Source organism: Pleurodeles waltl, chromosome 3_1 (assembly GCF_031143425.1).
Source record: "Pleurodeles waltl isolate 20211129_DDA chromosome 3_1, aPleWal1.hap1.20221129, whole genome shotgun sequence".
In the NCBI taxonomy this organism is placed as follows: domain Eukaryota; kingdom Metazoa; phylum Chordata; class Amphibia; order Caudata; family Salamandridae; genus Pleurodeles; species Pleurodeles waltl.
Genome location: NC_090440.1, coordinates 448,782,918 through 448,927,096, shown reverse-complemented (window position 1 = coordinate 448,927,096; position 144,179 = coordinate 448,782,918).

Genomic DNA, 144,179 nt, shown 5'->3' with positions numbered 1-144,179 from the left:
GGAATAGCTTTTACAGATTCGTAACGCATGTACCCAATATGTTAACCTCATGATCGACACATAAGGGAAATCCAATGAGATTTTGATTTGGTGAAGGCTGGGCAGATGAACAATAGGTGTACATTGGGCACATTTTGGAGATGATCGAAGATGTTGGCCAAGAAGGGGTAAAGGCCGCCATGGGCAAAAAAAAAAAAAACACACACACACACACACACACTTGCAAGCGTTGGTTTGATTTTATAAACAAATTCTGCCGTGAAAACATTTTTGTGGAGGAGGAAGGAATTCAACCGACTGCTGCAAGGTCTGATGTCTCACTTTGCTCAATATACTTAGCCCAAAATCTATTCTTTGCAACAACGATCTCGAAGAGGGATCGTGGCAAAACTCACTCAGTGCTAGATCAATCAGGGTTTGTTTAACATAAGCCAATAAGGGAATCCTGAGGCTATTTAAGCGGCTAATAATATCAATAAGTGCATCTCTATAAGGTGTCAGCTCTACGGTGCTCCGTACTGTAGCCAAAAAAGGATACATCAAAGTTTGGGCTGGTCCAATATTGTTCTGAGAGCGAGTTCTAATCTCAGGGGTAGAAAAGGAGTGTCATGACCGAGGTTTGAAGGATATCTAATGAAGTTGTATTCACATAATCCGTAGCAGATGTGTTACCACAACTCTGCACCAAAAAACGCTGTGAGATTATTTTTCCTCTAGGTAGACAGATTTTTTAACCCTCATCCCAAAAATTGCTTCCCAAGCGCATGGTCCCATTAAAATTTGTACATTTACTGTGAGCCATAAATTCGTTTTCAGCACATTATTTTCGAACCCAGTCGACTTGCAGAACTGCAAGAAACTACTAATGAGGGTTTGTAGATCCACTGAAGTTTTACACATTAAGAGTATCATTAGCAAGTAATAATGCAGGCATCTTTTGGCCTGCTAAAACCAGAGAATAATTAGTGCAATCTGAATGGGCACCTATACAGCTGGTAAGCTGGTAATAAACAACAAAAAAAGGTTTGAAGCCAGGACATAACCCTGCCATCCTCCTTTATTGATACTAACTTCCTCAGTAATGGTGTTATGTCAGCAATACTGTACAATAAACTGGATGGAACTGACTGTCTTCTGCCAGGTATTCTCCCAGACTTTTGTCTTCACGCTCCTTTTTTTGCTGAACCCATTTTTGGTGACATTAGGTCAGTGCTTAATTTGTAAAGACCTCTCCTCTTAAACTTGCGGCTGCTGCATTTAAATATGTGAGCACAGAATACTGAGGCAGAGTAATCCTGACTCCATCTTTGGCCCCTTTAATTCATTTAAAGCCACCTCCTGCCCACTTCAGCTTACTCTTGCAGCTTTCTGCTTTCTCCCATTGTGACGCTTTTTTATTTTTGTCTTCCCCCGTCTTTCCCATATGTGTCTTTTGCTCTCGGTAATTCTTGAGGCAGAGGAATAAGCAACGGCCCTGAAAAATAAGTGCTGGTGCTCAGCACCGGAAACAACAAGCACAAAGTAAGCACTGCATTAGGTCTCTGCACACTTTACTACTGCTAACAAGTGGTAAAGTGATTGTGATCTCTCTTCCAAACTACTTGTACCCAGGGTCTCTAGATGGCATGCCACTTGAAGGATGCAGATTTCGCAGGCCAGCCACTGCATCTTCTAGAGCAGTTTCTAAAACTGGCATTCCAAAATGCTAATTAGGCCTTTTGGCAGGCCTAAATCTTTCTTTTTACCACTTATGAGTCACTGCTAATCTAAGTCCTTAGGGTCATAGAGAAGTGTAAATGGTGTTTACAAAGTAGGGCATCTCTTCATAAGTTGAACAAGTGCTGGCACTGAAATCCCTCCAAAGTCGTTCTGCAATACAGCATGTCCAGCTCTTCCATAGGCTAACACTCAATTACCTTCTACAGTACAGTTTGGAAGTATATTTCCACTCATTTGACTAGTAATATAAATCATCTGACAATGCCACTTTTAGAAGGTTAGCATTTGTCTGTCTAAATCAAATGTGCCTTTCTGTCAGAGTCCATAGTCATATGACTATTAATGGCTTTCTTGTGTTGTGATGTGTATTCCTTCCAAACGGGGGCAAAATGCCTTGGGTGTGTGAAAGAGTGTTCCTCTCTTGAGCAGGATGGCTTTGGGGTTGTACTCATGCCATCTTGAGCTTCAAAGGGTAGCCTGAGAGCTGTATCCAGCCCCTTCATGACTTCTAAAGATGCCTGTCCTGTCACTGCCAAAAACAGATTGGAGCCAAACCCAAGGAAAGGGAATGAACTGACCAAAACTAGTTTGGGGTTAGACTAAAAGTGTGCCAAATGCACAGGCTATAACTGGGTATAAAAGTGCCATCCTCAAAAACTCTCATCAGAAGATTCCTAAGACTTTGGAGACTTAGAAGAAGGAGAAGAAGGACTGACGCCTGAAGGAAGACTGGACTTGTTTGCATTGAGCCCAGTACCATAGAATTCACTAAACGGATCAGCTTGCAGACCTTGCGTTTAAGCTACAGGAACACAATAAGGTTCCGAAGGCCTTCTCTGCTTCCTAGTATTGCACGGCTATTTTTGCCATGTTTTAGACACGTTGTTTTAGCAAACTAGGCCTGCCGTTGTGCACTCTAGCCCAGTTACATTGTATTCAATATTGCTTTATTTTTCTAGCATTAACCACATTTGTGGTGGTGTTTTATTTTCTCAATCTGTTTGTTCCTTCGCCTAGGAAAGCATCACGTTCTTAGCATTGCATTAATTCCACTTAAAAAAAAAAATACTTCTCAGTCCCATACATGTTAGAGGGAGATTCCAAACAGATGACCATGACTGCATGCTGATTATTGAACGTCTTTGTACAGCTGCTTTTTTAGACTACTGAATCCCTGGCCTATATGGGGACAGTGTCTTTCTAGACAACAGGCTTCCTTGCACAGTTATGGGGGATGATGTCTTCCCAGGGGAGAAACCTAAAGGGGTATTAGGGCTTATCACGCTGTGCTCTAACATAGTTTAGGTAGGAAATATATATAATTCCTAGTGATAGGATGGTAGGACTGTTTTTGTGTTTAACTCTCCTTGTCACAATTTTGCTTCTAGTGTGTTTTATCATCCTAGTTATTGCAATTCATGCCATTTTATCTAAGATGCAGTTACCTTAATAAACCTTATTGAACTATACTCAGCTTCCATTTGTTTTTTCCTGTGTGAGATTAATGTAAATGAGGGAAAGGGATGAGATCTGATCGAGCACGATTCCCCTGAGGAGTCCTCTTTGTCATGCACCCGGTTGCTCCAATCATCCCCGCTCTCGAGATGAGGCACTGCTAGTTGACAAAAAAAACAGATTAGGCTGACAGGCGTCACATGGTGTGGGATTGTACCCAGTACCCCACATTCAGGTGATCCTGCCACCCAAATCCAGTAGTCTCATTTGGATAATGAGAACCTTGGTGACATGGCACCACCAATGTTTGGTCAGGACCTAATTTTCAGATCCTCCTAAGTATATCTGTCTCACTATGTGCCAAAGGCACCTCAATACTATATATGGAGATGTCTGTGGTATTGAGGATATTCTCCTCAGGCAAATAGGTAGTTCCTAAGTAATGCTATAAGTTGTTCAATCTTGAACCTTAAAAGGATTCATCCTCTTATGGTGTCCTTATCTCTGAACATATACCTTTACCATTACCATGGCGAAGCCGCAACAGGTAGTAATTGCATTAAAAATGTGACCATTCCTATACTGCACATTTATTGACAAATGGCCTAAAAGGTCAGGGGGATCAAGTTACATTTGTTGTTGAGACTCTTCCAGACAACAGAACAGGAACATGTTATTCTTAGGTCACTTTTCCAGCAGTTGATAGGAACACAAATACATTTCATCACTACACACCTGCTAACATACCTGCACAATACAAAGCTTATGCACATTTAGAGATAGCTCTATCTTATCATGACAATAATATTTGGCTTGATGGTGCCCTACCACATATAATATTACACATTATGTTAGGTCCTCTGAGCAATGATAGCCTGGCCTGGCCTTTATTGGCCACATATACACCGCGTCCTTAATCAGCATCTTGGCAGTAGCTGAGGTTTGCCGCTTATATTTAGAGCTCAAGGCAATATTCAGACTATTGGTACAGTTTGTAATGCAAACATTAAATACTAATCCAGCATGTGCTGCCCTAGTGCTACCACATGCAGCTACGCCAGACATTAATCCTGCAACTGTACATTCAATCATGGGTAAAGTACTCGCCAAGCGGGAGAAGGTTCCGTTTTGGTTAGCTCAAACAATTAATGCGCTGGAAGCAGCTTTTCCTGATATGGGTCCTCAAGATGAACATAGAATACTCACTACATGCTTGCCATTTGGGATGGTTCCCACAGTAGATAGCTGAAATACTTGGGGCATGGTATTTGCCACACTCTATACTACTACACATGGTACACCAACACTTGCCAATCTTCCAGAGGTGTTAAAACAAATTTAAGATGAATACAGGGCTGCCCGGTCCTTGATTTGGGGTTGCAATTTACTGGCAATTTTCCCACAGTGTCCACAATAATATTGAGTAACTTAAAAGGGAAGGCAATTGCACTAGCAGTGCATATGCGGCTCTGGGAAGTTACTGCAGAAGATCAAGAATGTGAGCTGTCTGGGGGCAGACCCATTAAACCACAATTACTAATTATATCTAATAATGATTCTACCAAGCAAGCACCTGAAGGGTCTATAAAATGCTGGATAAAAATCAACACACACCTAAAAAAGAAAGGGGAGAATTTCTGCAATCGGAGACCCCTTAAAACAGCTATCATATTAGTAATAGAGATATTATAAAAACACCTGACAGATATCAATATACTGATACATGTCAATCTCGCTCCTTCCAGTACTCACAGGAAAAAAGCAGTGAGAGAGGTTGGGTGGTCAGAGCAGCGAACAGAGTATGTGAAACCAAGAAAGGACTCACAATGATCTTCTGAAGTTTCTGTTAAGAAAGAAGAGAAACTTCCCGAACAAAAACCCCAATTCAAACAGGAAAAAAAGTAGCAGCAGGTGCAATGTGACAGGCCACTCAGGAAGAGGGCTTTACTGAAGAACAGGAAGTGGGCACTAGCACTGCTAGAGAGTGCAGCAGAGGTCACAATAGTTCACCAGGATCTTCAAGAGCATCTGTAGGCGAAAGCAACTGATGACTTCTTACAAGTTGAGACTACGGAGATGCATGTCTCCACGCCGAACTGGATGTATAAAGTAGCTATGCAATTAGAAGAAGATATTGAACGCACAAATGATGCCATCTTTTGGGATCATCATTAACAGTTATGATATTTTGCTGGCCGAGAAGGATTGGTCACCAGAATGTGTCCTTAATCCCCCTTGTGGGGAAGAAATAATTGAATTTTTTTTATTACCCCTTGTTCGCCGAATGCTTGAATAAATTCACGCCATTGATTTGGAAATGGTGCAAACACCCTCATTATATTGCAACCACATAGGGTGGAATAAAAATTCCCTCTGTCATGTAATACCCATTAATTCCCAACCTCAACCTGAACGGCTGATGTTGATTGTCTGTGATTCGTACTATTGTGCCCAGTCCTTTAATGAATATCTGTATTACTGGCACCAGAATGGGTTCAGTGATTCAAAAGGAAACACCATTAAACACAGACGTTTGTTGGGGAAAGTAGCAGTTCTGAAAGGAACGTTGTAGGAGGCTGGCCTGGCTTATAGTGGGTACCTTGTGGTACTTACACCTTGTGCCAGGTCCAGTTATCCCTTATTAGTAGATTAGTAGTGTTCTAGCAGCTTAGGCTGATAGAGGTAGCTATAGCAGAGCAGCTTGGGCTGAACTAGGAGACATGCACAGCTCCTACCATACCACTTACATCACTTAGCACTATATCATAAGAAACACAATACTCAGAGTTACTAAAAATAAAGGTACTTTATTTTTGTGACAATATGCCAAAAGTATCTCAGAGGATATACTCCCTTAGGAGGTAAGTAAAATACACAAAATATACACACAAACCAAAATCAGGTAAGCAAACATTTAGAAAAGTAGTGCAAACACTGTAGAACACAATGGAATGCAATAGGAGACAATAGGCCTAGGGGCAACACAAACCATATACTCCAAAAGTGGAATGCAAACCATGAATGAACCCCAGGCCTAGTGTAGTGTGTAGAGGGTCACTGGGAGTGTAAGACAACTCTAAGGGTGTCCAAGATACCCCAACCCAAGACCCTGAAAAGTAGGCGAAAAGTTACCCTACTACCCCAGAAAGACAGTAAAGACGAGATAGGGGATTCTGCAAAGACAACAACTGACTGCAAAGCACTGAAGTCCTGAGGACCTGCAAAGGAAGGGGACCAAGTCCAAGAGTCACACAAGTGTCCGGGGGGTGGCAGGAGCCCACTAAACCCCGGATGAAGGTGCAAAAGGGCTGCTTCTGGGTGGAAGAAGCCAAAGATTCTGCAACAACAGAAGATGCCAGGAACTTCTCCTTTGGTCAGAAGATGTCCCACGGTGTGCTGGAAGATGCAGAGTTGTTTTCACGCAGAAAGACTGCAAACTAGCCTTGCTAGCTGCAAGAGTCGCAATTGAGGATTTTGGGTGCTGCTAGGGTCCAGGAAGGACCACGAGGTCGCCCCTTTGAGGAGGAGACAGAGGGGACACTCAGCAACAGAGAGAGCCCATGCAAAAGCAGGCAGCACCTGCAGAAGCACCTGAACAGGCATTCAGAAGATCTGAGCACGGCGGTCATCTCAGCGCAACAAAAGAGGGTCCCAAGAAGTAGGAGTCCAACTCAGCGAGTTGGGCAATGCAGGACAGAGTGCTGGGGACCTGGGCTATGCTGTGCACAAAGGAAGTCTTGCAAAAGTGCACTGAAGCCCTAGCAGCTGCAGTTCACGCAGTACACAGGATTACTGTCTGGCGTGGGGAGGCAAGGACTTACCTCCACCAAATTTGGACAGAAGGGCCACTGGACTGTCGGGGAGACTTGGATCCAGCGCCTGTGTTCCAGGGACCACGCTCATCAAGATGAGAGGGGACCCAGATGACCGGTGATGCAGAAGTTTGGTGAAGATTCCGCCGACCCACTGGAGATTTCTTCTTGGCTTCAGTGCAGGGTGAAGGCAGACAGCCCTCAGAGCATGCACCACCAGGAAACAGTTGAGAAAGCCGTCAGGATGAGGCACTACAATGTTGCTGGTACTCTTCTTGCTACTTTGTTGCAGTTTTGCAAGCGTCCTGGAGCAGTCAGAGGTCGATCCTTGTCAGAAGTAAAAGAGAGAAGTGCAGAGGAACTCTGGTGAGCTCTTGTATTCGTTATCTGATGAGAACCCCACAGGAGAGACCCTAAATAGCCCTCAGAGGAGGATTGGCTACAGAGAGAAGTAAGCACCTATCAGGAGGGGTCTCTGACGTCACCTGCTGGCCATGGCCACTCAGAGGTCTCCATTGTGCCTTCACACCTCTGCATTCAAGATGGCAGAGGTCTGGGACACACTGGGGGAGCTCTGGGCTCCTCCCCTGGGGAGGTGCTGGTCAGGGGAGTGGTCACTCCCCTTTCCTTTATCCAGATTCACACCAGAGCAGGGCTGGGGGATCCCTGAACCGGTGTAGAAAGGCTTTTACAAGGAGGGCACCATCTGTGACCTTCAAAACATTTCCAGAGGCCAGGAGAGGCTACTTCTCTCAGGCCCTTAACACCTATTTCCAAAGGGAGAGGGTGTAACACCTTCTTTCAGAGGAAATCCTTTGTTCTGCCTTCCTGGGACTGGGCTGCCCAGGCCCCAGGGGGGCAGAAACCTTTCTGAGTGTTGGCAGCAGCGGTAGCTGCAGAGAAAACCACAGAGAGTTAGTTTGGCAGTACCCGGGCTCTGTGCTGGAGCCCCGGGGATGCATGGAATTGTCCCCCCAATACCATAATGGTATTGGGGTGACAATTCCACAATCCTAGACATGTTACATGGCCATGTTCAAAGTTACCATTGTGACACTAAATATAGGAATTGACCTATATGTAGTTCACGCATGTAATGGTGTCCTCGCACTCACAAAGTCCAGGGAAATTGCCCTGAACAATGTGGGGGCACCTTGGCTAGTGCCAGGGTGTCCTCACAGTAAGTAACTTTGCACCTAACCTTGACTAAGTGAGGGCTAAACATATAGGTGTCTTATAAGTTACTTAAGTGCAGTGTAAAATGGCTGTGAAATAACGTGGACGTTATATCACTCAGGCTGAAGTGGCAGTCCTGTGTAAGAATTGTCTGAGCTCCTTATGGGTGGCAAAAGAAATGCTGCAGCCCATAGGGATCTCCTGGAACCCCAGTACCCTGGGTTCCTAGGTACCATATACTAGGGAAATATAAGGGTGTTCCAGTGTGCCAATCAGAATTAGTAAAATTAGTCACTAGCCTGTAGTGACAATTTTAAAAGCAGAGAGAGCATAAACACTGAGGTCCTGGTTAGCAGAGCCTCAGTGATACAGTTAAGCACACACAGGGAACACATACAGGGCACACTTTATGAGCACTGGGGTCCGGGCTAGCAGGATCCCAGTGACACAGACAAAACAAACATACATATAAGTAAGAAATGGGGGTAACATGCCAGGCAAGATGGTACTTTCCTACAAATGTTACCTAATGTCCATGTTGTACATATACTGTTTCACCAGTGTGTTGGAATGCACGTTGCTGGCAATAACTTGGCTGATGAAGCAGTCAAATCAGCAGTAGCTATTGCTTTTGTTGCTGCAGTAACTCATTCTAGAACAAAATTGGATGAGTAAACACTGGCTGCTGTGAAAGCTTCGGCTGACAGCACGCCCTTGCGAAAGGCATCTCCTGCCAAATATTCCTACTGCTAGTCATGCCTCAATACAGCCCTAGTAGTAATACCAGGGGTGGGTAATTGTGTGATTCCAAACAAAGATGAAAGACCAGAATAGATCAAAGAAGCACATGAGGGAGTTGCTTCTGCCCATGCTGGTGTGGCGGCAACAATATCATTGTTACAAGCACATTACTGGTGGTCTGGTATCTACAAACAGACCAAGCAGTATGTCCTTTGTTGTGACATCTGACAACAAATAAAAGGGTCCTCCATCAAATGCTTGCTGTAGACACCCCTCTTAATTTCTAACAAACCATTACAACATGTGTATCTGGACTATTGTGGTCCCCTGACCCCCTGACAGTGCATACAAATACATTTTAGTCGCTGTTGACTTATGCTCTAGATTTCTATGGGTTTGGCAACAATGCTCGGCTGATGCTCGAACTGTTACTGAAGATTTGCAAGTCTTTATCAGCACATATGCTGCTGCAGTTTTCTAATCGGACCAGGACCCTGCTTTCACCTCAAAGTCTGCTGCCATGGCTTTGTTAGGGGTGCAACTGCATTATTTGTCTCCACTCATCCTGAGGGAAATAGTGTCATGTAACGAAGATTAAAGCAATCCTTAACAGCCAGAGTATTAAGCATGGGTTGTAGTTGGCTTACTCACCCGTATGGAGTTCAGAGAGCACTTAATATTCTGTCCAGAAGGTCCCTTGGGGGGCGTACCTCATATGAATGCCTGTTCAGAGCACAAACGTATGTTCCAGACCTTGATGGTCCTGGCGCAGAGACGGCAGATACACCTTTTGACATAAATGTTACTCTCTTGCAGAACTTACAATAGTTTTGCGATGGCATCTGCCAGTGCCACATCCTTGGGAACAAGGGATGTAGCAATAACATCTACCCTCACAAAAGTTGGGGATCTAGTGCATGAAAAGATTGCTGTGAAAAAAGGAGTTATTTTCTACTCCTGGAAATACACAGAAACAGAACTGTCTTTCTACCACAGCTGCCTGGTTCTAAAGAAAATAATTTTTTTCTCCATGTCAAGCTACACCATATGACCGATCATGCACAGCAGACCTAGACGACTCCTGGGTAGTACCCAAATCCCTCTCACTACAGACCAGGATATTCCTCTACAGGTTTTAAATAGCAACGCTGACACCTCTCTGAGCTTGGGGAAGCCTTCTGCTAGCTCTCCTTCTCCAACACAGTTCCAGTTTTTGCATGAACTGCTTCTGGATATTTTGCTGGCATCAATGACACTTTCACCGACTCATCTGCCTCTACTGCAACAGAACTGTCAGTAGCACATAAGCTGACAAATTGGTTCAAATTTAAATATTTTATCTTTCTGTGGCTCTGTAATTGCCTTGCCTCTTTGGATTGGGTTTGCCATTGTTTTATTTTTGCTGATTATACCTCCCTTACACTCTACAGTTGAACAGTTGGATGAAGTTGTAAAACAACATCTTTCCTCTCACAAAGTTCACATAGAGTTATCCCTAGTGAACATTTCCGCTGTACCAATTACTGATGGGATTGTTTGGGATAAAGTATTATTTGATATATATGGCCCGACGGAGGTCATTCAAATTCCTTATGTATTCAAACTTTCCATGAACGATGTTATAACACCCGAAGTAGTTTCTGATGAATGGGATGTGAAAACAGTTCATTCTATGATGCCTGATTTGCATTAGTTCACTGTATTTGAAAGTGAGGATGTTTATAAATCAAAAGAAAATTATGGAGATCTGTTCTGTTATAATTATTATGGGCATCATTTTGTTCACAGAGCAAGTACCCCAAGGTCTATTTTTAATTTTATGTAGTGGGAACACTGTCTGACTCCGCCAGTGGGGAGTTCCAAAACCCATACTGAAAAGTGTGCATGTTTCTCTGGGCACAATGTTAAAAATGCTGAGTCATATTATTTTAAATTGCCAGTGATGGAAAGATGTTTTATTGACTGATACAAAATTGATTTATTCTGATTCCTTTGTTTCCTGGTTAGCTATAGAAAGCTATGAATAGTGGGTGAAGTTGGTAGACATAAAATGTGTGTGGGGAAAGACCTTTGTCCCGATTTTCTTATTTCTTATTTCCCTTTCTTATCTCTTATCTCTCTTCTCTCTCTCAGTCTTGTTCATTTGCTTCTTCCCCACACACTTACCCCTCTTTCCTCCCTCTCCTTCTCTTCCACTTACCTACCCCTACCTTACCCTTTTCCCACCCTCGCTTCTCGTCTTTAGAGTTTGCTTCAAGCCCCTATTTCCCCCACTCCCTTTTGCTCCTTATTCCCCCTTCCCTTTTTTTTGTCCTTTCCCAGGTACCCCCACACCTAGGTAGGTGTCCATAAGGCGCAGGGATGTCTAACCCGAACTCAGCACCAACAGTGCCTCTACGGATCATATCATGAAATGTATATGGCCTTACCCACTTCATAAAGCGAAAAAAAATCCTATCCTATCTCAACTCTAAACGCGCTGATATTGCCCTATTGCAAGAGACGCACTTAGATAAACCAGAATCCGACAAATTACGTCGAGATTGGGTGGGCACAGCCCTGTTTAGCTGTAACCCAACATTACCCAATACGGAAAAGACCCCAAGGAAATGCGGGGTAGCGCTACTGCTTCGAAAAACCCTGCCCCACACAGTTATTAAATCATGGACAGACCCTGAGGGTCGCTACGTATTTGCTAAATTAAAGATAGGCGGCGCCTCACTGTGTGTGGGCTCTGTCTATGCACCAACTGGCCCAAAACGCCTCTTTTTCCTACAACTCAACCGGCTCCTGACTGAGATAGGGACATCTCACTATGTAATGGGGGGTTGACTGGAACCTAGTCAGAGATGCAGTACTGGACAGAACGGGACCCTTGGACGGAAGCAATAATGCAGACAGAGCCTTACAAACCAATATACTATCGGACAACGGCGTAGTGGACCACTGGAGGCTCCTACACCCAGCAGGCAGGGAATTTACATTTCTCTCACGGCACACGGCACCCAATCCCGCCTCGACTATTTTCTCTTATCTCATAACCTGGTGACTCACACTCAGGACGTTTGTATACTAGAAGGTGGCCTCTTGGACCACTCCCCAATCAGCATAGACATTCGATTGGGTCTCGCATCCCCAGGCCGTAAACCATGGAGAGTTGCAGTCTATCGCTATTGTTCTCCCCAGGGAAAGTTACAGCTACAGGACCACTAAGCCACTTACGCCCAAGACAACCTAGGCACTGTTGACTCTAGTCATGTGGGCCGCAGCCAAGGCAGCGATACGGGGACAGTTAATGAAAGACGCAGCGCTGGCAAACAAGGACAGAAAGGAACAACAAGTGACACTAGAACTTGACATTCATCGTCTTACTGGACAATACAATGCGCACCCCTCTTTTTCAGGATGCCGCAACCTAGAGCGTGCCCAAATGGCACTCAATGAGCTATACACTTCCCAGGCTGAGTATGCCCTACAGAGGCTACAAGGCAGACATTACGAACAGGGCGAGAAGGAAGGACGCCTGCTGGCAGCCCAGCTTTGTCAGAGGACAGCCGCTCTAGCTATCCCGGCCATCCGTGCCTCCTCTGGAGAAATACTAACGCACCCGCAAGCAATCGCAAATGAATTCGCATCCTTCTATAGGCACCTGTATACTCCAGAGACAACATCCAGTTCTGCCCAGATCACAGCCTTCCTGGAGGGCCTTGACCTACCCTCCTTGTCAGAAGAGGGACGCGGCCTTCTAGAAGGGGAAATAAGCAGTCGGGAAATAGAAATGGTTATCTCAGACCTTCCATACCACAACTCACCCGGGGAGGACGGATTTCCGGCGGAATTTTAAAAATGGGTAGGGAAAGAGGCGACTGACATCCTACATGCAGCCTTGAATGAAGCCTGTTTGGTGCAGGCCCTGGGGGCCATCTCCAACAATGCCACGATAGCCCTTATACCTAAACCCGGGTGGGACCCCCTGCTGTGTGGCAGTTACAGACCTATATCTCTCCTAAACGGTGATATCAAATACTAGCAAGCATCCTAGCAAATAGACTATGCAAAGTTATATCGTCCCTGATCCATCACACGCAAGTGGGGTTCGTACCAGGCCGCACCTCTAGGAACCACTTGCGCACCCTATGCCATACCCTATGGACCTCGAGGGACCTACCGGAGGCAGCGCTGGCTCTGTCCCTGGATGCCGAAAAGGCGTTCGATCGCATAGAGTGGCCCTATTTGTTTGAGATACTGGAGAGATTTGGTCTGGGAAACAGATTCATCTCAATGGTGCGGCAGGAGTTAACTGTGGAGGCTTCCTCTCAGACCCTTTCCCTATCTGTAGAGGCACACAACAGGGTTGCCCCCTCTTGCCCCTCTTGTTCCTGCTAGCAATGGAGCCCCTTGCTGCAGCTATCCGATCTTCCCCTTCCATAATAGGCCTTACACTGCCAGAAGGCATTCCTAAAATCTATTTATATACCGATGACATCCTACTAACTCTCACGGATCTAGATCGATCCATTCCGGCGTTGCTGGAGGTCATAGATGGGTTTGCAACGCTCTCCGGCTATCACATCAACTGGTATTAGAGTGAGGCGCCCCCCCTCTCGCGGATGACTACGAGAGTGGCCCTCCTAGGCTACCCATTCTGCTGGACAACATTGATCCTCTCATCGCACGAACAAAACTTGACTTCGCAAAATGGAGCCAACTGGGCCTCTCTATGTGGGGCCGAGTACAGGCGGTCAGGATGGTTACGATTCCCTGCTTCACTTATATTCTGGGTCTCCTCCCCCTACAGGTGCCCCTTCATACGCTACGAAATATAGATGCACTCATCAGAGCATTTGTATGGGGCTCAATGCGACCGCGCTTATCGCCTGCCAAACTCATAGCCCGTCGCTCCCACGGGGGTATGGGGCTCCCGTCGGTGGAGCATTATTCACTAGCACTACACCTGTCCCAGTTGTCCTATGTCCTGTCCAAAGTGCCGGATCTGCCTCAGTGGGTTGCTGTGGAAAGGTTGTTGCTAACCGTGAATGAGGGACTCGGAGGGCCCTACTGTGACGACCTACCATCCGCCAACCCGGTGAATCCTATTTTGAAGGCATCCCGGGCAGCCTGGCGAAGGGCTCATCGCCTGCTTGGGGTTCATCCTCTCCTCCACGCTCAAGCACTCTTGTAGCACAACAGTGGACTCCGGATAGGCAACGAAGTGCTCAATTGGCCACAGTGGAAGAGGGCTGGCATTTACACCCTCTCCCAGATCCTGGAAAATGATACACTCAAATCTTTTCTTAGACTACGGGAAGAATTTGAACTCCAGCCGAGCCAAGAGTGGAGATACTTGCAACTCAAACACTGCATTAGCCAGGGGACTGACGTTGCCCGACGGGGGTCCCAGTCTTCACCCGTGGTGGCCTACCTTCAACAATGGGGACAACACAGGGAGTTATGGCGGGTCTCCATGACCTACTCACCCGAAAACTCTACTCCCAACCTCTCCTAGACAAGCTACGCTTACAATGGCAAACCCGACTACAACAGACATTAGACCCAGACTGGGAGGACATTTTAGAGGCCCTGGACAGAGGTACCCGGGAGGCGCGTTTAAAGTTTTGCCTCTTTAAGATCCTGCACGATTGATATTGGTCCCCAGCGAAACTGCATAGGACAGGACTGCTTCCACATGCGAAATGCTGGCGATGCCCAGAGATATGCTGTGACCTAAAATGTATCTTAATTGACTGACCAACAATCTGACCAATTTGGGACGCGGTGGGCTCCACTCTAGCCGACTCCATGCTACTTCCGTCACCACTCCCTCCCTCTCTCATACTTTTACAAGACACGACTTCCCTCCCGGATCTCTCTAGACCACGCAAAATGTTGCTACACACAGCAATAGCCACCACAAAAATCTGCATCTTCCGCCACTGGCGGTCGATGACCTCCCCAACCCCGGAAGAATGGATTATAGCCATGACCCGTATTGCCATGCATGAAAGAATCATCTATAACCCTCTAAGACCAAGCCCAAATATTCAACCAAGTGTGGGCTCCCTTCCTCACTGTGGGAAGACCGTAGCCTGTAGGATACCATCTGCCACCCCTCCCCCTTCCTTCCCCTGCTTCCCCTTTCATCCACTTTCTTTTTCTTTTTCCCCTCCCCCTTCCCCCTCTTCTTCCCCTCCCCCTTCCCCCTCTACCTCCCCTCCCCTTCCCCCTCCCCCCCCCTTCCCCAACCTCTCCCCTCCTCCTTCTTTCTTTATTTACTAGTCTCTTCTTTTTTTTTTCCTCCTTTCCTATTTCTCTCCTGTCTACCTTATCAGGGCCCTGGCTCCGGTTTCTCCTACTCCTTCTAGCATATTCCTCCTCATAGAACCATCTCTTTGAGACATGGAAAGGACACTGAGTACTAAACATGACCTATGCCGAGCAAAGACAGAAGACCCAGGCCCAAATGTCCCGATAGATCTGCTACTCCGCTAATATATTATCCTGGGATATCTCACCTCCTGTTGTTCTGACCTCCAAATTAATCACACCCGGTCTAAAATTAACATTCTCCTGTGTATACGCCCCACGGCCTGCTCCCAACCCGGACCCTGACACAGCGAGGAGCGAACTTCTTATCCTCACTTACATCTTCTTCTTTTTCTTTCTTTCGGCCGACGGGACAGGTTCTTCAAAATATGATTGGCAACATCTCAAGGCTTTTTGTGTTCTTCCTATTCTTTGACTCATTATGTATTACTGTTTGCAAATGTGGGGCCCCCGGTACCTTTTTGGTCTATGTATCATTTTGCAGTGTTTACAATAAAAATCTTTAAAATATATATATATATACATATTGTGTGTGGGGAACTAAAAATTTGCAAATAAGGGGAAGGAAGCTATATTTAGAGCGTGCCTGATACCTGTTCAAATTATATTTTTTAATGAAACTGTACAACGTTGTTTAGGCAAGGCGAAAATTAAGGATTTGAACGTGCCTAGTATTCCTGCCCCTGCATTTTACAAATGGCAAAAATACAGTAATACAACTGAAGACCAGCTCGATGTTTAGCACAACATAAGTCACATTTAACACATCACTTTCACGTCCTGGTGGGTGATTATTGTGGCCAGTAGGCACAGCACAAGGGACATATTTTCAACATTTAATTTTACATGACAAGAACAAATAATGGCTAAAAGGAAGCGACTTATATCACGCTAAACATTGAGAAATTATAAAAGTTTCCTCTTACTGTGGCTGAAAAAACATCTGCTGAATGATTAATACACAGGGCTATTATTCTGCCTGTTTCAGCACTTCAAGTCACATCCTGCTTGAAACACATTCCAGTAGGCAGATATGAAAGGCTGGGAGATAGTTATAATCGAGGTGTGGGAGCTTCCCTTTTCATACAAATGTTACAGTGGCATGAAAGAGGCCTTTCTTAGCAGCTGTGAGCCATTCAATGGTTTGTAAGCATCTGTCCTTGCACGGGGCATGTAATGCCTCAGCAGCAAACTTGGCTTGCTATCTGAGGAGAGTTCTAGTTCCCTTGATTAAATCTGCATTCCAGGTGCTTTCAAAAGAAGGCAGCAAACTTTGCTTACCATCTGAAGGGAGTTCCCGTTTACTTGATTAGACCTGCATTTCAGGTGCTCTCAAATGGAGGCTATGTGCTCCTTAACAGTGAGAGTTGTTGTGGAGGGTGAGATGGAATAGCTTATGTTGTTTTCAGTCTCCCAAATTGTCACCAGCAGAGATTTTGACCTATTGCTACTTCTGATGTGAATTTTGACAAGTCGAGCAGACTCAAGGCTTTATTATTTCTAAAACATGTGGTGCTTACATCTGCAAGAGAGACCTATGCGCTTCAAGTTGCGGTCACCTGCAGAGATTCAGTCCCTTTTAAGTACAAACTTTCCGAGTGTTAGACTTGGCATCCTTGGCGTGGTCTCCCCTAACTTTTTGCCTCTGATTCCCAGGTTGTTGATGTATGCTGTACACTGTTCTTGCTGTTTTTATTACTCTGGGCACTTTACCACTGCTAACCCGTGCTAAAGTGCAAGTGCTCCTACACAAAATGTGCATGTAATTGGTTCATCCATGATTGGCATCTTTCATATACTGGTAAGTCCGTAGAAAAGTGCACTAGAGGTGCCCATGGCCTATAAATCAAATGCTACTAGTGGGTCTGCAGCACTGGTTGTGCCACCCACATAAGTAGCTCTGTAAACATGGCTCAGATCTGCCACTGCAGTGTCTGTGTGTGCAGTTTTAAACTGCCAATTGGACATGGCAAGTGTACCCACTTGCCAGGCCTAAACCTTCCCTTTTCTTAGATGTAAGACACCCCTAAGGTAGGCCCTGGGTACCCCCATGGGCAGGGTGCAGTGTATGTCTAAGGTAGGACATATTCTAATGTGTTTTATATGTCCAAACAGTGAAATACTGCTAAATTCGGTGTTCACTGTTGCAAGGCCTATCCTCTCATAAGTTAACATGAGGGCTGCTTTAATATGATTGAAGTGTAGATTCCCTTTGGGAGCGGATAGACATGCGGAGTTTGGGGTCTCTGAGCTCACAATTTAAAAATACATCTTTTAGTAAAGTTGATTTTAAGATTGAGTGTTTGAAAATGCCACTTTTAGAAAGTGTCAACACCAGGACAGTGCGCGCTCTACGGGCATCTAGAATGCAAAAACCCAACACTTGCAAGATAAAGTAATTTATGCATAGTGATGATATGTTATTGTTTAACCTTTTGCATTGCAGAATTCCATCCAAAAGATTCATTTTTAAGGTGCTTATAAATACTGTACATATACAATGTATTGCTGCAGACATTCAGAGTGTGTTAGGGTGTGGTCCCTTTACAGGGACTTCTGGAGACTTTCCCTGCAACATGCCTAGGCGTGGTTCTAGGCTGGGCCAAGACTCTATAAAAGAGAGTCAGCCCAACTTCCAGTGCTCACTATTCAGAGGTCCCGGTGCAGAGCAGCAGCTTCTTCCTGAGCTCCTGTCCCGGCTGCCTATTTGGATTTTCCAGTCTTCTGCACTCATCTCTCATTGGTGATCACTGTTTCCAGGCGGTAAGCCGGTGTTTGGACATTTCCCAACACCGTAATTGAGAATCTTCATATTCTTGCTTTTAATTCTTAAATGAATAACAGATTACTTGTGCGCTGCCATTTTTTGACATTTGTATAGTGGTTTGCAAATAGGGAGGACGCGCAATTTATATCCATAAAGATTTGACTTTGTTATTACATTATTGTTCATTGCGCGCTGATATTTCTTGACATTTACATGATGTTTTACGAGTTGGCAAGACGTGCAACTCATTTCATGAGCATTTAACTTTGTTGTTCATTGCGTGTTACCTTTTCTTGACATTTACATGGTGGCATTCGAATCGGCGAAACGCACAATTCACTTCTCGTGTGTAATTCATGCTGTTCATTGTGCGCTACCATTTCTTGGCATTTGTATGGTGGCATTTGAATCGACAAGACGCGCGATTCTTTCCCTGAGTGCTTTTCATGTTGTTCATTGTGTGCTACTATTTCTTGGCATTTGTATGGTGGCATTTGAATCGGCAAGACGCGCAATTCTTTCCTCGTGTATAAATAATGTAAGATACTGTGCGCTACCATTCTAAGACATTTTCTTGGTAGCATTTCAAGTTGACACGTCGCGTGATTTATTCCTTGAATCTACGTTGTGTGATTTCATGGTGCACAAACCTTTATGGTGTTTAATACTCATATACAAATCTGCAATGTGCGCAATTTACTTCCAAATGTTTTTTCTGAGATGAACACAACAATACCAGAGTTCTAGATGTAATGCTGTGTGTTCCTGATATGTATTCATAAAAGGAGATTCATATGGTTGTTTAGAAATTACTCAGAGTGTTTCCTGATTCTCATGCTAAAGAAAGTACTTGAATCTGAAAGTCCTATTTAACTTTTCCTGTTTCCTCCTCAGGTCATCTAAAGCCTAGTCAGTTTTAGGATTATTCCAGGGTTGTTCATGTTTTTCGGAAAAGACCAAGCTTAGAGTTGTAGCATGGTACTGATTTCATGAGATGTAATTTTGATGTTGTGTTTTAACCTTTTACTTCCTACAGGTCTCCTTCCCAGCTGTTCCCGTCCGAATCCCCTTTTCCCCACTTGGACTCTCTTAGACTCTGTGATAAACCTAATCAGAGTATTGGAGCTGTCTTGTGGTGGAAGTGTTGGGAACGTGCACGGACCCCAAGGATCTGTTGACTCTGACAGAAAGTGATCATGTTCTTGCTTAAACCATTCTGTGACACTGCATTGCTTGTGGATTCCCTGTCTGGGTCAGTTTGACAGTTGGGCTGTTTGCATCTCTCTCTAGACAGTGACACAGAAGGAGCTGGGGTGTAGCCTGCATATCCTGATGAGACATCTCTGCTAGGAGTGAGGGGAGGAGTGTTCACTCACACTTGAAAGGGCTGTGCCTGCCCTCACACAATGCAGTCTCCAACGCCCTGGTGTGTGTCTGGGGCCTGGCCCGGGCAAGGCAGGATTTCACAAACAAGAAAGACTTTTCTTTGAAGTAAGCCCACTTCAAAGAGCAAAATGGGTATTAGAAGGGCACCCAAAACCACAGACTTTAGATCACTTCTGGAAATCAAGAGGAACTTCTGCCTGGAGAAGAGCTGAAGAGCTGAGGAAGAAGAGCTGCCCTGCCTGTGACTGGGTTTGGTGGAGCTATCCTGCTGTTGCTGCTTCTGCCTGTGCTAGAGGACAAAGACTGGACTTTGTGTGCTTTCCATCTTGTGAAGAATCTCCAAGGGCTTGAAACTGAGTTTGCCTCCTGTTGTTGAAGTCTTTTGACCATCAAAGACTTCTCCTGACAGCACCTGGACTCTCCGCTGAGACTCCTGCCCTGCCAAGTGGTGCCCTGTGAAGTTCCCGGGGCCTTGGAAGGTGAAGCTGGCAGACCTAGACTGAAAATATCGACGCACCTTCCGAGACGTGGCTGAAAACGACGCGCCCCACCAGCTTCGAGGCATCACGGCTGGAAGATCGATGCATGCAGCTGGAGAAACGAAGAATAACACCCACGAAGGTTGATAATGTCGCGACCCACATAGCACGGTTTCGCTGATACCCTGGGGCTGGATTTTCGATGCAAACATTGCTGGGTGCAGAAAAATGACGCAAAGCCTGCCCGGACCCGAGTGCTTGTCCGGATTAACGCATCGCTCTCCTGTGGAGAGGAAAAATGACGCACGCTGACCCAACAGGAGGAGGAGAATGACACATGGTCTCGCTTGTGGGTGAGAAATTGACTCATCGCTAGCCTTTTCCGATGCACAGTCACCCGTGCGTGTTATTTTGAAACTACCCAGGTACTTTTCAATGCTAACAGTGGTTTTACTGTTTTCTTAAGGATTTAAGACTCTTTCTTGCTTTTTAATTCATAACTTGACTTGTCTATGGTGGATGTTTGTCATTTTGGTCTTGTTTTGTTTAGATAAATATTACCTGTTTTTCTAAACCTGTGTTGTGTTCTTTTTTAGTTTTCATTGAGTTACTGTGTGTGTTGGTAGAAATACTTTACACCTAGACTCTGAAGTGAAGCCTGCCTGCTTGTGCCAAGCTACCAAAGGGTGAGCGAGGGTTAACTGAGGGTGATTCTCCTTTACCCTGACTAGAGTGAGGGTCCTGGCTTGGACAGGGGGTAACCTGACTGCCAACCAAAGACCCCATTTCTAACACCCAGACACTTTAGTGAACTTGTGGGATGAATATTTAACACGTCCAGTACTCCTGGAATGACGCATTTCCTTAGGGCTGTTGGTTCTGGTTTCGTTCACACCTTTCCCTCCATATTTGGCTTAATACCATCTGCCATACTCTCAATATTTTCGAGTATTTTCAGGGGATTTTTTATTCCTCTGGGTAGAATAAGTGGCAATCTGCTGTTGCTATTTTATTTTTGCAATGACTGTCCCTTCACAACAAGGAGGACTGAAAGCGCTTCCACCTGCCCAACTGTGTCATCAGCGCATTATGCAGTATTTCAGAGCACCACTCCTGGAACAACTGGAGTGTGACTGGTCTCTGACATTTAGACCGGTTTTATATTGTGTGCAGCCCATGATTCAATGCCTTTTGGTACCATTTCGAATGTGCACTGAAAGATTGTCTTTCTTAGCAGCCCTTCCTTTCATTGGATGCTGAAATGTTGATATTCTCGCTGAGGGCTCATTACCAGACATGCGCGTTGACGGTGCCTTTGCTACGGGAGGTTGCCTATGAGTTGCCCTTGGTAGATAATGCAGCTCTTAACTCAGCATTGGGCATAACACAGAATGCTGCTGTATCAGTTGTAGCTCAGGCTTTGGAACATTAGTGCTCTCTGGTTATCCTTGGAAACAATTTGGATATTTTTCCACCTGCCAAAGTGGAGCATTTCCTTTCTTCAATTGTCCCGGATGTAATTGATGATTTTCAAAATGACATTGACTTTTGAATTCAGTTTTATTGGCGCCACTGCTGAGGTTTTCAATTGTCCCTTTTTACCCCATACTCAAGTGTCTTTTAACTTGTCATTATTGACATTCATGTTTACATTCATCTCTAAATAGATCTTAGTAGTTTTTATTCATTTTAGGCTTTCAATCAACTTTGAACCGGCAAGGAGAGGGTGATGTGAAGCTATTTTAGCCATGTTTTAGACAAAGTAAGCCTGCCGTTGTGCACTCTTTCCAAGTTACAATTTATTCAACATTGCTTTATTGTTCTATCATTAGCCACATTTGTGGTATTGTTTTATCTTCTTATCTGTTAGTTCCTTCGCCTAGGAAAGCATCACATTCTTACACTGCATTCATTTCACTTTTTGCTTTTTTCAAGGCTGCAATCAGATAGGGTTGCCGGCAAAAGTGGTACGCTGTGTCTCCAACATTCACAGAAACATATCTGTTCTTACGTGGGGACTCTTTCATAGAACATTAGTTGTTTTATTATACCACACTTTCCTGTCCCATACAAGCTAGAGGGAGATTCCAGCCACATGACCAAGACTGTATGCTAATTGCTGAATGTCTTTGTCACAGCTGCTTGTTTAGACTGCTGAATCCCTGTCCTATATAGGGACTGCGTCTTTCCAGACAACAGGCTTCCTTGCTCAGGTATAGGGCATGATGTCTTTCCAGGGGGGAAACCTGAAGGATGAATTAGGGTTTATCACGCTGTGCTCTAACATAGCTTAGGTAGGAAATATATATAATTCCTAGTTACAGTATGGTGGGACTGTTTTGTGTTTCATTCTCCTCATCAAAATGTTGCTTCTAGTGTGTTTTATCATACTAGTTATTGCAATACATACCATTTCATCTAAGATGCAGTTACTTCAATAAACATTATTGAACTATACTCTGCCTTTGTCTTTGCCTGTGTGACACTAATGTAACTGAGATAAAGGGATGAGATCTGATTGACCCCAATTCCCCTGAGGAGTCCCCCTTGTCATGCACCCAGTTGTCCCAATCAGCCCCGCTCTTGGGTGGAGATGAGGCACTGATAGTTGGCTGGAAAAAAACTGTCACATGGTATGGGATTGTACCCAGTACCTGACAATTCAGGTGATTCTGATGCCCAAATTCAGTAGTCTCATTAGGATAATGAGAACCTACATGACACTAGCTGACAAGGCCCTAGAGGACCTGACCTGGTCCCCTCTCCTGGCCCCTGCGGGAGTTTATCCTGACCCTTCAAGTGCTGTCTTCATCATCCTAGACCCTTAGATAGATTCAGAGTGTACTTCTTCCTGCAAGTGAGGGCTTCACTGGATCCTATGAATTACTATGCAAATGATGCCAGGCCCGGGCATTAAAGCGCCTTGCACTTCCTGATTGGCAGCTTTACCCAACCCGACACACATTGGTGCAGGATGACACTAGGGCCTTGCTTCGCATCGTCTCACAGCTCTTCATTGGTGGCTTCACTGGATCATTGTAGAGTGATGCAGAGCCTTGCATCACAGCACCTTGCAGCACCTGATTGGTGGCCCAGCAGACCAAACACAGTGTGACACAGAGCCTGACATCACAGTGCATCCCGAGCTCCAAGAAAAAGAAAGTACCACTCCCAGTGGCTCACGCCTGCTCCTGTACCTGCCCTGCACCCAATTGGGGTCATCCTAAACTTGTGACTTTCTCCCTGTATGGTGTGAACAGACACCCACAGTTGGCTGTTTATGCTTTTTGGCATTATTTTTAACTTACATTAAAAAAAAATCATAAATCTGATTATACTGATTAGGTTTCTGCTGTATAAATATTTTATTCCTTGCCTCTAAGCTAGGCCTGACTGCTTTTACGCCAAGGTGTGTTAAGCACAGGTTTATTTAATACATTTGGTGGTTTGTGGGCTCTCATCCCTCTCGGCTAATAACCGAACTTCACACAAAGTTTCATGCACAATTACTGAAACAATGAGAATTATTCTGCCATAATTTAAATTTTGCACTGGGCTAGTCATAAATATTGTTTAAGTAGCCAGGTTATAAAGGGTACAATCTAGACTTGGTAGCTCTATAACTTACATAAACTTGCAGGGACCATGTCTTAATCTATGTTCTAAAAATGCAGTTGATGCCGGACAAATCAAACTAATTTTCATGCAGCAAGCTATTCTCACTATGAGTAAATGATTTCAAATTTATCAGTTGTACACATATCTATCCTGTAATGCCATTGAATGTGCAGGATTTTGTAAAATGTAAGTTTAGAACAATCTGGATCATCTTTACCGAAATGTAAGTCTAGAGATACGGCCAGATGAATCTCCATTTCTATTTGCGAGTCTCTAATTGTGACTTTTTGCGAGTCGCAATTAGAGATTTTCAAATAGAAATGTACAAATGAGTCTCAGACACATGTAGCGATTCCCAATAGGGTCGTAAATGACCCACCTCATTAATATTTATTAGGTAGGTCACAATTTGCGAACTCAATGGGAATGGCAACAATCACAGGAATGGAGGCCTGCTGGGGGCAGCAGACCACCATGCCTGTGATTGCTTTTAAATAAAGCAGTCTTTTGTTTTTTTAAATGCAGCTTGTTTTTCTTAAAGGAGGTTTTCTTTTTGTTTTTTAAGAGTAGGCAGTGGTCATTAGAACAACTGCTTGCTCTTAAACAACGTTTTTGTTACCTTTCTCAAATGGGAAGGGGTCCCGTGGGACCCCTTCCCATTTGCAAATGGGTCACCACCAACTTGAAGATGGTAACTGAGAATGTTTTGCGACCACATTCATGGTCGCAAAACATTCATACATGGCCCTGGGATTCGCTTTTAGGAAGGGACGCCCTTGGTGCTCCCATTCCTAACAGTAACTCACAATCTGTATTTTGAGAGTCGGTAACAAGTTACTGACTCGCAAAATAGGGATGGTACATGGCCAGAAGCCTTTTACCAGTCCGTTTGCGACCGGCAAAACTGCATCATAAATTTGGTCCTAAATTTTAGACTTGTACCCTCAAAAGAGGCTACCAGCCTTATACCAAAAAAACACCACCTCATAATTAGTTCTAACAACTTGATCAATTTAGAAGAAACAGGAAACTCTACCTGACACCAATTAAGCATCGCTTATGTAACTTTTATAGAATAGGTTTTTAGCTATGGTGTGTATAACCATATTTAGAGATGAATAGCAAAATCTTTTGACAGCACTTTCATAACCCATTTTTTATTCGTGAAATGAAGAGAAGGCACTTATAGTTATTTACAATGATCAAAGATAATTCATATTGATTAATTGGTCAAATTCCCTCAAACGTTGACGTGTCAAAAACTTCTTCCCATTTTCCAGGTGTGTCATATTTTCATATTATTTACTTATTAATAGCAGTTTTATAATGCATGGACAATTCTAAATGTGTAGCACCTTGATGTTTTACACAAGAACAGTTATGCACAAACTGACTTATTTCAAATATAATAGCAAAACATATACTACAGTATAATACATTAGATATAACCTTACTAAAATAGCTGCATATATAAATAGAATTTGCTGGATCAACAGCATCCAGTAGTGTCAAAACATTGTTAAATAAAATGAAAATCAGAGCAAAGCGATTAAAGCATTTTCAAGTTAAGACTGGGGTGAAATTTGAGAGATTTTAGCTGTTTTTTCAAGAGTCAGAGGATGATGGGTCCCAAAGTCTGGTAAGAAGGATGCCAAACCCGAAATGTACTTCTTGAGAAGTACTGATTTTGAGTTTGAGGCTTAGAAATCCTGTTGCTTAAAGATAAAAGTTTTTCCCTGCTTTGAAGGCGGTATTGTCCACCAGAGAGTGTTAGTTTCTAGGCCGGGGAATTAGAGGTGCACACAAATATGGTTTCATTCTTGATGAAAACTAGTTTGAACATGCTCTTGATTCTCTGGGTAGCTAGTTCAGAGAGACCAGAAAAAGAAAGATATGATCAAACTTTTGTATGCCTGGGGGAGAGGGACTGCTTTGAAACAATCTATGGGCAGTTTGGTAAATCCTAACTTACAGAGTCTAATCACAAAGCACAAAGAAGTGGATTACCATCTTAAAAAAGAGATCAGGAAGTAAATGTTTGGCTCTGTGAAGGAAGGTAACTTCAATTTATGTCCCCTTTACCATTATGTTGTGGTGGAAGGTAAGGATTTTTCTCAAGAAGGCTATAAGACATTTAGGGCCTCATTTACGAGGCCATAGTGGTAGACTGCACCACGGAGCTTCATTTGTTTCATGCTCTGTTAGTGCAGTGTGCCAGCCCACATTTACAAGGCCAGGCAAAGCCATCTTTCATGGCTTTTCATGGTATTATAAATATGGACCCCTGACGTGCATAACATTGCGTGAAAGCGGTATTCCATGCAACACACATGGAACCGACAGGAATCTGACGCATTTCCGGATTTACAAGTCTGGGAATGCATCAGATTCCTACGCCACCTCAGGGGTGCAGAAGAGGGATGCAACTTGGAGAAATATCTTTATTTCTCCCAGTCTTTCCTCTTTCACACATAGAAAGAGAAAACACTTCTTTTGATTGTATTTGTGCAGGAAGGTGTCCCTTCCTGCACAAACACGATCATCCTCATGATGCAGGCTCTCTTGCACCATAGTTTAAGGGTGCCTGGATTGCTGCTAGGCAGCAATTTGTGCACCAGCACAGGGAGAAAGGACTGAAATGTGCCATATCTTGTTTCAATAAATTCACTCTCAAACCGGGTTATCTTTTAACATGACCTGTTTTAGAGAAGGGATTTAGAATGACAGCCCAAAAATCTGCTATGTGACTCTTAGTTCTCCTGTTCCCCAATAAACATCTTCTGAAGTCTCTGTACACAGAATGTGTCTCCACATAGGCAGTGTTTCACCAAAGGCACAAATTGTCCTGTGAATAGATAATAGAATGTTGGCCACCCTTCTTAGCTCCTGCAGCGATGGCTGGGGATCATGGATGTGAGGCCCATGGTAGGGGACTCTCCTTTCCTGGGTCTTGCAGCACCAGACCGTGGATGTGAAGACCAGGATAGTAGGGCCACATCCATATTTCAAGGTCTACATCATAGCTGTGAGGCCAGGGGATGGGACAACACTCTCAAGTGCCTTACAGCTGTGGATCATGGTGGGGTGGTCCATGGGAGGGGTCACATTTCCCCTAGACCTGCAGTGCTACACCATTGCTGTGAGGCCAATTGTAGAGGCCTCTCCTATCTTGAGTCCCTTCTTTTGGGCCTCACAGCATTAGACCATGGTTGAGAGGCAGAGGTGAGTGCAGACCCCTTTCCTATACCTCAAAGCATGGTGTACGATTGCTAGGCCATGGGGAAGCCCTCACTCCCATATGCCGTGAAGCCATATTTATGTGTAGCAAGAGCCATGAGTTAGTCAGCTTTCTTCCCCAAACCTCTCAGTTGTACACCATGTCTGAGACACCCAGGGTGGGGGTGTGGCACCACATGTGGGCCCCTCCTCTGGGTTCCATTGAAACTGTCTTACTACTCTTGCACATGGCTCTGTGCACGGATCAGTGTCAAGGTCCATGTCCTGTGATGTAATTTCCTGTGATTTCATGTTGTATGCAAAATAGAGGGGGCTAGCACACTTCCTTCCTACCCTGGCATAGCCATAGATCAGGGTATAGTCATCAGTAGTACAGCAAATGCAGTGGCAGTGGGCCAAGGTGTATTACATGCTCAATGTTCCCCAATTATGGATTTATTTTACTGTGAAGCCACTGGGAAAGAGTGAGGGGATGCGTTTTCTTTGCACCAGCACACATAACACCCTTGTTGTAATACCTGTATCTCTTCTATGGGTATTGCAGTCATGTTCAAGAGCTGTGAGACCTTGGATAGGCCCTCCCTCCCTTAGGGGAAGAGGTGCCAATACATGGCCATAGCAGTGCAGAAGCATGGCTGTAAGTCTCAATAAGGGCCTCTCTCAGGGGTGTAGCTAACAGTAGTGCTGCAGGTGCAGTGGTACAAGGGCTCATGGATGTTCTGCTCCCTGTTTACCCAGATTATGGATGTGTTTTACTGTCTGGCATAATTCTTTTTACAACATGGCCCATGGCTATGTTGCAATGCCAGTCATCTATTCTCTCATGCATGCCCAGCCATGATCCAGGACTGTGAACATAAGCAAATATCCATTTTCCCCTAGGCCTATCTATCATGGTCCAGTGCTGAGAGGCCCTAGGGAAGAAGTCTGATGTTCTGGGCCTTACAGCACTGGTCCATGGATGCAAGACACAGGGAAAGAAGCTCCTCTGAAGAGCCAATCTAGCAAACGTGCAGCTAGTGCACTGGAGCAGTGGCCTCATGGGGCTATGCACCGAAATTGTGGCTGCAATTTACTGTCCACAAAAAAAGTATACAAAAAGTAATGAATGGAATGCTTGAATTAATCTTAGCAACTGGTAATTAATTAGACTGCATCCCACTCCATTGTTATTTTGCACACCCTGTCACCTGAGTTTGGACCCTGCGATGTGCAGATCAGTTTTGACCCTGCTCAAAAGGAAACAGTTCAGACTGAACTGCCAGACCAGGTCCTCCCCAAACCAGAACAGGAGCAACCCACTACAGGGGTCACCCTAGTTAGGGATCATCAACCAGGTGTAGCTTGGTGCCAGTGATGCAGTGTGCACAGGACTCTTGTCTGGGTACACCCATTCCACTTAGGGCGACTAACTAAAATATACAAAAAAGAAAGGTTGTAATGTTTAAATTAATCTCAGCCACTGCTGAGGCTGATGCCCCCCTATGATTAACTGAGGTTCACCAGGGAAGCCTCACCCCAAATCACAGGGCTCTGCTTACACCATTTGTCTTTACCAAATAAGAAGAGATGTATCTCAGATCTGTTTAATGAATCTGCATCATGCTAATTTTCAGAATGACATGCACTCTGAAACCATGTAATTGTATACTAATTATTAGGTACATACAAACATGAAAGGTTTGGAGGACATTGATAGGGGTGTGGTACCCATGGCTCATAGCACATGACATTAAGGGGCATATTTATACTCTGTTTGCGCCGAATTTGCGTCATTTTTTTCGACGCAAATTTGACGCAAAACTAACTCCATATTTATACTTTGGCGTTAGACGCGTCTAGCGCCAAAGTTCATGGAGTTAGCGTCATTTTTTGGCGTGAACACCTTCCTTGCGTTAATGATATACAAGGGAGGCGTTCCCGTCTTAAAAAATGACTCCGAGGCATGTGCGTGGTATTTATACTCCCGGGCAAAAATGATGCCCGGGAGTGGGCGGGGCAAAAAAACCCGCATTTGCGCCTCTTTTTAACGCCTGGGTCAGCGCAGGCGTTAAGGGACCTGTGGGCTCAGAATGAGCCCGGAGGTGCCCTCCCCTGCCCCCAGGGACACCCCCTGCCACCCTTGCCCACCCCAGGAGGACACCCAAGGATGGAGGGACAGGTAAGTTGGGGTAAGTATTTTTTTTAATTTTCTCTTTTGGCATAGGGTGGCCTGATTTGTGCCCCCCTACATGCCACTATGCCCAATGACCATGCCCAGGGGACATAAGTCCCCTGGGCATGGCCATTGGGCAAGGGGGCATGACTCCTGTCTTTGCTAAGACAGGAGTCATGTTGATGGGGGATGGGCATCGGAAAAAAATGGCGCAAATCGGGTTAAGACAATTTTTTTGCCTCGACCTGACTTGCCCCATTTTTTAGACGCCCATACGCCATTTTCCCCTACGCCGGCGCTGCCTGGTGTACGTGGTTTTTTTTCACGCACACCAGGCAGCGCCGGTCGGCTAACGCCGGCTAACGCCATTCTATAAATACGGCGCCTGCATGGCGCTTCAGAATGGCGTTAGCCGGCGCTAATTTTTTTGACGCTAAACTGCGTTAGCGCAGATTAGCGTCAAAAAGTATAAATACGGGCCTAAACCCTTTTAGCCTACATACAATTGTATTCTGGTAGTTTCTGGTGTTTTTCAATGACAAGGGTGATGTCTTTAGTAGAAATCGTGCTATTTTCAATTGTTTTCTTTGCTTTCATATCTTTTTTGTACATACCCTATTTTGTACTGGGTATCTGGGAAACGATCTTGAAATTGTAATCCACACTGACCCCATTAAGGGAATTCTACATGCTGTAGCACACCTGTGCACAGCACAGATGTGCTAAAAAGAGATAAAACAAGAAAAAGGCATTTCCCAGCTACGCACCAAGGATATACAATGTTATTTCCATCTGGACAGCCGGAACCCAGCTACATTTTACATAATAGCGAATACTTAACTTAAAAAAAAAAAACTAAATCATGATGCAGTCACGATCTACAAAACATCTACTCTTCCTATCATGCGTTGACTGTGTGTTTGACTCTGTAGAGTGCTTTGCAGCCATTCGGATAGGGTTGCACTATATAAATACCTCATACACAGACACATATACGTATCTAATGCTCTAATCTGGAAACAAATTGTTACTGTTTGATTGAATGTATAAGTTTTGGAGAGACTGAGGCCAAACCTTTCTATCCAGTGTGACTACTGTAAGGTAAACGAGATTGAAATATATGTGCTTATTTTATGTGTTAATATTTATCTTTTTGTTTTATTGATATCCCACCAAGAAAGTTGTTTCTTGCAAAGTCACTCAACAATTGATGGCACTTCCTATGATAATTTTCTGTGATTTCATGTTCCCTTTCAGTCTGGGTCCCCAAAAAGTCGTAGGAACGGCCTTGGGGCTCATGTACATACACTGGGTCAATAGTGAGGTATAACTTACAGTTATAAATTTCGGAAGATTGTCATCACCTCTTTGAATAACCATCAGGTGTTGAGACAAACGTCCCTCTTTTAGATGATGAAAGTTATCTGAGGCTGACTTCAAGAAAAGGCTGAGGGGCATATTTATACTCTGTTTGCGCCGGAATTGCGTAGTTTTTTTTGACGCAATTCCGACACAAAACTAACTCCATATTTATACTTTGGCGTTAGACGCGTCTAGCGCCAAAGTCCATGGAGTTTGCGTCATTTTTTAGCATGGACACCTACTTTGCGTTAATGAGATGCAAGGTAGGTGTTCCCGTCTAAAAAATTTACTCCGAGGCATGTGCGCCGTATTTACACTCCCGGGCAAAATTCACGCCCGGGAGTGGGCGGGTCAAAAAAAATGACGTACGGCCGCTTTTGCGCCGTTTTTTAGCGCCTGGAAAAGGCAGGCGTTAAGGGACCTGTGGGCTCGGAAGGAGCCCAGAGGTGCCCTCCCATGCCCCCAGGGACACCCCCTGTCACCCTTGCCCACCCCAGGAGGACACCCAAGGATGGAGGGACCCATCCCTGGAAACTTAAGGTAAGTTCAGGTAGGTCTTTTTTTAAAAAAATTTGGGTGGCATAGGGGGTCCTGATTTGTGCCCCCCTACATGCCACTATGCCCAATGACCATGCCCAGGGGACATAAGTCCCCTGGGCATGGCCATTGGGCAAGGGGGCATGACTCCTGTCTTTGCTAAGACAGGAGTCATTTCAATGGGGGTTGGGAGTGAAAAAAAAATGACGCAATTCGGGTTGAGGCGAAAAATTTGACCATTTTTTGGCGCCCAAGCTCCATATCCCCCTAAGCCGGCGCTGCCTGGTGTACGTCGTTTTTTTCCACACACACCAGGCAGCGCCGGCGGCTAACGCTCGCTAACGTCATTGATTAAATACGGCGCCCCCATGGTGCTTCAGAATGGCGTTAGCCGGCGCTAATTTTTTTGACGCAAAACTGCGTTAGTGCAGTTTTGCATCAAAAAGTATAAATATGGTCCTAAATCTGTTCTCACTTTTTCATTGATAGATTGCGACATTCAGATGAAATCTGCCAATCTGTATGGGTAAAGTCACTAGTAAAAGAGAGAAAAGAGAGAAAACATGCAGCATGTGGTGTACTAAATACCAATTTGACATATTTTCCTAACTTCCACATTCAAAACTCCTAATAGAAGATATTTACTACACCTAGTAAATACCTCACCCCAGGGTTACTGTATTTACTTGGAGTGGTAAATAGCTTTCCTGGTTCAACACAGGGATATATAAAAAAATTGGGACAGAAATTGGTATATTTTCGCCTTTGGTGACACTGAAACTGGAATATGCCATCCTACTTCAGTGAAAGAATTGCACTTACCTGTTATCTAATTATGAGGTACATTAGCACTAAAATGCCAGTCTAATAACTTAGGCTTCCTGAATTTTTCAGGATATAATTATGCATCCTAAGTACCTCAGCTGTACATTTACTGTGCAGAGAGGGTACAAAATAGCTATTTAACTGATGACAGATGAGCGAAATATCACAGCTAAGAAAAGTATTGAACTCGGGTTCAATTTCATCAGTTGTTTGCTTACAGCCACTAATGTTAATCTAATCCACCACTACCACTAGCAGTTGGACTAAATGAAATGTTTTATAACTCAAACGTGCGATACCGTAAACTAATCAGGTGAACAAAAAATCTAACATTTTCAAACAGTTTTTAATATCAACTACGTCCCGAGACCGTCCCAGTAACTTATCTTTTCAATTGAATCACTTCTGTCTCGAGGTGTACAGTATAGATGCTACGGTCTGCAACTACGGATTTTATCCCATTGACTTTGTACTGTCCGTTTATGCTCCAGTCTCCTGGGTCCATCATATGTATCCACAATTCAACAAAAAAAACGGACACCACTCAAACGAAAATGTTGATATCAAATGGGAACAATTCCTCATCTTATGCCAGTATATACTCGTGTCCATCGAACTAAATACATGCTTTTTGAACCATTACGATGTTCATTATTCCTTAGTCTGCAACTCATTACACGTAATTACAAATGTGAACTTGCTTAGAAATTAAATATGAATTTGATGGCATCTAAAAATAAATTGCTATAGATAGCTATTGCGAAGTCTGAGTACGCTTTCGATGAACAAACCATTCCATTTCAATGCAATGCAAATACCATGGGATCTATTATTCTTGAGACTTTGTGAATATCAACAATAATTAATGTCCTTTAATATGGCTTGATACATAAAGTAGCCCATTAGCCTATTCCCTTCTTAAATATTTCCAATTAGGTTGCAGGAATACAAGACACAGATTCATATGTGGGACCTAGCGTATGAAGAAGTTAGGATTTTGGTACAGGGTCCCATCTTACCTGTGGAGAGGGATAGAGGAGCATGTGAATTTACTCCCTGTTGCTCTATGCTGCCATATTTTAAAAGGGTGGCAAATTATATATAGGATGAATCTAATTATCATTGTGGTTCTCTCTCCACACCTCTGGGTCATTAGTATGTCCATAACCTTGCATGAATATAACTGGGTCCAAACTGAGGTGGCAGGATGTGCAAAATAATGATGGATTGGAATGCAGCGCCTTGTAATTAACAATGGCGGAGATTAATTCAAACATACAATCCATCACTTTTTGTATACTTTTAGATAGTTGGGAATTTTGCTGTCCCAGCTCTTTGGTTCCTACTGCCTGAATCCTTGGTCACATGACTAAGTGTAGCTGGCAGGCTGTTCTTTGTGTATTGCTCCAAGACACTGAGACAAAGGAAGAATACGTATTATCACAATGGACCATCTCTGAGGAGAAGGAACTGTCACCTACTACACTTTCCCATCACAAAACCTCTGCCAGAACACACGCACAATAGGACTTGACACTATTTGTTTTTGTCCTTAGACACACTATAGCCAGGCTAGGGAGGCAGGATTTTCAGACGCCTCTGACGGTGGAAACCTCTGGAACCTTCTCCTACTTCAAAGTTGGCAACAAGTATAAACATTTTGGCCTCTTAGACTCAACTCTTGAGTGCCCTTCTAGAAGACTCTACAAGAAGGACTGATACTCTGTTTCCCCTCTGCCCTGCTCCCTGAGTGAAGGACTGGACCTTCACTTTGAACCCAGGACCACAAGAGTGACTGCAAGGGCTAGTTGGCTGGCCTTCTGATCAGAACCTTAGGGACAAATAGGGCTCCCTTCATCTTGAACCCGGCACCTGGAATATGTCTGCAGTAAGTCCTACCCCATAGTTGGTGCCACCCCAGTCCTGGACCCATGCAAGTGGGCCTGAACATGCTCCACCAGTCCAGCTGTGGTCTTGTAAGGAGAACCACTGCAGTGCAATACATCTCCTCGCAGCCGTTTCAGAATAGCTGCAGCACGACACATTCCTGACAACTGACAGCTCATCACAGCCTGCAGTCTCCACAGTCACTGTGTGATGCATCCTTGACAAAGGCCTTCTCATTGCAAGCCATTCGTCAATGGCATCCTCAATGATGCAGGACTCTGTCTCACAGCCCCGTAGCTTCCTCGGAACCTTGTTAAACAACACATCTGTGACTCAGGAATTCACATTTCAAGCCCCTCATCAATGGCATCCTCTGATATGATAGTCCTCTGCATTTCAGCTCCACAAGTTCTTTGGGGCTGCCTCTGCCTAATGCATCCCCAACAGGGCTAACCAGATAACCACAGTTGGTGCTTTGTGCTTCTATGGTTCTTTTTGTACTTTTTAAAAAAAAATTGCATCTCAAATCATTTATTTAAATTTACTCAATTTTTCTAAATTGATGTGACATTTTCTTGTGTTGTGTTTTCGAATTATTACTGCATAAATCCTTTACACATAGCCTCTAAGTAAAGCCTGACAGCTTTGTACCATGCTTCAAGAGGGTTAAGCACAGGTCATTTCAGGGTTTGTATGTATTTAACCCTGACAGAGATTGTGGTTGGTGTTTGACCAGGGTTCTTCTCCCCTAGATCAGTAGCTCAATTTCCAACATGTATATCAGTTCAGTTCAGTTAATCTTGCATTGTTATTGAAAACCATTATAATAACAGAACATAACATTTATGAACACAATGAAAAACGCCTATTGGCTAGGACTTAAATATTTAAAAACATACCATGCCCCATTTGGCCAGAAAATGAAAAATTTTCTCTATCTATTCAGCGTTTCCTAGAGCACAATGCAACATTTGAATACCTGTTCTAAACAGGATGGCGGTCCTTACTAAGCCTACTTAGGATCAAAATTGCCTAGAAATAACACATTGAGGGTGCTTGTATACATGCTGCCTAGTTCTGGCTCATTTTACCAAAGTGTACAGCCCATGTAGGTTCCTGTTTGCCAAAGTAAGACATTTTACCAGCTGACAATTTAGCTGTGGGTCATTGGAGGCAAAACAGGTCTCCTTGTGCATACTCTCCTTTCATTAAGTACGTTTTTCAGAAGGGATTTTCTTTCCACTGAAAACGTTTCGCAGGTGCACACCAGATGGAATCTGTCTTCAGCCCCAGTGCCACACTGGTGACAGACTGTGTTTGTTGGGTCTATCAGCCAGGGAGGTAAGTTTAAGGCAGAAGTTAAAAGACCCAGGTGATAACACAAAAAAACTGGTCTTTACTGTGTCTTTAGAAACCGAAGCCAAGGTATGTCTCAGGCACCAAAGCAGTATAAGAATTTAATAACATCCAGGAATGGGCCCTCCCTGAAAAGGACACCTTATCTTCTATCAAAGACTGACTATTAATTGATTTCAGGACCATTTTTTTCAAGAGAAGGTGGCCAATGGAAGTCTCCCATAGTTGGATCATCCCTTTAACAGCCAGCAACTCGTTGAGATATACTCTTGCCGGGCAGAGGGCCTCCTGCTGGAACTCCTGCCATAAATAATAATTAAGGGTATTAGGGGCTGCTGTCTGATTTTACTCTGGAAGTTGATGTAGGGGATTCTTCAAGCCAGGGATTGTTTAAGCAGGCCAAACTCCAGTCTGACTTGGGCTGGAGAAGTGTGTGCTGGCAGACTGAAAAGTAATCCTGCATGCTTTTACTACAATATTGTCTAAGGCTGGCCAATTCCTTCCCCTTAAGATTTAACTGTTATACGTTATTGTGGGTAGGAGTTTAACATGTATTATCTGTAGTAGTAGAGTAACTGTTGGGTTTTCAGCCTTTTAATGGCTACTGCTATGGCCAGGCCTTTCGCTAATACTGAGCTCCTTTGTTGCACTAAATTGCATGATTTATCATCAGTCATGCCAAGATATTTATATTCGGTAATTTGCTGAAGTCGTGTCTCACCCCAGTCCAAACCCAGAGGACTCTCCCTTCTGTTACTGATCGTCATTGTACGGGTTTTGTCAAAATTGATACTCAGAATGTTTTCATTCCAGCATTCCTGTATAACAATAATAAGTCACTGGAGGCCTACCTTGGTGTAACTGATTAGTAATAGGTTGTCTGAGTACATGAGGATTGACAGTGACTGGCCCCCAATTCTTAGGGCATGTGGATTGCAGTTGTCAAGGGCCACCTCTAAATCAGCTAGGTACACACTAAACAAATTGAGAACCAGGACACACCCCTGCTTTAGCCCTTTACTGGTTAGTATCCTCATAGACGGGTGTGTTAACTTTGAAAAAATGGGTAAAGCAGTTAGAAGTACCGAAACAGTTAAAGAGTCAAATAAACAACACAATTAAAATCCACTCAACTTAATTAGCAAACTGACACATTACAAATAAATTAATGGGAACCAGAGTCGCAATTTTTTTGAAGTACGTGTGAAAAGCATCAAAAGGGGCAAAATGTCAATGGTAGTTAATGGTTGTGGTAGACCCTGCGATGATTAATCTGGACATAGGGTTGTAACGTCGACAGAATACATAACTGTGGACTGGCTTTCAAATTGATGATATGCGGAGGTGGATATCTAAAGAACAGAATATCCCAGGACAACATTATTATTATTTTTTCCAGTCACACATATACAGTATGTGTATATAACACCAGTGCACCTTTTCACTGTGTCACTTTGCACTTCGCCATCACCTTATTTTTCTATTATTATTTTTACATCATTCTGAGTTTTTTGATACTGAATATAATTTTATATTTCCCTTTCTTTCTTTCAACACACTATGGTGGTCATTACAACTTCAGCGGTCCTTTTCCAAGATCACTGAAGCCGCTGCCGCCAACAGACAGCCAATGCTGACAGTCCGAAGACCACCATTTATACACTATTAAATTCATTCAAACATGCTTTCAGAGACACGTGCACGCACTCACACAACCACTCAGACACCCATGCACCCATTCAAACCCACTCATAGACTCCCACAACCATTTTCAGACCCACTCAGACACTCATGCACCCACTCACAAAGCCATTGAGACCAGCATGCACCCACTCTCAGACCCACTCAGACACTGGGGCACTCACTCACATACCCACTCAGGCACTGAGGCACCTACTTTCATAACCACTCAGACCCTTACACACCCCTCACTAACACACTCAGACCCTTATGTACCCAATGACAGACCCACTCAAACACTGATGCACCCACTCACAGACCCTCACGCACCCACTCACGGACCCATCCAGACACTTATGCACACAGTCACAGACCCAGTCAGACAATCAGGCACCCATTCACAGACCCACTTAGACTGTTGTGCACCCACTCAGACACTGACACCCCCATTCACAGACCCACTCAGACTCTCAATCTCCCACTCACAGACCCTCACGCACCCACTCAGAACCTTTTGCACCCACTCACAGACCCACTCAGACACTGATGTACCCACTCACAACCCACTCAGACCTGGCACACCTATTCACAGACCTACTCAGACCCTCATGCACCCACTCACAGAACCACTCAGGTCCTCATACATCCACTTTCACACCAGACAGGCACTCTCACACTCAGAGATACTCTCTCACACCTATTCTCACACAAAGGGAGACAGACTGTTCGGCTGTGCATGGTGCAGGGTTGGGTGGTTATGGGGGTTGGTTGCAGGAACTGGCCACAGGCCAGGCCCGGCAGCTAACCTCCACCTCACAAGGCCTTTCAACATGCATGGCAGAGGTTTGGGTGGTTATCAGGGCTTAACAAAAGGCCAGGCCCCGTGTCCACCCCGCACGTGGTTGGGTGGTTATCGGTGCTGGTCTGCTCTTGCCTGGCCACAGGCCATGTCCTATGACCAACTCCTGTTGCACATGGCCAAAGACCATGTGTAATGTGGAGTTGGGTTGTTATAGGAGTTGGCCACAGGGTCTGACAACAAGGCAGGCCCTGTGGCCAATCACTGCTGCGCACAGGCAAAGGCCATGTGAGGCGGTGGTTGGATTAATGTATAGTAACAAAAAAGTATTTACATAAAAAAAATCAGGAATTCAATAGAAAAAAACAAAAGTTACAAGGGACATTATAGTTAGGCTCATAATTAAAATGTACAAAACCATGAAAATTCACCTCTTATAGTTAGTTATCTCAAGTAACTATAACTTCTGCCCTATGGTAACTATAACTCACTCCCTCACCATGCACAACTAATTACCCCACAAATTTTGGCAATCATGACTTATTTGATAACATCATTGATAATATCAATGTAGCAGTAAAATATTTGACAAAAAAACTGCGCAAGGCGGGGCACAAGTTATAGTTACCTTAGGGCATGAGCGTATGATTTGCAACTGTATTTTTGTCGCAAAACATTCTTGCATACCGCTGCAATTCGGTATTAGGAAGGGCACCACTGAACACGCCTCTTCCTAATACCGAATTGGTATGTATTTGGAATTCCAAATTGTGATTCGGTAACAAATACCAAAATGCATTTTACCAGTTGCAGAGGGTCTGATTCTGCGAACCTGGTTGTTTGAGACCAATAAAATGCCTTTGCACATGTGGCCCTTTGTTTCCATCGAAAAAAGTATTTATTGACATGGCTAGGTCTTTGGCATTGTTTGAAGAAGCTTAATGAAATTTTCCAAAAGAAGTGGACTCTATGGTGTTGTTGAGCATGGAAAGTTTCGGGGTGATCAGTCTAGCGAGATCTGAGAAAAAAGGGGAGTAAAACAAAGTGTGTTTCCCATGTTAATTCCCTTAAATACTTTAGACACGTCTGCAGCCCGAACTGCTTGACATTCTTACACCAAATTTGGTAGAAAGGTATCTTTAGGGCCTTAGATCACAATTTCTGTTATTTGGTGTAAATCCATTGAGTAGTTTAAAGGAAATTCAAATTTAAATATCTAAAAGCTTGAATGCTTCTCAAATAGTCCCTCGTGCTGAGATTTGACTGGCTGTCAACTCTTCACCCTGGAAGTGTTGGCAACCATTCTGTGACTTGACTTCAGCCGAGTCCCAAAAAAATGCAGTAAAAAAAGAAAAGGGGGCAGGGTACGGTTACCCTAACTCCCTAGCCTTTGGTCCAGAAGTCTCCCTAGGAACCTGACGGCGCCAAAAAGTATTTTCTTTAAATTCATAGCAAATTTTCAGAATATTTGTTAATTTTGCCATGAATTAAGTGTGGTCTCCTATGCTTGCCTTAAATTTGTGGCTGCACAACTGACACTGCAAGATTTTCAAAAAGCATCATGAGTGAAGATGCCAATTGGAATGAGGAATTAATGCTGTCCTGATAAATTCTCTCAGGCATTATTAAGTTATAGAAACAACTTGGAGAATCAGTGTCCCCATTCAATCCTGGACTACGTTTTCAAGCAGAGACTGTGTCAAACTGATTTCAGATTGAACTGAGGAGGCGTTCTGTATGTGTTGCAGTTTTTTCTGGAGCTTGGCAGTGGTTCCGTAGGCCAGTCTGCTTCTTATGAGGGCTTCGGTGACCATCCTTCTGGTTCCGGTAGGGATCCATTTGTAGATCTTCCGAAGCCTGCGGAGGGTGTTGAAGCAGGAGGAAGAGACGGCGTTGACTTGCTGGATCATTGATAGTGATGAGTCCAGGATGAACCCCAGGTTGCGTGCATGGTCGGTGGATGTCAGTGCAGTTCCCAGTGTGGCAGACCACCAGGAGTCATCCCAGGCAGAGGGGATGAAGCCAAGGACGAGGACCTCAGTCTTGTCAGACTTCAGGTTCAGGCAGCTGTTCTTCATCTGTTCGGCGATGGCCTTCTTTCCTTCGTGGAGGTTGGTTTTGGTGGTGGCAGGGTCTTTGGTGAGGGAAAGGATCATCTGGGTGTCATCGGCATATGAGACAATGTTGAGGTCGTGTGATCGGACGATGTTTGCGAGCAGAGCTATGTAAACATTAAAGAGAGTCCGGCTGAGGGACAGCCCCTGGGGTATGCCGCAGATGATCTTGGTGGCTTCAGAGCAGAATGGAGGGAGGCAGGCTTTCTGGGTTCTGCCAGTGAGGAAGGAGGTGATCCAGTCCATGGTTCTGTCGCGGATCCCTGCGTCATTGAGGCATGTGCATAGGGTGTGGTGGCAGACAGCGTTGAAGGAGGCCAAGAGGTCCAGGAGGATGAGGACCACAATTTTGCCATTGTCAAGTAGGGTCCTGTTGTCGGTGGCTGCGATGAGGGCAGTTTTGGTGCTGTGGTTGCTGCGACATCCAGATTGGGACAAGTCCAGAGTCTTGTTCTCCTCGAGGAAGCGGGTTAGTTGTTTGTTGACAATCTTCTCGATGACTTGTACCGGAAAGGGGAGCAGGGAAATGGGTGCGCTCTGGGTTTCTTGAGGAGGGCGTTGATCACAGCGTGTTTCCAGCTCTCTGGGAAGGTGGCGATCTCGAAGGAGCTGTTGATGATCTTCCGGAGTTGGGGTGCGATGATGGAGCTTGCTCTGTTGAAGATATGGTGAGGGCAGGGATCGGATGGTGAGCCAGAGTGGATGGTGTTCAAGATTTTGATGTGGTCATGGTCGTTGACCTGGGTCCAGGAGAGCAGGAGGATGGTGTGGCTGGGGGACGATGAGTCTGTAGTGTCGGTGGTTGACGGGGGTCTGGATATTGAAGCTGTCATGGTTGTCTGTAATCTTGCGGTAAAAGTAGGTGGCCAGGGAGTCGCAGAGGTCTTGCAATGGCAGGATGTCGTTGACGTTGGAACCTAGGTTGGAGAGTTCATTCACGATGTTGAACAGCTTCTTATGGCTGTGTGCGATGTTATTGATACGTTCTTTGAAGGAGGTTCTTTTGCTGGTTCGGATGAGTTGGTGGTGTCTGCTGATGGCATTCTCGAAAGCTGTGCTGTTGTCCAGTGTATGCTTTTGGCGCCACTTCTTCTCGAGTCTTTGGCATGTTTGCCTGGATTCTTGGAGGTCGGGGTGAACCAGAAAGTATTTCTGTTGGTGCGTCTGTTTGAAAGTTTCATGATTGGGACAAGAGTGTAGGCACAGTTGCCGATCCATTGCCTGAGGTTGCAGGCTGCTGTGTTGGTGTCAGTGGTGTCAATTGGTGGGTTCCGGGAGAGGGTGGTGATCAGCTGGTCTTAGTGACTTTGTTCCAGCTGCGGTGGGGAATCTGCTGCAGGTGGTGGAGTGTTGTGGGTTTCTCGAAGGTGATGTAGATGCAGCGGTCGTCAGTTCAGTGGAGTTCGTTGGTGTGGCTGAAGGAGACTTGTTTGCTGGCAGGAATATGGGGTTGAGTGTGTGTCCTGTGGAGTGGGTGGGTGTCGTGATGAGCTGCTTGAGTTCGAGATTGGTGAGGTTTTCGAGCAGGGTGGTGGAGTTATTGTCGTTGGTGTTCTCGAGGTGAAAGTTCAGGTCCCCAAGAAGTATGTAGTCTGTGGCTGTGAGACCTGCATGCTGACGACCTCGGTGATGGAGTCGCTGAACTGCTGTCAGGGCCTGGGGGGTCTGTAGACGAGGGTCCCTCTGAGGGTGGTGTTTGGATTGGTGTGGATCTGGAAGTGCAGGTGTTTAGCAGCACTGAGGGTGTCTTCGGTGATGGTCGTGATTCTGAGGGTATTCCTGTGGACAATAGCTACGCTGCCTCCTGGTCTGTTGGTGCGTCCCTACGGGTGATCTTGTAGCCATCCGGGATGGCTGTGGCAATGTCGGTGCTGAGGAGGGGTTTATCCAGGTTTCAGTCTGGAAGGCGACGTCTGGGAAGGCTGAGTCGAGTAGGTTCCAGAGTTCAATGGCGTGTTTGTGGACGGAGCTGATGTTAAGTAGAATGCATCTGAGGTGGTTGCGTCCTGCCATGGTGGACAGGTTGCTGGCAGGTGGATGAGCCGCCAGCATTGAGCACATGGAGGGTGATGGCATTGTAGCAGCATCATGCGTTGCAGCGGTGAGGGGAGCGAGAACCAGGGGTTCCGGCTCTGGGCGCTGCCAGGTGCACAAAGTTGATGCAAAAGAAATCCTTTGAGAAGACAGAACTCTGAACAGTGCTGAAAATGATGGCCTAAATGCAGTAGACAGATGTTTTAAGGCTTGAATGTCAGAACTGAATGTAACAAATCAAAGGCAGTACAAGCAATGGCAATTTTTTAGAAATCTAAATTGGGTTGAAATAATCCTATATGATTAAAACGACGGGAGCTGTTGAACGCTTGCGATCTGACTCAGCTTCCTGATTATTTATGATGGAAGTAAGCTGAAATTCTATTCCATGGAGGGGACAAAAAATCACTTGGAAACTGTGCATTTGTAATGTCACCCATTGACCACTGACTATTCTCTTTGAGTTTGCCCAACACAGTTACTAAATTCCTCTTTGTGAATCTGTCACCACCTCTTTCGAGAGTTTACAACAATTGTGGTCACAGCCCATTGATAATTTCTATTTCAGATTGGAATAGGTGAGAGAGACTTTTCAACCCATTTGGTAATTGGTATTTGATATAACTCGAGGACTCATTTTGCTAAATGATACGTTACCTAGCAAAAAGACATTTTGGTGTGGAAATCTCTGAGATTCACAATATCATAAGATTTCCACATCAAAATGGGTTAGTACATCTAGCCCTAAATTTATAGCAATATTATTCCCAAAGAATGTGTTGCTGTTTGATAACATTGCTTGTTTTCTGTTCTTCATTTTTAAATGTATGTGTGGAAGATCCTAGTTTGTGGAAACATACTCTTTTTATAGGGTACAGGTCTGACCGGTTAGTACTTTTCTCTGATTATCCACTAATATGACATCATCCATGCAGGCCTACTCAAACCTACTTTAATGTTTTTAAAGATATGTACTGAGGTATAACTACCCATGACCTGTGGGATAATGCCTCTTCTCTTCTTTGACCAACAGCATAGTTCATGGTTGCTACAGTAGAAACAATTAATCACAGGTAGATCACGGGTATTACACCACTAGCAATACTTTATCATACTTAGGAGCACCATGGAGGAGAAGTATTTTTGGTTAATTAAGATTGAAGGTGTTACATCTTTTCTGTGTTGTGTCTGATATCAGTGGGCACATTAAAATGGTCTAAGTCCTGATAGAAAGAGTGTTTAATAGTCATGCTGAAACAGAATGATGGGTATTAAATTGAAGATGAAGTTTCTACCAACATATTACAATTTGATAGCTGTGTATTAGTATCTTTTAATGGTTCTTCATGGCAAATTACATTTAGATGGCATCACTGAAACTGTATTGTTTCATCTGTGTATATTAAAGATCGGATGATTGTTAAGCTTGGCCATTTTTTCAGAACACTTTTTTTGTTGGCATTAGGACTGGAGTTAGGAGTGCTTGTGCTCTTTCCCTAAAACATTGTACAATTGGCTTACATTTTATTGGTATATTTAATTTACTTGCAAGTCCCTAGTAAATTTTACCACATATTCCCAAAGCTTGTAAGTCATATGTTACTAGTGAGCCTTCAGTACTCATTGTGCCATCGACTAATGAGCCTTTTAAAATATGCTGCAAGCCTGCCACTGCAACCTACAGTGCAGTTTTAAACTGCCATTTCTACCTAGCAAAGTAACCCTTTTCCCAGGCCTAAACCTTCCTATTTAATACTTGAAAGTCATCCCTAAGGTTGGCCCTAAATGGTCATAGGGTAGTATGCATTGTACTTAAAAGTAAGGATATGTATACTTAAGTGTTACATGTGCTGGCAGTGAACAAATCCTAAAGTCATTTTTTCAGTGCTTTAAGGCCCCCTTCTACCTTTGAAAAAACTGGGTTACCTTATTCAATTTAGAAAGTGCTAACTTTGGATTGGGAGCAGACAGAAATAAGTTGTTTATAGTCAAATGAATTGTAATTTATAATTATCTCTAGTAGAAAAGTCACATTTTAAGTCACAATCTGAAAAGGTATTTTCTTGTCCTAACCATTTGTATCTTCTGCCAGTGTCCGGGGCCACATGACAGTAAATGGCTCTGCTTCTGGGATTTATTTGTTGCTTCCAGACAGCAACCCAATGGGAGAGTAGGTGTGGACAAGATAGGCCATCCTCGCAAGATGACCGGGAAGGGCTATTTCATTTTTTATTTATAAAATGTACACTCATTATTTAGAACAAGTAAGGGTAGCTTTTTTAAGGAAATATAACAGCTACTTTTATACCCTTATAGGCTTCCTACATAGTTCAGAAAAGAATGGCTATGTACAGACAGTATAATGGATATCTATGAATGTTACTCCCAACTGCATGACTACAGGGAAGTGTCAATCCTCTCTGAGCTGACAGGGCTTGCTGAAGAACCTTACTTAGGTAAGGTAGAGCAAAACCAATGCACATTCAAAACCATATAACGTAGGCCTATGGGTGGTCCCAATTTGGCTGTGGATATATATGAGTGAGGAGTGGGCACTTTGGAATGATATATTCTGTTAGACTGGAGTGCGGCCTCACTTACGTCCGCACATGAGTATGCATGTTTTTTATAGAAGCACGAGTCACTGTGATGTTTCCACCAGAGCTGACTTTTCATGTTAATTGACATCTATTAATGAATATTTTGTTTCTGGCGTCATACAGGTCTATGAATATGTACCAGTAGGAGAGCCTTATGCCACTTCACATTCACTGCTCCTTATCATTAATTCAGGGTACGTGGGGTGTCCCATGTGCCTTGAAGAAAGCTAAGTGACCTTTCAGACATATGTAAGTTGGCTTAAACATACTGCCATATTAGGGATGTTGGAACAATTGGATGCTTGATAGGCATCAGTATCTTGGTGTTTAATCATGGTATGGGTTTCCACTAAATAAAGTTATTTTGGTAAATCTGTAACCATTTTTATCTTGACTAGACCTCCAGAAATGTCCAAAACAAAATGAATATCTAGAAGCTCCCGAAAGCAGTTGGACCCACCAAGTTTGAGGAAAAACACCAATGATGAAGCATGCCACTATTTGGTGGGTGAGATGTTTTTTTCTTAATATTTTTTATTTTCCTGTAGAATATGGCACTGAGCATAGTCAGGAACAAATCCTCAGGTTTTCACATTTTTGTGGTGTGATTAGTTGCGAAAAGGGTATTACTCCTCATACTCCCTTGTTTGTGTTTAAGGAGGGGCTATAACCAGCCCCACAAAACAATTCAAAGGGCCTTCCCTTCTGCACACATAAAGTTACTTGACTCAAGATCTACTGTGCCTTTTGTTGCCCCACAGACAATTTGGAGCCGTTGACAGGGGAAAGAAACATTATTTTCAGGACCAGATGTGAGGGTAGGACAGGGAGTCCCCACATACAAAGGCTGGCAGTAGGTAATAATGTTTGACCTCCAGAGGCACTCTTCAGCACACCCCTGAACATGTGGAAGTTATAGAAAACGAACTGACCTGCTGCTAAAAGACTGCCCTACCGTTTGAAGGACTGCCTTGTTCGCTGACAAGGAAGATTGGACATCCAGGGTGATCAGAGTGAATCCAAGGCTCAATTGGCTGACCTCCTGTGTGAGCTACATAGACTCAACAATCTTCAGAAGCTTTCCTGCAACTGCCCAGCTGACCTGCTGCAAGTAGACCTGGCTAGAGCTGCAACTGGATCTGCCTAAACCATGCTGGCCTCTGCTAGAGTGATTCGTGATCCCCAAAACCCTGCCAACTGCGATGATCGCCAATGTGAATCTCCAGTGAGATCAGCTCTTTCTCAACAGCCACCTCCAGGGACAATAGGTAATGCACAACCTCCACTTTGCTCTACAGCAATGACAGCCTGTGAGGACCACCAAAGCGAAGCTCTAGCAACCATCGTCTGAAGGCCAGCTTTTTGCACTACAGCGATGACGTCCAAACACCCGGCCTGCTCTTCATGCTACACTGGCAACAGTCTGTAATGCTAAGCCTCCTCCTCGCGGCCTCCCCCAACGTGACTGGAATCCTTCATGCAAGACATTGTTGGTAACTTTTCAGTATGACTAAACTTGTCCTGCTATCTAACCCGCACTCCATTGAAGTTGGAGTGAAGTCTTGCACAACCAGATTACTGTGAGTGGCACTTTGTACTTTTAGGTGCTTTCTTCACTAAAACGTCTAAGTTGCATATTTCCAGCTGTACAGATTGAAGTGGATTGTTGCCATTCTGATATTATATTATTTATTAAAGGGTACTCTATTTTTCTGAAACAGCTTGGACTTTTATTGTGTTGTGTTTTCACTTTGTTACTGTTTGTGTGCTGCATGAATACTTTATAGTTTCCCTCTAAGTTAGGCCTGATTGATTTGTGCCAGGCTGCAAGGGTGCTAAGCACCTGTTAATTAAGTAACTTTTGTGATTCACTTTAGCAAGGATTGTGGTAGTAGCATGAGTGGGACTTTCACCCCCATCAATCACTAACCCAATTTCTTACATTGGTATTCAGTGATGAGATTTAGTTCATTTGAGCAGTGAAACCAGGTGATTTGTGCAAAACTAATATCCCATAGAAATAATCTGACATATTGAACCTCTTTTTAAATTCTCCTTGATTGGCCCATTTTATAAATTTGGACTTGAAGATGCATAGTCTAACCATAATGATGGCATACTGTAGGCATATTATAAGCAGAAGGGTTCACATACCCAATGACCTGGTGCCTAATGTTGTAGTAGGAGATGAGGTATACAGGTTGGTGAGGCATATGAGATAGCTCTAGTGATGCATAGTGTTCCTGAGGAGGATCATGGAGTCAGCCACTGGAGGCATATACTGACTGAGGAGAGTGATTTACTTCCATAGGGAAGAGTGGCAGAATGAAGTACCCACTCATGGAAGGAACCCTTGTCAGGAAGTATGATCTCACCCCCTGAGAAGCATAGGTTAAAGTTCAGGACTAGTCATGGGTGGATTGTATGGATAACTTTTTTAAAGCACTGAATAGTTGATTGAAGGGCAGTAATCAGAGTAATTACAATGAGTTATACAATCTGAAAGCAAGAGAGCATATGTTCAGTAGCTGTGTTCCATAGCTACACTAACACCTGATAGATAGGAAGTGCACTGCCCCAGGGAATTTGTCAAGAAAGCAGAGCTCTCAATCAGCACTAAAATCCACAATAATGTACCCTCTAAGATGGTGCTTTAAGTTCCCCTCAGTAAAAAGGGGAGGAGGTCTAACGTGACTGAGAGAGGTCCCAAAATAGTGTGGGGGAAGGGTTCTCATGTTCCTTCCAAGAATGAAGGAAGGGGGTTCTGGTGGGTGGCTGCCCATAGCACCCTATTTCCCACCTCAATGATTTGATTGCTCACAGTTGGGACACAAGCAGAGGAACTCTGTACCAAGTGTGTGAGTCATCATTTCCATCAGGTCACAGGTAATGGGATACCTGTTTCTCCCCTAAGGGATACCTGTGCTAGTCAGACCATGGTGGTGGGAAACTGGTTTCCCCAGATTAGTATATCAGACAGTTGTGTAGGGTGGTTCAAATCATGTGTAGGAGTTCTTCCACCATATGGCTCTGATGTCCCTGGATTGAGGTAGAGAAACAACTCAGTGGAAGGCCATAGTTAGTCCTCAGATGACTCAGATGCCCATTGACTCCATTCTTGGGAATGAGTTACCACCAGTGCTAGAAGAGCTGGGAGAGATGGCCAACCATGGCATTCTTAAAGCTAGGGTTTCTGGGGGCAATCCTACCAACAGGAGATTAAGGAGGCCAAGATGGAAGGGCAGGTGGTGGAGACAGTCCACAGTGGGAGAATCAGTGGTCAGGGATTGCCAGATTCGACAGAAGAGCACCCCAAGAGACACCCTGGTGAACTCACTTCTGACCTGGGGTGCTGAATGCAGCATCACTGAGACAGAGGACATGAGACTTGTCAGAGGCATATGCCTGAGTGATACAGACAAGTTGTGTCACTCTTGAGGGGAGGTGGACCAACCTGCTCTCTACATCTGACTGCCGCTCCATCAACGTTTACCTGAACTTGTGTCTTTCCCATGGTCTAGCACAACCAGAAGACCAAAAGTGGAGATTTGTGCTTTTGGGCACTAAAATTTGCAAATTGCATTTCTCAGTACTACTGATTACATTTTTACTGTTCTGGTATCATTTTACTTGTTGAAATTTAATCTATTGTTGTAACAGTTTGGGTTTTTTCCTGTGTTAAGTTTTCAAGTTATTACTGTTTTTGTGTTGCATGACTACATTGCCTCTATTAGTACAGTGTTAGCAGGAAGGGATGACCTTAGGAAGTCATTACTTTAGCTGACTCACTATTCTTGTTTGACACGATTGCCACATGCATATATTATGCAGCCTTGACTTCCCCGCATATCATCCACTCTACTGAAGTTGCGAAGTTGCACCTCAGAGGCAAGGAACATACAGTTAGCAAGTCCAATTCTGAAATGTCCAGTAGTTGGTAGTGAAGTTAGAATGTGGTGGGGGTTGGAATTGCATGGGGAGCACAACCTGAGGGGGCACAGCATGGTGGACTTGGGGTAGATTACCCTGTGCAAGTGTTTTAAATAATGGGGTAAAATTAAACATTTTCCACCAATAGTTTTCTTAGGATTTTGTACACGAACTCTCAAAATATTTGGAAGAATTCCTCGTCCTCTGGGATGTGTGCCGCAGGCAAGACGGTTTGGGTTTACTATGTCTGTCACAAAAGGTTAGCAAAATTATTATGTGAATACATGTTAGGCTGCGATATTGAGGATAATGAGGCCAATGCTAATCACAGTGTTAATGATGTTGCATAGCTAAGTTAGTGCTTCCTATTGAACCAGTTCATGGGAGGGATAAAATGTCTTTTAGCTTGGCCCAACAGAGTCAAGGCAAAGCTGTTTGCCTGAAAATACACAGGTTAGTTTTCAGATATCAAGACTCACATTCACACACACACACACAGAGCCAAATTGCATCCAATATAAAACATAGAGAAAGATTTAGAGATTAAATATATTCAAGAGGCACTCAAAGTTTGTTCATATTTGGAGTGCATGTTGGCTTCTTTTCTGTGCCATCTGGCAAAAGCTGTGTATGCACCTCACTGAAGAAATCTTCATAATATGTAATTCGCTACAAATAGAAGAAATATCCATGAAAATATTTCATTTTATGGAAAGTCAACCCTGTTTTGAGCACGTTTACTGTTCAGAAACCAAAAATAATTTAGAAATCTTTAAAAATATATACTTAAATCTAAATCAGACTATTCCTCCAGATGAAAAAATGCTTTCCAAATGCATTTTGCTTGAAATGGCCCTTTCTGCAGGGTCATCCCCAGACTTTTCCTACTGCCCCGCACTCTGAGAAATTTCAGATGTCAGTGAGCCCTGCATGGCCTGAGGCTTGGCTTTTGACAATTACATCTGTCAGTTGCCCCAGGGGGTTGCTGTCCTTGGCCATCGTGTCACTGTCTGCCTAAGAATCATCTGTGGGCAATGTTAGGTGCTGCACAGATGGGGTCTGTCAGCGAGGGGAAGTGTCCCCGTGGGTCAGTTCTGTGGTCCTAGGGAATGTAGACAGAGGGATCCAACTTTTATCAGGGAGTTTTAGAACTGCAAGTGCCTCTAGAGTAGTGGACCATTGTCCATGTTCTATCTCCCAAAGCAGGGAAGTCCATGTAGGAGTTGACTAGTCTACCCTGGCTTAGGCTGGTGGGGTTTCTGTTAGAAATGACCTTTTCTGCAGGGATATTCTGAGACGTTTTGTCTTCCTCCTCCTCTTTTTCTGGATTTAGGACTACATGCACTTTACCGCTGCTGACAGCACTAAAGTGACTGTGCTCTCTCCTTAAAACATGGCCATATTGGCTCATATCCAATTGGCATATTTAATTTATGAGTCCCTATTAAAGTGCACTACATGTGCCCAGAGCCTGTGTATTAAATGCTACTAGTGGGCCTGCCTGCAGCTCTGCCTGTGCCACCCACATAAGAAGCCCCTTAACCATGTCTCAAACCTGCCATTGTAATGCCTTTGTGTGCAGTTTCACTGCCAGTTTGACTTGGCATTTAAAAATACTTATCAAGCCTAAAACTCCATTTTTATTTCATATAAGTCATACCGAAGGTAGCCCCTATGTGACCTATAGAACAGGATGCTGTATACCTAAAAGGCAAGACAAGTACTTATAAGTTTTACATGTCATGGTAGTGAAAAAATCCTAAAGTTGTTTTTCAATATTGTGAAACCTGCTCCTCTCATAGGCCAGCATTGGGAATGTCCTTATATACTGCTAAGTGATAACACTGATCTGAAAGAAGTAGCATTGCCATGTTTGGTATATGTGGAATGGTAGTGAGAAGTCCTGCTTACTGCTACAGTTTGACTTAACAATACCATTTTAGAAATGCCACTTTTAGAAAGTAGGCATTTCTCTGCTCTTAATTCTCTCTGTGCCTTACAGCATGTCTCTAATCCACATCTGGTCTGTGTTGGATGACAGCTCCCGTTGTGCATTCCATTCAGACAGCCATAAATACAGGACACTGAGCTGCATCAGCATTCATCTGCATACTGATGTGTCTTCTTGGGCAGGAAGGGTAGAGGGGCTCTCATTTACACTTTAAAGGATAGTGGTCTGACCCCACACAAAAGGACTGCAAACTTCCACCAGATCTCCTGGCATGCAGGAAATGGGATCACTCTTTAAAAGACACATTTGGATATAAGTACTGGGGCTTTGATTCCCTCAAATTAGACACTACTGGACCTACAACTGGACTTTGTCAGATGGACTACTGGGCTGCTCAAAGGACTCAGCTGGACTGCTTTTCTGGAAGGACTGCTGTTCTGCTTGTTGCCCTGAAGCCTGGTGCTCTCTGACTTTGCTGGAATGACTCTGCTTTCCCACAACAAGTGATCTCCAAGGGTTTGTTAGCTTTCTTCCTGTTGCCAAGCCTCAGGGACATAAAAGACTTGAATCATCAGCATCTGGACTCTACAAGGTGTGACTCTGCCCTGCCTTGCAAGTAGGCATAAGGTGCTCTGCCTTTTGTGGTGTTCATCGGAATTGCTGTGAAGTAACTTGAAGATTCGCAAAGCCTTGCTGCAAAGGTGCCAGCCTCATCAGATTCAACACCATGTGCTACAAAGCCCCATAAAGCCTCTCCGTGCAGCTGCCATCCTATATGAAACGTCGCACAGCAACACCAAGCCTTCAAATGCCTTGCTGCACAGCTCCCCAGGATAGATGGAAAACATGCCAAGCCCCACAAACCATTGCCACACAGCTCCCCAGGATCGATGCAAAGTGACACCAAGCCCCGCAAAGCCTTGAAAACAGCTTCTCAGAACAGACACCTGACGTGGCGAAGGCTCGCAAAGCAACGCTGCACAGACCCCACACCAGGATTTAAGGTACTATGTTCAGTGTGCCCATGTGGGTCCCTGTAGTCGTCCCTCAGTTCATCATGGTCATCCTGAACTTGTGCCTTTGGCCCTTTCCAGACTGACCAGATAACTCGACTTGGCACTTTGCACTGCTATGCTCTATTTTCACCTAAATCTTTAAAGTTACTTATCTCCGGATCTTTGTTATGGATTGATGACTTTTTGACTTGACTTACCTTGGTTGTGGAGGTCTTCCGGCAGGAAATGGGAAGGGGTGCTGCTACCGCCAGCAGTGCCACGCAAGTAGATCGCCGCCAGCCGTATTATGATAAGTAATACGGCCTGGCCGTGATCTGCTGGCGGGGCACTGCTGGCGGTTGAAGCGCCCCTTCCCGTTTCCTGCTGGAAGATCTCCCCAACCAAGGTGTGTAGGGCTTCCGACAGGGGATGGGGGGTGTTGTGTGTGTGTGTCTGAGTGTGTGCATGAATGTGTGAGTTAGTGGGTGTTGTGATGTATGCATGTGAGTGAATGTGTGTAAGAATGGTGAAGTGAGTTCATGTCTGCATGTCAGTGTGATTCTGTGTAAGAATGTGTGCAAGCATGTCTGTAAGTATGCGTTTACGAATGCATGTATGGGGGTGCAGGGTGAGGGGTGAGTGAGAGGATAGGAGGGGGTGGGGGTGACTATGAGGATCAGACGGGGTGTGGGGGTGTTTGGATTAGGGTGGGGGTATATTTGAATGTCGGGTGGGTGTTAGTGAGTGTATGGGGGTGGGCGGGGCTTTGGATGAGGGGGGTACCTGGTGTGTGCTGGGGGTGGGGGAGTCACTTACCGGTGACAGTGAAAGAATTCCATGTCACTGGTAGGGCTTTATTGTCATGGTTTTCTTGGCATTGCTAACGCCACGAAAACCATGGTGCTAGGCAGGCACATAATGCTGCTGGTGGTACTGTGCTGGCCGCCAGGCTGGAGATTGATACAGCCGTGGTGGTATGAGTGGAAAAGTGCTGCAGCCAACCCGCCATTCTCATAATGTGGCGGTATGTACTGCCAGCCTGTTGGCGGTACTACTGCCACATTAACACTCACCGCCGGGGTCATAATGACCCTGTTAATCTCCCTCTGCATAGAATTCAGTGACTTGTGAACCCTCATGGGTCATTTGATGTTTTTTACAAATCCTGGATTTATTCATGATTTACATACTAAGGTCCTCATTGTGACATTGGTGGTAAATTCCACTTATTGCCACAGTGACGGCCACCAACATGCAACTGTGGTGGCGAATATCCGTTCGCCATATTATGACACACACACCAAGCAGACAGAATACTGCCACATACACGATTCCCCCAGCCCGCGGTTAGTGTTAAAGTGTTGGTACCAACACCCATACTGTTATGCCAACAAAACAAAGAACACTACATCATGACCAACCATTCACCATGGCATACATTCAATGGTGGTAAACCATTGGCGGTAAAAACAGGCGCACTCAGAATGGACACCCAAATACTAAACTGCACAACCTTGGCCAATAACAAAATCACACACCTGATTCTCATACACACACCACACCCACCCACCCACAGCACTGTAAAACACACACCCACATCATCCATAATCCTTTACAAATACAAATTATTGCCACCAGACTGACACAAAGACCACATCAACAACTAGATACACACACCACATACACCCATACATCCCTCACGCACCCCACTATGCACACCCAGCCACAGTACCCAACAACCACACACTTACACACACCACACAACACCCATGTCCCCACAACGGCAACCCCGTTTCACAGATGAGGAGTTGCAGGTCATGGTGGAGGAAAGCTGTTTGGAGCTCAGGTACAGCAAATATGCATTACCAGGAAGATGGAGCTATGGCAGAGAATCATAGACACAGTGAACACCATTGGACAGCATCCAAGAACAAGGGACAACATCAGGAACAGGTGGAATGACCTACAAGGGACCAGCTCACCATACAGAATACTGGCAGTGGACCCCCACCTCTTCCCCCACAGCTCACCGCATGGGAGGAGCTAGTCTTGGGAATCCTGCATCCTCAGGGACCCCCTGGAGTTGCTGGGGAACTTGATACTAGTGAGTCAATATTTATTACTTATTAACCCCCATACCTGCATGCCATCTAACACTCCCCTCCCTCCCATCATTTCAATCCATCCCACACACTGCACCTACCCATATGATTAACCCCAATGTCCAGCCCTGCATACAATACCAATGCATGGACAGCCCTACCAGCCCTGCATGGACACCCATCACTAAAGCATGTACAGCATAGAGGAACTAACAATCCCACAATACATCAACATACACAAACCAAGGTGGCAGGGCAACAGCAACAATAGAGTGGAAGCTAGGGATGTACAATATTGCACAGGCATGAAACATAATATGTCACTTACATCCCTGCAAGTGCCCCAGCCAATTTCAGCGAAGAGGAGGTGCCACAACAAACCAGTCCCCCAACAGGAGATGCCCTCAGTGATGACAGTATCTCTGGACTTCAGGATCTGGATAAACAACCTGGCCCATCAGGGACCACTGGACAGTCTGTCACTTCAACCCACTCACAGTCCACCACAGAGCCTCCCACATCAGTATCCAATACCACAGCACCCACCCAGCGTCCCCACACCTCTGTCCCCAGGACACATCAATCAGCAGTACAGGGATTCCAGTCAGTGGTCAGTGGCAGTAGGCACACCATTCAGGGGACAGAGGCACAGGGGAACAGGGACACTGGCAGAAACGCTGTGTGCCAGGGGGTGGACAGGCCCAGGGAACCAACTCTCCAGGAGGCACTCACCAAGATCCGGGCTGCCTATCAACAATCCCAGGACATGATTGGTCATATCCTTGACAACAAGCAGAAGAACAAGCAGCTGCAGGACGAACGCCATCAGGCGTTCAGGGAGTACTTGCAGGTCCTCAACACCACCATGATCTCCAGAGCATGGGTGCTGGCAGACACAGCCAACATCATGAGGGAATGGACAGCACACCAGTGTGCCCCTACCACTAGCCAGTCTATTGACCAGCCCACCACTTCCGCTGCAGCTAGTGGGCAGGAGGCCCCGCCACAGGACCCACAGTCCACCAGCACCCCTCCCCCTGCAGAAGGTGAACCACCCCCCAAACGTTCCCTGTGACCCAGACAGAAGCCAGAGACACTTGCCAAGACCAAAACCACCGTCAGGAAATTATACTCTCCTGATTGTCCCCCTTGTGTCCCACCCTGTCACCTTGTCCACTTGGAACTGTCTTTGCTCCCCTTCATATGGCCCCTTGAACACTGAACCTGTGCTACAAACAGACTGGAACAATACTCTGCAATTTCCTCTACCATCACCACATTCCATTGCATTTTACCCTAATTTTATAGCACTACAATAAACATCCTTGAACAGAACTTGACTAATAGTATTTTATGTGTTGAGAATTTGCATTCAGGGGAACAGTCACATTTGGTGCAAGTTATATGAACACTATGATAGCATACAATTATTGACCTGCAACTGTCTCAAGTAATCACATAAAGACACTGTTGTCATATCACCAACATCTGTGAAATGATAAGCCATAGGTGACAGTAAGTTGAGATGCAAAGGAAGCGAATGTCATCATTCTACAGTCACACAGATGAAATCAATAGTCAGAGCAATGATCAATTCCACTGTCTCACCTGTGTCATTGGAAGTATTAACGTATAACTGATGTCCTGTTGTCAACATCTTCATCCTCTGCCTTCTCATCTTCACTGTCCTCAGAGTCCACTGCTGCCACAGGGGCATCTACAGTCTCCTCCTCCTGCAGAAAAGGCACATGTCGTCTGAGGACCCGGTTGTGCAACATGCAGCATGTCACCACTATCTGGCAGACCTTCCCAAGTGAATAGCACAGGGATCTACCTGTCAGATGGAGGCACCTGAACCTGGCCTTCAGGAGGCTGAAGGTCCTTTCCATTATTCTTCTGTATCACCAATGTGCCTCATTATAACGGTTCTTAGCCCCTGTCCTGACATTCCTCACAGGGGTCAGGAGTCACGATAGGTTGGTTACCCAGAGTTACCTACAAATATTGAGGGACAGACAGTAGCCTAACACAATGCTATGGGGATAATGCCTGATGTCATATACTGACGTACAGTGGGTAGGGACTGTGGCTCAACTATTAGCCACACCCTGTGCCTCTGTAGTTGTGCCATCACATTTGGGATTCTGCTATTCCTCAGGACAAAGGCGTCATGCACCGAACCAAGATACTTGGCAGTGATGTGGGAGATGTACTGGTCTGCCAGGCATACCATTTGCACATTCATTGAGTGGAAACTCTTCTGATTCCTGAACACCTGTTCATTCTGGCGGGGAGGATGAATGACAGTCAATCGACCCACTAATATTGGGGATATGCCCCATTGCATAGAGTCCTGCCTTCACAGTGGCCAAATCTTCTACCTGGAGGAAAACAATGTAGCTGCACATGTGTTTCACCAGGGCAGACAAAAACCCTTGCCAGCACAATTGCCATCCCAACATTGGCTGTGACATTCCTGCTGCCAAGACACTGTCACTTGGAAAGAACCAGTTGCCAGGAAATGGAGCACTGACAGCACTTGCACAAGAGGGGGGATCTCAGTGGGATGATGGATGGCTGATATCAGGTCAGGATCCAGTTGGGCACACAGCTCTGTGATTGTGGCCCTTTCTAGTCTATAGGTGAGTATAATGTTCCTGTCCTCCAGTGTAGCCAAGTCCACAAGGGGTCTGTACACAGGAGTATGTCTCCTCCTATTCATCCGCAGCGGTAGGTATCTAAGGGACAAAACAGTGAGTGACCTACACTGCATGTCCTGCTGTGACTTGTGTCTGGAACCTACCATGGCCCGTGTGACCGGGGAAAGGGCCCCAACCTTCAAATCTTAGGAATTGGAGCGACCAGTGGATGGGGTCCTACCCCAGTACGAACTGCTGAATGGGCCTCCAAACCAACAGGTGAGTACACTGTGGGCACGATGCATGTGGCATGAATGCATGGAACTGTGTGTAAAGGCCTCGTGTAAGGGGGGGGGTAGATTTCCTCTTGGCAGTGTACATGTTGTGGGCTGGGCTATGTGTCTGCCAAAGGTGATGCAAACGGGTGTGGTGGGACGTTTGTGTGACAGGCTGGACTAATGGTGTTCTCCTGTGTGTATTGCCTCTGCAGGTCAGCACCCATCAAAAGATGGGAAGCTGGTGTGCCACCGCCAAGGAGGTGCAGGCCCTGGGGGTCCATGGCAGGCAGAGCACCCACTGTCATAAACGGTGGGAGGACCTGAGACTCTGGGTATGGAAGACAGCAGAGGCCCAGCTGGGGATGGTCTCCTAATGAGGAAGGGGTGCCCGTCAGAGACTGACCCACCTGAAGGCCTGCATACTGGCGGGGGCCTGGCCTGAGCTGGATGGGCGCTTGAGGGCATCACAGCAGCCACAAGGGGGGTGAATACAGTGGGTATCATTACAGGTTATGGCTGGTGGCGCGGTATCCAGGTGGTGGTTATGTGTCAGTGGGTGCCCTTAGGCCAGGCCAGACATTGCAGCGTATGTCCTCTGGTGGCTAAGGGTTTGAATGTGAAATACTGCTTACCTAGCTTGCTAGTATTCACTTCTGGGCAGGGCTGCGTGGGTCCCAGGTGTGTTGCAGTTGGCGGTGTGTGCTCCTCCTGATTCCTTGGTGACTAGCCATTTCACTGTTAGTGCCATGCGTGGGCCTGTTCTCTGTGTGTGGGGGTGCTGTGTACACCAAAGGGGGTGTTGGTGTAGTAATTGACCCTTAGTATCCTTTGTCTCTCTCACCCTCTTTCTTGTTTTGTTATCCTATCCTTATGAGCATTAGCATCATCTGGTGGAGGAGCAGACGGACCAGCGACCACAGGACCCTGGAGGCAGAGTCCACTGACGCTGAGGTCACCAGTGGGACGGAGGGTGAGGTGAGCACCACGGCAGAGACTGGAGGGGACAACTCAGACTCTGACTCGATGGGAGCTCCCTGGTGGTGGTGGACACCTCTGTGACCACCCCAGCTGGAGGTACAGCTGACACTCCCATACCAGCACCACCCTCTCAGTAGCCCCTCAGCGAGTTGCCCATGCCCATTCACCCAGGAGGGTGTGCATCTCCTTCACCCCAGGCACCTCAAGCCCTGCCCCAATGAGCCCTGCTGCCCTGAGGGAGGAGGCTATTGACCTCCTGAAATCCATCTCTGTAGGGAAATCAACCATTGTGAATGCCTTCCAGGGCTGGCATCCCAGATGCAGCAATGCAATGCATTGCAGGAGGGCATTCATGGTGGATTGGCGGGCCAACAGAGATCGAGTCAGGCTCTGGCCTCCTCTCTGATGGCAGCCATTGTCCCTGTTTTAGCCGTCATCCCTCCAACTTCCACTTCCCAGTCCCATTCTCCTCAACCCCAACCCATCCCAAGCACACAGCCACACGAACATGTACACAAGACAACACCCAAGAGTGGCACAGACAAACACAAGCACCACACTTCAACCCCCAGGCACTCACCCAAACATCCTTCAGTTGCAGACATGACAACATCCACTGTCTCCACTGTCTCCCCTCCTCCTCCTCCTCCTCCACCTCACACCCAGTTACATCAGCACTCACACCTGCATGCACTACATCAATATCCACTACCAGCATCATCACTACACCAAGCAGAACACACACCTCACTGGCAGATACCTCCACAACATCCATGCACGCGTCCCCTGTGTCCTCTCCCACCGTGTCTATCCTCTCCCACCTAAAGGACACAAACGCAAGCACTCAGACACCCAACAGCCACCCACCTCACTATAGTATACAGCCCATGCACCTGCACCCAACTCCAGCACACATACACCTCCAACAACCACTCCCTCATCCTCCACTCCCATTACTTCTCCCTCTTCCCACCCAAGTGTACCTACAAAACTTTTCCTTTCCACAATTGACCTCTTCCCTACGCCTTCCCCGGTCCTGCACGTATGGGCAGGGTAGCAAGGACCCAGCCCAGCACCTCAGCCAAACAGTCCACGGGGCCACTGGTAGCACCACCTACTGTTGGTGGTAGGGATTCCAAACCAACAATACTGAAGAGGAAGGAGCCTGCACCAGCTGCGAAGAAGGGGAAGGAGCCTGCACCAGTAGAGAAGAAGGGGTAGGAGCCTGCACTAGCTGCGAAGAAGGGAAAGAAGCCTGCACCAGCTGAAAAGAAGGGGAAGAGCCCATCCATCCCTGCCAGGAAGGGTAAGGGATCCCCAACCCATGACCAGGAGGAGAAGGGACAATCTACGCCAGCGGAAGCTGTCAGCCAAACACCACAACCACCACCAACTGTCACAGGGCCCCCACTAACAGCCATGGTTGTGCAGCCATCACAGAGTACAGGGGCTGACCAGGAGCCTCCCCTAACCACCACCACAGTGCAGCCATCACAGAGTGCAGGGTCTGACCAGGAGCCTCCCACAACCACCACCACAGTGCAACCATCACAGAGTGCAGGGGCTGACCAGGAGCCTCCCCCAACACCATCACAGTGCAGTAATCACAGAGTGCAGGGGCTGACCAGGAGCCTCCCTCAAACACCACCACAGTGCAGCCATTACAGAGTGCTGGGGATGACCAGGAGCCTCCACAACCACCACCACAGTGCAGCCATCACCCCAGACGGATGCCATGTAGTACAGCCTCCAGGGGCTACTGTGCAGCCTGCCCCCTCCAGAACCAGTGGGGAAGACACCCACTTGAGAGACTTTGGCCTTGCACTCTCCAGGACAAAGCACAGGGCATGTTGCCCCCTCCAGAACCAGTGGGCAAGACACCCACTTGAGAGACTGTCGCCTTGCACTCCCCAGGACAAAGCACAGGGCATGTTGCCCCCTCCAGAACCAGTGGGCAAGACACCCACTTGACAAACTGTAGCCTTGCACTCCCCAGAACAAAGCAATGGGCATGTTGCCCCCTCCAGAACCAGTGGGCAAGACACACACTTGAGAGACTGTGGCCTTGCACTCCCCAGGACAAAGCACAGGGCATGTTGCCCCCTCCAGAACCAGTGGGCTTGTCCCCGCACCCGTCTGAGGTGCCCCCACTACCCCTGAGGTGCCTGCCTATTTGACAACTGGGGGGGCCTCTGCACTTCCCAGGTCAAGTATATGGGAAGTGCATGGAGCCTCTGGAGCACCCTGCACCTGGTCTCTGCCAGCCTTTTCATGGAGGGGTTAATTCCATGAAACTGCTGACAGAGAAGTTGGTCATAAACCCGCCAGCACTGCCACACTGTGTGAGAAGAAAAGTAGTGGTGCTGGCGGTCTGACTGCAGCGCTTTTGCCAAAGTCGCAATGCGGCAGACATTCGATTGCCAGGGTCGTAATGAGGCTCTAAGTCTAAATGTAAACTTTTGACCGAGGCCTCCAACTTGCTGAAGCCGAGTAGAGCTCCATCACGGTCGACTTCAAACTGTGACTTTGCCTCAGTCTAGTGGGATCAGAGGACCATATTGGCACTTTTAGTTTCTATGCACTAGAAAACATTAATTCATATCTTCGGTTCCCCTTATCTGATTTGAAAAGTTTTTATGGCATTTTAAAGATAAATATGTACTCTATGTTTATACATTGGTGTTGGATTTTTATTGTGTTTTGTGTTTTACTTCTATACAGTTTTGTGATTTTTAAATGCTTTACACACCTGTCTCCTAAATTAAGTCTTGTCGCTCATTGCCAAGCTACCAAGGGTTGAGCTGGGTTTAATTTATTGAGACCTAACTGGACCTAGTCAGGGTTAGTGGACTTTTGCTAGGTGTAGGTACTTACCTGCCCTTACCAATAATCACTTTCCAACATAAATTCACCCATAGAAACAGACACTGTGCCTTCATGGTTCAGGAGGTTTTGCCCCAAAATTCAAATTGTCCCAGTCCTAACTCAATCCTGATTCCTAAAGACAGTGAGGAGACGAGGTGGATGTCTTGGTAACCCAGAAGGAACAGCATGAGTATCAATACGGATTTATGGATGTGCCGAAGTTGGATGAGAAGCGAGGCAAAGCAGAGTATATTGGGATTTAGAAACTGAAATGTTGTGGCCATATTTTAAATTCAATTATTAATGTAGCATTATATCTTGGGCTTGTTGGGATGCAATTATCTTGTTTCTGATGTTTTATTTTTTAGGACAGTAATGTATGACTTGTTTCAGCTTGTAGGACATTTAAAGTATGAAATTGTAGAGATATACCTCAGTTGATTATCTAAAAATGTATTGGAGTATTGAAGTTGTCTGCTAAATTGACATGTACTGTAAAGACCAGTCACACTGAGATGAGACATAACATCTCTTATGTGCGAACATGCTATAAACAAGCTCTGTAGTTGTTCTTTCCTTGGTGCTTGGGAGTAAGCGGGCCAGGTATGATAAGCTCCAGCAAGTTGAGATTCTACTATTGTGCAAAAGTATATAGTATACTCTGCATTATACTGTAGAAATTATTGTTTAGAAGAAGCAGACAAACGTTAACAGTGTAGAGGTGTATAGAGGTCAGGCGAAGCTGGCAATATGGGTGCTTACTTCAATGGGTGAAGCTCAGCGATCGGTTGGTCTTTGAGACACACTGGTATTTGCTAATGCACAGCAAACACAGCAGCAAGAAGAATGCATAAGGTTGGAATGAAGAGTGAGTGCTGGACATTGGCAAAATGGAAAAATACTTTTTGAAACAGGAATAAATTCAGATAATGCAGAGACATTTCCACCCAAAGGCACACCAACTAGGTATTTACTGGCAAAGAAAAAGATACACACATGCATGTGGCTCAGCCAATAGCATGAATACACAGTGAAATATTGGGAATTATGGTTTCCATGGAGTGACTTATTTCCCAATACTTTGAAATCTGAGAAGAAAAATGTATGTCTTAAGACCCCTGCCTAGATTCACACACTTTTAAGCTCTGAATCTCTGGGAGCAGATTGCAAGCAAAAAAAAAAAAAAAGAAATTTGTATTTAAATTCTTTGATGAGGTTTATTTATAGAGCAAACAAGACGATGAGTGGAAGAAGAGGTGAAGGGAGGAAGTCATTAAAACAACGGGAGCTTACACACTGATACAGGGTGAGGACACATAGACAGAAAAGTCCATCGATAAAAAGAAATCTAGCAATGTGACAGAGAGCAAGGAAGAGGATGCATATATATATATCTTGAACCATAACCAAGAATGGATATAACCAAGAATGGATAATGGATCAGTCACTTTGACCCACCAGAAGCTAGCATACATTCATTTACACTGAACTACTGCCTCACCCCCTGTCAAGACCTCAACACCTGCTGCTTTGGTTCCATCCTAGTCTTCAAATAGCCCAGGAATCTCTTACACCACAAATATCACTAACATCCCTCAGAGTCACACCCTTATAAGTATTTCCCTGAAATTGGTAGGTGCATCCAGTATACTGGATCCCGGAACCCCTCAGAGACTCAATAGAGTCCAATTTAAAACAGAGCTTGAAGAGATTGTGAACAGCAATATCAGTGAGAAGACTATGTGAAAATGAAAAGAATAGCAGATGCATGTAGGAATTGAGGTTATTAAGGTTGAAGATATTGAAAATGGATATGAGGGAGCTGATCGAAAGTATCAGGAAAGGAATGATGTGGAGAAATTTAGGGAACTCTGGATGAAGAAGGAAAGGTCAGAAGTAAAATGACAAACACAAGGGGGATGGTGAAGGAGGAGTAACAGAAAGAGTAGTAAAGGCATACCCTCTGGGGGAGGTCTTGGGAGGAGAAGAAACAAATGTACATGTCTCCTGTTCGCAAACAGACCTCCTCCATTTCAGATTCATCAAGGTTCTGTGGGCACAATGCAAAAGAGTTGTAGAATGGCCAAGACAAGAACCCCTTTAGAATGGCAAACACAAAAGCCCCTTCACCATTGGTCAAAACCCAATATGACACAGTTGTTTCTTATCTTAAGATTAAAGTTCCTCCAAAAGAAATAAATTGGCCCAAAATGTTCTGAACATCTCAAGAACCCAAAAATCAGCATATGTGTACTTTGGGAGATTAATACAGGTGAATAGTGGTCTGAATGACCCCCTCAGAGACAACATGGGATAGTTTCTTACCTGCATTGTACAAGGTTTGTACAGATCATACAGATTGTTCACTGCCATCAAAACGAGCCTGTAAGTAAATATTGCAGTAAGCAAAACATTGCAGTGACATGATTGTTACCAAATGAAGAAGAATGAAAGAAAGGTTCATGGCAGTGCAAACACAATTAGAACAGAACAGATATCTGAAGGGATCAAAAATACCTACTCCAGAGTCAGAACTTAACATCAGCCTGGGACTAAACGTGCAAGGAGTCTTCATATTTAATTGAGAAAATGCCCAAGAAATGGGAAGGGGGTGGGGAGGTATGTCTGTAATCAGTGTAAGAAGGTTACCCCCTGTCACATTTGCAACAATTTTGGCCACTGGAAGTGGGAATAATGATACAATCCTGATTGAGTGATTATTGATGCTCAAGTATCATATTTTGCGATGTAAGAAAAACTTCCTCTTGGAACAAGAACCCCCTATGACAACTCCAAAAATTCAAAAACCAGTCTACTACAAAATCCCATTTTGCCCACAGGGATGCAAGATGTGAATCCAAATTTCCAACCTAACAACAAAACTCATCGTAACCCATTCATGTCTCAAAATGCCCCAATTACCATAATACTTGAGAGCGCCATGGAAACTGAGGAAACCCAATGACTGTGTTTGAGGAGGGAGGAGGAGTAGATGCTTGATGCAGTCCTAGAAGTGGATCAAAGTGGCCTATATGTAGATGGAGAGGTAAATAGACATTATTTTCCCTTTCTGATAGACACTGGAGTCACTTGTTCAACTGTTAGAATGGCTGTGGTCCTGAATCTATCCCTCTCTGGAAAGGAAGTACACGTTTGCATCACAAATCCTCAGTGTGTGATTCAGCTTACAACCTTGATACCAGCAAAACTTGGTGCCATCAAGGAGCATCACCAGTTTGTATTATGTGACTAAAGTCCCGAAAATGTATTGGGAAAAACCTGCTCTGCAAGCTTCATTGTGTTATACATTGCACAGCAGACAGAGTGGAGGTGGAAACTCAAGCAGCAGATTTGAGTCAAAATTGCAGGCATCAGAATCTGTAGTCAGTTTATACCCAGCTCTTACTAAAGAAGACATCCATTCAGATTTAAAGTAATCTGTCAGAAAAGATGTGTAGTATTTCACAAGAAATGAAATTGGGCTGATTTTGGGTGATAAACTCCTAAGGATAATCCTTAAGTCCAACACAGTGTTACCCCAAACTCACCCCAATACATTGACTCCAAAAGCTGTTGTGAGAGTAACCCTGTCATTGAAAGTATACTAGGACAGGGCATTTGAAAGATATCTCTGGGAGTCAAAGCAATTACCTGATTAGCAAATAAAAAATGGAAGCTATTCCAAGCCTTAGGAAAAATTAACCAAATAGTAATTCCATGCTATTCCATGGTACTAAATCCTGCCATAATCCTCTTTCAAATTTCCCCAGAAATGGAATGGTTCACAGTCATTGACCTGTCCCAGGCATTATTTTCTGTTACGCATCATTAAGAAAGTAATTTTCTCTTTGTATTCAGATTACCAAGAGAAAACTCTCTTGTGGTGTTGCGCTCCTCAGGGGTGTACAGAGATCCCCTCATATTTCAATCATACACAAGAAGAATTTCATGACCCTATAGTTGCCATGAGGACAAGCCCTAGTCCAGTACAATTGTTATATTAATGACAAAGAAGCTTGTAGAGAAGACACCATCACCATATTTAACAATCTCATTAAGAATGGGCATAAGGTTTCCCAAAAAAAAGCTCCAGTCCTTTAAAAAAGAAGTGAAATACCTGAGACATAAACTTGAGAAGGGAGTCAGAAGGTTGCCCCATGAGTGCATTGAGACTGTTCTTAAAATTACATTTCTGACCACTCAGCGAGAAATACGGGAATGTTTGGACATAGCCAACAATGGATACCATTTTTCCTCTTGAGGCAAAGCCTTTACTGAGGATGATGTACACAATTATCAGTAACCTGGTGCCATGAGATGATGAGAGCATGTGAGCCTTCCAGGAGCTCAAAAAGTTAATCTACAGTGCACCTGCTACTAGAATGCCAAACTACACCAAGGAGTTCATGCTTTTTTTACATGAGTGTGATGGGTGTGCTCTATCTGTGTTGACACAGAGCTATGAAGAGGCCAAAGTCCCAGTGGCCTCTTTCCCAGCAACCCAGCACCCAGTAGCTGCAGCATTGCATGTTTGTCTTAAAGCACTTGCAGCTGTAAGCTTAAGCATCATCTGCTGTGAGAGAACTATTTTGGCTGCAAAACATGTTTTCACACGGAGGTGTTATACTCTGTGGAAAAACTGGTCTGATTACAGACAGCCCCCAATTTCTGGCCCCATTTGTCACTCAGACTGGTGTTTTTCTGACACTGGTGGTGCCCTGGTCCATAGGTGCACTGCTGTGGTGCCCAGTGTCATTCTAAAAGCAGGCCAGCCTGGCTGGCTGTTTTTAAGTTAAAGTTAACCCCACATTATACTTTGCAATTAAAAGTACTTCCAAAGACCTAAGCTACATTATTTGTACATTTAAGTCACCCGTAAGGTATGCCCTAGGTGTCCCCATGGTTGTGTGCAGTGTCAATATAAGAAGGGACTTTATAAAAAGATGTTTTATAAGCCCTTGTGACAGAAAAATAGCCAAATTCATGTTTCCCTCATTGTAGTGAATAGACTCCATAGGCTAACCTGTAGAAAGTTGTTTTTTTAATAATTAATTCTAATTTGCATTGGAAGGAGCCAAATATAGCAAGTTTGGTCTCAAAATAAAAGTTAAAATAAATCTAATAACTTGCCACTATTGAACTTAATATAACTTGGAAAGAGAAATGATTTTAGAACTCTTTCTAAAAGTTACCAGTTTCAGCCCTGTGGTGCCCTACTCTGATTGGTCAGCCTCTGACAGCCTGAGCCAGACTGCCTTGATGAGGTGTGAAGTGGCCTGTGCTGAAACAAAGGAAGCATCTGGTTAGAGGAGAGCTGCCTCAGTAGATGGTAGATCAGGATGGGAGTAGAACAGCCACACTGGAATTCAAAGGAGGGAAAGACATTTGGGACAGCAACTGCTCCTCCCCCATTTCCTGCAGCCCCAGAAAACCAGGTGCCCTCTTATTAGATTAAGAGAGGGCTGAAAAGGGATGTGTCAAGGGAAACATAGCCACGCCAGTGGGGGTACTCAGCCAAATCTAAACTCTAAGATTGAATTTTGCCATTGTTGCACACTGGGATTGATTTTTGCCACACTTCCCAGGAAGTGGTCACTCACGAAAGTGGTGGCCTGCATAAGATTGGACAGGAGCATCCCTTTGCTTGATTTATTTTGGTAACCTAATAGCATCCAACAGAATTGAGACTTACATCCCATTTTTAATTGGTGACCCAGCTGAAGTCATGAATACGCTCTTTGGGCATAATTGACCTAAGTCATGCACAACACTGAATCTGTACTGGCTATCAGTAGAATCTTGAGACCCTTTTGAAGTACAACAAACTCTTGTAAGGGCAATCAATGCAGCTACTTGTGCAGAGGTTACGTGGCACAGGTAGGATGCTTCAGGGTACAAACACCATATGCAGCTCTCAAAATGCCATGTAAGTCTTTCAGATGAGCTGTCAACAAACATAGGGGACTATTTACTTGCCCATAGCAACACTGGAGCGTAAATTTCAGTGATACTCTGGTGGTGCTGTGCACTGCTCCACATTTACTAATTGATGCTAAGCCACTTTGCAAATATGGGCCCCCTGATGCAATTTTGTGTGGCAGAATGGCATGCAATGGGAGTTGTTGTGGATGTTTCCATGCAGCACCTATTGCTTTTGACACTGCCCCAGATTTATGAGAAATTGTAAACCTGAGGCAGCGTCAAAAACTAACGCCACCCAAGAGTGGCACTAGAGTGGAGCACTGAGGAGAAATATTTTTTTTTGTCCTTGTTTTTGCTTTGTTAAACCTAACTGCTTGTTGCCAAGCTACTGGGGGTTGAGACAGGATACATTTATTTGCAAAGTGACTCAATCTACGAAAACTGTTGACAAAGTTGAAAAGGAACAGAAATATAGTTACAGCAATAGTCAGAAAACTGCAGAGCCTGAGGCATATGTGCAGATTACAAATTCACCATAGATTTAGAGATAGGGTAGTGATGACAGAGTACTGGCAGAAGGACCTATCTCTTCATCTGAAGATACAGTTTATTCACTTAATCCCATTTAGGTTAACATAGCGCAAAAACACTTCAAAATTGTTTTTGTAATCTTTGTAGATGCCATTGCAGTTTCTTTAGGTGGGTGGATGTTGGATGTCCATCTGCTGGGGGGAGATGTTTCACATGGAATAAAACTGACAAACCATTTACTAGTAAGATGCATTGAAATCGACTTTTGCATGCTTCTCACTCTGAGAGCGTTATAACTACAATGTGTATTTTCAAATGCTTGTGGAATATGTAAAAAATTATTCAGGAGTATTTTGACTGTTTCTATCTTCCAGCCTCAATAGCCCAAGGATCTGCTTTCTTTCACCTGCCTTTGTCACAAGCCCCACTTGTGTAGTGTTTTCCTTAACTTGCTCTGTCAACAACACTCAATTAAATTGTTTTACACTGATTATGACAACCCCTTAAAGACAGTAGGAAGGGACAGAATATGTATTTGTGGGCAGCTAGATATTCTCATCGGAGTCTGCTAAGTATACAACGAAACTGTTTACCCCTGTAACTAACACAAGCACTATTTGTCAATTCATGCATAGCTCAACTTGCAAAACTAGTAAAGATGAAAGATTGTTCGTAGATTAATTGAATGAAAGAATAAGGAAAGATGAAGAGAAAGGAGAAAGGGAGTGTAAACTGGTGGAAAGGGTAAGGGAACTTTAGAGGATCTGCACTAAGTTTGAATGTTGATTTCACCAAAAAAGGAAGCTATATGAAAACCAGACAAAATTGAGTCTATTTAGTAAGCAGGTTTCAGCTAGCGTGAGCAAAGTTACTTGGTTGAAGGTAGAGTTTTTGCTGAATTAGAGGTAAGTATTTAACTTATAAATTAGTGTGGTAAGTGACTTTGCTTCCAGTTGCCACACAACTGGGTAGGCAGTTGCTATGCAGCTTTGGTTTTCCAAAAGACCTATCACTCTAATAGCATAGATCACCAACTTAATAGCTATTTAAATTAAAGTAAATTTAGCTTTAAGCAGATGTTCAGTGATTATTTGTGAGCCCTAATATCCTCAGTGGGAGTAATGTTGAATGATGTTAAGATTAGGAAATTGTCAAACCGAGTGGATAGGCTTGCTGTTAATGCAGTAGGTGTTCTAGCAGTTGTTAATAAAGGTTTGCTTGCCATGAGAGCTATGATAATACAGAATCGCCTTGCTTTAGACATGTTTCTCCCCAAGCCAGGAGGAGTATGGTAGGTAATTCATGCTTGAGAATGCTATGCTTACATTCCCCAAATAAATAAGCACCTTAATAGTTACATTGCCAATTAGAAGAAAAGGGTGCTTGGGAGGGAACAGGTTCTGTAATTTTGTTCATTGGAAAGAGATTCACCAAGATAGGGGAGTGGCTTGGAAGTATAGGTGGAGGAATATTACAATTTCCTTTGACCCCTTTTTTATCATATTAGTTGGCACTGCGTTTGTGCTTTTCTTCTTAAAACTTTGCAAAGGAATTTCATTAAATAGTGGGTTCAAGTGCAAGACAAAGAAGTTGTCAGCAACAAGCAGAAGTATGAGGAAAAGATTCAATGTGAAGGTTGAAGAGTGAATTTTATGACACCATGAAGGAGTTGGAAAACTCCAAGAAGAACAATCCTTGAATCATGACAACTGTTCTGAAAATATTGGAGAATTCGGATTATTTAGAAATCATCAGGGTGGGTTGGGGATCTGTTTTTCTAAATCGTAGTGTTTAAAATATGAGAGATCAAGTTTATGTTAGCTTAGGACAATATTGTGCTTTTCGTCCATTTTGGAGGTTACATTGCAGTGTATCAAGTGATCAATGTCACTGTTGTGATTTTCCTTGTAATAAAAATGTAGACTTGACAATAGAAGACTAAAATTGTACCAACCATTTTGAATGAGATGTAAATATTCAAGGATAACCTAAGTGCATCCGACCAAATACATTGCTACGTAACAAGTAACACGTCATGTTACGCTAATAAGCCTTGGGAATGTCTGAGTGTAATGTAGTAGAATGGTGAGAGAATCCTCAAATATATTTTGTAGTAAAATGCTTCTTCTGGCTTGTTCACCATTGTTGCATTCCCTGTGAACCATGTATTTGTGTAGCGAATGTATGAAATCCTTTACCTAAAGTCCTAGAAAAAGAATGTAATTTTTCTATGTTTGGGGCTCACATTTTTCCTTTCTTTGCAGGTGAATCAAGGGCTTAGCAGGTGAATCTAGTTTCCGGTTGAACATGTATTCTATACTTATATGCTCAATTGTCTAACGGTCCAGCTTCTGCATTTAGTTTTTTCTTTGAGTAAACTTTTAATCTTTAGTCCTTGTATGTCATTGTATGAGACTTACTACTAATGTATGGAAATTGAATCAAGTAGAGAAAGGTCCGTTGTGAAGCACCAAAGTCCCCTAGGGACCACACAACTTCTGTTCCACACCAGCGGGCAAGCAAACAAGGCAGAGGTTTGCACACAGACACCATCATTTTGTGCTTCTAGCTAATGTTTTCAGTTTAGACCCACATCTGCATGCAACATGTACAGAGCAAACAGTCCATCGCAGACCCAACCAGCAGACTTACTGCAGTAAGCAGAATTAATCGCTGGGATCTCCCTGGCATTTCTGGACTATGTGCCCTATGTTAAGAATCTGGTATGACCAGTCTGCTACTCATTTGTAAACACCAGTACATATTTAAGAAAAACAATCACATGGTGGCGCTGTGTGGGTGTACTTTAAAAGAAGAGTATTAGTGGAGCATTATGCTATTACTCATATCTTTAAAATGCTAAAAACTGAACTTAAAACTGCAGTTTCAAGTGATATTGCTTGTGTCAACTGCAGAGGACAGTGAGCCAGTGAGTAATACCTGGGACCCTGGCACTTATTGTTTTACAAATTAAACACTGCCACTGTCCTTAATGAAGAAATACACTGGGAAGATACTCGAGGTGCCAAAGGAGGGACAAACCCCATGCAAGAGGTCCCCTGTTGCTTTCCATACTCTCAACTTTTACTTACCTTATACTGGGGTGGGAAGTTCAAGGTAAGCTGTGCTGAAGCACCACAAAATCCTAGCTATTATCTACACTATCAGGTGGATTTTGCGCTAGAGGTCAATGGATCGAAGCGACATAGGTTTGAGGAGATGTCATCAATGAGTAATATAAGTATCAACAATAATTGACAGAAACAAAGATATTACACTTCAAACAATAACTACACCAGTTTATTAGGAATAGTTATTAAATGTATTTCCCTTGATTAACAATGCTAAGGTCACGAAAATAACTCTCAAACACAAATGGTAAGCACATAGAATTAATAGTGGTTGATTAGAATGTCTTATATATCTCAGTTTAATCAAAGCAACTAAACAAATAATCTCCAAGGGAATTACACTTATTGATAATACCAAAACTGGTAATAATGGCAAAGTATACATTAGTACAACACTCAAAAGATGTCAAAGTAAGTCTTGAGCATTTCAAGAGAATTCCCACACTAACCACAAATTAGCATCAACATGTTGGGTTTCATATAAAAAGAATTTAGAAACACAAATTTAGAAAAACTCTTTAACTCAGGTTATTATTCAAAAATAATTATTAATATGCAGCAATCAAATTATAAGTTGCAGCTGATACCTGGAAAGCAAAAGAGACACATAAAACATCACAATGTATACGTTACCAAAATCGATTGCAACAAGAAGTCTACTTCAGCAAGGGGGCACCATCAGGTATGTCTTCAGAAGAATAGGGCCTGACAACAGCTAAACCCATACTGCTACAGGAACACTGGAATCTCTCTCCTCATCTCATCTTCTGCCTCTAGAGAATCTTACCTAGGTTGTTATACTAATCTCTAAAAAGCTTATGATCGGTCAGTTTATAGGGTGGTTACGTTTCAACCAATAGAAAACTAACTTGATAACCTAAAATACGACAATACTACATTAACTAGAATATTTTCTCAACAGTAACTTTTCTCTTCCATCTCGTCTGTAGCTCCATTGTTCCATCTCGCCCCAAACTTTTCTTCACAGGAAGAAACATTTACTGTTACAAACTCCACTTCCATCCTCAAGGGAAGAATCAAGCATTAGTAACATTCTCAAATGATAGAACATTCAACTTATGCAATGCTCGGTTAAAACATGGCCTTGTAAGACATAATTCAGCAGCCCACTAGGGGTAGCTATAGACACATCTATTAAAACACCGAACGCACTTTCATGCAAGCATTGAATTGTGGAAAATAACCACAACATTTAATTAGAATTTTGCTCTGTTAGGAACAAAAAATGAACTGTGGCGACCATTTTCAAAAGTCACCGGCTTTACACGTTAATTCATCATATATTTAGCATACCAAAATCATTAAGAAACATATTCGAAAATTCACACTCCCACAATCCCTCCTCTGATGACTATTTGTCATCACATCGATCTATAATAAATTCACTTATTATCATCAATTTTCAAAATGTAGTTTTCTCATTATTTTGCTTTCTTCCTTTATTTTCTCCTTTAAAATTCTTCATCTGAATTTCAAAATTTCTTCTATTCGTTTAATATTTTCTTCTTTTTAAACATTTTATTATTTTAGATAGTCTCCAAATTCCAATTAAACCAAATACAATTACCAATTTTGTCATTGTCAAAATAATACTTCTTCCCACATTACTAAACCAATTTTCCACAGCTTTAATCCCTCTGCCAGCCTTTTCCCAAACTGTAGTTTCTGTTAGTTCTTTCAAATTTTCTTTATTAATAGTTACATTTTTAATCAGCTCTTTACCTTTACCTGAGTTATCAGGTATGAATTAAAAGCAATGATTTTACCCAAGTAATTTGCAAACTCCGCCCTCTTCCACTAAATGAATGTTTAATGCAAGGCAGTTCTGAAGTGCTATAGCTCTTGTAGCAGCCAATTCTGTATCTAGAAGAATAATAGCTCCAGAATATCTTGTCAACATGATATCCACTATTGTAGACAACTTTTGTATTTTGATTGAATTCAAGACTACTCCCACTGAAGGAATTATAGCCCCAAAAATATCTCCCACAATACTAGAAATTGATTCTCGCTTGTGTCTCGTTTGAAATTTCATTGTTTCAGGAATCTTACTCAACACTTCCAACTGGTAGATTTTTGGAAAGACTATTCCCAAATAACATGTTCCATACCATCCTCCAGGAAGACGGTAATATGCATTTCTCCCACAAATATAATAAATGCTGGGTACTGGTGGGACCTGTCCATTCATCATCAAATCCTACTTACTCCAGAACAAAAAAACATGCCTACACTCACTCTTTCCTACAAACACTCTATCATTCTTTCTCAAGGATCTGTATATACAAAGCCTTCCCACGTGTTCAGCATCTATTGTTAGTTTTCCTTGTATAGTAATGTCAGCATAAGCATAATCAACTCCAGGTTTTCTACTTATTATTCCCATAACTATATTTGCCTTTGCCTTTATTTCTCTTCTTCTATCTTCTGTGTTATCTAAAGATTTCTTTTCTACAGGAGTTAGTAAACACGTCAGGTTATTTCTATGAGGAAAAGTAGTACCAAAGGTTAGAGTAGCCTCAAATAAATCTCTCATAATAACTATGTTATTATCTTTGGCTATTCTATTCAAATAACCTATGACAGGTACAAATAACAATACCATGTCATAATTTGAATAGAAATAATGGATATATTCTTGATTATAGAAACGCGTTAGCAAAAGACTGCAAATTATAGCGTAAGTGACAGGCAAACTATGGTAAGAAGATCCTTCTCCCACTGAAGTCGGAATCTGTGTACATACATAACAATATTTGGTGTCCATCACCTCAAAATACTCATGCAATAAGCGATAGAAAACATTAGAAGAAAGCTCTTTCTCTTCATGTAAGTATTTGAAATCTATTCTAAATGTATCTCTTGCCAGTGAGTGACATTTCTAAAGAACTAACAATCTTCGTAGTCTGGTTGGCTCCATTCATCTCATAAACGGGCACTCCTACAAACAACAATAAACATATTAACACACTCACTACCGCCAAACCAATATTTCACACTTTACAACACCTAATTCTCCTGTTTTGATTATGTAAGTTTCTCATATTTTCAGTATTTTCAAAAATTCAAAACAAACACTCAAAAATCCCTCCTAAAATATATATATATATTTTTTTAATTCATTCACTCTGGACAGCCTCCTTTTCAGTTTCGGTATAGCAGCTCATCAAATTCAGTTATTCATTTGTCAACTCCAGTAAGTACTAATGTCTCTTCTTAAGCACGACTTTTCATATAATGTTCCCAATATCTTTCCCAAAGTCTTTTCTTGCAATCTTCACTTGCCAAAGTAAAAATGTTCAATGTCTCTATCAAAACAATAACTCAAAAATTCTTCTTGTTAGTCATTTGTTAAGTATGCCCATTCTGGTCCTGCATATCTCTTGCTTGCAACTCTTTTTCTTTTCGGTCTTCTGCCACTTTAACTTTCTTTTCCACTAATATTTTCTCCTTCATGCAATTCTTTTTCCTCTTGAATTGGAGGAACTACATTAACCCTTCCACTTGTTGTGCTTTTCTCCTGCCAATTGTCTTTTCTCAATGTCTTTTTCAACAATAATTTTATCAAGATTGAGTCTTCACTAGCCTTTGAACCTTTTTCTTCTGATGTTCCGACAACTGGTTCAGGAAGAGTATAATCCACTTGGGCGGAACTACCCTCAATTCCTTTCCCAATGGGGTCTGTCCTTTCTTTAGTTTGGTATGTCAAACCACCTGCCTGCTTCTAAGGACACCCTCCTCTGAGCAGATTTTCTTTCAGGTGATTCTTTCTGCTCACTCTCATTTGAGGATACCCTCCTCGGATCAGAATCAGTCTTCTCACCTTCTTCACGGACTGACTCTTTTACTCCTTTTACATTTAGTTCAACTTCTTCAGTTTTCTGTTCCTTCTTGTCTGTTATAGGAGTAGGCACATCTCTGTCATTTTTTATATTTTGCTCACTTTCTTTCTCTTTGTTCCCAGTGTTTTCAACTGTTGGTAATCTCAACAGTTCCTCTTCTTTTTCTGTTGGATCATGTACTTTTCTCATACGTCTTGCATGCACCCAATTTGGTAAACCAGCACACTTTACAGCTGTCGTCATAGTGAGCACAATTTGATATGGACCCTTCCACCGTGGTTCCAGGCAAGGCTTTCTCATGTGCTTCCCTCTGAGCACCCAGTCTCCAGCTCTCAAGATGTGGCCTTGACCTTGTGTTTGTTGTACTGTTGTTGCTTCCACCTGATAAGAAAAAGACCAAACCACATCAGCTAGGCTTTTGCAATAATCTAGCACCATATCATCTGTAATATTCACAAGTGCATTTGTAGGTATTGCTGGCAATCTCATTGCTCTCCCCATCAAAATCTTGTGTGGAGACAACCCAGTCTTCTTATCAGGAGTGCTTCTCATTGACATTAGCACTAGTGGCAAAGCATCTGACTATTTTAAATTTGTTGATACACACACTTTTGCCAATCATGATTTTAGCGTTCCATTCATTTTCTCTACAAGTCCTGAAGCTTCTGGGCGATAACTACAATGTATTCTCTGCTGAATGTTTAATGCAGAAAAAAGCAATTTTATCACCTCATTATTAAAGTGTGTTCCCCTATCTGATTCAATTGAAACTGGAAAACCAAAACGTGGAATTAGTTTTCACAAAAGTAACTTAGGTACTGTAAGACTGTCATTTCTCCTTGTTGGATATGCCTCAATCCAGTGACTGAAAATGCACACAATCGCTGACACGTATTTCAAACCAGCGCACACAGGCAGCTCAATGAAATCCATTTGCATTCTACTGAATGGACTTCCTGCATACCTATGTGTCCCATGTTGACAATTGTTCCTTTGCCGACATTCATCTGCTGACAAACTTCACACCTATGGAAAACCAGCTCAACCACTTGCCTGAATTTTGGATTGTACCAAAACTGTTTAAAACTCCTGATCATCACATCTCTCCCTATATGTGTCTGACCATGATAGTATCTAGCCATTTGTGTCAACAAACTGTTTGGTAAGACCGCTTTCCCCTCTACTGTCATCCAAATTTCATCCTCCTTTTGAATACAACAATGTTTTATCCAATCCCTAAACTCTTCTTCCGGAACATTGTTCTGTATGGCTTTCAACTCCTATAATGTCTCAACAATTTGCATTGTAAAATGTGCGTACACCTCATCATTTTCAGACATCAGTTCCCAATTTCCTTTGAATGAAATTCCATTCAGAGCACAAAATTTTGCAACCTGGTCTGCATAAGCATTTCCCAATGTTACATAATCTTGTCCTGTCTGGTGTGCAGTGCATTTGACCATGGCAATTTTCTCAAGCTTTTTTACAGCTTCTAACAAGTCATGTATTCTTTCTCCATTTCTCACAGGTGAGCCTGAAGAAGTCAGGAACCTCCTTTGTGACCAAATTTGCCCAAAATTGTGTACAATACAAAATCCATACTGACTATCAGTGTAGATCGTTACTTTTTTCTGGTCTGACAATAGGCATACTCTAGTAAGAGCCACCAATTCTGAAACTTGTGCAGACATTACTCCTTTAAGCCATGAAGCTTCTAGTATGCCAGTGACTGTACACACTGCAAATCCTGCTTTCAAAGCACCCTTATTGTCTCTTAAGCAAGAACCATTGACAAAGAGAATTTGATCATTGTCTTCCAAACAAGTGTCTTTAATGTCATCTCCTGGTTTGGTGCATAGTTCTCTCACTTCCAAACAATCATGTTCAATGTCATCTATTTTACTTGGATCTTCTCCCTCATCTGGTAACAATGTTGCTGGGTTAAGCACTGTGCACCTTTTGATCATTACATTTGGTGCTCCAAGAATCACTGTCTCATATTTTATCGGTCTTGCATTTGTCAGGTACTGCATTTTTGACCTGGTCAATAACATTGCTATTGAATGAGGAACCATCACTGTCTGAGGAGAACCCACATAACCCATCACAATGTTTTCACTTTGAGTTACACTCTGCTCAACTGCTGCAACTGTTCGTAAGCAGCCTGGTAAGGCTGCTGCAACATTATCCAAAGTAACTGAAAAATATGCTACTGGATGATTTACACCACCAAGTATTTGTGTCAAGACAAAGAACATCCATCATGCTCATGAAAAAACAACAAGAAAGGTTCTGTGTAATCAGGCATACCTAAAGCTGGAGCTTGACACAAACTCTCTCAGTTTAGTAAATGCTCTAATGCATTCATTCCTCATCTGTCATTATGGGATCTGAAACTTCCTTATGTGTCAATATTTTCAGTGGCTTAGAAATGGCTGAAGAATTTGGAATCCACTGGCGACAATATCCTACCATTCACAGAAACATCCTCAACTCTTTCTGCAAACTCTGTATTTTCATTTTCATTATTGCTGCTACTCTTTCTCTTGAAGTTCTCCTTGACCCTTTCTTGATCATATGTCCCAAATATTTCACCTCCTGCTGACAATACTGCAGTTTAGTAGGAGATACCTTATGACCATTGTCTCCCAGAAAGTTCAACAATGCAATCGTATCCTCTCTACAACCTTCCTTTGTCTTTGATGCAATCAACAAGTCATCAATGTACTGTACTAATTTCGATTGGTGAGGCATTGCCAATGACTCCAGGTTCATTTTCATAATCTGATTGAAAATTCATGGTGTTTCTGAAAACCCTTGAGAAATTCTACACCAGCAATAAACTCTGGACAGGAACTTGAAACAAAAGAGATATCTGCTGTCCTCATATGGAGGTACTTAAAAGAAAGCTTGACACAAATATATTACTGTGAACCATTCTACATCACATGGAATCTGAAACATTATTACTGCTGGAGTTGGCACAACTGGACAACATTTCACCACAATATCATTTATTTTCTTAAAATCCCGGACAAGACAAATTTTTCCATTAGGCTTTTTCAAACCCATTATTGGTGAATTGCACGCGTTGCTCATCACTTCTTTTAAGACTCCCTGTTCCAAAAACTGTTTTATCAAAGGTCTTATTCCTTTGCTTGCCTCATTTGTCATTGTATATTGTGCAGTCTGCAGAAATACTACATTCTCTTTCACTGTTACTTTGACTCCTTCGTCTCCTTTAATCAAACCAATGTCTTTTCCTGAAAAGTCCCAAACATTTGACTTAACTCTTTCTTGTAGATCGATCAGCAGATCTTTCTTTTCAAAAACTGGAAAGAAAGTAATTAAATCTACCAAATTGTGATCTTTGTTTGCCTGATCATTTTCATCTGTCTGATCGTCAATATTTAACAAAGCAAATTCTCAAGACACCGTCTTTTTCCCAACATCATCTGACAAATCTTCTTCTTCATCACTGTTGGTCTCAATTTCAATCCCTTTTGTTGAACACATAATTGCACAATTTATCTTGCACTGTAAGTCTCTTCCCAAGAATGATACTGGACTAGAATCACAAACAACAAAGCTATGGTAATTTCTAAGATTTCCAACTTTCACAAGAACTGGTTCCGTAAGAGTATTGACCAAATGTTTATTTGCAACTCCTACTATTTGCACTGTCCTTTCTGAAATCAGTAGGTCTGGAACTTCTACAGTTCTTACTGTTGAGCATGTCACTCTTGTATCGACCAGGAAATTAACTTCATGACCATGTACTTCACCTTTCACAGAAGGACCTCTCTGATCCACTCCTAATGATGCAGCCATCATACAGTCCTCCTCAGCTGAACTATCCAATGGCCATTCAGCTTTTATTTTATCCTCAATGTGTAATGGAAACTTTTCAGCTGTTTTATATTTCTTCTTTTACCCTGATTTGTGACCACTTGTGAAAGCATTACCTGTTGCTGATCGATATGGCTCTGTATCATTTGAACCTGTTTCAGCATGTGCATTTGCTGTACAGGCACCATCTGCACCTGTGGCTGCATTTGTTGCATTTGTGTCATTTGTACCTGATGTACCTGATATTGTGCATTCTGTACCTGTTGCATTGGCTGGAAAGGCTGAAAACCTTGCCTATTATTCGCATGGTTCTGGAAATTTTGATTTTGACCTCCCCATCCTAGGTCCTCTCATGCTCTGATATGAATTGACACCATTTGTTTGTTGTACAATTCCACCTTGATTCAACATCGGGCACTGTCTCTTCCAATGTCCAATTACTCTGCAAATATGACAAGGTAACACCTTTCACCTTTGCTGCTCATCCTGCATCACCACCGAATACAAATCCACATTTCTATTGACTACAGGAAACATCATTCCACCTCGACCTCTACCTCGACCTTGACTCAAAAAAAAACATTTCCCTGTGCCAGCTGCGGAAAAACTCCCTGTAATCCTGTCTGTGCAGTCTTGATCTGCATCACCATCGCTTTCTCTTTCAGCTTGTTCAGCTTCATCTCAATCACTACAGAATTTAGCATACTTCAACACCTCATCAATCGGCGTTGCTTGCCAGCAAATTAAGTGATTCTTAATCATTTGATTTATTTCTGGTTTTAACCCTTCAACAAACCTGAACACCAAATGATCCATGCTCTCTTTCTCAATTGTTTCCACACCACTGAATTGTTTGAACACCTTCAACAACCTTTCATAATATGCATGAACCAATTCCTTTCCTTCCTGTGATGTTCTATCTATGCTTTGCCAATCAACATTTTTCGGCGAAACTCTTGTTTTCAGAAACTCAATGACTTTATAGTAATGTTTCATTACTTCAGGAGATGGCGCACCTGTTTTCAAATCTCTTTGCGGTTCGCTTGTTAGCCAACCAACACTCCTTTCGCATTCAATCCACAAATCTGCTGGAACAACAATGTCAAAAAGTGTATTCACATCTTCCCACAGACACTTCACAAGCTTCACAAACCTATCTATTTGCTGGCACCACTCCATTGGTTTCTCTCTCAACCTTGGTTAATCATTTGTAAAACTTAAAATGTCACTCCTATTCCAAGGTACAGGTATAAAATTCCCTTCTGGTGTTTCATTCATTGGCAGCATTTTCACTGACTCTCCTGCCTGTCTCACATCATCTTTCTTCGATCTTTCTCTTTTCTTAACCCGTCTGCCTTCCCATTTGTCTAATGTTCTCCAAACCTGTACTTTCTTAAGTAATTCTCTAAGATGTGTTCTCATCCCTGCAGATCTCATGTGTGTAAAATCTTCCTCCTCCATGTTTAATCTGTAACTTCTTTTTAAAGTTTTCATTTTTGACAAATCAATGTCATACTCGTCTGCTACTTCTTGTAACTGCTGGTAGACTCTCTCTGCTCCTCTAGTAATTATTTTACATAGATACCTCAACTGAGCATCAGTATAGGACTCAGGTCTGATCACTCCCATAGTCCCTTCCAGGAGTTCACTTGCTTCCATGTTCAATCTCACTCTGTTTATTGTTTCTTCCACTCTATCTTTTCTCTCTTGTGTTTTTGAATTACTTAAACCATCCAACCATTTTGTTATTTCTTGTGCAGACAAAACTTTCAAAGAAACTCTATTAGCTTTTCAACCTGCATCTCGCTCTTGTCCTAAACTCACACATTGTTGCGGAACCATTACTCTCTGTGCCTCATTATTATAAAATATAGTCCCAGAACTCTCAACAGGAGACAAATCTATTAAAGAATTTGACTCATTCAAGCTTTGTTCTTGTCTAGGAATTGATTTTTCCAAAACTCCATTCTGAACATTAATCAATGAAATCACTCCACTATTGTCTACACGTGTATATACTGGAGTTGCCGGACCCATCCTAATAGGTACAGTAATTGCATCTGGATTAGCTAAAGATCCAACCCTCTGCATCTGTCCTGCACCCATGCTCTGCATTTGTGGAATCTGTATTTGAAGAGGCTCTCTTATGTTCATTCCTTGCTGACCTTGTGACAAATTAGTAGTTGTCCTCACAATCTGAGTCTCTGGGTGTATTTCAGGAATGTTTATTTTGAACTGCTGTCTGTTGTTCAATTAATCATTGAAACTACTCTGCATCTGAACTCTCTCGTTGTTCAGGATACCCCTCGATAATTCTGATGTGGATGGAGCAGTAGGAATTCCATTACTAATTCCACTCCCATTTGATCCATTATCACTCCTCTGATTTGTATTTGGTGGAAGATGAGTCTCTAAAATCTGAGTAACTATTTCATCTTCACCCATCTCATCATCATCATTAAACATGACTTGTTTCAAGTCTTTCAAATGTTGTTTTTTAGTCTCTGTTAAACCCTTTTTCTTTTTCTTCCCATCTTTTATTTCATCCTCATCCTCCTTTTTCCTTCCAGAAAATAATCTTATCCCCTGTAATGTTTCTACTCTTCACCTTTTCTGTTCTTCATCCCATCTAGCCTCCGCTAGCATCATTTCCACCCTTCTCATTTTCTTTTCAAATTTTAATGCCTGTTGCTGTCTGGCTACCAGCTCCCCGATCACTAAAGCCTGGTATTGTACTGGTGTTGGTGAAGGGTTTAAACTGTACATCTTTGACCTCAAATTATCCAAAATTCTCAAATTAAACATTCCATTTTCCGGAAAAGCCAAACAACCTTCTTTTCTTGTAATTTTGACCCATTGTTTCAACCAAAGACATGCTCCTGCTTCCTTCTCCTCAAACACAATATATGCTAGAATACTCTCTGGTGGACAAACCTCTCCTTCGAGTGCCGGAATATATTAATCGCCTCTCAGCGCGCTTCTCAAAGCTTTGAAAAACTTAATTTTCAACTGAAATTTATTTAAACCTGATGTCCACAACAAAAATTATTTACAAACTCAATTGAACTAAGCAAATACAAATAGTAAATCAAATGTAAAGAAAGAACAACCAATCATGAAAAGTGACTACGATCCCACAATTCCCTTCGATCCTCTCACCTTCCAATCGTGTTACTCTATTGTCGGACTGATCGACGAATCAGTGTGTGACTCTTCTTACTAATCAACCAATTCCAGTATGGCACCACTTACGTCACACTCACACATACACCCCTCCTCAGCTTACTCGCTGAGACACTGACAAAGCCTATCGTACCAATTCCTTTTCACAACCCACACACAAAATCAATGCAGTATTAATTTGCCAGCTAACTTAAACAAAAAAATAAGATAACAAGTTCACTCATTTTCAAAAGGTAGGGTAATACTATCGCTTCAGAACCTTCACCTACTCTTTTTCACAGTTCCCACAATCGTGAGTAAAATTCAACCCGTGAAGTTCACTTCTCAAATGACCCTTGGAATGTTGTCCTAGTGCACTTAGGCCCATATATATACCCTTTTAGCGTCTCTTTTGCGTCATTTTTTTACGCAAAAGTGGTGCAAACTTACAAAATACTTTTGTATTTTGTAAGGTTGCACCACTTAAGCGTCAAAAAGTGGCAAAATGCAGAGCTAAAAAAGTATAAATATGCACCTTAGTACTCACCAAGTCTTCAGTATAGTTCCAATCACACCAATTATCTCACAAACTTTACTTACCGATCATGCTTGATCGGTCTACTAAATGAACAAATTACAACATATACCAAGTGTCTCACTGCACTTGTCAATATACTCCAGAGTCCCAGACCTCTCTCCTTAGGTTTGTCATCAACAATCATGTAGAAAAGTTTTCCTACATCAAGCACCACACTCAAATGAAGAACGCCACTCCCCTACTCTCATGCCTATAGAAGTACTCCCACTCCATCTAAAAACTCCTTGAGTATCTCCACTTCTTTAAACTTATACTCACCTCAATCATCTGCAAATTAGCTAAGGCTGTGCAAGCGCGAATCGCTCCACTCGATTCAACCAAACACCACTAGGAAATACCCTTCGACCTAGAGGGTCTCCAAGAACCGGGAAAAGTCACTTAAGGCAACTAGCAACTCATCTTGTCAAATCTGTATAACATTTTAGAAAAAGAAATCTCAACAAATTTTATTTTCACAAAAATAACTTTACATTAACCTCATTATGACATCAAACAATTACGTAACCGTAATCTGCTACTAAAAACTGCTGCAGCGCCAGGGAATCCTAGCTATTATCTATACTACAAAGTGAATTCTGCAACAGAGGTCAATGGATCGAAGCAACATAGGTTGGAGAGGATGTCATCAATGAGTAATACATGCATCAACAATAATCGACATAAACAAAGATATTAAACTTCAAACAATAACCACACCAGTTTATTAGGAAGAGTTATAAAATTTATTTCCCTAGATTAACAATGCTAAGGTCACGAAAATAACTCTTGAACACACATGGTAAGCTTATAGAATTAATAGTGGTTGATTAGAACATCTTGTATATCTCAGTTTAATCAAAACAACTAAACAAATAATCTCCAAGAGAATTACACTTATTAATAATACTAAAACTGGTAATAATGGCAAAGTATACATTAGTACAACACTCAAAATATGTATATGTAAGTCTTGAGCATTTCAAGTTAATTCCCTCACTAACCATAAACTAGCATCAACATGTTGGGCTTCATGTAAAAAGAATTTAGAAACACAAATTTAGAAATCCCTTTAACTCAAGTTATTATTAAAAAATCATTATTAATATGCAGCAATCAAATTATAAGTTGCAGCTGATACCTGGAAGGCAAAAGAGACACATATAGCATCACAATGTCATACGTTACCAAAATCGATAGCAATAAGCAGTCTACTTCAGCAAGGGGACACCATCAGGTATGCCTTCACAATAATAGGGGCTAACAACAGATAAACCCACACTGCTACAGGAACACTGGAATTTCTCTCCTCATCTCATCTTCTGCCTCTAGAGAATCCTAGCTAGGTTGTTACACGAATCTCTAAAAAGCTTATGATTGTTAACCTAAAATACGACAATGCTACATTAACTAGAACATTTTCTCAACAGTAAATTTTCCTCTTCTGTCTCGTCTGTACCTCCATTGTTCCATCTCGCCCCAAACTTTTCTTCACAGGAAGAAACTTTTACTGTTACAAACTCCACTTCCATCCTCAAGGGAAAAATCATGTATTAGTAACAATCTCAAACAAAAGAACATTCAACTTATGTAATGCTTGGTTAAAACATGGCCTTCTAAGACATAATTCAGCAACCCACTAGGGGTAGTTGTGGACACATCTATTTCAACACCGAATGCACTTTCATGCAAGCTTTGAATTATGGAAAAAAAACACAACATTTAGTTAGAATTTTACTCAGTTAGGAACAGAAAATGAACTGTGGCGACCATTTTCAAAAGTCACCCGTTTTACACGTTAATTCATCATACATTTAGTATACCAAAATCATTAATAAACATATTAGAAAATTCACACTCTCACAGTTACAAGCTACTTTCTTGAGCCCACACATGCTGAGCCAGCATGCCTGCTGACTGCCCTCTGTATTTCATGAGTCTTCTGGCATTAGAGCTATAATGGCATCCCTCACTAAATGCAGTAAGGAAAGCATACACCCATCTCTGAACAGTGTGTCATCAAAACTCGGGATGATCAGCTGTGCAGACTCAATTTCTCTGATTCACGACTGAAGTCTCTACCCCACCCCTACCCAGCACATCACAGGGTGGGGGATCAGTGATGTACACACATCCCTCCCCACAGTGTGATGACCTTGGAAGGAGCGGGTGACATGGTCTCCACTCCCTGACTGTGAAGCCCTGGGGCTACAGGCTTCAGTCTGACAGTCCCAGGGCTAACTTTACCCCCACATCATCAGGGGGTGAAAATTAGTCCTTGTAGCGATGTCTTTGCCTAGCTGATGACCTCACAGGCCTCTTGATTGCGCGATCATTAGCCTGGCAAAGAGTATGGCTTTGCAGACTGATTTTAGGCATACGTCAACTTGCACAGGAGAAATACAATTGATTGGGGAGAGTGCAGTAGCCTCCAATCTAGCCAATGCGATCAAGTGAGGGTAAATATAATTTTCAAAGCAGCACTGTAACTGCAGAGCTGCATTATTGGCTCAAAATATGTATTTTGTTACACCTTCGCAGGAGGAAAACATAAAGGGGAAGGAAACCCTCCTCCCACGCTTGGAACCCGCCTGTGGATCTGTCCGTCAACATCAAATATACTCTATAGAGAACTTGCAAGGATTCTTGTGACTTAAGCTGAGGGATGTCTCCAGGCATTTCCTCCAGGTAATTAATAAAGCTGTTTCAATGTTAAAATTAAACATTGGCAACTTTGCCGAATTCAGAACGTCTACGGTCATTAAATAAAATACCATTGAAAATGGTAAAATGAGTTCGTTGTGGGAGAAAATCCTACAAATGTTTGAGAATTCTTCTGCAGAAATGTGTTTAAATTCTCCTTTAAAATATATATTTTGGAAAGTTCTAAAAAAAAACATTTTTCCTGGACACTTTACACTCAAGAGAAATTGTCCAAAGTTCACAAAATCTGATACTTCAAGGAACAGTATACTATACACAGCATCACTTGTGCAATATATTTGCAGACACTAATAAAAGGCTGAGACAAATCCTCCTGTCCCTCTTACACTGAAAAGGGCTGAAAAACTGGTAATTGGCTCCAAAGAAGAGGAATTATCAGCATGCAATTGCCTCACGATGAGCGAAAAGGACAGAGAAGCTTCAGGTAATTAAAGGTCTGTGTGTGACTACAGATGCAAAAAAGCACCATTCTTTTGCCATCAAATAGTAGAACTGGATGATTTTTCAACTACTGATTATCAAACTGTACGGAGCCTGCGTGAGCAGCAAACCAAAGCCCTTCCAAATGTTCCCATTAAATCCTATAGATTGCGGCTCAGGCTCATGTACATTAATTTTATCGATGATTAACTTTTTTAGAATTGTTATAAATGTTCACTTTTTTAGTAAAAGTTTGCAACAAGCGACATCACAGGTGACAGCACAATAACTCAGTAGTGAGCCCCTTAGTACACCTGGTCCTTTTGCCACACCAAACAGGAACAGGAACAGGAACACCACCACTCACATTCTTATTCACGTACCACAGTGGATGATTCCTCTAGCAGGGGTGTAGCTTTCATTGGTGAAGCCAGTGCAGTAACCCTGGAGCCCAGATTCCTGATGTGCCCAATATTACTGCATCTCAGGGTTTAAAAAGTGGCCAGAGGGTTCGTTTTGTTCCTTGCTCTAGGGCCCATGACACAGTGGCAACGCCACTGTCCTCTCCTCTTTTCTTACACTTACGAAACAAGAGAGGTGACAGGCATCGTCCCCACCCCCGAATAATAAATTGGTTGGCAGGCCATTGCAGAACTTCCTGGTATTCTTGAGGCAAATCCTGAAAGCATTGGTGACAGCATGCATAAAACTCAGAAAAGAGCAGGAATTATCACCAACCAGTAGGAAAAAAGTACTGAGCAACTAAGTGCTCACCGATTCATAAGCAGGGCAGCAAGCTGCATCATGCATGTTTCACGTGAGATAAAGTGGGGACAAAAATATGGAAATAACCACTCGCATCTCATCATTTACCACTGATATTCTAGCTAGAATAACATTTAGAAATCATTTTTTTGTGTATAATATGGTTGCTCTGGTTAACACATATTAAGTCCCACCTGAAATAATTTAGATTCTGTCATGCATCACTGATTTTCCTTGCTCACAAATGTGAAACCCCTTGTTGAAGAAATGAGATCATTGTCGCCATTGTTGTCATTGTGTACGCATCACTCCAATATTCATTATCAAGTTAAATGATGAATGAGAAAAAGATTCTGGTCCTTTAGAGTTTGTTGAAGGGTTAGTCAGTCCTCCAAGGCAGTGCAGGCAATGGCCTCAGCTCCCATGGCAGGAAACAACCCACCATATTTAGCGGCGGTGGCTCCGCTAAAGGCACGGTATTGCTGAGCAGATATCGTGTTTATGATGCCTACTCAGCAAAGATTTTGATTTTCAATTCCAAACTCTCCAAACCTGGAGAGTCTTACTAAAAAACTAAAAATGATTTGTCTCCATGCACTAGAAGTTGTGTTACAGCATGAGAAGGACATTTTTAATGGTTCTTGTTTGGTACTACACAGCTTTCTCTGGTTGTACCAAACAAGAAGGGTATACTGTATAGTGGAATGACAGTCCACTGTAGGGAGGATTTTTTTATGTAATTGACCAAAAGCCATGAGGAGGATGGGATATCAGTGAAAGGTTTCTGTCAACAAAGTCAGCTGAACCTCAGCCATCAGAAACTTGGGAGCATATTTACAAGTCCCTAACACCACCTTAGTGTCATTTTATTTTTTACGCAAAGGTGCCACCGAACCAATCCCCCAACCTGCACCATATTTAGAAAGTGGCACAATGCAGGCATTGCGTCATTTTGTAACCCCTTGCACCACAATACACCTATGCCAGGCATAACATATGTAAGGGGGGCATTCACCCACTGGGAGGCCCCAAAAAATGCCACAGTGAAATTTACAAGATTTCACTGCACCATTCAAGCAACATTTTTTAATGCCTGGTCAGGGTAGGCATTAAAGTGACGCTAGTGCATTGACCTATGGGCCTCCCTGTGCTTTGCTGGACTAGCGCCAACATTTTTGGTGCTAATCCAGCAAAGCATCACAATAGCTTCAAAACCTTTGATGTTATTGTCCTAATGACCATCATGGAGCGCTATATTGTAAATACAGCGCTACCATGGTGCTGTAGGGGGGCCCAGGGTGACACAAGAAAACTGGGTCATTGGAACCGATGCACCAGTTCCTTGTAAATATGCTCCTAGTGTTTTACCTTTAAAATGGGGCAGACGAACCATAGGTTTGCCGGGCATTTTCTGTTTTTTGGCAGATCCCCACATCTGCCGAAATATAAATGATCATGTCTGTCTGGCAAGAGGGACACCGCTGTTTATATTATTCTGGTGTACCTTTGGATGTCTGTTTTGAAAATTAGCATATAATTATCCGAGCTGGTATGACAAAATATATGTTAATTCCAGCTGGTATTGTGCCTAAAATCTAAGGGCCTGATTCACAAAGGCAAATGGACACTTTGTGCAAGTATACTCCTTTTTGGTATTCACAAACTATGTGCAGCATTTTATGACTCCACACTATACCTATGTGTGTGGAGTTCTTCATGACCAGAGACTCCGCAGTATTGGTACTAGCGTGATTATTTTCTGTATCGATGTACCATAAAGACATGTAAATTTGGGAACCCCCCATTATCACGTGTACATGCATGAGTCTCAGCTGTCCAAATTACATTTTCATGTTCCTCCAGAGACCCTAAAATGTCATAATCTTCTACAGGTTTACCATCTGCAGATACTGGTCTATCTAACTTTGATCGATGCACATATTCTTCACCTGGATCCGCAGTTCCCTCTGCCTGACCCCAACGGTGATACATGACAGACCACCTCATTTCCCACCAAGTCTACAAATGTTGGTAAACAAACATTTTGAATATACCCTAGTATCATCTATATTCATATTTCATATGACATTTTCACCTAATCACACAGTTTTTCCTTTATCGGTCTTCACAAACGTAATTCCACAAAAAATGTTGATTACAATTGCTCCATTATGCGGGCACTTTGTGCTCTCTTTTTTTAATCCCGCCCATTTCGGACTATACATAACTATTACTGTAAACAAAAGGAACTGGCCATCTCAGGCCTGTTTCATGCCCCCAAGAACCAGCATACAAATAAATATCTGGGTGGGTACTAATTGTATGCCGGGTAAATTTGGGATTGCACTTGGTGGTCGTATATAGACATTTGCTTTGTTAGACAAGATTAGCAGGAGTTCATTTAGATTTTCTATTTATCCTAATAAGTCGCCCACTAGATTAGATACTGGAAATTGGAAGAAAGGTCAACTTGAGGCTCTTTGTACCAATCTTTAACTAAACTACCGAACTCTATTAAAAAACCCGACTGTCTGCGTGCCCAAGCCTCAAAACTGTGTTGAATAAGTGCAATCACTGCCTGAAGTGAGAAGTCAGTACACTCTGATTTCTGCTACAGAACCGAAACTTAGTTATACAAAGCTGCATCAATCAATTTGTAAGGTGTTTAATAGAGGCCTGAAATCTTTTCTATAATCTCTGCTTAAAAGTAATTGCGTTCTTCTGTTCCGTCCTTTTCCCTAATGTCACCATGTCTGTATGGGCACAACATCACAAAACAGACCAGGGGTTACTTATTACGCTGACAGGAAATGTTCAGTTAACACATTGCTCAATCAATGTCTCTTCTTTCCAGCTCTACAACCTGCCAATCAATATCCTGCCACGACCAGATGGAGTCAGCAAGGGAAGGTGAGACGCAGCAGTGTACTTGAGTGCAGGGATGCTGATAAACACATTTCCCTGAAGCAGAGGTGCATAATGTGTTACCTTCTGTAAAGGAAATAATGTATCCTGTACAAAAAAGAAGCAGAATTAAACATCCATCATTACACATACTTAAAATAAATTTAAGTGGTATTGACAAGGCGTTTTCTAACGAAAAGTCAACGGACAAATATGTATTTCATGTTGATGCAGAGTTTATTTTGGAGGTGAAATAAATGCTGCAGGAGTACCTCTAATATTTTCTCTAAACATGCATCTAATAGGCTTCAATTGAGAAGTGATAACATTCTGTTTTTCAACTGTGCGGATTTAGGGGCATATTTATACTCCGTTTGCGCCGGAATTGCGTCGTTTTTTTTGACGCAATGTCGATGCAAAACTAACTCCATATTTATACTTTGGCGTTAGACGCGTCTAGCGCCAAAGTCCATGGAGTTAGCATCATTTTTTAGCGTGGACACCTACTTTGCGTTAATTATATGCAAGGTAGGCGTTCCCGTCCAAAAAATCGACTCCGAGGCATGTGCGTCGGATTTATACTCCCGGGCGTGAAAAATGACGTACGGCCGCTTTTGCGCCGTTTTTTAGCGACTGCAAAAGGCAGGCGTTAAGGGACCTGTGGGCTCTGAAGGAGCCCAGAGGTGCCCTCCCATGCCCCCAGGGGCACCCCCTGTCACCCTTGCCCACCCCAGGAAGACACCCAAGGCTGGAGGGACCCATCCCAGGGACATTAAGGTAAGTTCAGGTAAGTTTTTTTTTTTTTTTTTTTGTGGCATAGGGGGGCCTGATTTGTGCCCCCCTACATGCCACTATGCCCAATGACCATGCCCAGGGGACAGAAGTCCCCTGGGCATGGGCATTGGGCAAGGGGGCATGACTCCTGTCTTTGCTAAGACAGGAGTCATTTCTATGGGGGTTGGGAGTGAAAAAAAATGACGCAAATCGGGTTGAGGCGAAAAAATTGCCTCAACCTGACTTGCCCCATTTCTTGATGCCCAAGCCCCATATCCCCCTACGCCAGCGCTGCCTGGTGTACGTCGTTTTTTTTAACGCACACCAGACGGCGCCGGCGGCTAACGCTGCCTAACGTCATTCAATAAATACGGCGCCCGCATGGCGCTTCAGAATGGCGTTAGCCGGCGCTAATTTTTTTGACGCAAAACTGCGTTAGCGCAGTTTTGCGTCAAAAAGTATAAATATGGCCCTTAATGTTCTCCACATTCTTCATTTTTGATCAAGTATATTTTTATTCCAAAGAAAAGAAACATATAATTAGTTACAGAGTCAGATATAAACAATGTCGTCAGTCACACCGTCAGTGTCTCAAGATAACAAATAAACAAATGTACGAGTCAAGAGTAGAGCACGTTTAATTTAAATATGAACTGAATTCGTTTTTAAGTCATATAATCCTGAAAGTACATCACCACAAAATGACAATTCATAATCAATTTGAATTCACATTGAATAAAATCTCAATAATATATACAAATAATGTAGCTATGATACAATAAAAATGACGTAAACTCCTAAAGTCTATACTCTATTCATTAGAAGTCTTCCTTATTTGTATGGGCACCTAATGTAATTCACAACAATAGCATAGACCACCTTTGAGTGTGGAAGGTCAGTTCCGTATTGCGCCCTGCCAAGTGCTATTTCAGTAATAATGGTTTAATAAATCAGATTTTTGGGACCATACATAATCAACAGAGTAACATGAAATGTAACATAATTTGAGTAGAACTTCTGCTGCACGAGCATTTATCTATGGCTTTTGACCCGCCATTTCGACATGGAACTGTGACTATACGGCACACCATGTCCCAGTGGCGGCTGGTGGAATTTGAAAGAGGTGGGGCGTAAATGTGTATCTTGTGTGTGACTGAGCGAGCAGGCTGACAATGAGCAAACTTGACCCAATATGAGACGGTTTTGAGGTGTTGCTCAGTAAAAACATTTTGAAAAAAATAGACAACAGCACATAGAAACCATGGTGGCAAATTATTCGTATTCTGCAGCATTATTAAAAGAAATACAAATCATGCAACAAAAACACCAGAGGTAGACAAATCCTTTTGGTTCTTGCTGCATTGTTACTGCCTAATTAGAAGGAGCCAACAAGATTAGGAGATGCTCGAGGTCATACACCAGGTATAATAGTATAATCGAAAGTTTTATCTCTATAGAGAAAATCAATGCCTCCCATAAGTCATGAACAATTAGCAAGAACAATAAGTGCTCTTTGGGACCGAACAACCAAATCATAAATACGTCTCCATAATTCAACATTATGGCCCTCATCATGACCCTGGCGGTCGGCGGTATTATGGTGGAAAGTACTGACAACAGGTTGGTGGTACTTTCCACCATATTATGACATTGGCGGTTTGGCTGAAGCCAAACCACCAATGTACCACACCGACCGCCTCAGCGGTAACAGCTGCCGGGCTAGAGATATCAATCTCCAGCTGGGAGGCCTTCACTGTACTGCCTGTGGGATAATGACCCTGCCTACCGCCATGGTTTCCATGGCTTCCTTACTGCCACAAAAACTGTGGCGGTAGGCACTATCAGTGACAGGAAATCCCTTCCATGTCACTGATAGAGGTCTCCACCACCCCCACCCCCCTCTCCAGATCCCCCCCTCACCCCCCTCCTCTCCAAACCTGCCCCTACATTCACGCCCCTTTCACACACATGCATACACACACATACATCCACGCATGCATAGATCCATTCACACACATCCGCACACACTTTCATACATACACGCAGACATGCATTCTCAGAACACAACATACATGCACTCACACCTCCATACATGCACACACATTCAACACGTAACACACACCCACATACCACACGCACAAACATTCCCACACACACAACAAACACCCCCCACTGCCTCCCCTGTTGGAGACCCATCTTACCTGTGTTCAGGGGGTCCTCTGGCAGGAAACGGGATGGGGTGCTGCTGCTAGCAGCACCATCTGACAGCAGAACACCACCAGGCCATATCATAGGACTTAATACTCCTGCCGGCGGTCTACTGGCAGAGAGCTGCTGCTGGCAGCAGCACCACCTTACCACCATCTGGCGGCATGGCCACAGCCCAATTTCCACCATTCTTCTGGCAGAAATCCGGGTGTCGTCCTAATACTGCGGATGGCTGGTAGCCGCAGTTATGGTCTTTTGGCAGCCGTCGCTGCGGTGGTAGGCGGTTTTTACCGCCAATATCATAATGAGGGCCCATATCTCAAATGGCAGTCTTAAAATATAAGAAATTCAATAATTTTGCTTAAAACCTTATAATGTCAGTTCCTGAAAATGTGAAATCCAGAATTTTAATTTTACACAAATTAGTACAATCCCTCTAAACAGAAACAGGTCCATTTACTTTGCTTTGAAGAGTCTGCAAAAAATATCAATTCATCTTACTACATAATAGCAGCAATCCTTTACAGCACCCATATTTCAAATCATTGTACAACGCAGCTTAGGACACCACATTAATATATCATTGTTTTCCCTGAATGAGGTAACAATTTTATACACTGCCAAAATTGTTCACAATTTCAAGTAAAGAATTAGCTTTCCAGCATAATACTTTGGTCTTATATAAATCTTTACAAAGTGGTTTAAGTACAACATCACTTCATCTGACTGTTCAGCAGCATTTCTCTACAGACTAACAACTTGTTTACATTTTATGTATTGGTTTTACTTTTGAACACAATAATCTTGTCTCATATGAGCCTTTTTATGAATTATGTATCTATTCAAAACCTTCCCAATGCCTCACGAATTTGCTACACGAGCCTGAACTTAACACATAGCTTCATTCTAATCCCTTTACCCTTAACATTTTAGATTGCCATTATTCAAGTGTGGGTGCAAACTTTGTTTTCCAAGTTTGCAGGATTATAGACCTCACAATGTATGTGACTAACATTTGTTCCTTATGTTCCATATTGAAATCAACAATCCAATGAATACAGCAATAGTAGCAGGTGTTGGTGGTTCACGAAGTCAATATTATTCATATGCTGATAATAGTTTCATAAGGAAGCCCGATATTCCACAATCTTCAGGCAATTCCAGGTACTATGAGTCCAATTGTCCTCAGCTTTCATCAAACGCCTAAACATTTATTGGTATGTGAGGATTATTTTGATTCAGAAAAGCCAGTGTCCTCCATAACCGCCATTTGGTATAGAACTGCTTTGGAAGGAGATTCGCCCCCTTTCGTAAGAAAAAGTTATATAGGTTTGTCTTATTCAGGGTTCTGACGCAATACGCAATTCTCCCTTGACTGCCATCTCTGTTGACCTTTACTAAAGACAACAACTTCTTTCTATTTCACAAGTGTAGCTTTACATTACTTTGCAGATCTGTGTGTGCCTAACCCTACCAAACCTTCCACTACGCCCAATGTATTCCTTATCATATTAGGATCTAACGCCTTTAAAAGTGTGCATTTAGGATTAAAGACCATTAATGGATACTTTCGAATGCCTGATACTTGGTTCTATATTGGCTCAGGCTTTCTATGTATCATAATACAGAAAATTACTGATGGTTCCATATCTATTAATTTCCCATCTACGGATAGTTTTTTTTTATTTTTATTTTGTATCTAAAAGGGGATATAATCCTGTTCACACATCTAGTAATCTGGTTTATCCATTAATGACTGATATGGCATAATATTCAAACAGCTGTTCCTTTTTTTTTTAACAACCACTGCAAATACTTATATCAGACCTTTTTAGGTGGTGCGGTCAAGCATGAAAAAACGAATATCTTGTTTTCCTGCAAAACTGAATCTAAAAGGAAGTTATGGATTGGCTGTTCAGCACTTTGAGTATTAAAAATGATAAAAATGTGTGCATAGCTAGCAAAATAGCACCCTCTAACATTTGGTAGAGTGAAGCCCCCATCTTTTTCCCGCCTTTGCAGAATGTTTAATGCTACTCTAAGGACATTATTGGCCAAAATAAAGGTGGAGAACAGTTCTTGTACTTCTTTGACAAATTTAATTTGCAAGGTGAAAGGCAGAGCAGTAAATAGAAAGTTAAATAGCATTTGGACTGACATTCGAATCAGCACAGTTCTGCCCATTTTAGGTATCAGTAGATTTCTCCACTTAGAAATTCAAGATATCATTTTCCTAATTAGTGATATATAGTTTAGCACAAAAAGTCTTCCATCTCTTCTGTTATGTATATACTCCTATATCGCTTGGGTTTCTGATTCAAAAGGGCTGGAGTTCTGTATGTAAAGGGCCAGATTTAGAGTTTGGTGGAAGGGGTTACTCTGTCACAAATGTGACAGATATCCTGTCCTCCGTATTACAATCTCCATAGGCTAAAATGGGATAGTAATATGGCGGACGGGATATCCGTCACATTTGTCATGGACTACCACTTCACCAAAGTCGAAATCAGGCCCAAAATGTGTATTCTGCAATTACATCAAATAATTTCCATTTTTAATCTATTGAATTTACATCCTTCTACCGATTGAAATAATTGAAAACTATTAAAAACGCTTTTCTGAATTTCCATGCTGGGCTACGTCATCTGTGTACAATTAAATTTTAGACATCCCACTGGCAGTTGACACTATTTCCATATATTCTCTCATAGCTATAGCAAGTAGTTTGATAAAAATAGCAAATAATATGGAGGAAAGATGGAATCCCTGCTTATTTCCATGATTAACCTCACATATACCAATATATTTCCAAATTCACTATTAATAGTGCTTGTGCCCTCTGATACATCTTAGATATAGCCTGCATAACATTTGTAGGGAAACCAAATGTCTCCAAAATGTAGAAAAAGCTCAATTAATAGATCAAACTGAAGGCCTTTTCAGCATCTAATAATTGAATGTGGGCAGGGACTTGCTTCTGCTTAGAAAAATCCAAAGCTTCAATACAAAAATTGTGTTAGTGGATAATTGGCTGTCTGAAATAAAACCACATTGATCTCTATTGATTAATGTGCTGACTACCTTGTTTATTCGATTAGCAAATAATTTCATTACTGTTTTAGAATTGGTATTTAAAAGGCTGATCAGTCTATATGAGTTTGTATTCTCAGAACATTTGCCTTTTAAAAAAAAGATTAATACAATGGCTGTATTGAATGACTGTGGAATATTAACACCATTCAAAATATAGTTAGCGAGTTTCAAAATCTGTTATTTCGGGACAGGTAAAAACTTTTTTTTTTTAAATTCTACAAGAATACCATCCCATTCTCGCCACAGGCCTTCCTATTAGCTAATAATTTGATTACTTCATTTCTTCTTCAGCTGAGGAGAAGAAACTCACTATAGCTCAACCTTGTTTTCTCTCAACTAGAGATGGGGATTTTGCCCCCAAAATATTGCAGCTGTTCTACAGTATATTGACTGCCTGTTTTGAGCTATATTCATACTCGTAATGCTTCCAAAGCATATCCTGTATCATTTTATGATCAGTGATCCAAGTCTTTGCCTCTTCGTTATAAAGTGACCTAATAGTAATCTGTGCCCTCCTTTTCCTAACCTGCCTTCACTATCCATAATAATAATCATTGCATCTGTCGTTTAGCTTTCTTAAGTATCTGTTATTTGATGGATATTTTATGGTGAAGAAACCATTCAGTAGGCTGGTTTAATTCATATTCTATGCCCATTTGTTTCTCGGTAAGACTTTTTTTCTATTATGTTTCCCGATGTTTTGTGGGCACCTGTTGTTGCTCTGAATGTATCCCAGCCCATTTGTACACTAGCAGTGTTATTGTAAAGGTAAAAATAGCTAGCTATCTCATTCTCAGTTTCTTGAACTCAGGATTCATCTTCTAGTTTCACTTTGTTAAAAGAGTTTTATCCTGTTCACAAAGATTTTAACTATTGAATGGTCTGAAAGGCAATGTGTTATGTCGCTATATTTATGTAGACAGAAATTTGAAGAAGGTAAGAAGCATTCTAATCCTGAGGCTGTTTTATATCTTTCTGAGACACAGGTGCATTCCCTCTTGGTTGGATGTTCATTTCTCCTTGATTGGCTAAGTTTAGGACTTTCATCTACTCTGATAATATTTTGGCTGTTCTGACCTTTATTTGTTTCTGAGTGTTTCTTGATGGATCTAAATCTGAGCTCTGAAGAAAATTAAAATCCCCTCCCAGAGTTACTTTGCTGGAAATAATCATTAATAATTGGAATAATTCTATCAATGGGGCTGGGTCATCAGAGATAGGAGCATAAATAGTTTCAGATGTCTTTTTAACACCCTATATATGTCCATTAACTCACGCCCACCTACTGTATTTGTCTCAACTTCCACAAAGACTGAAGGAGACTGGGTCTAGAATAGCTGATCTTGAAGATAAAGTTGTTACTATACAGAAAGAAGTCAGCCAATTTAAAGCAAAGGTGCTATTTGGATATATAACAATAATGAGCTTGAAAATCTCCAAAGATGTACCAACTTTCTCATGTGGGAGTTCCGAAGGGGTGCGAGGGACAGCAGGTTCCCCAATATGTGGATTCATTTATCAAGACCAAAGTGCTGCCTGTTAGACATAGGGTCTTTGGTTGGCAGTCAGGTTACCCCTTGTCCAAGCAAGGACCCTCACTCTAGTCAGAGTAAAAGAGAATCACCCTCAGCTAACCCCTGCTTACTCCCTTGGTAGTTTGGCACGAGAAATAGGTTTAACTTCAGAGTGCTAGGTGTAAAGTATTTGTAACAACACACACAGTAACTTAATGACAAAACTACAAATTGAGACAACACAAGTTTAGAAAAATAGAAAATATTTATCTAAACAAAACAAGACCAAAATGACAAAAATCCACAACACACAAGTCAAGTGTTCACAAAAAATGCAAAAAGAGTCTTCATGTAATTTGAAACATGCACTAATGATGTTAGCATGAAAATGTACCTTGGACGTGTCAAAAATAACCCCGCACAGGCGAGTGTGCGTCAAAAAGGGCTTGCATTGCATCTATATCATTCACAAGTGAGACCTTGCGTCATTTCTCCTTTAGTCGGGTCGGCGTGCGTCATTTCTTCTCTCCGCAGGAGAGCGATGCATCGATCCAGTCAGCATGCTTGGGAACAGGCAGGCCTTGTGTTATTTTTACAAACCTAGCGGTGTTTGCGTCAGAAATTCAGCTGCACGATGATCTGAAAACCACGCAGCGCAGGTTGCTATCTCCCCAGCCTCCGTCAGCAATGCTGCGCGTCATTTCCCCAACTATGTGCATTGATCTTCTGGTTACGTTGCTGGCGAGCGTCGTTTTTCAGCCGTGAAGCTTGCGGTGCATCGATTTTTAAGCCACAGATCAGAGTTGCGTCAGTCTTTACCCCGCACAGCGGTCTGTGCGTGGATTTCTTACTCTTGGGCTGCCGGCTTCTCCTTTCAGGGCCCCAGGAACTGGATGGGCACCACTTGGCAGGGTAGGAGTCTCTCCAGACCTTGCCTCGTTTCTTCTCTCTGCAGGAGAGTGATGCGTCGATCTGGTCAGCACTCTCGGGTCCGGGCAGGCCTTGCGTCGGTTTTACACATCCAGCAGTATTTGCATCAGAAATTCAGCCGCACAATGATCCAAAAACCACCCAACGTGGGTTGCGATCTCCCCAGCCTTCGTCAGAGATGCTGCGTGTCATTTCCCCAGCTCCAGGCATCGATCTTATGGTCATGTTGCAGACGTGCATTTATTTTCAGCCGCAAAGCTGGCAGAGTGTAAATTTTTTAGCTACAGATCGGAGTTGCGTCAATCTCTTCCCTGCCCAGCAATCTATGCGTAGATTTTTCACTCTTGGTCTGCCAGCTTCTCCTTTCAGGGTCCCAGGAACTGGATGGGCACCACTTGGCAGAGTAGGAGTCTCTCCAGAGACCCCAGGTGCTGGAAGAGAGAAGTCTTTGCTGTCCCTGAGTCTTCAAACAACAGGAGGCAAGCTCTAAATCAAGGCCTTGGAAATCTTCACAAGAAGGAAGGCAACACAAAGTCCAGTCTTTGTCCTCCAGCAAAGGCAGAAGCATCAACTGCAGGATATCTCCACAAAGCACAGTCACAGGCAGGGCAGCTCTTCTTCCTCAGCTCTTCAGCTCTTCTCCAGGCAGAGGTTTCTCTTGGTTTCCAGAAGTGTTCTAAAGTCTGTGGTTTTGGGTGCCCTTCTTATACCCATTTTGCCCCTTGAAGAAGGCTTAATTCAAAGGAAAGTCTCTCTTGATTGTGAAATCCTGCCTTGCTCAGGCCAGGCCCCAGACACACACCAGGGGGTTGCGAGGGCAGGCACAGCCCTTTCAGGTGTGAGTGACCACTCCTCCTCTCCCTCCTAGCACAGATGGCTCATCAGAAAATGCAGACTACACCCCAGCTCCCTTTGTGTCACTGTCTAGAGAGAGGTGCAACCTGCCCAACTGTCAAACTGACCCAAACAGGGAATCCATAAACAGGCATAGTCACAGAAATGTTTTAAGCAAGAAAATGCCCACTTTCTAAAAGTGGCATTTTCAAACACACAATTGTAAAATCAACTTTACTAAAAGATGTATTTTTAAATTGTGAGCTCAGAGATCCCAAACTCCACATGTTTATCTGCCCCCAAAGGGAATCTCTGCCTTAATCAGATTTAAAGGTAGTCCCCATGTTAACCTATTAGTGGGACAGACCTTGCAACAGTGAAAAACGAATTTAGCAATATTACATTTAACATGTAAAACACATTACTATGGGAATCATTACGAACCTGGTGGTTCAGACCGCCATGCTGGCGGCAGCGGAAATGGTCGCCACCGGCATGATGGTCTGAACTGCCATATAATTAACACAGGGAGGACCGCCTGTGTCGACCCTCAGCCTCCACCAGGCTACCACCAACAGGCAGCGTGACGATGGCAGATTACATTATCTGACAGGGCAGCTCTGCAAGCATGTGGAGCCATCGGCAATGTCCCGGCCCTGCAATCTGCTGGGACGGCGCGCGGAAACACTGCAAATCTACACTTTAATCATATTTAAAGGTAGCCCCCTTGTTAACCTATGAGAAGGACAGGCCTTGCAAATGTGAAAAACAAATTTAGCAATATTTCACTGTCAGGACATTTAAAACAAATGACTATGGGGGTTATTCTAACTTTGGAGGAGTGTTAATCCGTCCCAAAAGTGATGGTAAAGTGACGGATATACCACCAGCCGTATTACGAGTTCCATAGGATATAATGGACTTGTAATACGGCTGGTGGTAAATCCGTCACTTTTCCGTCACTTTTGGGACGGATTAACACCTCCTCCAAAGTTAGAATAACCCCCTATATGTCCTACCTTAACCATACACTGCACCCTGTCCTTGGGGCTACCTAGATCCTAACTTAGGGGTGCCCTACATGTAAGAAAAGGGAAGATTTAGGCCTGGCAAGTGGGTATACTTGCCAAGTCGAATTTACAGTTAAACTGCACACACAGACGCAGTGGCAGGTCTGAGACATGATTACAGAGCTACTTATGTGGGTGGCACAACCAGTGCTGCCGGCCCACTAGTAGTATTTGATTTACAGGCCCTGGGCACCTCTAGTACACTGTACTAGGGTCTTACTAGTAAATCAAATATACCAATCCTGGATAAGCCATGTACATACACATTTTGTAAAGGAGCACTTGCATTTTAGCACGGGTTAGCAGTGGTAAAGTGCCCAGAGTAACAAAAACAGCAAAAACAGAGTCCAACACACATCAACAACCTGGGAAACAGAGGCAAAAAGTTAAGGGAGACCATGCCAAGGATGAAAAGTCTAACACTGCCCGAGTATTCAGGGGATTTAACCCTAGCAAGAGCCCACTGGCTCAACATTTTCCTAGCTCAAAAGTTCTGCACACTATGTTGGTCAACTTCTCAGACTATCAAATAAAGGAGTGCATCTTTGCCTAGGCAATTGAGAAGAAACTGTTTTCAACTCTGGAGATGACTAACTCAAATTTTTAAAGGAATGTCGGCATCAGCAGCTCATCTTCGAAGAGAAAGATGTTTGACTCATTTAGAGCTCTGGGTACCCAGGCATCCATAGTACAACAGTCTAAGTTAAAAGTGTTGGTAAAAGGGCAATTTCATTTTTTTCTTAGCTTTAGAGAAGCTCAAGAGTTTCTTCACAGGATTTGAGATCATTAATGAATATTTCTTTAGTATGCTATAATAGTATTGATCTATTTTTATGGGGCGGGTGTGTTTTCTAGTCTCACCTGTGCAGCTGGGTGCATTTCTATGTCACCTATTGTTTGGTGAGTATTGGAGCGGGTACTTTGGGCAATTCCCTCCATGGAGTGATGGAGTGTCTTAAGAGTAACTGGGTTTTATCTTGGGTGGGATTCAGGGTAGGGGGTGAGCATCTGTACCTAAAAAGAGCAGAATTGTAGCAGGGTTTGAAGCACTGGTGGTCACTTATATGAAAGTAGTGGTAGCCAGTGGATGGTACTTTTATCATGGGACTCAAGGTTTGGCTAATTTCTTGCACTGTCAATGCCATAGCAAACAACCACAAATATGTAGGGCTGATTAGATTCTTGATGTTTCTCTCCCCTGAGGTATTATTTCTACAGGACACCCATTTTGAGAATAACTCTCCCAATATTTTTTATTTCAAAGCAGCATTTCATGAGTATTTCACTTTGGTGGGACTGGCCACAATGGCTGTTGTGATTTTTCTCATGAGTGCTTTGATTGGCTGATAAGGCAAGTCATTAGGGATCCACAAGGTAGGTGGTTATAGCTAAAACATGTAGCCAATGGAAGTCATATGAATCTGGTTAATTATTACGGTCCAGTAACTGATGAGGGCCATGCATTGTTGCAGATTTATATATTGCAATGGGGGCAGAGGGTCCAATAATTTTAGGAGGGGGCTTCAACTGTATCGAGGATCTGGCACTGGATACCTCTAATAAAGCCAAAAACAATTAAGGCCCCAAACTAAAAGAGTGTTCGATATTTTGAAGCAGGACTTTCAATTAATAGATCCATAGTGTTCTGATCATTCAGCAATTCTACAATATACATGCTTTTCACGTCGCTTCCTCACTGTTTCTTGTTTTTTTTTTTTTTTCAATCTCCAAGTCAATCAAAAGGGCGAACTAAGACACCAGGGAGAATGCATTTTCTAACCATTCTGTAGTCTCCATTATGGTAGAGTTGGAAATGACTAGGAGGGAAAGGCCCAGGTGGCAGCTGGACCCATCTCTTCTGTCTAACCAAGAGTGGCGCATAGATATGATGAAATGTATTGATGAATTTTTATTGGTCAATAGAGATACGGCCTTCTTATTTTCAGTTTGGGAGGCTTTAAAAAAACACATTTCTGGGAAAGATCATTGCAAAAAAAGTTAAGCAAGTTAAACTGTGGGCTTGTCAAATAGCAGATTTACAATCCGCATTAGATCACACCCTGAAGGCCAAGAGCAGACCTACAGAATGTTGCCTCCGTTAGAGAACCATTTAGAGAAGGCTAAGCACAATTTGTAAGATTTCTTTATATTGGAGGAAATAAGTAGCTCGCATGAATTTCAGAAACAGGTATCTGAAGAGAATCAGCAGATTGGCAAGTTTCTTGCTTGGTATAAACAGATCAAGCACGGTGCCTTGAGAACCTAGACATCGAAAGGTTAGCTACAGAGACAGAAGAGGTGTCTCAAATATTTTTACAACACTATGGAACCCTGTATAAAATGAAATATTTGGTTTCACAATCTAGTGTACATGAGTAAGAACGGTCTATAATGCTGCCCCCCCTGTCAAGATCTATGGATGAGAAATCACAGCTAAATTAACTGTGGCAGAGGTTCAAGAAGCCCTTACAAAAATGACCAATAGAAGGCTTGTCGGAATGACGGGTTTCCCACAGAGTTTTGTAAAACATTTGCAGCAGAACTAGCCCCCTTCTTAACTGATTTATTTAACTTTAATAAGGAGGGTGGGGAGGTTTCCTCTACCTTCAAGGAGCTAAACTAGTGAGTTAAAAAAAAAAAAGATTACATTCCTAATAATGTTAGTTCATATTGATCCATTAGCCTTTTGAATGCTGATTACACACTGTTAATGAAACTATGGACTACTCAGATTATGCGGGGTGCCTAGGCTTTAGTTCATACAGACCAGAGTGTGTTTGTTTGTTTCTAGCTGCTAGATGACCACAAATACCAGTTTATTGATGTAGATGTTAGGTTACATTGCAGTGATCTGTCTAACTGAAAGACACTGCTTTAAATCTTGTGGAAATTTGGCTTCCCTTTACAATTCTTTTTTATGTTGGATCATTTATCTCAGGGTGCACAGACGAAGATACTTGTGAATTCTGGTAGAATAGTGGCAACCAATAGAGACACCCGGCATGGGTGTCTTCTAGGTCCAATTTTGTTCACATTTAGATTGAGCCTTTGGCTGTTAGAATTCAGGGTAATGAGGAGATTTGTGCACCAATGGTTGGCATGTTAAAGCTGAAGTTGTTTGCTGACATTATTTCATATCTGAAACCTGATAACTTGAATGTGCCTTGGCTTTTGCATGTGTTTGAGTAATTGACCAGTATTGAGAGATATAAAATCAATCAAAATAAATCGAAGCTGGAGCTAGTGGTGATTCAGATATTTTTGTTATGAACAACTACTCTCAGTTATTTCAATTAAATTATCTGGTAATGCTGAAGAAAATTCAGGAGCTTTTGGAAAGATGGTCACTTCTTCCCCTGACAGTAGTTAGAAGAGTTGTTCTTATTAAAATGTCCATTTTACCTTTATGTATACTCTTGTTTTCCAATGTCCCTATTAAAGTTAGTAACACCTATTGTAAGGATTTAGGGCTATATGTACAAACACTTTTTCCCATAGACACAGAATGGGTAAAAACCTTTGCTACATCTGACCCTTAGATTCACTCTTTAGGAATGTTACCTAGAATAAGAAAGTCCATGGGGTGGAATACTCTGTTTTGTTTTACAATTAAACATAGTGCAAGGAGGTCTGGTGCTCCCTCATATGCAGACATATTATAGGGCGTCACTCTTTGGTATTTTGGCAAGATTGTTGGACGGAAGTGTGATATTAGTCTCCTTTTTCTAGAAAGAATGGTGCAGGAAATAGAAAATAGTTTGCCAGCTTTTAATAAGACAGCAGAATTCCCTACGAAAACCAGGTACAAGGTGCTCCAGGAGTTGGGTAGCTGTATGTAAGCTTTGTTTGTATCAAACCACATTTGAGCTCATAATACGTATCTTATGCTACAGGAGTGTCACTATTTTGGATTGACGATATCTGTAAATGAGATCAGGTTCTGGAATTCAGGTGGTTTTAAGGAGTTTAGTTTTTATTCTGAGGGGCAATTATATTACATGAAAAGAACTTCCTGTATGGTGTGGCAATCAGTGTAATCATTTTTTTTTCCTGAGCTTTCAGTAGATTTTTCATTCTATGATTATTAATTGTCAAGAGGTAAGCCACAATGTCCACCCTGCTATGTGCATGCTCATAAGATATAAGCCCTAGGGTGTTGAGAACTGGTATAGGTTGTTACACAGTCACAGGAACATGTAACTACCTTCCTAGAAAACATTTGGCTGAAAACACAATGTCCCTCTTTATGACATTGGCGGTAAGTCCCACTTACCACCATGCCAACTACCGCCAACATACCGGTGCCGCAGCGGATTACCGCTACCCATATTATGACACACACATATACCAATCCGTCACTATACAGACACACACACAAGTCCGCCAGCCCAAAGGTCAGTGATTAATTGGCAGTACCAAAACCCACACTGTAACGCCAGCAGAACTACTCCCACGGCATTATGACCCACGAATCACGGCGGTGGCCATTTAACTGCTGTAAAATATTGGTGGGGCATATCGCTGCGCTCAAAATACACACAACCTAACATAACACCACCACATAAGGCAGTTCAAACTACACACACCTGACACACATATACACACCACACCCACAACACTACAAAACACACACCCGCAATACCCACAACCCCTTACGATGAAAAAATATTGCCAACTGAGAGAGACAGACCAAGAGCACCCACAGAACCAGAACCAGACCCACGAAACACAATCACCCATACACCATCCACGCACCTTACAGCACACACCCCAACACATCACCCCACACACCCTCACACACACCACACATACTACACCCATGGCACCACAAAGACACCCCAGGTTCTCAGAGGAGGAGCTAAGGGTCATGTTAAAGGAAAACATCCGGGTAGAGCCACAGCTATTCGGATCACAGGTGCAGCAGACATCCATTGCTAGGAAGATGGAGCTATGGCAGAGAACCGTGGACAGGCTCAATGCCGTGGGACAGCACCCAAGAACAAGGGATGACATCAGGAAGAGGTGGAATGAACTGAGGGGGAAGGTGCATTCCATGACACCAGATAGCAGTGCAGAGGACTGGCGGTGGACCCCCACTCCCTCCCCTACAACTAACAACATGGGAGGAGCAAGTGTTGGCAATCATGCATCCTGAGGGCCTGGCAGAAGTAGCAGGAGGACTGGAATTTGGTAAGTCAACTCTCTATTACTATCATGCCCCTACCTGCATGCCATCACATATCCCCACCCTTGCCCTCACCCCAGCACCCACCACCTCACATACACCCCACCATCACAACCCACTCATCCCAATGCCAAGCCCTGCACGTAATACCAATACACGGACCCCCATCACAGACCTGCATGGACACACATCACTAACGCATGCACACTAGAGACAGTCAACCAGCCCACCAAATCACTACTCACACAAGGCTAAGCTGCCAGGGCAGTAACAACCATGGGGGGCAACACACCAATGCACAAGATGGCACACACAGAAACAATAACACTGTATTTACATCACTACAGGTCCCCCACCTAACGTCACCGGAGAGGAGGTGCCAGCAACATCCAGTCCCCCCTGAAGAGGCCCACAGTAATGACAGCAACTCTGGAAGCATGGATCTGGATGATCAATCTGGCCCATCAGGGACCTCTGGACAGTCTTTAACCAAGGCACAGTCCCATAACACCACAGAGCCTCCCCCCTCAGGAAACACCACCACAGCACCCACCCAGTGGGCCCATACCAGTGTCCCCAGGACACGTCAATCAGCAGTGTGTCCACTACTACAGGGAGCTCAGGACACCGCACAAACACAGGATGATCGGATGATCGGGGATCTGGGGTCAGTGGCAGAGGGCACACGGTTAAGGGGACAGAGGCACAGGACAACAGAGAAGCTGGGAGGACTGCTGTGCAACAGGGGGAGGACTGGCCCAGGGAACCGACTCTCCAGGAGGCACTCACCAACATCCTCGGAGGATACCACCCTTTCCAGGAGACGATGGGCCAGATACTGGACAAGTTGCAGGAGACTTAGCGGCTGCAGGAGGGACAGTACCTGAGGATCAGGGAGGACTTGAAGGACATCCACACCACCCTGGTCACCATTGCAGGGTTGCTGGCAGACATGGCCAACACCATTGAGGGAGGCAGTGGCACACCAACCGGCCCCTGACAGTAGCCAAAACGATGAGCAGCCTTCCACCTCCACTGCCCCTAGTGGACAGGAGGCCCCGCCACAGGAAGAATAGGCCACCAGCACTTCTCCCCCTGCAGAAGGAGAACCACCCTGCAAACGGTCCCTGCAATCCAGGCAGAAGCCAGAGAACATCGCCAAGTCACCCACCAGGAAATAAGACTCTCCTGATTGTCACCCTTGGGTCCCACTCAGTCACCCTGTCCACCTTGAACTGCCATTGTTCCACTTCCTATGCCCCCTTGGACAATGCACCTGTGATACCAATGGACTGGACTCTACCCTTGACTTTCCTCCATCAGCAACCCAGCCCATTGCAGTACACCCTCCACTTATTACCACCTAAATAAACATCCTTGGAACAAATACAAGTATGGAGTCTGTCAATTGATTGAAATATGTATTTGTTTAACAAGCTGTAAACATTGCAATTCAACTGTACAGTAATGTATACATAGGTATGACCTGTAGTTGGCAGCAGTCAACACAGCAGGAGCCTGTGTGGGGCCCATATATCTGAAAATAGAGATGCCAAAGGGTACAGTAAGTGGCCATAATAGTGGGAAAATCAGCCTGCCTTGTACAATGTCCCACACAAAACTGTCAATAGAAGGTGAAGTTACAGGGTCTTACCTGTGTGTCACTGGAAGTACTGTTGTATGACTGTTGTTCTGCTGTCCTCATCCTCTGCCTCCTCTTCATCACTGTCCACAGGGTCCACTGCTGCCACACACCCCTCCCAAGCCTCATAATCCTGCAGACAAGGCAGCTGGCGTCTCAAGGCAAGGTTATGCAACATACAGCATACCACAATGGTCTGGCACACCTTCTTGGGTGAGTAGCACACAGAACCATCTATTAGATGGAGGAAACAAGATTTGGCCTATGGAGGCCGAATGTCCTCTTGATTATTCTTCTTGTTCACCCATTTGCCTCATTGGACCGTTCCTCTGCCCTTGTCCAGGCATTCCTCAATGTTGTCAGTAGCCATGAGAGGTTGGGGTAACCATAGCTACCTGCAAATATCGATGGATACCTGTTAGCCAAACACTAACCCTTAGGGCCAGCACCATACCCATACACCAACATATACTGGGTTGGAACCATGGGCTCACCTATTAGCCACACCCGGTGCCTCTGGAGATGAGCCATCACATACGGGATGCTGTTATTCCTTAGAATAAAGGCATCATGCACAGACCCAGGATACTTAGCATTGACATGGGAGATGCACTGGTCCACCAGGCACACTATCTGCACATTCATGGAGTGAAAGCCCTTTAGATTTCTGAACATCTGTTCATTTCTCCAGGGCCGTGGCAAATGCAATATGTGTACCATCAATAGCCCTGATAATGTTTGGGATATGTCCCATTGCATAGAAATCAGCTTTCACTGTGGCCAAATTCTCCACCTGGGGAAAAATGATGTAGCTGCGCATGTGTTTAATCAGGGAAGACAACACTCTGGTCAGCACTATTGAGAACATTGGCTGAGACATTCCTGCTGCCAAGCCTACTGTCACTTGGAAAGAACCAGTTGCCAAGAAATGGAGCACAGATTGGACTTGCACAAGAGGGGGGATCCCAGAGGGGTGACGGATAGCAGATATCAGGTCTGGCTCCAATTGGGTACACAGCTCTGTGATGGTGGCCCTGTCCAGCCTATAGGTGAAGATAATGTGCCTGTCCTCCATTGTTGCCAAGTCCACCAGGGGTCTGCACACGGGGGGATGTCTCCATCTCCTATTCATCTGCAGCGGTTATACTCTAGGGGGCAAAAGAGTGAGCAGCTGGTCAGTATTCCACATTTCCGAACTGTACACTGTATTGCATATTGTGACAACAACAGTATGTTTTTGAATAGGCCCAAATGGTGCCTATGTGTATTGTGACGCAGTTAGGTGCCATGGCCTGCCCCCCTGAAATGTCGCCCACCTGTCCTGTGTGGATGGACATATGGAAATGAGGTAAATCTGCTGACGTTGTGCGCCGTTGTGGGGGGCGGTCGAGTACCGCCGTGCAAATCCTCATTGGTTGTCATTGGGCCTTATGGGCTACAGTGGCCAATGGTGAAGTACACGGGCAGTGACGGTATGCACCGCCGTGGACGTGGATGCCATTTTCTATCTGTTCTCTCACTTGCTACCTGACATTCAACAGGAGAGGACCTACACTTCAAGTGCTGCTGACCTATGTCTGGAACGGACCATGGCTCGGGTCACTGGGGAAAGGGCACCTGCCTTCACCGCTGCAGAGTTGGAGAGACTGGTGGATGGGGTCCTACCTCAGTATCGATTGCTGTATGGGCCTCCAGACCAACAGGTAAGTACACTGTAAGCATGGGGCATGAATGAATGTAATGCTGTGTGTGAGGGTCTCGTGTAAGGTGGGGGTAGGTGGAAGGGTCCTGGGCAGCGTGCTGCATATATGGTGGGCAATGTTTGTGCATAAGGGGATGGAAGGGCTACGGTGGGCCATGAGTGTAACAGGCCGGACGGTATGCCTGATACCTTTTTCTATGTGTATTTTTCTGCAGGTTAGCGCCCATCAGAAAAAGGGTATATGGCGTGCTATCGCCAAGGACGTGCAGAGCCTGGGGGTCTACGGCAGATGGAGCACCCACTGTCGCAAACGGTAGGAGGATCTTAGATGCTAGCCACAGAAGATGGTGGAGGCCCAGCTGGGGATGGCTTCCCATCGAGGAAGGGGTGCCTGTCGAACCCTGACCCCCTTGATGTTCTGCATACTGGCAGTGGCCTGTCCGGAGCTGGATGGGCACTTGAGACCATCACAGCAGCCTCAAGGGGGTGAGTACAGTTTCCAAATCTACTACTTGCACGTGGTGGGGTGGTCTCTGGGTGGGGGATGTGGGCCTGTGGGTGCCGCTAGGCCAGGCAGGACATTGCAGGGTAGGTCCCATGTTGGGCAGGTGCTGATGAACACCACCTCCTACAAAGCTTGTAGGCATCCACTACTGGGCAGGGGTCTGTGGGTGTCAGGTATGCTGCTATTGGCGTTAGGTATTCCTGTCCTTGGGCTGGTGACTAGCATTGTGACTGGTGGTGCATTGTATAGTGCGTAGGCCTGTTCCCTGTGTGAAGGTGCTGTGTACACCAGTGGTGTTGTAGGGGAAGCCATTGACCAAGTGTATCCTTTGTCTCCCCCTCTTTTTTTTGTCCTCCTGTCCTTATGTGCATTAGCATCATCTGGCAGAGCAGCAGTGGCACTGGCGACAGAGGGAGCTGCATCCCACGTGGCCCTTGAGGCCGAATCCACCGATGGTGAGGGCACCAGTGGGACGGAGGGCGAGGGGAACACCACAGCGGAGACAGGAGGGGACAGTTCTGACAGTGATACCTCCTCCGATGGAAGCTCCTTGCTGGTGGCGGATACCTCTGTGCCCACCCCAACTACAGGGTCAGCGCCACTCCCCGTACCAGCACCGCCCTCCCAGCAGCCCCTCAGCGAGTTTCCTGTGCCCACTCACCCAGGAGAGTGGGCATCTCCTTCGCCCCAGGCACCTTGGGCCCTGCCCCAGTCAGTCCTGCTTCCCTGAGTGAGGAGGCTATTGACTTCCTGTAATCCATCTCTGTTGGTAGTCAGGCATAGTGAATGCCATCCAGGGGCTGGCAGGCCATTTGCAACAAACAAATTCATTCCTGGAGGGCATTCACTCTTGTATGGTAGCCCAACAGATATCAATCCAGGCTCTGGCCTCCTCCCTGATGGCAGCCATTGTTCCTGTCTCTAGCCTCCCCCCTCTGACTTCCTCTACCCAGTCCCATTCCCCTCAACTCCAACCTATCCCAAGCACACATTCAGACCAGCATGCACCCAAGACAACACACAGGTGTGGCTCAGGCAAACACAAGCACCACACATCATCCCACAGGCACTCACACAAACACCATCCAGATGCAGACACACCAACATCCACTGCCTCCACTGTGTCCCCCTCCTCCTCCTCGTCCACCACCCTCCCCGTAGTGTCTCCACTCACACCTGCATGCACTACATCCTCATCCACTACCCCATCACCATCACGCCTATCACTACACACCCCTCACTGGCAGTCGCCACCCCCACATCCATGCACACGTCCCCTGTGTCCTCTCCCACTGTGTCTGTGCCCCCTCCTCCAAAGTACACAAATGCAAGCACTCAGACACCCAACAGCCATTCACCACACAACATCATCCAGCCCATGCACCTGCACCCAAACACAGTAGACAGACACCTCCTACAACCACTCCCTCTTCCTCCACTCCCAAACCATCACCCTCTTCCTGCCCCCTTGTCCCTAAGATGCTTTTCCTCTCTACCGTTGACCTCTTCCCCACCCCTAGCCCCATCCTTCACATCAAGCCAAGGTGGTCAGAACCCAGCCGAGCACCTCAGCTACCCAGTCCACGGTCACTGTAGTGTCGGCAGCTACTGCAGGTGTGAGAGGCTCCAGGGAACCAACCATCAGCACTGACATTGAGCCTGCACCAGCTGCCAAGGGGAAAGGCAAGGATGCACCACCAGCTGCCAAGGTGAAAGGCAAGGAGGCACCACTAGCTGCCAAGGGCAAGGGGCCTGCCCCTGCACTCAGGAAGGACAGGAGACCTCGAGCTGGGACTGATTCTGAGCCCCCAGCACCAACCATGGCATTTCAGCCATCTGAGGCTGCAGGGGAAGGGCTGGAGCCGCCCCCCACCACTGGTATTCTCGACACCAGCACCTCCACCAGCACCGCAATCAGAACCGCCATCAGCACCACTGCAAGCAATAGCAGTCCTAGTGGGCAGCCATGGTCAGCTGCAGGGGATTGGCTGGGGCCTCCACCCACCACTAGCATTCTCGCCACTAGCACTGCCAGCAGCACAGCCACTAGCTCCAGCACTACTGCCAGCAGCAGCAGCCACAGTGGGCAGCCGTCCGAGGCTGCAGGGAAAGGACTGAAGCCTCCCACCATCAATGCCAGCACCGACACCAGCACCACTGCCAGCACTGCCACCAGCACCACTGCCAGCTGCAGCAGCCCCAGTGGGCAGCCATCCAAGGCTGCAGGGGAAGGGCTGGAGCCTCCCGCCACTACTGCCAGAACCAACACCAGCACCGCCACTGCCACCACTGAGCAGCCATCACCGCCAGCGGGCAGTGTGTAGTCCTGGCTCCATGGACTGTATTGCGTCCTGGACCTTGTAAATCCTGGGGTGTGACACCCAGGTGTGAGACTGTGACCTTGCACTCCCCAAGTGCGGCATCACAGGGCACCAGGCCCCCTCCAGAACCAGTTGAAGAAGCTATCCACTCACCCCATCACTGCCAGGATGAAGCACACTGGGCACCAGGCACCCTCCAGAACCAGTGGAGGAATCCATCCACTCACCCCATCCTTGCCACGATGAAGCACACTGGGCACAATGTCCCCTACAGAACCAATGGAGAGACTGTGGCCTTGCAATCCCCAGGACCAAGCAATGGGCAAACCACCCACTTGAGAGACTGTGGCCTTCACTCCCCAGGACTGAGCAGTGGGCAAACTACCCACCTGAGAGACCTTGGCCGTGCACTCCCCAGGACCAAACAGTGGGCAAACCACCCACTTGAGAGACTGAGGATTTGCACTCCCTATGACCAAGCAGTGGGCAAACCACCCACTTGAGAGACTGAGGCTTTGCACTCCCTATGACCAAGCAGTAGGTAAACCTCCCACTTGAGAGACTGTGGCTTTGCACCGCCCAGGACCAAGCAGTGGGCAAACCACCCACTTGAGAGAGTGTGTGGCCTTGCACTCCCCAAGACATCTCACAAGGCATGTAGCCCCCTCCAGGACCAGTGGTGTTGTACCATCTTCCGGCTGAGGTGCCCACCTGTTCCCCATCCCCCTGAGGTGCCTGTGTATTTTTGACCTGATGCCCCTGAGGTGTTCTCTCCGTGTTGTTGCAGGAGTCAAGTGGGGCCTTGGCCTATGTGATATGGCCCTGTGGCCCACGGACATTGTGGACTGGGCAATGTCCCTCCATTTGTATAAATGTATATACTGTTTTGATTATGGAGCACGATTTTCTACAGTTTTGTCTTATTACACTCCCTTTAATCAATTCCTTTTGACCTTGCATTATTCCTGAGTTGTACGGGGTGAATATGTAATGTTACTGCATCTGGTTATATGTATGGTGTTGGGGGTGAGGCATGTGTTTGTGTCACTCTCGTTTTCCTCCCCCCTCCTCTGTGTGCTAGGTGGCAGTACTCACCGTTGTCGACTTTACCGGTGTTGGTGATCATAGTGAAGAGGGAGATAAACGAGCATGGGGAACACCTGCAACTCGGGCTCCATGGCGGTGTGGTTCTTCCTTGTGTCTCCAGGGGTGAGTCCTTTGCCTTCTGTGTACTGTTTCTGCTGTGCTTTGGATGTTGTTGGTACCACCCCGGAAAAGGTGGTGGATAGGGGTGTCATAATAGAGTGGGCGGTACGTTGTCTTCTGCCTAGCTGCTGGGGGTTACCACCGCAGTGCTTGTTGCTACCGCCGTGGCGGTCGGTGTGTAAAAGTGGCTGTCTGTCTGAGTGGTTTCCACCGTGGTCATAATTATATTTTTGTTACCGCTGGCCTGTTGGCAGTCAGACCGCCGCTTTATCACTGACCGCCAGGGTTGTAATGAGGGCCAATGTGTCTCTGAAAGTGACTGGTAGACTATTTCCTGGATTGGATGTAAGTCATTAAGAGTGCACATTTTAAGAATACGTCATTTTTGCCTCAATGGATGGCATACCATACCCCGCAGCCCTCCATAAAATGTATTCCACCGTTTTGGATTATTGTTTTCGCTACCAGCAGGCATGCACTGGTGTCTGGTTCCATGTTTTTAATACTTGTCAGAAGTTGGGAAAGTCTGGGAAAAGCTTTTTGCTGCTATCCGCCTTGGTCTCCAGGTTAAGATAGTTCCTGAAACATGTTTGGTACTTTTTGTGTCTTCCACGCAGAGTCAGAGCACCAGTATAGGCAAAGTTCGTTCTTTGATTCTTCAAAACTGGAGAACACTTATAGCCCCAACTTTGCAGGCATGGTTGGAAAAAATGCTCAGAATAAAGAAGTTTGAGGAGGCATATGCAAAACTGGTTGAGTAATACGGCCATTTGACAGTATCTCGAGCCAATCGAAAGGTGAGTCTTCACCTGCTTTAAACACAAACTGCACTAACTTGATGGCTGCTCACATCACCTAGAGCTCAGAACGAATCGTTCTGCTCCCAAGGTGGTGCACGTAGCCATAATGATTACTGCACCCCTCTTGTGGGAGATGTGATTTGAGAATAACTCTTGATTCAAGTTATGCCATATGTTACTTTATGTGTTTCAGCCTGGCACCACTTTTCATGACGCAGCATGATTGCACTTCAATGTTTTATCTGGGAAGGGTAACAAAACTTTAATAAGTACCACAATACCTTTCTTAGCTCACCAGTACAGTATAAGTTCAGAATATTGATATGATTCCAGGCTTTCTCAAATTTACATTTTGCCTGCTGTATCAATTATTAACTTAATTACTATGATTACACTTTACTATGGGTGGTTTGAATACTTACTCTGCTCAAATTGTTTCTTGGCAATATCCACTATGACAGTTAAGAGCCTCTAGCACTATCTACTGACAAATTAGCATAATTTTTTTATGCTAATGTTTCGCTAGATGGACAAAATCCCCACGCCATATTTACAAAGTGGCACAATGCCTGGCCCCTATCCTGCGTCATGGTGCACCATATGTTAAATACAATGCACACAAGATGGTGGTAGGGGGCGGTGAAGGGTGCAAGAAAAGTGGCACTGCACACAGTGCAGCTGCACTTTTCTTAAGTATGCCCCTCCATTTCATCATTACTGTTTTAATCTGTATTTTGGATGTGATCTCTGCTACCTCAAATTTATGAACTGTAAGCTGTGTATAATATTATTCATCATATTGGAGGATTTCTTGAGTGGAACCTTTAGGTCTAGCTCTCCCATGTACTTCTCAAATGTATCTAATAATATTTGGAGGGCTCCCGTGTTGCGGACCATAAGCACTGTGTCATCTGCATAAAGGAAGGAAGGAATGGCCAGGGGTGTGACTAGCCGAACATAATCCTGCAACATCCTGCATTTATATGCTGATTGTGACCTAATAAACATTAGAGCTGTACCCTCAATTGATTGGGGAGTAGAAGAGTTCTCTAGTCAATGTATCATTAATAAACGTGGGGAGATCAGCCTTCGCTTCAGTGCTGGAGGTGGTGCAGCCTTGGGAGATTATGTGACAGTAGCTAGACGACATGGCTATCACCCATGTAATGGCAGATGCACCTGGATAATCACTTGCCCTAACTAAAAACATGGCGAGAGTAAGTGGGAGATGCCCACTTCTGTGCAGGACCACATCATGAGGGATGACTCCAGCTGACAACAGCTGCACCCGGTAAAGAGAGCAGGGATTGAACATCATACATGTTCCACAACAAATGGACTGATGTGGATCTACGATGAGTAATGAGAGACTACCGTACCCTGCCTGTGAAAAATTTCTCAGAGCCGGGCACAGGAGAATGCACCACAAGTAACTTGAGGCTAGTGCCAAGAAGCGCAGTCAACATATAGCAGGGCACTGTTAGGTCCTGGTGAGAGGGAACCAGAACCCTGAACAGCAGAAAACTAATGCACTGAGCCCTTGCCTTAACTCCATTAGGTAATCTGTTGGGTCAGAGAATAGTGTGGGCCGGCAGGCAGCAGCCCCATTGGAATGACTGCCAGTTCTGCCACCTGGGCCGCTCCTGGTATGGCCTTGCAGCCCCAGGTGCACAGAATTTAAAGCATGTACTGAAGACAGGGACTGGCACATGCCATCAGTGCGGCAAAAGGAGGGGCCCATAGCCTGAGACTGGTACAGAAGTCTACTCACCCCGAAGAGTGTTTCCACATAACTGGGAGGCAGCACGGTTCTAGTGACCAGGGTGAGTGGAAGAATGCTGACCTATGCCTCTTGGACCCCTGAGCTTCTTGCATAGCTGTGACTGCTGTGTTGATGGGGAGCCGGAAACTTGGCTCTAAGTGCTGGCTACCCAAGCCTATTTAGGCATGTCAACTTGCGATACTACCAGAGGAGAGAAGTGGTGTTTTGAGACCCACAAGGGTCCACAATTTTGACTGAAGGGCCCTTGAACTCCTTCAACCTGGAAGTGCCTGGCATACTTGCCCCGTCTTTGATGCCACTGCCAGTGCCAAGGACTCCTGTTGTGCAACCACCTGTGCCAATAGCTGCTGGTGAGAGACCTGCATGTCAGACATTGCACTTGCTATCTATCTGCCTAGACTGTACCCAGCCATGAGTCACATGTGGATAACACCATGCCACTGCAGCATCATCTTCAGAGGAGAGGAGTGTAGGCAGCGGAGAGTGACGCTGAGTACCGCCTGGCCCACACTGTCCCACTGAACTGGGCCCTCACAGAGTGAACCATGGGTGACCCCAGTGGACAACAAAGATGAGCAGTGAACTTTGTCCTATTATTGGCTGGTCATAATCACTAAGGGCTCATCTAATCCCTGGAGGAGACTTATTTGACAGTGGCTTAGTGTCCTTGGGTGCCGGGCCCAATCCTGCATTGACAGATCGCCCCCCTGGTAGGATTGTGGCACTCCCTGAATCAGGTGTTGTTTAGCCAGAGGTGCAATGGGAAAAGACAAGGGACCTAGGCCTGCACTGTTAAATACAATTGATCAATATACTGTTCCAGGTCTGGGATGACAGGGACCCATACAGGAGGACTGACACAACCCAGAACTGGGAATGCAGACATTGTCTACAGCCAAAATCCTAATGACTATGCAGGGCACCAGAGCTGCACTGGAGTCTAAGATGGATACCATAGCCATTGAGGTCAACCACCTGCGTTTGGGCCTGGGAAAGTGGCTGAGTGAGATACAGGAACCAAAGATGTCCTCACCACCCTTAAAAAGGAAATTAAGTAATTCAAGAGCACTGTGGCGGGACTCAAGTGCAGTGAGACACAGATGGAGAATTTCTTAAAAGACTAAGAGGAGTGTTCTAGACAAAACAACACACACCTCATAGGATTTCTGGAACAGGCAGAGGGCCTCTCTGTGGAGCTTTTTCCTAGAAAACTGGATTGTGCAAATGTCTCTCCAAATTCCTCATGATTGAGTATGCACATCGAGCCTTGGTGGCTGCTCCATGACCAGATGCACCCCAAGCCCTGATTCCCACTTGTTCAACTATAGGGATCGAGACGTGATCCTCCAACTTGCAGGCATGCAAAGTCCCCTGAGATTCGGGGACTAACAAATATATATTTTCCCTGACTATACACAAAGGGGTCAGGATCTCTGAAAAAAACTTCATGTCAATTCAAAAACTGCTACAGGAGCATAACATTAAGTATAGTCTCATGCTCCAAGCCAAAATCAGAGTCCAGTACAACAGCAGAGTGCAATTCTTTGAGCTGCCCCAGGCGGCGGACTGGTTTGAGACATCAGATTTAGGATAAGAATGTTAGACTCTGAAGTAGCGAGAACCAAGAAGACAAGGTATGCAAAAACAAAGTGAAACAAGGCAACATTGAAGAAACTTCCAAAGACTCCTAATGCAGAAGTGAGTGGATGTATTCTGGTCTGGCCAGATGGTACAATGCAAAATGAGTTGACGCACTCAATAACCCAGACTTCAATCCACCAAATCCGTGTGGTACCTTATACTCTGAGTGATAGCACTGATGAAAGGTCAATAAATGAGCCCAGGCTGTAAAAATTTGTTTTTACCAGATGCCAGATTAAAAAAGACAAAGATTTTTTTGTTTTTTTAAAATGTTTTTGTCACTCAGCTGGAGGGGGATATAAACCCCTTTGCCTGACAACTTGTTTGGACTGAATGAACTGATCTTGGTGCAAAAAAATAAAAAAATGAAGTGACATGAATGAGGAGCAAGTGAAAAACAACTCTCGGAGGACATACTCAAATGTGCCTAGCATTTATTCTGAATAAGAGTTTTAGTTGGCACTACCCTCGGTGAGTGTCATCAGAGGCTCCATCATAATTACATTTCATGATTTAGAAGGGTATTATGTGGAGGACCAGAGTGTGTAAGGCCAGACCACTATTACTCACTCATGATTTGAATTTGGGCTGGATAATGCGCCACCTCCACCCATCAATAGAGCTCTGGAACTCATTGAAGTTCTCCCTAATGGGTTAGATAGCCCTTATTAAAATGTTTATACTGCCCAGATGTTTTTATGTCCTGCAGAGTGCCATGTATGAGATTCCCCACCGGGTTCTTAGTGAACTGGATAGTCTTCTGTTGCAGCTTCTGTGGGCAGGGAAATTCGGTAGGATTGGGTTGGCCACTCTTAAAAGGGAATGAAATAGGGTAGATCCCCGACCTAGAGCTCAATGATTTGGCAGCCCTCCTCCAATGTATGTAATCCACTGGTTACATGGCGAGAATAATTGGGAGAGATCACTCCTTGCCGGCATACATGGCAGACACCAACTGGGAGCACTCCTACTGAGAGTCAGGAACATCCCTGATACGCTACCCAATGTGAACTGGCTGTTATGTTGAATCTGGAAGAGGACAGTGCAGTGGGTACAACAGCGGGCAACGTAGGCCCCAGACCTAGATCTGTGGATATAGCATCCATTCACCCAAACAGCCCAGACGAGATGTAGTGAGGGAGGATGCATTATGCTGTCCGACCTATACCTATTAAGGCACTTTCTAACTCTACAGTAACAGGTAAGGGTACCAACACAGGATATTGTTTAGATATTGTTGAGTAGTTTGTGTCTTACTTATTGATGTCTCTTCTTTACATCCAAATTTAATTCATTACATTTTGAAATAAACATAATTTATTTAAAGCAGGTGTAAATCTATATTAAGAACCAAGTACAAAGTTAAATACAAAATATTCAAGATTAGGGGTTCTATATAAATTATGTTTCAAGTACATCAACAATGTCTGGTCTAATACTGTCATATACAAAGATATCCTAGCATTGTTGCCAAATCTCAACATACTCAAAGCCCACTTTCTAAATGTATCTGGAGATTGAATGTCTGAAGAATATTACATAAGCTCAAGCAGATATTGAAGACTTTTCTAGAGAAAGATGGCTAGTGTGTCAATTTTTCAGTCTCAAAATGTATTTATCCACAAGACCATAGTCAAGATGAAATATTTTGGCATGAAAACAAGAAGCCCCCCTATACATATTACAACAAGGTATAAACTTAAATCAACAAAGAAATTATTTGGAGAATACACCCAAAGTCACTTTAAAATATAGAGCTCAGAAAAATGCAGGTCATAGAAAGTAAGCATAAACGTCTACTGTAATATTATCAAAACTATGTGGCCATAGGTGAATCTGCCAAATGTCCCCAAAATGTGCAAAGTGAGTTAAAAAAGAAAAACTTGCACATAAATATTATGCCAAACCTTGGTGCATCCAAAACTGATGGTAAACGTATTGATGTGATTTCTAGGGATATAGCTGATTCAGCACTGCTCCGATTAGAAGAGACCTAGCAACATGCAAAACTCATAGGATCATTCTCCATTGATACCATATTGGACCCTTCTTAAGAAGATTTCAAATGGATGACTCTACACCCATGTCTTCCATCATTCGCCAAAGCTTGCTGTGATATAAGCAGTTAAAGATGTTTGACAGGCCCATGAAATCTAAGTAGATGTTAGCTTCTTTGGTCGCTGCACACTTATTGATTAATAGGGACATATTTAAATATTGCTCCACAGTAACAATATCCCTCTAAAGTCCATAATGTCCATCTGATAAAATATTGTGCCCCTGTGCCCAGTCTTCAACCCTGTCCAATAAAGTTCTCCCTAGCACCTAGACCAAAGTGTCCTAAAGAGAGATTGGACAAAACAGCTTGATTACTCCAACCACCTTTTTTGTAGATGGTGATAGTAAGGGATTATTACCAGGTATTTAGTTTCCCCAATTTACATGCTGGATTAAGGATGTTTGTCAATAAGGGTCCCCATAATTTGAAACTGGTCATAAAAAGATCAGGCAGAGCAGCATCTGTTCCTGGGGCTCAAGCATTCAGGCATTTTTTATTGCTTAGTTCACTTCCTTAAGTGTTGGAATGAATGGCCAATAACTCTCAATGGTACAAATATTTGGATGGTATTATTTTGTGCCTCTATAGTATATGTCAGGTCCCCAGTAGGTTTAGGATAAAAGCAACTGTAGTAAGTGGCCCACTTGTGGACTAGGATGGCCAATTCCATGGCTTGGGTCCCAACATCTCTAAAGTACAGGGAAAGTAGGCCATCCCAGAATGCTGTATTGTGTTTTGATTCCAATTTACATCTCTTCCTACATTCCACTTTCTCTGCCTGAGATTTCTTATCTCTTTTCAAGACCCCTCAGAGAGCAGCATGTGCCTTTGTTTAATTGTGGTCAACCAAACCCTGCTGTTACGGGCCACTTCGTACGAGTGGCCTTGTCAATTATGTCTTTACCTATTAAGAAATTTCAATACATGGCATCTTGATTTCTTTAGAATCAGCATCCCTTGCCAAGCAGGTGTCTGTCAGAGATCTAGTTTCCTTAAATATTTTTTTTAGAAACCCCTCAGTGTTGATCCTATCCCTCGTTATACACAGTCCATTATTGCTAGCCACATGGATGTCATTTACTGCTTTCAGCTACCTATGCTGGATTTCCCGCATGCCCGCCCTGAGTTTGATGCTCTGTGGATTGTGGCCACTATAACATACCTCATGAATTTCAACGTTATGCACAAAAGTGCTTATATTATCAGATGCTAAAATAAAATATATTTTGCTCTTGCCACTTATTTTATAAAGGAGTGACAAAAAGACAGTTTGATTGCATTGTTTGTTAGAAAATGCAAAATCAAATTTAGCCAGGAAATAGTTTCTCAGACTGCCATAATTATTGTGTTCAAATTACATTTTCAAATTACTGTTTCTATCGCCAAACCCACAGATTTCCCTAGCTGAAAATTGCCAGATATATACCATATACACACCAGATATATCACACTGTTTCATGAAACTTGAATGTAGGTCTGGGCGGAGTTCGGGGAGTTGTGCTATATGGAATTCCATGGAGTGGGCCAAAAACTCAGCAAGCTTTTGTGGAATTCTGCCAGCTGGTGGAATTGCTAAATGCACCCGTTCACACTACATTTTTTACATTTAGGAGTGTCATGCACACTCCTGCGCTAAAAACTGTGTGGAAATGGCACTACACAGTTCACATGTGCACAGTCATTTTGTTTTCCTCTGTTTATGTGCATGGTGCTAGGCCTAACTTTAATCCACCCTTAATCTTCTCAATTCCACCCCTATCTAATTTATTCACCTCTCAGTTTTCTTTAATGCATTAGTGTTTGTCTTTGTGTATCATACATTGTTGTTATTTCTTGTGTGTTTTTAGTGACTTGTGATACTTTTTTTGCTTTTCTTTTTACTTATTTTTTGTTTTTCTTCTTTCCTTCCTTCCCCTATTTCGCCCTCTTTTTTTCCACTCAATGCCATGGCAGAGCAGGGCTGATAGCCACACACGTTCCAGTCGTTGGGGCTGGCAAGGGGTGCAGCACCCCCATTGTTTCTGAGGTGCAGGTGGCAGCACTTGTATAGGTTGTGAAGTGCCACCTCCCCTCCATGCTGGTAACAGCAGCAGGCCTGGGAGTGGTTAGGCCCTGCAGGAGTGTCAACAGCTCTGGGGGAGGGGGAGCCTGTGTACATGTGTTGGTACACTTGGGTCCAGCAGCAGTTGATGCCCCTTAAGGAGGACATACTAGACCGTGAGCAGGACCTGCTTGACATACTAGGCATTGATACGCAATCTGTTTGGGACCAGAGAGGGGACTCCAGGCCCCAGAAACCCTTGCAGCCATCGGGGGAGGAACTGCCTCAGCGCTACAAAAGTGCCAGGAGACTACTTCAGAGTGCAGTCAGTTTGAGAACCGAGAGGGGACTCTAGGCCCCAGAAACCCTTGCAGCCATATGAGGAAGGAGCTGCCTCACACGCTATAAAAGCTCCAGGAGACTACCGCAGCATGGGTCACGCAATCTGTTTGGGACCCGAGAGGGGACTCCAGGCCTCAGACACCTTTGCAGACATCTGTGGGGGGAGCTGCGTCACATTCTACAAAAGCACCTGGAGAGTACCGCAGTGCAGAATGCACACTCTGTTTGGGACCCAAGAGGGGACTCCAGGCCCCAGAAACTCTTGCAGCCATCTGGGGGAGGAGCTGCCTCAGTGCTACAAAAGTGCCAGGAGACTACTGCAGAGTGTGACGTGCAGTCGGTTTGGGAACAGAGAGGGGACTTCAGTTCCCAGAAACCCTTGCAGCCATCTGGGGAGGAGCTGCCTCACATGCTACAAAAGCTCCAGGATACTACCGCAGCATGGGTCGCACAATCTGTTTGGGACCCGAGGGGGGACTCCAGGCCTCAAAAACCTTTGCAGACATCTGTGGGGGGAGCTGCGTGACATGCTACAAAAGCACCCTGAGAGTACCACAGCGCGGGATGCATAATCTGTGTGGGACCCAAGAGGGGACTTCAGGCCCCAGATCTTCTTGCAGCCATCTGGGGGAGGAACTGCCTTACGTGCTACAAAAGCACCAGGAGACTACTGCAGTGTAGGACGTGCATTCTGTTTGGGACCCGAGAGGGGACTCCAGACCCCATAAACCCTTGCAGCCTTCTGGGGTAGGAGCTGCCTTGCACACTACAAAAGCACCAGGAGACTACTGCAGTGCGGGACTACCACTGTTGTTCTTTGAGAATCCCTTGGTTGGTGTACATCAATAACTTTTTTAAGAAACTCGGTCATCATGACTACTATGAGATGCCAGGAATAATGAAAGCACTAGCAGGAAAGATCTGATATGGAGTGCCTCTCTTATCTGGGGGACCACAGGTGGTCTAAAGAAGCACAAAAACCTAATGTCCTGAGGAACCGATTGATGCAAACTGTGAATGGCATGGAGCCGTACCTAATGCATGCTTTGAGTCCTAGGCATCAGTTTGTTCTCACTCATTTGAGACTGAACACATTCCATCGACTGCTTAGCTTCACTACAATGAATGACTAGAGTGTTACCTTAGAGACCTGCCTTTGTGATTCAGTCTCAATACAAATCACAACTCAAGTAGTTTTTTTCGGTAAGCTGTAAGTCAGACAGAGAAAGCAATTTGTAATTCCATTTTTACAATCTTTGCACATACACCAATCCCACCCAGCTTATTTTCTTCTTGAAACTCTCCCAACAATTGAATTGTGTTATGGCCTCGCAAATGATCTATGTTCGATATTGAAAGCCTGAAAGAGATTTTAGCTAAGTGTGTATGCACTGTACTTAAAAAATATACAATGGTTTACAGTCAAGTTTTAGCTGCTTCACGCAACCATGCTTTTTCTTATTATGATCTTCTTGTCTAGCTAATCGAAGCATAAAGAATTAACTTTAAGCTAAACTGAAGGAGCTTTTGCTCCTATGCAACCCATACCAATAATATTTCATCTGATGGGTTTTGTGAAATTTTAGTGTGTGATCAATCTAAAGGAAGCACTGAGTCATCTCCATGGATTTGCTTTGAGCGAGGTGCAAACATGCTGTTCATTAAGGTATTTAAAGCATCATCATGTTACTAGTTGTATTTCAACCAACAAATGCACTTTATGATTGTGATTTCATTGAACGATGAACAAGCATTTTGTATCAAAGTGTTTTTTGCACAGAGGCTGCCCACTGGTATCATCAAATTACTTTTCATTGACGTAGGGATTTTATGGATTTACTTATCAATTATTTTATGCTAATTTTGAAATTGTTTAATATGTTTTAATGTACTTTTATGGTTGCCAAATACAACCATATAAAGTCATTACTTACTAGACGTCGAGGTGTTGAGGCTGTGTGTAATGAATTATTTATTTGTTGCATGCTTTCCACAATGCTAATTTTCAAAATACAGTGCTGACACTCAGAGGTAATTTAAGTGTATGTTACGATGAATATTATGTGATCCAATTTTCCATAGCCTGGTGCTCAGCACTTCCTAATTATACTCGTCGGCGCTCGCTGGAGCTGATTATTTAAGAAGCTTTGGAGACTCCTCTTCCCTGTCATTAAAATATCGGTGGTAGTAGTAAGTAATGTCGTATACAATATAGAATACAATACTATACCAGAAGCTTTAATGTCATTGTAGAATGACTAGAATTTAGTATGAGTATGATCCGTTTGCATTTGCAAACCAACATGTCACCATATGTCCTTGATTGAGCAATTATTTCACCCCTTCAATGCACATCAGTGACTTAGCCCTGCCTCTCCATTACAAAATGATTTCAATAGACTCGACTTGACTCACTGACTTTTCTAACATAGTTAACCAACAAAATTCCTAAAGTCAATGACAGAAGAAGATATAACTGTATTGATCTATTGTGGTGGTATTTTGTTGAATAACAAACTGAGGCATATTTGCCATCTAAAATGTGTAATATTGTTTCCAGCTGCACTAACCTCCAATGCCGGAGCCATCAGTAGCACCAGTGCTCCGTACTTGGTCAGAGGAGAAGGAGCAGCAGCAGCACAGATGGGCATTGATTAGTCATATTGCTTGCTTATTGACAATTACTAGTACACTCACTGCAAGGTTGTTGCTTATGACCACCTACTTTAGCAGCTATAGTGGGGGTTGAGTTCTTAATGGCCTCTTCCATCTGCAACTCAGCAGACAAAAGCTCATTATGAATGCAACAAAGGATGGGTTGATTGGAAAGGGAAAGAAGGATGAACGGTTAAAAGAAAGGGTGGGTGAAATGGTAGATGAGTTAAAGGATGTGTGAGTGGGCGAAATGATGTGTAGCTGGTTGGTAGGAGATGCATGGGTGGGTGAAAGGATGGATGAAAGGGTATATGGGAGAAAGGATGCCTGGGTGGGTGAAGGATGGATGAGTAAAATGATGCTGAGTAAAATGATGCTTGGGTGGGTTAATAATGATGCATGGATAAATGGATGGATGAGTGTAAGGATCATTGAAAGGGTGACAAGGTGAATTTATGCATGGATGGGTGAATATATGGATAAATGAATAAGAATGGTGAAAGACTGGATTATAGAATATATATCGTAAATGGTCTGTAGGAAGGGGTAAATAGGGCTATGAAAGGATGAATGGATAATTGCTTATATGAAGAACCAAGGGAACTACTCTTCAGGAGAGGGTTTTGTTCACCTACTTTGCTTGGTTATCAAAGCTTTGGTTCAAAGTGAGGGATATTTTAGTTTTCTGTCTACTCCTTTTATTCACTGTTTTTGGTTAAGCAAGGCAGCTATGTATCCTCCCACCCACCATCATTCACTACTTCCCTGCCCATGGCATTTAGTCACCCAAGCTATGATGTTAACGCAGCATGATACAGCAGCAGTACAATAGTTAGCAATGTGGATCTGTTCCAGTTAATGCAGCATTTTCAATGCAGTGCAAACTGAAACTAAGGGCTGCTTCCCTACCCCCCAGTGCCCACTTAGTCACCTCCTAGTAATTCAGTCCTTTATTCTTACCTAAGTTCTCTCCCAGCCATCCAAAAATTAGAAACTCCCTTTATGGTATGTGCTACATTTTTCTGGATTTATATTTTATGTCTTCCATAAAGGATTCATGCAAGTTCAGCTTTTACCCTTTTGGCGTTTGTCAACTACAGTGAGGCAGGTGTGGGTAAAAAAAATTCCCCTGTGATTCATGTTTAGCCACATCAAATTCTAGTGACACTAGGGTGCCAGTAATGTACTGCTACTGTGCCACTTTTTAAACAATTGTTTGCACAGAGCACTTTTTACAATTCATCTTTTTCTTTTATCTTTCTTGGTATAGCTGCTCTTGGTGGACCACCAACATGCCAGGAGATAGCAGCCCAGCTCTGGTGGTAGAGGCCGGAAGCCATCCATATGGAGTATTAGTGGCTGGCAGCTCTGTAGGAGGATGAGGCATCTGCCTTGACCACAGGTCCCAGCTTGTCCAGCCAGCTGTCAGCACCTCCAGCCTCCCAGTGGCAACAACATTGCCATCAGCACTGCTGCCAGCTGGCAGCAGACCATCCTCGTCAAACCACTGCTGCCCCCTCACGCTCAGACTGCATATTCCAGAGCTGCGTCCTAAAGCATGCCAAGTTCCTTGGCTGCTAGGTGGCACAGATTGAGGCAACCATTAACGTCCTACAGGCCTACATGGAGAACACCCCAATTTAACCCTTTTTTTACATTTTTGTTTTGGTGGGAGGGACATTTCTTATGGGTTGAAACGGTGGGAAAGGGAGTTAGGACTAGCTTTTTTGGACACTTTGTGCTTTTTCTTTAGACTTTGGTTGGACTTTTGCTAGGGGTGGAGTGACTTGTTTGAGAAGAGTGGCAGGCCTTTTGTGGATGGAAAGGGTGGGTTTTATAACTGTCTAAAATAAAAGGAAATGCTTTATTTTACTTTATTTATGCCTCAAATATTTATGTTGGTGTTTTACTTTGCACTGTTGTCTTTTAGCTTATTCTGTTTTTTAAATATGCCCAAAAGGTGTACATCAGTTAGCTATACTCTTGTCCTACTACCCTTTGTAACAAAATTGACAACTAGGGGATGATTGCCCTTACCTATCTTTCCTATTAAAACCTAGATACACAAAAACAACATCTTCAGTAGAAGTTAATAACAAACTAAACTATTTCACTTCACTCCATAGTTCTCTTACCGAAATAGATGAAGCAAGGGCTACTACCTCTCCGAGTCTCCTTATTGCAGGGTTTCCCAAGGTGCCATCTGATGGTGGTGGTAGTAGTAGCAGGCTAGCACGCTAACAGGGAAGACATCACAAGAGAGACTACACTCCCACTTAGGTGTACCCAACTGTGGGCTTATTCAAAGGGTTGTCTACCACAGGCAACTAGATTGAAAGAAAACACAGAGTTAGTGGGTTATAATATTTCTATCATAACTTTAGAAAGACTGAGAGCAGACAACCACAATGGCACACAACATAGAAGACCTGACACGATAAAAAAAACTAACAGTAACAAATCGCTCTGAACAATGGGGAGCTAGTATTCAACAAAAATTAAACCTATGAAATCCTTGAGTCATAATATAGGGGCTCAGAGTCAGAGCAGGGGTGGACAAGGTTAAGTGTTTGTGCAACACAAGGCCTGTATGATGATGCTGTTGAATGATACATGGGGCTGGTCTGGGACATTGTTCAGGTAATAGAATATTGTACTGTGAGTTGGTGTTTCTTTCACTACATCCGCCCCGGCGAGTGTGCATTTACGGTGTAAAATTAAGTCACACTCAAGAAATTGCACAGGTGGGGCGATTAGGGTTAACACTCAGCACCTTTTCCCAAATCAATGCACTTCTTTCCAGTCCACAGGGCATACTAGGCCTCAGATTCATCATCATCATGGTTTCCCTTTGAAATTGATAATGTCCTTCTAGCTGTTGAGGTAGTCCTGCCCTGAGTCCTTCTATCCTCCTCCTAACTACTCCTAACTCCAGTCCACTCCCAACACGAGTGAGATAGACCTGTAATGCACTGCTGTTGAAGAACACATAGATGAACAGAATAGATATATTTTGCGTAGATTTCAGTTTGTTAACTAAAGTGACAGGACTGGTATCTGAAGAACCACAATAAAAAAGGAGTGGATTCTGAAGGTATATTTTGCTAAGTTTGAAAGGCCAATCACCGTTAGGAAAAAAGATCACCCATTAGTCCCCAAACACTGCAAATCATTTTAATCAAGTTTCCAAACGAGTTGGACACCCTCCCTCACTGCCTGTCACTACATACATTATCAGTCATCACTCACAATCACTCAAAAAATATATATCATAATCAATAGTGCAATAGGTAGTTGTTACCTCTTCCAATCCAAGCATGGTAGTAGGTACAAAATCGTATCTCCTCTTTGATGTAAGTGATACACTGGAATTTAGCTTTGGCCTGGGCAATCTTATAAATCAATGATCATCTGTGGCAGCCCTGCTAAGTGATGCAAAAAAAGAATAGGCAATGAAATGCATGGGAGACAGGCATTGTCTCCAATGTCCTGTAGGAAATGTGGAGGCTTCTTCACTGCACAGTGGTCCAATTCCAATCTGGCCATACATGTGACGACAAAATGATGTGGCAGCATAAATTAGTCAGAAACTGAATGTTCCATCAGCAATATCTTTTTTTGGGGGGGCCAAGAAAGAAGTTAAATGACAAATAATGTAGTACAGTGGTATACTTAGTCATGGAAGCAGAGTTTGTCCCAGACGTTGGTCAGATAACACACTCAATTCTGACCAATCATCCTCCTCCTCCTGTGCTGTTTCAGGAACGGTGTAATCATGTTGTGTGAAATGATGGTTCATTTTGATCTTGGTCAATCTCTCCACATTTTGAGGTGAGAGACTGGTCTTTCTCATTGTGACAACTGCACCAACAGCATTGAACTCATGCTCAGCTTACACAGTGGCTACAGGGCAAGCCAGATATGTGTTTGCCAGCCTGCTGAGCACTGGCCATTGGTGTATCTGCACATACCAATACCCCAACAGGTTTTGATCCACAAAGACGTATTTTAGGTCATCCAGATACTCCTGGAACATCCTTTCAATGGTCTTTGGTGACTTCTTTTGCCTTTGCCTCTGCACTGGACTTAAGACCTGGCACTTGAAACCAAGAGCTTAGGGCCAATTCTTCTGTTCCTCTAGTTGTGATTTTTGCTAGTGTTCTTCTTGCTGATTGCGCATGATGTGAGACAAGACTGCTATTTCTGGAAGTGGAAGGCAGCACCCCAGAACTGTTGCTTGTGAGTGGGACTCTAATAACTAACAGCTATTCTTCTTCCAGGTCTCTGGATTGCTCAACAATTTGATTTGTTGAAGCATCCCCTTCAGAAAAAGAAATGAAATTGGGCAGATTTTTTTTGTACTGTGGATCAAGTAGAATGGCACAGATGTACTCTTTCTATAACGTGATGTCATTTTGCAGCCTTGTATTACAGGTCAAGCAAAGGATTAAGGGCCAGATGTAGCAACTTTGCAAATTGCGAGTTGCAATTTGCGAGTCCGAGCGACTCGCAAATTGCAAATCGCAATTTGCAATGCAGAACAGTGTCTCAGACACTGTCTGCGAGTCGCTATGGGGTCGCAAAGACCCACCTCATTAATATTAATGAGGTGGGTCGCAAATTGCGGCCCCATAGCGACTATGGGCAATCACGGGTATGGAGGCCTGCTGGGACCAGCAGACCTCCATGTCCATGACTGCTTTGAAATAAAGCAGTTTTTTTTTTTTCAAGTGTAGCCCGTTTTCCTTAAAGGAAAACAAGCTGCACTTAAAAAAAAAAAAAACGAAACCTTTAGTTTCGGATTTTTTCAGGGCAGGTAGTGGTCCCTTGGACCACTGCCTACTCTGAAAAAATATTGGTGGTTCCACTCACAAAGGGGAAGGGGTCCCATGGGGACCCCTTCCAATTTGCGAGTGGGTTACCATCCACTTCAAGTGGATGGTAACTGCGACTCCATTTGCGACCGCGTACGCGGTCGCAAATGGAGTTGCATACCACTGCGAGTCTCAAATAGGAAGGGAACACCCCTTCCTATTTGCGACTCTGAAATGCATTTTGCGAGTCGGTCCCAACTCGCAAAATGCATTTCTGCATAGCAAACTCCGGTTTGCAACTCGCAAACGTTGATTTTTGCCGTTTGCGAGTCGCAAACTGGTTGCTACATCTGGCCCTAAGCTTTCAACCAAGGCATGCACTTTTGGGTTTTTGTTCATACCTACATAGCTTGTCCCACAGTATTGTCCTCCTTCCTCACTTCCCATGTGAAAACCTCAAACGGCAGTAGCACCATTAACTAAGCACCTTTTGTCCACATCCATGGCCATGGCGTTTCCAATTGCATTCCATTCTCCTTGATTGACATAGGCATTGATCTGTCTGTACTGCTCAAACAGACATTGCAACACGTAATAGGTTGAGTTTCAAAGTGTTAGCACCACCTGTATAAAGGCTTCAAGTGGTGTTCTATTAGCACTCTGAATGATTCACAACTGCTTCTGGGCTTTAAAAGAATGACTAAAATGAGTGTAAATTCTTATACAGGTGGTCAGTATTTTTTCTGACAATGTCTACCTTTTTGAGAAACTCCTGCACAGCCAGGTTGATGTCATGTGGTTAGAATAGATACTGCTGCACACCACTCTTAAAACTTTCTTCAGGGCTAAGACCTGTATACAGCTGTTGCCTAATCCTTGCAAGAAAGATCCAGTGTGCAGTGATACACATGTAATCAGTAGCTTGACCACTGGTCCACATGGATGTCGTCAGGTGGATGGATAGTGTGAACACGTCTTGTCCAACCAATGCAGCACGTCATGATGCATGGCTGGAACATCAACTCTGGCAAAATAAGTCCAACTTGGAACCATCCATTTTGAGCAGATGACCAACACAAATTCTAAAAATCCCACTCCTTACACAAAAGAAAGAGGAATGAGGTCCACTGCTAACATTTTAGCCAGCTTCCCATTGCACAAACACGCCGTTGGGTAGTTGTGATCCTAGGGACCTTCTTCCTAAACATGCACCTAAAAGTAGCCTGGATCTTCTTCTTTTCTTCGGGCACTGCTGCAGGCAACTTCTGAGAAGTAGGAGGTGGTAGTCTCAATGTGTGTCTTGGGGCAATCACTTTATGCAGTGGTGTCTGGCTGGTGATGCTGGTGCACTGCTGGGGACAGGGCTGCTTTCAATAAAGACATCACTCTCTTCTTCCTCATGACCTCCCACCATGATTGGCCTTGGAGCTGATGTTTCCCATCTCTCCTCACCTTCACCACAACCTCAATTTTATTAATGTGATCCTCTCACCAGATTCTGTGATGGTTTTTCATATATTTTGCACAGAGGACAATAGTGTGAACTTGGCTTGCGTCAACAAACTCTCATGTGACAAAAGGAGCATATTGCATAAAAAAAGTCCCAAACTGCCTAAAAAAAAGTCCCAAACTAGGGAAGAGCACTTTCTTAGTAGGCCAGTGACAATGCCTGTAGAAGAACTGGAGATAGGTTAATGTGTTGTTGATTGGCTCTATGCAGTGCATATTACTACTGAGGTTGGGGTTGGTGCAGGTCTCAGCTGGGACTTTACAAATATCGGAGGTGGTAGTGGTACATGTGACACATTCCTTTGAGCAGGTTGAATAGAAGGAGTAAACTTGGACTCCTCTGGGCCAGCTTCCATAACAATGACTTGCTCATCATTGTTATCCTCATCAAACCCTTTCCCTAATTCCAAGGCTTCCATTCACTTTTCTTTTCTTTTGCCTAACCTGGCATCTCTTGGACTCTATCAGGGTCCAATCCATATACAGATACTCATCATCATCATCAGAAGGGTGTTTGGAGAAGATGGTGAACTAGTACCGCTCCCTTTTCTTGCTAGAGATCTGGGAGCCAATGATTATAAAAGAGGAGGTTGTTTCTCGGCAGAAAGCTCAACCTCCTGTGCTGCTCCAGCTTCAGGAAGATCTACTGCTCCTGGCTGTGGCTGCTGTCTACATTGCTTTGTTTCCTAATATGATTGTGTACAACTTTACAAAAGGAATTAATCCAATTTAATGTCACTGCTTATCGGTGTCATCATAATAGCAGTGGCTGCCTTGCTAACAGACATGCTCTTGGGCTTAGGTTGGGGTGGAGTTGTTGGTGCTCCCAGGTTCCTCCCCGAAGGCCAGTGTAACAGGCACACATCTCCCAAAAAAGTTTGTGGTTGGCATGCCAGTGGTGGAAAGCTTCCTCTTCTCATTGGTCACTTTCTTGGGGGGGGCCATCGTAAAGCTATTAGTTGACTGTGGCACTGAACTGCACAAGTGAAAGAGATTGGAGGACTGACGTGACCTGTTTGTTGCACAGTCTCTTCTTCTCTTGTACACCTAAAAGCAAACAAGTAAGAAACACATTAAGTAAACATGGCATTGTTGCAGTTTGAGTTAGTACAGACAAAGGCAGTATCATTTAGTGTGGTTGGTTGGTAAGGTAATAATTATGAACAATGTATCCAACCATTTTAAACTCAAATTACACACCATACTATAAAATTCCATTTCGAACCAGGATAATAACACAACATACAGATATAGCTCTAAAGGAGCCATATGTGTCTATAAGAGTGGTACATGGGTAAATGGATTACTCCTTAAAAAATGAATGATGCTGTTCTGTCTGCAGTGCATGTATTCTATGGCAGGCAGGTTGACCAAAAGGAAACAGAATTGCACCTCAAATACTGAATGATGTTGTGCAGCTGTGAACCTGTGGTGGATGGATCAAGACAAAATGCGAAAAAAAGGAAACATGGAAAAAACTTTTTAAAAAGTAACATCACAAAATAAAATATACAAATAAAATGAAACAATTAAAATAAAAAAATAAAAAAAAAACATAAAAAAATTGATGTTTGTATGGGATCATGATGATCCTATTGTGAGACAAGGAGGTGCAGATGAAAAATGCAAAAAATGCATCTAACATAAAGCACATAATCAGATTCATAATATACATATAGTAAACTAATCGTCAAGCATACTATTCAACTGATATCACACCTATACAAGCCTATGACAAAAGCACACTTGTTGGCTGCACAAAATGGCCACCAGTCACATGACCAAACAACAACAGCAAGCAAGGAGGCATGGGGAACAAAGAATACAAGCTAGCCTCTGACAAAAGCACACTGGCTGGCTGCGCAAAATGGATGCTAGCCACATGGGCAAACAGCAGCAGTGAGCAAGAAGGAATGGAGAGCAAAGAGCATATACAAGCCTATGATAAAACCACACAGGCAGGATGCACAAAATGGCCACCAGCCACATGCCCAAACAACAATAGCAAACAAGGAAGCATGGGGAACAAATACCATATACAACCTTATGACAAAACCACATTGGCTGAATGCACAAAATGGCCATCAGACTCATGGCCAAACAACAAGGAGCAAGCCCGGAGACTTGGGGAACAAAGAACACATGCAAACCAATGGCAAAAGCACATTAGCTGGATGCACAAAATGTCAACCACAAGGCCAAACAACAGCAGCAACCAAGGAGGCATGTAGAACAAAGAATACATACAAGATTACTGCAAAAGCACACTGCCTGGCTGCACAAAATGAAAACCAGCCACATGGTCAAACAACACCAGCGAGCAAGGAGGCATGGGGAGCAAAGAACACATGCAAACCTATGTCACAAGCAAACTGACTGCATGCTGAAAATGGCTATAAGCCAAGCAAGGGGACATGTAGAAAAAAGAACATAAGCAAACCCATGCCAAAAGTACACTGGCTTGCCACACAAATTACTACCATCCACATGGACAGACAACAACAGCGCACAAGGAAGCATGGAGAACAACGACACATGCAAGCCTATGGCAAAAGAAAACTGGCTGAGTGCACAAAATGGTCTCTGACCACATGCTGAAACAACAACAGCAAGCAAGAAGGCATGGAGAACAAAGAACACATGTAAGCATAAGGTAAAAAGCACACTGGCTGGTTGCACAGAACACCCAGCAGCCTCATTGTCAAACAACAGCACCAAGCAAGGAGGCACGAAGAACAAAGAACACTTTCATGGCTATGAACAGACTAAACAAAATGGCTCCAGGCCCTAAGGCCTGGAGAGCAAAGACAAAGGGTGCCAGATGACAAACACACTCATACACTCTGGCCAGAAAAAGGAGGCATGGTAACACTGAAGAAAACACTACAATTAGTTCAACAATACCAAACATGAAAACTCACCTGAGCTATAAAACTTGCAAAAACAACACAGATCCTCCTTTGGCATCAAATGTTAACCCACATATATACCTTTTGCAGAATTAAATATGAAATACAAACAATAATAAACATTTTTAATTTAATCTGATGTCATCCCTGCTCTAATTTGTATATTAATCAAACCAACATATACCAGAGAAAAAGAAAATTCATGCACTGATGATTATAACTTGGCCTACTGGCTGGATGGACCCTTGGCTGACGAGGTCACTTTGTTAAATAAATGAATTTTGTAAATGTATCAAACATGAAGAAAAGGTACTGAATTGTGCAACATTTTTCCTTTAAAAATGGTGAGAAATAAAATGTAAAAAAATAACTAGGCCCCACTCCAGGCCACCCACCACAATGTTATAAACTAATAAAAATAAAATAAAAGCACAGAAAAATACTGTTGCATGACCTATCAAACAAACAACATCGTTATACAATACTATTTAACCCCTTGACTGCCAGGCCTTTTCCTCTTCAGGTGCCAGGCCTTTTTTTGGCTATTTGGGACAGTTCGCTCATAGGCACTCATAGCTTTTTGTCTACATAAGCTATCCACGCCAAATTTGCATCCTTTTTTTCCAACATCCTAGGAATTCTAGACGTACCCAGAGTTTTTTGGTTTCCCTAAAGGAGACCAAGAAATTAGCCAAAATACAGCAAACATTTTTTTTTCTTTTTGAAATATGAGGAAAAAGGGCTGCAGAAGCAGGCTTGTGGGTTTTTCCCTGAAAATGGCATCAACAAAGGTTTTGTGGTGCTATAATCACCATCTTCCCAGCTTTTAGGAACAGGCAGATTGGAATCAGAAAACTATACTTTCAACACAATTTTGGCATTTTAAAGGGACATACCCCATTTTTAATATTTTTTGTGCTTTTAGCCTCCTTCCTGTTAGTGACAGAAATGGGTATTAAACCATTGCTGGATCCTGGGAAGCTAAACACTTCTGAAAAGTAGACAAAAGTCTTAATTCAGCAAGGGGTCATTAGTGTAGATCCTACAAGGTTTTACTACAGAAAATAACAGCTAAAATAAAACAAATATTGACATTGAGGTAAAAAAAAGAGCTATTTATCTCCATGTTTTAATACTTAACTTTTTCCTGCCATGTCAAATTTTCAAAAGCAATATACCATTACATCTGCTGAACTCCTTTGGTTGCAGGGATATATAGGGCTTGTTGTTTCATCAAGATCCCTAGGTATCTAGAGCAAATAAAGGAGCTGCACCTTGCAATGGGTTTTCATTCGGGTATACAGTAATCCATTTGGTGAAATATAAAGAGTGAAAAATTGGTATCAAGGAAACATTTGTATTTCCAAAATGGGCAAAAGATAAGGTGTGGAGAAGCAGTGGTTATCTGCACATCTCTGAAGTCCGGGGGGCCCATACTAGCATGTGAATTACAGGGCAGTTTTCAAATAGACGTCTTTTTTACACACTGTCTCACATTTGATAGAGAAAAACAAGGGGCAATAACACTTGTGATTTTATTCTGTGTTCCACCAAGTCTCTTGATACAAATGGTACCTCACTTGCGTGGGTAGGCCTAATGCCTGCGACAGGAACTGCAACATGGACACATCACATTTTTACATTGAAATATGATGTGTTTTTTGGAAAGTGCCTAGCTTTGGATTTTGGCCTCTAGCTCAGCCAACACCTAGGGAAACCTACCAAACCTGTGTATTTTTTAAAACTAGACACCCAGGGGAATCGAAAAAGGGGGGACTTGTGGGGATCTCACCAGGTTTTGTTACTCAGAATCTTTTGCAAACCTCAAAATTTGGCAAACAACTCTTTTTTCCGCATATTTCGGTGACATAAAGTTCTGAATCTGAGAGGAGCCACAAATTCCCTCCTGCCCAGCATTCCCACAAGTCTCCCGATACAAATGGAACCTCACTTGTGTGGGTAGGCCTAGTGCCCGCACCAGGAAATGCCCAATAACACAACATGGACGCATCACATTTTTCCAAAGAAAATAGGGCTGTTTTTTGCAAAGTGCCTAGCTGTGGATTTTAGCATCTAGCTCAGCCAGCACTTAGGGAAAGCTACCAAACCTGTGCATTTTATAAATCTAGACACCTAGGGAATGAAAGATGAGGTGACTGGTGGGGATCTCACCAGGTTCTGTTACCCAGAATCCTTTGCAAACCTCAAAATTTGGGCAAACAAACACTTTTTCCACAGATTCCGGTGACAGAAAGTTCTGGAATCTGTGAGGAGGAGCCACAAATTTCCTCCAACCCAGCGTTCCCCCAAGTCTCCCTATGAAAATGGTACCTCACGTGAGTGGGTAGAACTAGTGCCTGCAACTAGAAATGCCCCAAAACACAACATGGACACATCACATTTTCCCAAAGAAAACAGAGATGTTTTTTGCAAAGTGCCTAGCTGTGGATTTTGTCCTCTACCTCAGCCGACACCTAGGGAATCCTACCAAATCTGTGCTTTTTTGAAAACCAGACACCTAGGGGAATGCAAGATGGGGGGATTTGTGATGCACTCAATGGGTTCCGTTACCTAGAATCCTTTGCAAACCACAACATTTGGGCCCAAAAAACATTTTCCTCATATTTCACTGACATAAAGTTCTAGAATCTGAGAGGAGACCCAATTATTTTCCAACCCAGCGTGCCCTCAAGTCTCCCGATTAAAATGTTTCATCACTTGAGTGGGTAGGCCTAGTGCCTGCCACAGGAAATGCCCCAAAACACAACATGGACACATCACATTTTCCAAAAGAAAACAGAGCAGTGTTTTGCAAAGTGCCTAGCTGTGGATTGTGGTCTCTAGCTCAGCCGGCACCTAGGGAAACCTACCAACTCTGTGCATTTTTGAAAACTAGACACCTAGGGAAATGCAAGATGGGGTGATTTGTGGGGATCTCACCAGGTTCTGTTACGCAGAATCTTTTGCAAACCTCAAAATGTGGCAAAAAAAACAACACTTTTTCCTCATATTTTGGTGACTGAAAGGTCTGGAATCTGAGAAAAGCCACAAATTGCCTCCAACCCAGCGTTCCCCCAAGCCTCTTGATGAAAATGGTACCTCACTCGAGTGGGTAGACCTAGTGCCCGCAAAAGGAAATGCCCCAAAACACAACATGGACACCTCACATTTTTCCAAAGAAAACAGAGGTGTTTTTCGCAAAGTGCCTAGCTGTGGATTTTGGCCTCTAGCTCAGCCGGCACCTAGGGAAACCCACCAAACCTGTGCAATTTAGAAAACTAGACACCTACGAGAATGCAAGATGGGATTACTTTTTGGGTGCTATCACCAGGTGCCGTTACCCAGAATCCTTTGCAAACCTCAAAATGTGGGCAAACAAATACTTTTTCCTCACATTCCGGTGACAGAAAGTTCTGGAATTTGTGAGGAGGAGCCACAAATTTCCTCCTGTCCAGCATTCCCTTAAGTCTTCTGATAAAAATGGTACCTCACTTGTGTGGGTAGCCATAGTGCCCGTGGCAGGAAATGCCTCAAAATACAATGTGGACACATGACAATTTCCTAAAGAAATCAGAGTTGTTTTTTTGCAAAATGCCTAGCTGTGGATTTTGGCCTCTAGCTCAGCCGGCACCTAAAGAAACCTACCAAACCTGTGCATTTTTTAAAGCTAGACAGCGAGGGGAATCCATGATGGGGTGACTTGTGGGGAACTCATCAGGTTCTGTTACCTAGAATCTTCTACAAACTTCAAAACTTGGAAAAAAAACACTTTTTCTGCTCCTTTCTGTGACAGAAAGTTCTGGAATCTGAGAGGAGGCACAAATTTCCTCCTACCCAGCATTCCCCCATGCCTCCGGATAAAAATGGTACCTCACTTGTGTGGGTATGCCTACTGTCCGCAACAGGATATGTCCCAAAACACAACGTGGACACGACATTTTCACAAAGAAATCAGAGCTGTTTTTTTCCAAAGTACCTAACTGTGGATTTTGGCCTCTAGCTCAGCCGGCACCTAGGGAAACCTACCAGACCTGTGCATTTTTTAAAACTAGACACAGAGGGGAATCTAGGATGGGGTGACTTGTGGGACTCTCACCAGGCTCTGTTACCCAAAATCCTTTACAAACTTCAAAATGTGGCTAAAAAAACACTTTTTCCTCATATTTCGGTGACTGAAAGTTCTGGGATCTAAGAGGAGCCACAAATTTCTTACCACTCAATGTTTACCCAAGTCCCCCGATAAAAATGATACCTCACTTGTGTGGGTGGCCCAGGTGCCTGCAAAAGGAAAAAAAGGAAAAGACCAAAAACCTGTAGAGATTTAAGGGATAGCACACAGAGTTAATAAGCACATATTTTTTTTTTATACATCTCTAGGCTGACTTTGCTTTGGGGAACCACACAAGTGAGGTATCATTTTATTTGGGAGACTGAGGGGAACACTGGGTGGTAGGAAATTTGAGCCCGAGAAGTGATCCCACAAAGAAAAGTGAGGAAAATATGCTTTTAGAAGCAAATTGTGAGGTTTGCTGAGGAGTCTGGGTAAGAACATTTTGGGGGATAGACACAAGCTACACCTCCCTGGACTCCTTGGTGTGTCTAGTTTTAAGAAATATCTGTGTTTAGTAGGTTTCTCTAGGTGAAGGCTGCACCCGGGACCAAAAACTTAGGTGCCACCCCAAACACATGCATTTTTGTAATAGATCATTTTGATGTGTCCACGTACTTCTGTGATGTTCCAAATACTAGAATTGTGAAAAGAAACACACTTAGGTTATGTTAAAAAGACCCTTCACCCAATAGCCAAGTTGGTGGCATGCTTCATCATCAGGGTCCCACCTGAGACACCTAGCGTGTCACGGTTGTGCCGTGAGGCCTGATAACAGCAGAGCAGGTTTTGTTATTTTTACCACACACACTGGTTGGATGTGGCATGAGGGTGAGTGATGTTTCAGTAGATCAAATTTTATGAACAAGAGATTTCACAAAAATGGAATGCACTGTTAATAACAGAAATGCCCAAAAACTGAACCAATGACTCACAGCTCGTGAACTCTAAAGCTGCAACAAGGCACCAACCGCTTTAAAGTCCATTCACACACCTTTCATATATGACATGCACAAGACCATTCACTCCGCCAGCCACAGGCCCAGCACATTACAACATTAGCATTGACAGACAGCGCCACTCAAGGGCCCATCACTTTCAAAGGCCCACATACAGCAATCACACCAGCTGATTGGAGTGTGTGGACTGGTGTTTGGCTGGCACCGCCAGCCAAGTGGCACTCTACGCACACTACGAGCCAAGCACCACCCCACACACACCGCCAGCCAAGCACCACTCCACACACACCACCAGCCAAGTACCACTCCACACACACAACCCCCCAACCACCACTCCACACACACCACCAGCCAAGTGCCACTCCACACACACCCCCAGCCAAGCGCCACTCCACACACACTACTAGCAAAGCGCCACTCCACACACACCGCCAGCCAAGCGCCACTTCATGCACACCACCATCACTTTTTTTTTAAACAACAAAGAAACCACTAACTAATTATAAATAAGTGCAAAACTACAAACACAAAAGCTCAAACTGAATACGTGACAGTAATGCCAACAGTGAAACTAAAAATATGAAAATATAAAACAGCAGTTTACACTCACGTTAGTTCCCAGTAATTCTTCTGTGTGTGGTAACTTCTGAAACAGCCTGCCACACTCAGCCCAGGCTTTGAAGGACAGTCATCCAGTCATTGTGGGCTGTACATCCAGCTTTCCCTCTGGCTACCTCTTCAGGCATGGATTCTACATTTCTTAGCGGGAAAGTCTTTTTTGGTAGTAAGAGGAATCTGATCAGGAAAGTGGCAATCTTTCAATGTAGCCATATCCTCCACAACTGCTACTGTGACTCCTGAAATGTAACAAATGTCGTCCGTGACTCAGGGGAAAAATCCTTAACCACAATAAAATCATAAAAAATTGTTGGAATAAGCAAATGAATAGCCAACTTTGTATACCATACGTAAGACATACGAACAGCTGTGTAGGGTTCCAACCTCTGATCAACTCTATCAACGCCACACCACACTAGCACACAGGTTTGCACACTTCAGCAACTTGACCCCAAACAGAAACAGGTGAAGTACTCTTATCATGGATGGTAGTTAGCATGTACACATCCCTCCTGTCTACAAATTTCAGAGCTAGCAGCTCATCATTGCGCAAGGCACTGCACTGTCCCCTCTCAAGTTTGTTACAGACAAGCTCCCTTGGATAGCCTTTCCGATTAAAGCAGATTGTGCTACAAGCAACCGTTTCCACTCTGAACACCTCCTTGAAGAACTAAACTCTAGTGTAGAAGTTATCTACATAAAATGTTGACCTTTGTTAAAGTGTACAGCATGTACAATTTAATTTCATATTGTGCCTTCTTGCTAGGAATGTACTGCCTAAAAATCAAATGATCCTTGAACAGGACCAAAGACTCATCCACACTTATTTGTTTGCCTGGCACATAGTCCTCTGAAAACCGATCAACAAAATGATCAACAACAGGCCTAAGACGGTCACAATCAGGGTGATCTTGTGTCAAGGCTAAAACATTGTCAACAAAATGCAGCATTCGAAGAAGAAGCATGTGAGAGGTGTTAGAAAATGGAGGGACGTAAAAGAATCCTCATAGAGAGTTTTATTGATCAAACATAAGGCAATATCAGTCTCTTATCAGGTTGTCTTTGATGGCCATTAGTTCTTTTCCTTCTTTCTGCCTTCTATCTGGGTCTTCACGCTTGTCCTCTTGTCTTTCTTTCTTTTCCCAGGGTCAACTCAGGAGGAGCATGTAAAGGAAAGAAGAAACCAGGTAGTGGGTAAGTAGGTTCTTCCTTATTCTCTCCCTTTCCTGCCTCCCCTCCCCTCTTCTCCTTTCTTCTGTCTTTTTCTGAGGAGGATCTTTCCTCGTCCTCTCTCTTCTTTTCTGCTGCTAGTCTCTCCTTATTGTTTTTCTTCTTACTGTCACTCTGCCTTTCCTCTATTTCTCTCGTTTTCTTTTCTTCTTTTTTATCTTTGTTTTATTTTCTCTCTTTTCTCTCTCTCGTTGAAGGTGTGATTTCTTCTTTATCTGTTTTTACTGAGTTTTCTTTCACAATAACATTTTGTGACAACTTTCGTGTGTTGGGTTTTATGTTCAAAACAAATGAAATGTTTCCTGGAACACTAGGTTCTTTGAGGTCTCAATTATAGTTTTTGGGACAACACATAAACAGAAAAAAAAAATGTGACCAAAAGTAAAAATAATGGGCTTCCTGCCGCTAAGGTCGGGTTCAGGGTTTTGAAAGGTGAGCACTAATATAGAGAAATGTAGGGAAAGGTAGTTGTAGGCTCAAGGAAAAAGCAAAGGAAAAAAGAAAGGTTTACTTTGGTGCTTGCCACAATATGTAAATGCTATTCCCCAGGACCCCTAATTCTCATAAAACAAAATATACGAACCAAGATAGAAAACTACCCGTTCCCTACTCCCTTCCGTCCCTCCCGTCCCGTACCTGGTGTGGCCACGCTCTCCAGAGCATGGCCGGCTTCAGCGCGGGCTTCCTCCTGGTTCCTAGTTCCCCACGTCAGCAGATGGCAGTGATCCTTTTCCTGGACGTCATTGTCAGGGCTCCCGAACACATCTTCCTTCGCCGGTTCTTGTCTCCATTCTCGGCAGTGTGGGCCCTTAAAAAGCCCTGCCGCAGCCGCTTCCCCCATCCTTCCGGGAAAGGCCAGAAGTGCTTCTGGGTCAGGAAGCCCATCTCCTGAAGGCTCCCCAGGGCCTTTCGCACTCTGGAGTGTACCCCTGGGGTACCAAGGGGCATCTTCGGCGAAAGATGTCCCATCACAAAGCACATACCGATTACGAGTCATGGTTGCAGGAAATATATAGCCGTTGCCATAAAGGAACTAGTAGACCAATAAGAAGCCATTGGTGGCATCCTTATCAGCCACATCAAAAAAGTCAAACCCAAGAACTTTTTCATCTCTTCCAAATTTGTGGTAATCCAATGGGTAGCCGTAGACTGAGGCCTAAGTCTGGCGGTGTTGTCCCTCTTATATTGCTCCACATACAAATTAGTCTGTTCAAAAATACATTGTCCATAAACAACTCAAAGAAATTGACAGGCAAAAAGTGTTCTGTATTTACTCTCCAGCCTGTGAGACTAACAAAGGCAGGCAGCTGTGGCTGCACCATTGGCACATCAGTGTCCTCCTCGAAAACAGGCCCTTCATCTGCACTGAGAGTGGCTTCCTCATCAGAAGACTCCTCTCGGACAGAACTTTCACTGCTAGAATCTCTCTATTCCTCCTCTGCCTCAGATGCAGAGTCCGTCTCATGTTCAGGGTCAGAAGATGACTCAAAAAGCATGCCAACAACCTTTTGAGCGGTCACTCTGTGGCTAGCCATGATCCTTTCTAAGAAGTGTACCATGACAAATGCCCAAATGTGCCAACAACAACGAGCACTGTCTAAAATAATTAATAAACAAAGTGTGGCTTTAATATTAAGAGTTATGTACTTAAAAACTATACCACTCACTTGCCTTTAAAAGCTAGACTCACCAGCAACTAATCTGCACAGACACATCAATCACCAAGGATATCCCACTTTAAAGAAAAAAGAAAAGCATATTAGACATAAAACAACACAAATATCATTGTGCACAAATCTAAGGATGATTTAACACACAATCCTCCATTTAGTACACCAACTACAAACATGTCATTCATGCATGGCAACAATACTCCTTTCTAGTAAATTTACTAACCTAAAACTTGCAACTACGCAAACCGCAGGCCAACCACTGCCAAAACGAGCCACAGCAAAGGAAGAAAAAGCTTTGAACTAGAACAAAAAAGAGAAATAAACTGTTATAATCACAAATGCAATACTTCGCCAGTTGAGAAGCACCCCGCCACCAAACATTTAGAAAATTTCCCTGGTGTCTAGAGGTCTCCAGGGGTAGATGGGCCTATAAAAATCTAGGCAGATCTGTCCCCAGGTGGCAGGAATGGCCACCAGTACTGCCCTGAACCCTTTGCCCAAGGGGCCACCCCCACACAAAGAACACACACAAGATCCCTGGTGTGAAGTAGATTCTGCCCCGCTTTGGGGCAGATGGGCCTAAAAAACAAAAAAATTGCAGATCTGCCCCCCAGGGGGCAGAACTGCCAAAAAGTGTTTCTCCCCCTTTGAGAGGTGACCCTTTCCCAAGGGGCCGACCCCCACACAAAAAAAAAAAAAAAACGCAGAACATTTGTGGTGCCATCATGGCTTCTACCTCCCCTGGGGGCAGATCGGCTTAAATAATTGAGCCAATCTGCCCCCAGGAGGGGCAGAAACAACATAAAATATTTGGCCTTGCACAAAAAACATACACACACACACAAAGAAAATCCATGGTGCCTAGTGGATTCTGCCCCCCTTGGGGGCAGATGGGCCAAAAAAAAAAAGGCTGATATACCACCAAGGGTGAGGCAGAACTGCCCAAAAGTGTTTCTCCCCCTTCGGGGGGCGACCCTTACCCAAGGGGCCAACACCCACACAGAAAAAAATCAAACAACAGAACATCCCTGGTGCCATCATGGCTTCTATCTCCCCTGGGGGCAGATCAGCTTAAAAATAATGAGCTGATCTGCCCCCAAGGGGGGGCAGAAACTGTGTAAAATATTATGCCCCTTTAGGGGAGTGTCCCTTGCCCAAGGGGCCACCCCTGCACAAAAAAACACACACACATATGCACACACACAAAATCCCTGGTGTCTAGTAGGCATTCCTGCTGCCCGATAGCATGGTGATTGGGCAGCAGGAACGCTAAAAGAGGCATAGAGGGAAAGGAAAACCCTTTTCTTTCTCCTATGCCTCTTTTGAAGCAATCCCCCCTGGCCGGAAAATAAACTTACCTCGACTTGCTGGAAGCAGGGGGCGGTCTCTAATAATGTCAGTGTGCAATTATGCGCTGCCGTCATTAGATGGGGGTGGGAGAGGCAGGACTGGATGGGGAACCGATTCCCCTTCCAGCCCTGCCATCGGGGGTTGAGGGAGGCCCTCAGGGGGAGCGTCAGCACTTCCCCCGAGGGCCAGGCTAAAGACGTAAAGGTTACGTCCTGGGCACCCAAGTAGTGCTGCCCAGGACATAACTGTTATGTCTGAGGCACCCGATGAGTTAAACTTACTTGTGTGATATCACAAAAACAAAGACCTTCAATCCAAAGGTAAATATGGAGCCCTCAAGGACAGTGATTCTTCTTTCTTGAAATCCAAGTGAAAAGTAACCGGGAGATGGACAAAGCACTGGGTTGAGTCTGATGGACAGGAACAAAAAATTGAAGTCTCTGTGGCACTTCGTTTCTGGTTGAAAAAAAAGTTTTAAAAAAGGCTTCTTGCACTAAAAAAAACAACTTGAAGGGTCCATTGGAGTCAAAATTCCACTCAAAAACATATTTTCAAGTAGATTTAACCGCTTCTCAAGTAGAAAACCTCCCAGTACATGAGAGGCACTATAAAGGCGATGTCACATCTGGAAGCTGTGAAGGTGGGTGTGAAATCGCATATGCATTTGCTACAGGCCAAAGAATATTGTGGTGCTCACAAGTGCCATGAACAATCCTTGTGCATGCTAATGGGGAAAAAAATACCACCCCACTCCAGATGTTGGAACTTTGGGAACTCTGCATTACTCCGCATAGCACAAAGTGCCCACATTCCACAAACTCCACAAGCAGGGCAGATTTTACCACCCCAGCCTAGTGTTAATCTGCACCTTTTGTTTTTTGTTGATCTTTCACTTGCACAGTTCATGAGTTCCTATGGTCCCATGCATTGTGGAATATTGTATGCCCCATTATACACAGACCTTCGGTCATTCCACACAGACGCAATATATTGAGATAAGTGAGTTAACGTGACTGTGCACTTTATTTTTTTGTATATTTTTTTCATGTCAATATCCTATCATAGATTTGAGTACGGCCAGTAGTGCCAAAGCTGTATTGTGCCTCTCATTGACTTTGGTTACTATTATTTCTTGGAGTTATTTACTTAGACAATGCTGCAACTATATAATTTAAGTTGGTTACCAATTGTTTCTTGCAGCATTGGATTTGTTTTTTATGTCTATGATTTGGTTTGTGGTCAAGCTGAATATTATCCTATCTTGTGTATGCTATGTGAAAGATATAGAATTTCTATACATTTGGGCCCCAGGGGGTTGGGGTCCCTGGGGCATCTACAGGCTTGAGAAGGCTTAGAAATGCCATAGGCAGGGGGGCCATGTGCCTCTCTTGCCTTATGTTTAAAAATCAGCATTTGGGGATGGGCTGCCCAGGGCCTTGATAAGAGGGGGGAGAGGGGCATCCCTCTACCGTTTGATTTTCACAATACTCCCTGGCTGCCATTGTCTTGTTTTTTTCAAATTCTGCAATCCTGTGGAAACCTGCAGGCCCTGTTTCAGATTGCATTACTTTTTTTAAAAACTCCAGGCCCCCCAATAAGGGAATAGGGAAACACTGTATTCATACCATGCCCTCTTATATAATGTTTGTTAAATGTAAACTCACTAAGCCCTCCAAGTCCTCTAATGGCTGCCTACAATATATTTTAGATATTATATATCTGTAACTTGCACCCCCACCTTTTTACAGTTTTTTTATCATTTATTTTACTGCAAGTGTTACAGTGATGTTATCAGTGATGCCAGGGAAGATGTCATGAGTGCTGTCATATCTGGGGTAATTAGCAGTGCATGGCAAGGGCACAAGTTATAGTTACCTTAGGGTGTGAGTTATAGTTACTTGCAATAACTCTAACTATAGCAGGTGCATTTCTATGGTTTTGTGTATGTAAATTCAGAGCCTAACTATAATGTCCCTCTAACCTTTGGGTTTTTTCAGTAAATTTCTATGTTTAAAAAAAAATATATTTCCTAGCTATAAAATCCCTGTAACCTTTGTTGTTGTAAGTGTAATGCACAATGCCACCGGAATGTCACAAAAAGTGACGCTCTGGTGGTGCTATGGCACTTGTAAATATGCCCCTAGTTGTTTTATTATAAAACATCTTTGTGCCCCCTATACGTTGGAGGGAGAGATCCAGCCAGAAGTTTGCCACCGCATGCTGTTGCTTCATTGCAGCTGTCTGCTGAGACTTGATGTCTTTTTTTGCCTACGTGACAGAGGACTCTCAGTAGACTAACAGCCCTCTTTGCTACTACCAAATCCAGGTATGGGGATGGTGTCTTCCTCTGGATTCTCAAGGGTGGATTAAGGCAAACACTGCATTGCTCTAATACAGCACTTTAGTGTCATAGGAAGGAATTTCAGCACTTAGCATTCTGAGACTATGGTGGGAATTTTCTTATGTTTCACTCTCTTTGTCACCGCATTATTATTGTTATGCTTTATCATCCTAATCATTGCAGTACATGCTATTTTATCTAGAACCAATTGATTTAATAAAGACATTGTACCAAACTTTGCTTTTATTTGTCTTTACATGTGTGAGATATTTGTAACTGAGAGAACATGATGAGATCTGTTGCATCATGATTTCCCTTAAAAGCCAGAATGTCATGCGCATGACTGCCACAAATCATTGCTACTTTTGTACAATTGGTACAATGAGGGACAACACTTCATGGCTTTACCAACATTTGGACAGGCACTAAATAATGGATCCTCCTGAGTATCTCTTTCCCACTACTTGCTAAAGGCACCCCAATACTATATACAGGAACATCTGTGGTTTTGAGGATTTCCTCCTCCGCTGGATAGGTAGTTCCTATTTTAGACCAAAGGTTGTTCAAGCTTGAACCTTAAAAGGATAAATCCCCAATTGGTGTCCTTATCTCTCAACAGGTACATTTCCCATGACGAACCCACAGCGGGTAGTAATTGCAGTAAACATGTGCTCTCCCCTGACTATTCATTTGTTAGTTAATGGGAGGGTGCTGTTA